The following is a 144,179-nucleotide window of genomic DNA, read 5'->3' as shown; positions in this document are numbered from 1 at the left end:
GTTGAAAAAACCAACCAAACCAGTGTCGCTATATACACTTAATATACATTTGTGTGTAAACCCAGGCTATCTGCACGAATGACCTAGCGTTTGGTCCTGATAGAGTGCAAGCTGTTTGTGGATGTAGTATTTTAATGTGGTAAATGGAAAGGCCTGTCAGCAACCTGCGGATTGTCGTGGGTTTCCCCTGGGCTCTGTCCGGTTTCCTCCCACCATAATTCTGGCCGCCCTGGTATAAGTGAAATATTCTTGAGTACGGCGTAAAACACCAATCAAATAAATAAATAAATTTTAATGTGAATTAAGCAATGGAACCGGGACAACAGTGACTCTGGTATCCAAACATATACTTCGGATACTAATGACCAAATGCCCAAATCTTACAACCTTAAACAGTCATATCTTCTCCCAAGGGCATACAAATGACTAATAAATCAATTAACAATTACATAACTTCGCCATTACTTTTTAACACTCTCACACTCCAAGAAAATCGCTTTAAATCGCTTTTAATGACAAAAGAAAATGGGTTTCTACGAACGATATTTTTCTAGTTAGCAGAAAGAAGACTGGCTTTCCGCGTCAATGAAACAACTGAAAGAACACCGGTAATATACTCTGCTAGAAACGATGGTCGTTCTCTGAGTTGAAATAGCGGACCATGGATACTCGCCTACTGGGCGTTAGTGGCTTCTCTGCTTCAATCCCCCACCACAAATTATATAACGTTACGCCGTTCCTGCACGTTAGAAAATCTGTTCAGCCTTGTTCAAGGATCAAATAATGGCCCACTTTTTTGCTGACAATAAGTCAGGTCCCGCCTAGGATCTCGGTATTTCCTCCAGAAAAAAATAAATTCCGGACGCTCTATGCTGTGCGAGGAACTAAGGTTGTCTGGGTAGCAAAAGGAAAGATGGTTATCTGAACTGCACTAGGGACGATGGTTATCTGAGCTGCACTAGTGACGATGGTTATCTGAGCTGCATTAGTGACGATGGTTTTCTGGGCTGTACTGTAATGACGATGATTATCTGGGCTGCACCGTAATGACGATTGTTATGTGCACGACTGCCGTCAGTTTCTAAATATAGCTTGCCACTGTTTACATATGCTAAGTTCAGGGAGTGCTGTCTGCCTCTACCTTACAATGTTCCAGAATACGCTAAGTTCGGTGCCTGTTTGTTTACATTAAGTGTTCAGGAATTTTCTTATTCTAGACAATTCGACCAGGCTATATAAGACCTATGAAAGCAGGTCAAACGGAGAGAACAGAGAACGGAGAAAGGAGAATTATTGAGAGCTTTGGTGCTTTTGCTGTGTATTACTTTAGTAGGCCATTTGTGCTGAATTTTGGTGTCTCTATAGCCTCTGGCTTTTTTATATCCTATCTCCAACGAGCACTTGTTCAGTCTGAACTTGTATGCTTAATTTGTGCTCTTGTATACACAGTGCCTATTAGTACACGGACCCTGTCTGTGGAATTGTGTGTATATTTCGTCATACACTCAGTTATACTGTGGATTTTCCCTCTTGTGAATTTGCCTCTGAGCATTTATGCCTGTGTGGTATATATATTGTGGAATATATGCGTCCGTTTGGACTTGACACCGTAAGTACTTTAGTATTTGTATAGATACTGCTATCCTTTCTTGTTAAACTTAAGTACTTTAGTATTTGTATAAGTCTTATTATCTGTTCTTGTTAAGCTAATAAATTGTTGTAAAATAAAATCTGCTGGTTTTGGTTACTTTTTTGTGCGGCTAAACTGTTGTGTATTTCGAACAAGCCATCTCTTTATAATACAGACAGTTTGGGTCGTAACACGATGGCTATCTGATCTGTACTAATGACGATGGTTATCTGGGCTGCACTAATGACGATGGTTATCTGCGCTGCACGGTAGTGACGATGGTTATCTGCGCTGCGCCGCAGTGACGATGGTTATCTGCGCTGCACCGTAGTGACGATGGTTATCTGCGCTGTATCGCAGTGACGATGGTTATCTGCATTGCACCGTAGTGACGATGGTTATCTGCGCTGCACCGCAGTGACGATGGTTATCTGAGCTGCCCTAGTGACGATGGTTATCTGGGCTACCCGAGTGAAGATGGTTATCTGGGCTGCACTTGAAACACTAGTTCCCTAGGAGCGGCAGGTCTGTGCGCTGCCTTCAAAACAGTATTTCTCTCGGGCTCTAAAGGAACGATTACTTTCTTGGCTACACAAGGAACGATAGCTCTCTGGGTTCAACGATGGTTCTCTGAGTTCCATTGGGAACGATGGCACTTCGGTAACCTTTTTTGTACATGGTCTAGAAATGGTAAACTTTTATCCGTGAAATGAGATTTTTACTGCATTCAGGCTGATTACTGGTGTAAGAACTGGTGTAATAGGATTCCATTAGCGGAACAATTTAGCTGATCATGTGTAGAGATTCTTTATAACATTTATTTCTCCAAAACCACCTTGTCGCACATAAAAGTTTATCTTAATTGTGCAAAAAAACTGACACTTTTGCAAGCTGTGACTTCAATTAAAATTCCCTTGTTCCAATCATATCAACAATAAACAGGCGGAAAGCACCATCAAAATGGTTTATTCATTGAGAACATTTATTGCCCTTGTATTTGATTTTCGTTACTCGCGCAGAGTAATCAGCATTGCACAATATCTGCCATTTTTTCACAGTCCAGCCTATGCTCGGCAATAATCAAACGGCTTTGCCCAGAGGACATTACACCTTTGCTGATACCCCATTACATACTCTATCCACCAAGTTATCAGCGCATGACAGAAGCCCAGTGTGTGGTTAATAAAATGTCAATATCACAACTGAGACATACACAACAATAATATCATACAGCCGTTACGAAATATGTCCACATTTTAAGCTACATGGACCAATAACACGGTCAAAAGGTCACAAAGCATCCAGCTGGGACAACACCTTATCTTAGCCATTCACTGTTATGGCAGAGCAATGCAAACCACAGATTACACCACAAACATAAAGCATATCACGTTATTTCATTTCTGTGTGACGCAAAAAGGGGCGCTGATCTGTACGGGTTACTCTACTCTTAACACTGGGGCAGATTTTTGTCCATAGACTTGCCTTTCATAAAAAAAAAATTGCTTAAAAAAGTAATACCCTGTAATATACAAACTCACAGCCTTGAGAATTTCTGTAGCTCAGATCTTCAAGATTTCTTTAATCCTCTCCAGTTTGGGTTACGATGCTGCCTTACATTACATCTTCACAGAACGCAACTTCACATTGAATCCAACTAGATGTGTACTTGTATTTTATGTTGTTTGTCATATCTTACGTGATAACAGCTTTGCGTTTAACCAAGGACAGTTTAATTCCTCCACAAACATGATACGGAGGACAGTAACTCCTCCACAAACATGATACGGAGGACAGTAACTCCTCCACAAACATGATACGGAGGACAGTAACTCCTCCACAAACATGATACGGAGGACAGTAACTCCTCCACAAACATGATACGGAGGACAGTAACTCCTCCACAAACATGATACGGAGGACAGTAATTCCTCCACATACATGATACGGAGGACAGTAACTCCTCCACAAACATGATACGGAGGACAGTAACTCCTCCACAAACATGATACGGAGGACAGTAACTCCTCCACAATCATGATACGGAGGACAGTAACTCCTCCACAAACATGATACGGAGGACAGTAACTCCTCCACAAACATGATACGGAGGACAGTAACTCCTCCACAAACATGATACGGAGGACAGTAATTCCTCCACAAACATGATACGGAGGACAGTAATTCCTCCACAAACATGATACGGAGGACAGTAACTCCTCCACAAACATGATACGGAGGACAGTAACTCCACAAACATGATACGGAAGACAGTATAATTCCTCCGCAAACAATGTAGAGTGGACAGTGACTCCTCTTCAAACATGATATTTATTTATTTATTTGATTTGATTGGTGTTTTACGCCGTACTCAAGAATATTTCACTTATACGACGGCGGCCAGCATTATGGTGGGAGGAAACCGGATACAGCCCGGGGGAAACCCACGACCATCCGCAGGCTGCTGGAAGACCTTCCCACATACGGCCGGAGAGGAAGCTAGCATGTCGCTAACTCACAGCGACCGCATTGGTGAGAGGCTCCTGGGTCATTACGCTGCGCTAGCGCGCTAACCAACTGAGCCACAGAGGCCCCTAAAACATGATAGTGTGGACAGTACATGACACTGGAAGCAGGGCACTGACCCTCTCCAGATACATCAATTTACTGGGGAAGATAAGGCCGTACTGAATCCATGTCTATTACTGGACAAGTGATTAAGCAGTGTACTTTCCATTAAGTTGGATGTGGATTAATTATCGTCAAAACTAAATGTAACTAGAATAGATAAGATCATCCGGACAAGCTCAGAGTTTCCTAAAATGTGCTCCAGTCGTCACAGATCAGTGAAGCCGTAAGAAAGTTAAATCCATTGATCTATCACCGGTGGTGCCTTTTCCAGGAGGGCGCTCCCACAAAAGCTTGCCGCGAGATGTCCGCTGATAGGAAAGTGTCACTGTCAGTTTGGATACAAAGCCCTGATGGCTGATAGAATCTGCTTGAAGTCCTAATATACATCGAATTTAGATATCATTTTAAAAGAAATGAAATAAAAGTGTGGGTTTTTTTTCTGAGATGCAAGAGGAAGGAAACAGGGTTGGTTGGCCCATTGTCAGTATAAGACTGGCTGGGGATTCATATCTGGTGTCCTCGGCATGATACTTCAGTGGCGGCCGCACTTTAACTGCATAGGCTCGTCCTGCCACAGGAAGACACAATATATGTACACACATCCAATAACTCCTCGATCATCGTCATATGTCACCAAAAAAAAGTACGACGTTAAGCCCCAAGTTACATATATACTAATCATGAAACAAAGATCTCATGTTCGATTCCAACTTTAGCTTTACATCAGCTCATTTGTTAGGTTACATGAATTTTCTCTTCGGTTTCCTCTGCATATTGAGAAATTGTCTAGATATACCGTTAAAACTATACTGCCAATTAAGGTTTGAAAAAGTCATTTGGGCCTCATTTAATTAATATGGTTTATCCGAGGCCACAAAACAAAAATGGCATTAACATTAATTCAAACAACGGACTGAAACTTCGCCACTTTTCTAGAATCTGTAAGTAAATGATGCACATTAGTATATATAGACCAAAGCCTACCGTAGCAGCCACCATACATAGCGTATGTTGTTACGTGACCACATCTTTGTCTCAGACGTTTACACCGTACTTGGCGTACATGGAGTACACCATGTAACATCAAGTACCAGTGTTGATTAAACATGAACCAATAAGATATAAGTAATTTAACGTGCTGTAGATAATCGCATTATATTCTTCTTAGTTTGTTGACATTACAATTCCCAAATATCATGCATGAATGTAAAACCTTTGAGATGTGAGTCTAATAGAGGCCATAGATGCAATCAAAACATAATTATATATGTGAGTTTGCCAGGTAGAACTTTCTATTTTATCATTTCGTCTTTTCCTTTCACTAATTTGTTTTTCTTGAGGGTGATTTCATACCTGGACATGCCGAGTATTTTAGTGTTTACCGCACAATTAGGATTAACCGACAACATTGTCAGTGAAGTAGCAGGGGGTTAGTCTTGTTTTCCCTTACCACGTTTTTCGTATACAATACAAGGTATATAATAACATGTCACGCACGGGTAGACCACAAAGCACTAAAGCAGGTAACACGTTGGCCTAGTCATAAGTTTCCTTTTAAATAAGTAAATATTGCACCAGCTGCGTTATATTTCAGTGACCTATAAGTATCTACATATAAATAGTGCCTGGGTGGTATTGTTGCTGTGCTTGTATATCTAGATTAACCCCACCGGGATATTTACCGTGTAGTTTCGGTGTGTAACCACCAAGAATGATCATATCCGGATGGAGCCAGGGAGTCCGATACAATGTCAACAAGACAACACGCAACAAAACCCGGGAAACAAGCGTGCACTGTGTAATGCCCCGTGACCATTCCGTGATGTATAGATTCTTATTTACCTCCATTTATTATTATTGTCTATAAACCTAGTGCTAAACAACTGAGCGTTATTATCCGAAATATTTTTGAGAACAAACTGGCGCCGCCTATTTGTCAAAATAGCCCTGGTTTTCTTGTGGAGCGTCCGCTATGTACCGGGATATCAAACAGTTACTGGAGCATATCGCTTTTACGAGACACTCTCGCAAACACGTTAATAAACTTCAGGACAAATCACTGCGCTGCCTAAACTCCGATATTAACAACTGAGAAACCAATTCTTTGCCATTCGTGACTGAAAGATAAGCTAGGGTTAGACTCTGTAATCTTGACCATAAAAGAGTATTCCGTTCTATTATTGTTGATAAAAAGTCACGTTGTAATTCATCATCATTTTTTGTTTTCAGTATTTGAGGAGTAGCCTAAGAGAATATCTTACCATTTCGTTGGCAGTTCGGAAAAGTTTAAATTGAACGCCAGGACTGGCGACAAAAAGCCATAGTTTTTTATGTATGTATGTATGTATACACCAGTAGACTTTCCAGCGTTAATTCCATACCATGTATTCTACATCGCAGAATAGATAAGCACCGTGTAACCATATGGGATGAAACACCAAGAGATGCGCCATGCTGTGGGGATCTAGATTCAATATGAAGTGCTGGTGCTATCAGGTAATGTGAATCAGGGGACATATTTGTCAAGTATGTTATGACATGTCCAAAATTCAAACTTAGCTACAGATACAATGTTTTGCTCTGTTATGTTTATAAGTTTATAAGTCTTAAGTTGCTTGATGACCATAAGCCCAGGAAAGACGTCGATAACAAGGCTCTTCAAAACACATCACATAATTGGCCGTTTACGTAGCTGTGTATATGGGTTGTGTATATGATTGACCCTGACAAAGAACACGTGTCGTGACATAAACTGTTGATAGCTATATATAATGTTAGACTGCCCACAGGTCGTTATCTTTCTCAATTATTTCCAGTGCAGTATAACATTACTGTTCAACCTGCCATTAGTTTCTTTCACTAGCTGGTTGTTTCACTAGCAGGACTAAGTAACCCTCAGCCTCACACAAATGGCTGTGGACTTCCGTGGCCGAGATGGCTACTTGCCTGCACGGCACAATGACCCAGAAGTTTCTCGCGGTCAATGTCAGTTCAAGTCTACCTCATGCTGGTTTCCTCTGCAGCCGTACTTGAGAAGACCATCAAAATAAGTGAAATATTCTTGAGTACGTCCTAAAATACCAATCAAATAAAAAAATCAAACAAATGGCCTTGAATATAGTACATTATACGGAAACATTGCCCTTGATTTTGGGTGTGCTGGAGCGTGATGTCCCCGACGGGTTGGGTAAGTATATAATTACAGATGTAAAGCATAGAGAGTAAGACCAGAGCAGCGACGACGGCGTCAAATGGTCACACGTAACCGGTGAAATACGGTCTCTTGTCAATTTACCTCGGTCAGGGTTTTATTCTAACTGTTTATGTAAATGCATAAATAGTAGCAATTTACACGCCCCATATCACCATGGGTTAAGCAGAATCAGGTAAAAAAATATGCATTGATGTTAATTGTCACTGGTTGAGAATTCCTCAAGATGCTCTGTTGTCCTCACATTTAACATACAGTCACATTAAAACAATGCCAAGCGACCAGGCCTCGGGCATGCTTAGTCCACCAGCAGAATCCTGGTTTATGCAGAGAGTGAGACCAGAGCAGCGACGACAGTATGACAGCCTCAAGGGCCGGGGTTAATCTTACTGTCGGCTTCTCCCGAACACAGAACTTACCTCTCCCTCTGATCAATCTCCAAGGTGTCTGCACCAATAAACTCGAGGTGCAAGCAACATCTCAACATAGGACTTATTGGACGCCACGAAACACTTTCTGTCACAAGTGGTTTATCATACGGCAGATGTTCCTTGAGGGCTAGGCTTACATAAACAGTGCACTCAAGGACGACTGTACAACACATCACCGTAACACGAGTCTACACGAATCAAGGGTTTCCTTTAGCGCATCAGTGAGCAGTTACAAATGGCCGATATTCTGACCACGCTTTCCGAACATTACATTTATCCATGGTTTTCTGGCAACCTCTTACAACGTCCGCCTGGATATCGGAAAGTCGGGATCAAACCCGGGTCGGGTCATACCAAAGACAAAAAATACCCCAAAAATGGTACTTGTTGCCACCTGGCTTGGCGCACATCAGTGAGAGATTAAAGCAAGGAAATAGGACTGGTTGACTCAATGTCAGCATAATGTGACTGATTAAGTTGTAATGTCTGGTATCTTCGGCATGATACTTCAGTGGCGGCAGCACTTTGGCGGTAAGGACTCGCTCTACCACAAGAAGACACATTATATGTACACATACCTAATGACTCCTCGTCTTCATGTGACTGCAAAAATTGGTAAGTATGACGTAAACCCCCAAGCATACATAAAGACACATATATGAATCTAATCTTGCATGGATGGTGCTTGGAAAATAGCATGTTAGAACGTTGCATGATCAACAAGTAAATCGATGCCATTTATTGCCAAAATATAGTATGTGTGTATGTTTGGGGATTTTACGTCATATTTTTTCCAGTCATATGAACTGTCTCGCTGAAGATCAAATGGCTCAACTAGTCCTCTTTCTTTGCTCTATTTTTTCAGTGCTGAGCGCCATGCGAGGCAACAACAACTACCATATTTAAGGTCTCTGACCCGGGTTTGATCCCAGGTCTCCAGATATGTGTATCTAACTATATTTATTTGTTTATCATGATGGGAACTATAGGAAATCGGGCAGAGCGCGGAGAAAACCCAAGACCATCCGCAGGTTGTTGGCAGAGCTTCCCACGTACGACCGGAGAAGAACTCGAGTTGGTCTTGAACTCATATCGTCGTTGTGCTCAGCTGGCACCCTAATCAGTTAGCCACTGATGCCTCGTGACTGACTATAAAGGAATGAATCTCTGGATGTATGTCTCCCCAGTTTTCTCCAAACTCTTCCTCCCATCAACTTCACATTTCGTGGGCTACGGTCAAGGTTTCAAGGAAATGGATTTATTCGAAAACAATGATGACGTCACATATGGTCATGGTTACACAATAGACATAAGTGTGCGAAAATTCGAGAAGTAGTCCTGTTTTTTTATTTTTTTAATGATACCGCAACTATATTTGACTGACTGGGGTTCAGTAATTACCAACAAGAACCATTTCCACATCAAACTCTGCTGCCATTAGTTTTGCATTACAAATTCTGGGAATCTTTTTTGTGTCACATGATTATATAGGCTCCAGAGATACTTCCGATCTGAAGCCGGTTGAATAAACACGCCATACTGATGACATATAGCTTAGCACAGCCCGTCTGACCCTTGGAGAAATAAATCACTATAGTTTTGGGTTTCACTACAGATATCAAAAAGTAATGAGAAAATGCTTACTTTTGCCTTGCGTAATGAAGAAAACGTTTGCTTTATGGAAAGCTAGTTTCAGTTCAGAACAGTATGGTCCATACAGCAGCTTTGGGTTTCCTTATTCTCTGTATCAATCTATATGTGTTACGTACATCGAGCTGTGATTACTTCATTGTCTATGCATAGAAAAGTTTTGAAGAGCTCCTATACATTGGGTTGTCAAAAAGGCGGAATATGTGAAAGGAGAGCCGTGTGTTCTAGAGCAGGCAATGGTAAATTGATTGTAGAATAAGTCAGCATAGTGACAGGTGTGTCGTGGATGTACGGCCAAGCCCGCCTTTTATCTGCCATACAGCCGGAATGATGGATGTGATATATGGTAACAATATAGATATAAATATGTACAGATATTCCTGAAATAATCCACTGTGTTGGTGCAAGATTTTCTCACATATCAGTTTCTACCTCCCTATCAGAAGCCCTATCATTGTTTGTAGAAGAGTCACTGTCCTCAATATCATTGTTTGTAGAGGAGTCACTGTCCTCACCACCATTGTTTGTACAATATTCACTATCCTCCCTATTATTGCGCAGCAGACACTATTCTACCTATCATTGCTTGTACAGTCGTTACTATCCCCCCGATTACTGTTTGTGGAGGAGTCACTGTCCTGCCTATTATTATTTATAGAGGAGTCACTGTCCTCACTATCATTGTTTTAAGAGGAGTCACTGCCCTCCTTCTCAGCGTTTGTACAGCAGTCACTATCTTCCCTATCATTGTTTGTAAAGCAGTCACTTTCCTCCATATCATTATTTATAGAGGAATCACTGGTCTCCCTATCACTGTTTATGCAGCAGTCACTATCCTCCTATCACTGTTTGTACAGAAGTTACCTTCCTCACTATCATTGTTTGTAGAGGAGTCACTGTCCTCACTATCATCCTTTGTAGATGTGTCACTATCTTCCATATCATTGTTTGTAAGTCACAGTCTTCACTATAATTGTTTGTAGAACAGTCACTATCCACCCTATCATTGTTTACAGAGGAATCACTGGCCTCCCTATCACTGTTTATACAGCAGTCGCTATCCTCCTATCAGTGTTTGCACAACCGTCACTGTCTTTTCTATCTTTGTCTGTAAAGCAGTCAGTATCCGCCCTATGATTGCTTGTAGTGGAATCACTATCCTCCCTATCATCGTTTGTAGGACAATCACTATCCTCCCTATCATTGTTTGTAAAGCCATCACTATCCTCCCTATCATGGTTGTGCAGCAGTCACTATACGCCCTATCTTTGTGTGTACAGCAGTCACTATCCTCCCTATCATCGTTTGTAGAGCAGTCACTGTCCTCCCTATCATTGTTTGTACAGCAGTCACTATCCTCTCTATCATTGTTTGTACAGCAGTTACTATCCGCCCTATTATTGTTTGTACAGCAGTCACTATCCTCTCTATCATTGTTTGTACAGCAGTCACTATCCTCCCTATAGTTGTTTGTACAGCAGTCACTATCCTCCCTATCGTTGTTTGTACAGCAGTCACTATCCCCTCCATCATTGTTTGTACAGCAGTTACTATCCTCACTATCATTGTTTGTAGAGGAGTCACTATCCTCACTATCGTTGTTTGTACAGCAGTCACTATCCCCTCTATCATTGTTTGTACACCAGTTACTATCCTCCCTATCGTTGTTTATACAGCAGTCACTATCCTCTCTATCATTGTTTGTACAGCAGTGACTATCCTCCCTATCGCTGTTTGTACAGCAGTCACTATCCTCCCTATTATTGTTGTACAGCAGTCACTATCCTCTCTATCATTGTTTGTACAGCAGTTACTATCCGCTCTATCATTGTTGTATAGCAGTCACTATCTTCCTTATCATTGTTTGTACAGCAGTTACTATCCTCTCTATCATTGTTTCTACAGCAGTCACTATCCCCTCTATCATTGTTTGTACAGCAGTTACTATCCTCCCTATCGTTTTTTGTAGAGGAGTCACTATCCTCCCTATCATTTATCATTGTTTATAGAGGAGTCACTGTCCTCCCTATCATTGTTTATACAGCAGTCACTGCCCTCCCTATCATTGTTTGTAGAGGAGTCACTATCCTCCCTATCATTGTTTGTAGAGGAGTCACTATCCTCCCTATCATTGTTTGTAGAGGAGTCACAGTCTTCCCTATCATTGTTTGTAGAGGAGTCACTATCCTCCCCATCATTGTTTGTAGAGGAGTCACTATCCTCCCTATCATTGTACAGCAGTCACTATCCTCCCTTCATTGTTTGTAGAGGAGTCACTATCCTCTCTATCATTATTTATAGAGGAGTCACTATCCTCCCTATCATTGTTTGTAGAGGAGTCACTATCCTCCCTGTCATTGTTTGTAGAGGAGTTACTATCCTCCCTATCATTGTGTGTAGAGGAGTCAGTGTAATCCCTGAAATGTTTGCAGACTATGGGTCAAGAATGCAGAAGTGGGTAAAAAAAATGCAGTAATGTTAAGCGCAATTTATTAGATGTCACTGACCTAGAAATATTCAAAATGTCAGGTTGTCATCACATATAACATACAATACAATACAACATAAATATAACCTCGAAACATGCAAAGGGACCAGGCCTCTGGGATGCTTAATCCGCCTGCAGAATCCAATCAAGTAAATATATAAATAAAACACGTCATTACATATAAGACAGAGGCCTATTATAGACGTGAAGGGAATAAAACACATCTTGAAAATTTTACCTACATAAATTCTCAAGGTTTCGGATTTTGAAACTAAAAATTACAGGGTGTTACTTTTCTAAGCAAGAAAGGCAAGTCGATGAAAGGAAGAAGTCTGTCCAGTGTTAAGAGTAGAGTAATCCGTACAGATCAGCGCCCTTTTTGCGTCACGCAGAAATGAAATAACGTGATATCCTATATGCTCATGGAGTAAATTGTGGTTTGCATTGCTCTGCTATAACAGTGAATGGCTAAGATAAAGTGCTGTCCCAGCTGGAAGCTTTGTGACCTTTTGACCGTGTTATTGGTCCATGTAGGCTAAATGTGGACATATTTCGTAACGGCTGTATGATATTATTGTTGTGTATGTCTCAGTTGTGATATTGGCATTTTATTAACCACACACTGGGCTTCTGTCATGCGCTGATAACTTGGTGGAGGGAGTGTGTAATGGGCTATCTGCAAAGGTGTAATGTCCTCTGGGCAAAGGCCAGTTTGATTATTGCCGAGCACAGGCTGTACACTCTCTGAACGACAATAAACCGTTGATACTGTGAAAAAATGGTAGCTGTTGTGCAATGCTGATTACTCTTCACGACCAACGAAAATCAAACACAAGGGCAATAAATGCTCTCAATCCAATCTTCGTCTAATAGCTTCGCAACGGTGTTTGTACCATCCATATCGTTACTGGTGATGTGATTATAACAAGGGACATTTTAACTGACGTCACCGTATGGAAAAACAACTTTTTTTAAAATTAGGATCAACGTTTATGCTACGACAAAATGGTTTTGGGAAAATAAATCTTAAACAATTTCAGCACATGCTTAGTTAAATTGTTTCGCTCATGTGATCAGATTTACACAAGCAATAGGTCATCACATAATCAAAATCTCATTCCATTGGTATTTATTTATTTGTTTGATTGGTGTTTTACGCCGTACTCAAGAATATTTCACTTATACGACGGTGACCAACATTATGGTGGGAGTAAACCGAGCAGAGCCCGGGGGAAACCTACGACCATCCGCAGGTTGCTGACAAACCTTCCCACTTCATTCCACTGGTAATAGCTGACATTATTATTATATCATCCCTTGACCAAGTACAAAAAGCGTTATAAGGGAACTATCCTTCCTCGAGAACGATTGTATTTGTCCAGCCTAGATAGAGTCCATGTACATGTACCTTCATTCTCAATGCCGCCCAGAAAACCATCGTTTCTACTCCACCGCGGAGCACCATTTCTTCTGTAACGCATTGTTCATTATACAACTTACAAATCAACCGTTTCTACGCAATCATCCTCCCTTGTTCATTCATTGTGACATAATTATGAAAGGGTTTGTCGACAGGTTGCTGGCAGACCTTCCCACTTATGGCCGGAGAGAAAGCCAGCATGAGCTGGACTTGAACTCACAGCGACCGCATTGGTGAGAGGCTCCTGGGTCATTACGCTGCGCTAGCGCCCTCGACAGTTTCAAATTTAACCCTCGATCAGTGTTAGGTTAGTGCAGCCCCTTGGCTCTGTAAGTGAAAACTGAGCTATACCACGACTTGGCCATTTACACACTTCAGGGAACGGGTATGGCTGATTTAGGGGACTAGTTGGGTGATGAGCATCCGAGTTGTATATGTCTGAATTCCATAGCCGCTGGTGTCCCAGTTGTTTAAGGGATATTAAAACGCTACGTCCAAAGGCATCTGACTCTCGTGACTTGTGCAAAACTAGTCTGGGTTTACACACAAGTGAATCCTCAACTTGACTGTATATACACGTGCTTCCGTCTGTTAGCCCAACCAAGGTTATAGCTTATCAACTTGCTTCATCTATGTTAGGCAACCTGCACAGTTTCATCCCTCTTGAATACGTCGCTCGCAAAAGCGCCAGTATATTCACAAATAAAATGACGCACACTACAGCAGCTATGGAGCTTGGCACCTGCGTTCAAGTTCGAATGCTGGTTTGGCTGCGGTGTCAGGCCAGGAGGTTTGCCAGATAAACGGATAGGCATGCCTACAGCGGTTTCCCCTAGGCTCCAACAAATTTTTCTTACCAACAAACAGGCCGAATATACGAGCGGCGTATTATCCAAATGAAGACAACAATCGAATAAATAAATATCCAAATGAAAATGTAATTAACAACTCAGATTTTAAATCTGGTCCTAACAGCGGCACTTTCAGGAGATTCACTTGTTTACATATTGGAGATTAAGGTTATTTGTCATACTTAAATTTCGTCCGTTCTACCTCAAACTTGAAACTGTACGTAAACGATTACGCTACGACGCAATGTCCCACATGATCGATCATAATGGAATTGTACGCCAAGATCTCAGTGTTTAAAGACATGGGCTTTGTACAATCAAATCTCCTTGTGTTTATAGGCAGTGGTATGTTGTAGAGAGGAATCGCGTCAATCTACCGATGGTAAGCAGCGTTTCTTTGGTTACGTTAACAGACAGCCCAGAAATGTATCAGTCTGTTAACAGAGAACACTTCAGGGATCGTTACAAGCGTCATTCATGACCCCGTCCCCTCGTCTAGAGAGTGTTTAAGTGGAAGTCTCAGCTACCAATCTCGATAGCAGAGAAAGCTTGAGGAATGCTAGTGAAAACCCACGTCACCTTTATGTCCATTATCTGCCACGATGAAATACGCCTAACCAGATCGAGGTGAAACTGACTACAAGCCGGGATTCAAAGAAAATCAACTGACTGATTTGTAAATTGAATGGATCATTGATTGATAGAGTGAATAAGTGATTTGATGATTAATCGAAAGACTCAGTTATTGACAAGCCTAACTGTTTACCACCACCCCCCCCTCCCAACAACCACCTGCCCCCATAACCCCACCCCCACCCCCTTCCGGTTTGGTGTACTCCGGGGAACCCAATACAATTCCTGAACCAGGGCTAGTTGCTTGGCTTAATAGAATATGTCAGTAAGCTCTAATTTCACAGGAAGTATTACAAGTACAGAATACGTTGTCAAAACCACAAACTGACTTGTGTAATTGAATGTGTCCGTTTTGTGTACAGAGTTATGTGAATCTAACGAACGACTGACTATCGTAACATAAATATATATGACTTATCAATGTCCACAAACTGTTGTCTTTCTCTGTTATTTCATATTTACTGGGACTCTCATTTTCAGACCAGCAGTAGTTTTCATTGCTGATTCATTGGCACGCCAAACGAAACCTCTGACTCAAACAAACAGCTTTGAATGAGCGTATGGTACATTACAGAAACATCTGCCGTCGGCTTTTGGTGTGTTGGACCGTTACATCTCCGGCGGGTTGGGTGAGTATGACAGCCCCAAGAGCCGGGGCTAATCTTACAGACGGCCTCTCTCGGACACTTACCATAGTTCTCTGTCTGATCAATCTCCAAAATGTCTACATCAATTAACTCAAGGTGCAAAAAACACCTCAGTGCCAGGATTGATTAAGCGTAGCGAAGCACTTTCTGTCACAAGTCCTTGAGTCTTACCTAGACAGTACACTCCCATACGTGTCGCCCTACTGGCGAAAACCCTGACCCTGGGTCCACTGTACAGCTTACAAAGACACTGAACCCTGACAGGAGTCTTCACAAATCAATGATTTCCTTTAGCGCATCAGAGAACAGTTGCAAACGACGGATATTCTGATCAAACTTTCCATCACTCTGAACTGTGGACTTCTGCTTACATTTGAAAATAATTTTGTAGGGAAGGTTCTTGGTAATGCGCAGAAACCAAATAAACCAAATCGATGTCGTCAAAATGACGATCGACGACGCTGGTAAGAGAAGGTTCGTCAGTAGATCGGTACTTCTTCCACGGGCATTCCAGTTTTCTCCCCTCATGTTGCAGACCACCATCATATGAGTTATATAATATTCTTGAGTCTGCCCTTAAACAATAAGAAAACAAATAAATAAATAAATAATATGGCATCTTTACGGACCGTGGTTTCTCTCTAGACTAAATAGTATACACCTAGAATGCCTAAAACTCCTCTACTCTCTGAACTCATTGGACACGGCTTATGTTGAGTCAAACGGATGTTGGTAACATTTAGTTTCATCCTGACTATGAAAATTTCACCTTTCCTATGAAAACAATAAAAATGCAAGTCACTTTTAATAAAATTGTTTGACCAGCACGGAAATGCTGGATCGCTGGATCTCTGGCTCAGAAAGATAAAGCGCTTCATCACTGGCTCAGAAAGTTACAGCACTGGATCACTGGCTCAGAAAGACAAAGAGGTGGGTCGCTGGCTCAGAAAGTGAAAGCACTGAATATCTGGCTCAAAACTTAAAGACGGTTAGAACTCTTGCCTGTGTGACAGGTCAGAACATTTTTTTTGTATGTATTTATATCGTTAATGCAGGGGAGTGAACTCGTCATTACCATGCGATGCCTTACTCCTTCAAGTTGTGTCCCTTCTATGCAGTTTTTATAATAGACTTTAGGTGGATCCTCTCTATAGCGGTAATATTCCCTGAGCCGACACGATTCTCCTGATGGAAAGTTGCATATTTAGGTAAAAGACACTTTCTTGTATTTTGATAATGTAAACAGTGTTTTGTGCTTAGAAATTTCTTAGAGGTTTGTTCAGCGAATACATAAAGAACAAGTTGCACAGTTCGGACCATTAATGTCCTTGGTTTTTCGGTTAGAGTTTATTGCGCGTTACAGATGAGCTGTTGAAAAGTGTTGTTCTGTAACTCACCAAGGCATTTAAATAAACCAGATGTTCGTAGTGCTGTGCCCAATTATTTTAACATTCAAGAGCCCCAACGCATATCTTATGAGTACAAAGAGACAACTGTTCCCTGCTTTTTTGGGTGTTCCGGTTCGTTCGTGGTTCAGTGGACCGATGCGGAATCGACACGGTGTTCAAACGAAAGAACCAATGAAAGACTGTGTTGAAAAAAAATCTACAAAAATATTTAATACTGGTATAAGATACTTTGAATGGTAGTCTTTCAGCGAACATAAACATTAGTCAGGTGCTGTATTTCACTTTAAAGAACATAATCATATTCGAGCTAAAGAAATTGTGCTCATTCATAGAAGAACTACATTTTCTCTAGTTGTAGCAAGTCGGTCTACTGATTGATGAAAAGTCGTGTGCGTTTTAACCACTTATTGTGCAAAAAATATCTGTCCGTAGCCTCCGTCCGTAACTGAACATCTACCCTACCGAAGGTACATCACCACCGAGCAGCTGGGCCGTCTGGCCGGGGTCTCCGCCAAGGGGAACGTATTTACCGCACATTTATTTACCCGTGGCATTCTGCTGATCAGCCTTTTCACTGGGCACGAAAACAGTCCTCTACAGCGGGTAAGTACAGCACACGTGTTAGCACATGTGCTCAATTTATCTACACCGTCTAACTTTTCTTCAGATAGCATCCACTAAATAGAATATTTCTGACTATGTATATCAAAACATTTTGTCATGAATAAAATGAATCGGTATTTCATCTATTTTTGTGATTTCAGGCCGGTCTGGAGAACTTCTGGGTCAAGAAAATTTTCTATATTTTTGACCATGCAAAGAAATACAAGGCAAAGTAAAAAAAAAGGTGTACAATAATACTTTTTTTCCAATCCACTACGAGTTAAAAGTATAAATAAGCATGTATTATTACTACTGTTAGTATTTTCTTCACGTGGCCTTCAACAAAATGTTACCGCCTATAACACGAATTAAGATTGAGTGGTATACTTATACTCTTTAATACTTTTTCAGGTTTTTGGGCGTTATTTTTCCTTCAAACCCACCTAATTTCCCTGTATTCTCGCCAAAGGTAGGCCTAACCAAAGTATATGGCGGATCAACGTGTTCATAATATCCTGCTTTTGATGCTTTTAACCTGGAATAATGAAGAAAACGTCATCATGCAGTCACAAATTTGAAGACTATATATATGAAAAAATATGAGCTGCTTTATTTTAGCGGTATTTTTAATTTCTAACAATTATGCGCTCAAGGGGTCAAGCTTTTGAGCTCTGATGTGTAAATTTACACTATGTATGAACCATATTGTTATTGTTGCGCCGAAATGTTTGTGGGCATTTGAATAGATATCATTTTCGAAAAAATATGTTTTTGTTTTTTTAGTATTTAATGATCATACTATGGTAGATATATATATATATATATATATATATATATATATATATATATATATATATATATATATATATATATATATGTATGTATATATAAGCCAATGAAATATAAGTATACTAAAGCTTCCCAGCAAGGATAACCAACAAAGGGAAGTATAGATTAAATCTGACAATCATTTTGGTATTTAGAACAGTCCCAAAACTGTACCGAGACCATTGATTTGGGTCGTGCAGGCAAATGGTCGAAGGATTTACCTCATCCGGAACGTAAGCTCTGAAGTTTTCAAAAACAGTAAGTTTGAATCTGAAAACAACTTCTGTATATTTGTGCGACATTGTTCCTTGTAAAATACCGTTAGGCTCATTTTACATTGCATATGATATGTCGTGTACACTATAACATGTAACGTCGTTGTGAAATGCTGCGGGCTTTAAATATTACATACCATACAACTTTATCGGCGTCCTGTGACTGAGAAATTGTTAAGTACGACGTTAAACCCCAAGCACTCACTCACTCTGTATAACTTTAACGTGCGAATTACGGTAGATCGTTGTCCTGTGATATTTGCTATTCGACGAACAAGCTGTGTTGTGTTATAAATGGAGCTGGCCGCCATGAATTAATCTTAACCTCCTATGCCAGACTTTGAGTTACATTATATGAATATTACTCCATGTGCTATGTACATATATTGGCCTATTCAAGAATAGAGACATTACCATTGTTTCTTTAACGTTGTATCCTCCCACCATAATGCTGGCCGCCGTCGTATAAGTGAAATATTCTTGAGTACGGCGTAAAACACCAATCAAATAAATAAAAAAATTTAATGTTGTAAGAGAGCCTCGCATTAGATCTGACACCAGAGGGCTCATATCGCGGATGGACATGGACCTTATCGATGGCTTACGGGTAATCAGTTCGCTCAGACATGCATCGGTTTGGGGTGGATAATGATTCGGGATTAAATATGTCGAGATAAACGACATCACATATTACCGTCCAAAAAGGACTGAAATGTTTATCCAGATCTATGTCTGATTATGTTTATATACATTGTTGTATGCTGTACACAAATACTTCACTTATTATGTCGGTTAGCTTTACGCGTAAGGCAAAGCTGGTAAGATCTGACAAAGTTTTTGATTAAAAAAAAAACAAAACAGTCGAGTGCTGGATCGAACCTGCCTGCTCCAAAGTCGGTTTTCGACTCCGTCATTATATGTTCTATGTGAATGAAATGTTTTATGGTGGCATGATTGCTTTTGCAGAGAGACAAGATACGTTTGGCGACAACCGACATCTGTGTTAAGCTAAAGAAAGAATACCTATACAGCAAAAGGCCACTACCACGCATTTCCACACCCACACTAGTCTGGAAGGTAACCATGATTAATGTTTAAACATAGGGAAAATATGCCGTTGGTACGTACTGTATATCTTCATAAAACACTATGCTTCTTGTTCGAAAAGTAATGCACCATTTTGAGCTCGTTTGTGATAACGGCTGAGGTGGGGGTGTGTTATGATACCTTTAACACTTGTGCTCGAATTTTCTGTTTCCTACAAACTGCAACGCTGATCACACGTCACGTGATTTCCCTGTCGCCCTTCTTCAAGTAAAAGTTGTTATGCTAGAGAAAAAGTACAATGTGTCAGGAGAGAAAACGCATATGCAGTGATTAGCTAACTGGGGCTGTTTTATTTTAGTTATATTAGACCCAAGCTAAAATAGCAAAGATTTATAATGTGAGAGTCTTTCTGCTTTCAGTTGACTGCAGCGACGCCTTGATAAGGATTTTTTACAATTAAGCCTTGGGGGATTTTCGATAGCCTATGAAGGAACAATCTTTAGAATCTAGACTCTTGGATTCAATTCAGGCAAGGGTTAGATTCTTGAAGGTGAGCTATCAGTATTTGTTCAAATGCTGTAGAAGAAAACCTGAGTGGATCATGCAAATTTGCAGACTGCATCATGATTACAACATCTCATATTCTCTCTAAACATGCCAAGCTTTCGAATCAAAATTACTATTAATTGATACTACGAAAAAACATTGTTAAGCTCAAGACAACTTATATATTGATCAAAAACATTTTGTGGTTCATTGTTTCACCAAGAAAAAATAATATTTACATTGTAGATTTGCAGGAAAGCATCGCCAGTGCAGCCATATCCGCAAAGGGCGAAAATAATTTTACCGACAAAAGCTGAACCTTCGGTAAGTTTTGGCTGATAAGTTTATATGCTTGATTGTACCAAAATACATTAATAACAAAACTTTGAACACGAAATTTGTCATTGAGATTCAGGATTATATACGTCTCTCGATAAATATGTGCATTTTACAGGTTTTCTTTTTCTTTGACAGATACTAAACAGATTTTACTATAGAAAATAGTTTATCTGATGCAGTTTTGGACGCTGATTCCGAATCTGCAATTTTTGCGAAACCGAAAGTATCATCTTCAAAACCGTAAGTGGGTATTTCTTCCTTAACAGATGAAGCTAGAGAAGCAGTCTTAAGGCCTAAGATCATCCCCAGGCAATGAGACAAATTTTACATAACCAGAGGTGACGTTTGCAAGCCGAAAGTAGAACATACCAAAAAAATCGCATTTTGTGTCATAATTAAAAATTTTAAAACTTCTGCAACTAAAACAGCAAGGCAGAAATGGGTAAAACTTTGGTATGTAGTAGATCTGGGCATAAACTTTGCGAGTAAACATTTGTGTGTCCCGAGCCACTGGCAGCCATGTTGGCTTGATATGAAATATTTGAGTCATTTTCTCCAGAACTCCATGTCCCATTCAAAGTTAGTACACCTTACAAGCGTTCCATGAAAGTTATATGGAATGGGGGGAAAAACGTATGTGTGGACAAATCAGATTTAGCATATACAACCGAAGTTATGACAGGTGAAAAGAAAGAATTTGAATTTGAAAATTCTAAACAGGTTACCTGACGGAGTTTGGCGTTCTATCACGAATCTAACCTTATTTATTTCTTGCGATGGACGCTTTTGCTTCAAATTGTCATCATTTGACAGAAAACTATTACAGCTGCAACGCTAAAAAACACAGGACTTGCAGTCCTTCAAAAATTGTCCAAAGGCAAATTTACATGCACATGCTATATATTGTACATACAATGTATTGATGACTACGAAGACTGTATGCTTTCGAATTCAGTTCTTTGTGTATTAATACATAAAAGACACATTCGATTCACCGGAAGTAACGCCGTATAGGTCGGAAATAGCGCCTTTACCCCGGCATCTCTGCATCCTTTAGCAGCCGTATTTCAATTTGTTTTTATTCTGAAATTAAGGAAATACCACTTATCCCACGGCGTTCGGGCTTGTGCATGGGCGGTAGGCACCCGACTCACCCTTCACCAGCACCACACAAAAGGCACAAGACATCAATATCTTTCAAAGTATAGGCTACTGGACTCAAGAAACATTCTTGATGCATTTGCAAAGGCGGATTGATAATATGTCCCATCACCATTCGGACATTAACGAGCTCTCATTCAACCACATGATGATTCCGCTTTAAATGGGGTTTATCCACACAACCCTTACCGTATGGTTACTTCGATTGCACTTCATACTTAAATGTATGTATATTTGGGGTTTAACGTCCGACTTAATAATTTTTCAGTCCTTACTTAAATGAGTTACGATATTATATGATTGAATTATTGGACATCTACACGGGAAAAGTGCTTGTAAGGGATCTTGTTATGAAATAACTCTTGACGGTATTAAAGATTAATGATTCAATGACAGCAAATTTATGGATAACTTTCAATAACGAACTAAAACGCAAAGTCACCTACTATAGACAGCAGGTGTCGTATTTTAGTAATCATGCAATGTATTTCTTTACTGGAATGATTTGTAGACCTTTTTTCTCTGGTAATGTCCGCTACTAAATGTCGTCTATATCCACTGGAATTGGTCGTGTCCGACATAGGTAAAAAGGGGCACTTAAACGGCGTACAAGGTAGTCTTCCCCCGCTACTCTTATCTTATCCAGTTCCACAACAGGTTGCATTGTATTGTTTCGTAAACTACACTTTTCAAGAGTTTATCAGCTAGGTTACAACGAAACGACATAAATATTACGAAATGTCTTCTCTTGAATCTTGACGCCATGTCAGTCATAGCCCTTAAGTTTTTTGGCTCTGCTCACCTGTTTGAGTGGGTGAGTGAGTGTGTGCCTGGGGTTTAAATTTAACAGTTTTTCAGTCATATGACGATAAAGGAGTCCATAGTGCATATATGATGTGCCTCCCTATTGCAGGGCAGATTCTCACCGTTCTTTTATCAAGTGCTGCTTCCATGAGACGACTTACCCAGTCCAAGTAAGCCCCCTTACTAAAACATCCCTTGTATGCGAGAAAAACAAAAGAGCAAAATTTCAATTCTTCAGTTCTAATATTTTATTTATTTATTTCTTTGACTGGTGTTTCACGCGGTACTCAAGAATATTTCACTTATACGACAGCGGCCAGCATTATGGTGGGTTGAAACCGTGCAGCGTCCGGGGGAAACCCACGACCATCCGCAGGCTGCTGCGAGACCTTCACACGTATCAGTTCTAATAAAATCAGAGAAAAAAATTATACCTTAAGATTTAACTAATTTTAAGCGTTGTCCAACGCAGTGAGATGCCGTCTTCTCATTCCCATAAAACTTCGGCATTCCTAATGAATTTTGCATAGAATCTGATATTTGTTATTTATAAATTGCTGACTAAGCGCTAAAATGAACTACTAAAAATGTATTTGGGGAGATGAATGTGAACTGAGCCGAGACTGTATGCTACAGTCTGACAAAATATGTGATACCGTCGTTGAATATTACACGACTTGTATATCAACTGATTTTACGTCTGGGGTGGTCCGTAAAGGATACAGACCTGCCCTACAACACTCTGTGATATGGCCCTTGGGATACACGTAACTAAATCGTTGTAAACGATCTCAAAATGATGTCTTATGCAGTAGTTCTGTGTTATCATATGTCAGTCCATGGGGTGCATGGGTAAAGGCTGCGTCACAGCTTAGGTCGCGCAATCTGATAGCAGCGTGTTTGATTGGATAAAATTCTCAAGATGGCTGCCTCAACTCACGCCTTTGTGCAACTTATATTGTTATTTTCTTCTATGTTATTCAGTGAAATCTCATTAAAATAACAAATTATGATGGTTATTAGAAATCTTGAGTATCCTGCTTCGATTGTGTTTTAGCCAGGTGCTGTCTTGTCCTTTAACGCTGAATGCCAAGCGAGGAAGTTACAGCTTCCTCTTTCAAGGTTTTAGGTATGACCTTATCCAGGAATGACCCTGGATCTACCGCCCCCGAAGCGGACGTTCTACCAACTGAGCTATCAGAACCGGCCTAGCCTCATTGGTGGAGAACACATGCTACTGTCAGTTTGGTGTGTGTCAAGATGTTGTAGAAGGGCGCACAAGTGAGAAATATAAAATGTCTGAACATAACATGATTTTCTCGCTGACAATTCATCTATAACACTATGTAATACAAAGAGCAAGAGCATTCACATCTCATAAATAAATTTCGAGTCATTCATCGCAATAACATTTATTTTGAACAACACAATACAAACTGATTTCGCAATACAATTATTGCTGTCCCATGCAAGCCAAGTACATATGATCGAACCTAATCACGTGTCAAAATAAGGCATCAAATTGAAAACTGCACAGGCCTGTCACCCAAATGCGGTGTAAATATACATGTTGTAAAAGGGAACAACACAGAGTATAAAAATGTTTGATTAAAAATGTTCAAATGTTATCACAAGTTAATATCACCATACACGTCCAGGATCAGATCAATATGTAATGATCTCATTAAAACTGGTCAAAAAGATATCTACCTTAAACAAAATAATGTAAAACGAACAAAACCGGACGTCACCCACGCAATGGGGCTTCTGTTCATTTTGAGCGTCTGATGCCTGTCACTATGCTGTTTTTCAACCGCCATGGATCCAGGGTCACTGCTGGATGACAAGTAAACATACGTAGGCCTACAGCCAAAATAGGCAAGTGGAGCTCTGCAGAATGTAGGAGCGCGTACCACAAGATTTACAGATTCATCAGGGCTAAACAGACCGATTCTACGACGGATTATGAGCTTAAAATGGGGTCAGATGTGTGTACAAGATGGTGGAAGGTGTGGTAGTATACTTGCCACATAAGCTCTCAGCATAGAGATGTGCTATATATGAAAGTTTGATCAGGCATGAAAACAAATCTAAGAAAGCTCAGCACACATGGTATACATGTATGTATAAACCAAACAACAGTGATCAAGAAATGGAAACCTGGGACTGAACATGCTATGCATATGGGCATAGAAACAGAAGTATGCAATTCTAACAGACATTAATTATCCCCATTCTGTGAATTCAAAGGAAATCGATGTGGTGCAACCCAAACAGCACACACACAAATCCTCAGATGGCCTCTGTAATGCCTACAAGTATGAGTTTCATGAAAATCCAATCATTACGGAAGGAGGGGTTGCATTGACAAGGACTCACTATCTACAAGTCCCAATTTTAGGTTTAAAATGTAATGAGTTTGTAAATAATTGATGTGGTGCGACGTAAACAGCACATGCTTACATGGTCTCCGTCATTACGAAGACAACGTCAGACAGACAGATCGCTCTATATATGGCCAGCATTTATAAATATCATCATGTATGTCCATAAAACGATATGATCTCATGAAACACTGATACGTATGAAAGTTAACCTGACCAAATGAAAGATATCTTGACAAATTTAAGTAACCAAATGAGTAAGGGGCGTAGGAAGCAATTTCCGAGTGGAGGGGAAAGAGTCCCAGCAAAAAAGGCGAGGGTCCAGGGGCCGCCAATTCCCCCGAAAGCTCTAAAGGAGCTACATGGCCTTAGAGACGATTTGCCGTATGTTATCATGGTAACAATTTATCCAGAATTCAACATTAAATTTATGCATGTCGGGGGAAAGGTTGGTGTAGATTGACTAATACAAGCAGGTATGGAGGAGAATCGGTGGAAAGAAACATCCATGTTTTTACTGGGCCTTGGTGGTAAACTTGCCGGCCTATTCATGCTGACTTGCTTTCGATTAAAATCAATGCCATTCACTTGTATACATACAGTTTTTGATCAGGCCTTTGGCTCAGAAAAAAAGGCGTTCATCTGCTTTTAGTGGTCAGTAATGCGCCAAAGTCGGTGGTTACAACAGTTACTTCTCTTTCCTTCACCGATGAATCTTGCAACCCGTCCTAAGTGAAGTGATCTTGAAATGACGATAAACCATAATGAAATAAATAACACCCATTAGTGCATATATTGTAAAAATATATTAATTACTCTGCTTTCTGGGCTAGATAGAACTACCTCATCGCTTTGAAACACAGTCACTAAATTAGAAAAAATGATTGTGTTTGGAGACAAATGAGTCAACTTTTTTGTCAAATTACATTGTAGATGATTTGCCCTTCCATGGGAGAATTGTATATATTAATACATGTATATGCTACTTCTATATGTGTACTGAAAGTTAAAACAAGCAAACTTACATAAACCTATGCAATTCTGGCACATTATCAGTTTGGAAAAACAGGTATATATATCTTCGTGACACTACATCATGTGATCTGGAAAAGCAAAATCATTGAAAAATAATCAAAATTCACAACCTTACGACAATTGTAGCCATGGTTGCATGGATGCAGAAAATACAAAACCGACGTTGCAGAAAAAAAAAACCAACGTTGTTATTAAAAAAAGATCATTATTTCAGTACATGTGACATGAACATTTGTACTTCAAAAACCGCCTACGCTAAGTAACTCTCATAAAAAGAAAGGAAAACAATAAACTGAACTATATGTCAAACTCCATGAAAAATGTTCAGGTGGTGGGATTTATTTTAAAGTCGAGGAAGTTTGTCAGGCGGCTCCATTTCTATCGACTGACCAGTCCCATCTAAGAGAGCAAACTCATAAACATATATAAATATGTAGGCTCAAGGATGGAAAAAACATGTAGGCCCTATATTAATAGTAATATGAACTGGGAAAATTGCAGTTTACCATGTTTAGTTTACCGAGAAAATATGTTTGCAATAGTGTGATGTTTTATTCCGCGAAGGGGCCTTGCCCCCACCCCATCCCTGCTTCTTGCGCCCCTGAGGTATAAAAGATATGCAGATATGGAACGCATGCATCAACTTCAAAAAAGCTGCCAACCAAACATTATGGAATCACAGTCGTTACACTACCAGAGAAGATCAAGCCTAAAAGGCAGGCAAACAGGTAGCAACCAGGTCATGGGGTTGGATACTTTAAAGCCAAAGAATAAGTGTTCCGCGAAAGGTAAATAGATAGCTATGAAGTAGGCATTATTAGGAAATTTCAAAGTTTGACTTGGTCAAATGATTCCTTGGCCTCCATGGCTCAAATTCAAGACAAGCTGGACCTCAAATCGGAAGACAACTTATTAGAATAAAATAGACCTATAACGTGTACACAACAACAATCTAAATGAAACAGGATTTGGCACGATATCCAATGTGGATCTATGAGGTAAGTTTGCATTTATTTATTTATTTGATTGAATTTAACGCCATTGTCACGAGTTTTTCGCTTATACCATGGTGGTCATGTTTACTGATCAGAATGGTCATAGTACACCCCCGCCCTTCCCCAGCTAGGTATGTGACAAATCTCACAATTTAAAGCCACCGGCAAACAAGCAACATCAGGACTCGAACCTCTGACCTCAATGGACAGGAGCAGAATGGATGTGACCAAATCAAAGCTTTTTCCAGGCCAGAGATTGACCAAGGCTCTATACAAGTTTGACACAAACTCTCCTTTGAATTGCCCAATTTCAGAATGATAATAATAAGAAATGAGCAACATGTAGTCAACAAAGCAGAATTGGAAAATCTCTCACTGATAAACTCGTACGTCCATGCACGCAAACGCACATTGACCAGATGCCCACAACATAGAAATAATTAGGAGCACCTGATGCCAAGTGAATGACTAGCACATGTGTTAAGTTTTGCTTGCCTCTGACATAAGGCAAACGTCACACAGCTTACAACTAACGACAGCAGCTCTGAACCACACACAGAAGCGTCATCTGTAACAAAACGAAACTGTCCAGAGAAGAATGTGGCATCATTTGGAATAAGCCAATTTGAAAGTTAAGTGAATCAACCTCACGTATAGAGGCAGTACGACTTTTAAAACTCTGTCAGGATGTCTTTGTAAACCCTTTTCTCAAAGGTATATCAAATATAACTGGTGGATTTGTTGGGAAATACTTAGTGGTACAAGTGGAGGCGTTGATGTAGGTTGTGTGACCATCGGAGAAAACACCATAACCTGCAAAGAATAAAACGAAGTCTTCAATAAATGTATCTATGCCATTAAGATGAATTACCTTCTGGGGTTAATGTCATCAGGTCACATGACACTATTATAATTTTTTAATAAATGATTTAATATTTTAGTTACAGAATACCATATAAATAATATTAAAAAATAACATAATGCGTGAACTTTGTAAACTTCTGACGCTTGCACTACATATAGAGCAGTATTTTTATTTTGAGTGCAGTCATTTTGATAAATAAAAGCCAAGCACACGATATCCTCACCCTCGTGGATGTGACCAAACACATGGTAGAGAGGACGGACTCGCTTCTGCACTGTGTTCAGGAGATCCACACACCCAGCTCTCTGGGAAGACTTCAGCAAATCGCCGTAACCTTTGAGACAATTTCAAGAAATAGAAACGGATTTGAGGTTAATTATACGGGCTTGTAAAATCTGATGTTTTAAAGGCATTTCACTCAACTGGATAAAAAAATGCTAAAAAGTAAATTGAACTGTTTTCCTGAACAACTTTTAATGGTCCTTCATCTATAGTCTTTGCTTTTAATATACATCTATCATAGGCGCAACAGCAATACGCGAAGGCATACATGTGAAGGGCGTCAATGCATAGCTCTCCAGCGATTGATCCAAATTTATACCGTTGGGTTTTGATAGACATCTACAGTTAACACACTGAGCACTCAAAGCAAAATCAAAGCAAAGACGACACCAGACAAAATGTATATATGCATGGATAAAGTATCTCACATAAAGTTTAAAACACATAACTTTTTGTTTCTCTGATGTTGCATACCCGCATAAGGTATCACAGTCCACAGAAGCAAAACCGCAAACACTGAGAAAGCGAAAGCACTGCCATTGTTATTAGTTTTGATCAATCTGCCAGGAGTTATCTCCATAACTCGAAAAAGCAGCTGCTTCCGTTTACGTCAACCGAACCTTGGTGTGCCTTTTAAGCATCGTGTTTCCATTTCCTTGAACATGGTGCATTCCATTATCTTGCAAGAACTACAGATTAAAATTTGAATTATTGAGTTACTAAGCATTTCAGACAAAAACTGGCTGTGTCCGATCAGGTTTCCACCCCTCTTCCTTAATAACTCATGTTATATTATTTAACCACAACCTTCAATTACATATTACCATAACATCAAATCTTTGGTAACAGAGTTAAATGTTACAGTTTATACTAACAGCAATCTTTCAGCACTTTTTCTTGCTAACTAAAGTTACACTGGTTTGTTCTATTCCCTCTCGAATAGGCTTACCTAACGGGGGTCCATGGGTCATCAGGACATCTGTGTCAGATGGAATCTTATTCCAGATCTTCAGCAACGCCCAGCCACGTGGAGCATTGAACGCCCAGCCACGATACTCTGGCTGCCTAGAACATAGAAATAAAACCTGAATGCCATCAATAATGAACCCAGGCCTACGCCACTATGGATGCTTGTCAACACATGTGGCTGCGGAATTCCAAAATCTCAACATGTATCTTTATATTTTTGGCTTAAACCAATAATATCTCGTACGATCAGACGATTCTCGAGAGATATAATTAGAAATATACTTTGTTTTCGAATCAACACGTAGGTGGCAAATGAGTTCATTTCTTTGAATTGCCAGGGCACACATGGTGTGGTTCATCCCAGTCTCTGGCAGGGAATCAATGACGTCCTCCCAGTTCTCTTTGTGGCCGTTCAGGTGTGTTTACATGGAGTTCCAAGAAAATCACCTGACTTTCATCATAACTGACATGTGGGAAAGTTTGTCAGCTCCTTGTCACAGGTGGTTTATTCCCGGTTTATTCCTGGTATCGCGGTTTCCTCTCTTCATTAAACTGACCAGCGTTATCAAATAAACAAATAAATAACAAATTTAAATCTACATTTACATAATAACAAACCTCACCATGGTGACCCGTATATCTTAATCCCGTATATCTCCACTGATGAGTCCTGCAGATAGACACAGTTTGTTAGCAGATCCTGAACTGCTGATACTCCGGCTTCTCGCAAAACCGACCTATTCTGAGACGCCATCATTCCTGATATCATCTTTTCACAGTTGTCATCAAAAGACAGCTCGTGGTTGCCAGCTATAACAACTTTGTGCCGATGTGGAAGCATACCTAACAGAAGACAAAAATAAGAAAATTCTCATCGTAATTTATCAAGCTAGCGATCACTCTGAGTTCAAACCCAGCTTATGTTGGCTTCCTCTCCGGTCGTACGTATTACATAGAAAAATCTCCAACCCTCAGGTGCTCGGTACCCTATTATGCTGGCCCTCGTTGTATAGGTGAAATATTATTGAGTACAGCGTAAAAACCAACTAACTAAATAAATAATAATAGATAATAAGTGCTAACCATGGACCTTATAACCTTATGTATCCAGATGTCATGTCAACGGGATTAAGTAAGCATAAATACTCGTACTTCAGACTTGAAATTTTCACACCCAGTCAACAAATACAATAAAATAAAATTGAACTTGGACCATAAACGATAATGACAATACAGGCAACTGTGATAACTGTAAAACTTGAAGACCAAATCAGCTGATGTATGGGAGCAGGTAATAACAAAACAGCACGAGACGCCAGGGTTTGTGAAGGCTTAATACCGTATACATACCCAGAATTTCATTGAACTTTTTAACCCGTCCGGCTGTGCCCAAAAAAGTGAAATCACCCGCATGTAGTAAGACGTCTCCAGGAGGAATTCCCTTCCTATCCACTCCCTTTCGTGGTTCTTTCATGAGCTCCTGGAGTTTATCGTGTGTGTCAGATATACACACAAAGCGCACAGCATCCTCGCGGACAGGAGTGTTTAATGGTAGAGGCTTGACTTTGTCTACCGTGAGTTGTCTGTGCAACTCTATCCAGGCTCTTTGAGGGTCTTCGCTGTACGGCGACACTGTGAGGGCGTTTTCTGACAGTGTTTCATCGCAGCTGAGCACTAAGCTTGAAACAGGCCCAACAATTTTCTCGGCCATATCCGATCAGTCCTCCTCAACATCACACCGATCACCTGGTCCCGTTAATTCTTTATTGCTTTCTAAGCGTCATCGCTGTGACATGGCACACATTGGGTGAATCACGCTTTACTTTTGTCACTGGTACTCCTCCCCCGGCATTGCAGGCCTGAAACCCCTACCGCCTCATACTGACTGCGGGAGCGAAGAGCGACTATACAGGATAATCCCTGAATCAGACAACAGAATCAAGACGATAGCAACTTACCAACTAGCTCTTTAGTTCAAAGATACACAAATCTTGTTCCGCATCTAATGACATTATCTGACACAACCAGGTTGTCATACAGGTTGGAGTTAGTGGTCGCTGTGGTAAACCGTCGCTAATTTCACTCCAGCGTTATACCGATAGCAATGTTAACGTTTCACAACACTTCCGGGTCAACAAACACATCTGTTGTGGCGCGTAGAGGACTTCTTACCCTAGATTAAATCTGCAAAAGAGATCGAGAAACAGACTGTTATCTCATAAGATGAAATGTTCCTTTCAACATTATACGTGTCATACCGCAGTGCTACCTACTGCATCACTGAAGAGCGATTTGCGAAACGAGTACGATTCATTAGATGTCGTTACATGACTCATGGTCGTACACTGCCATGACAGCACAAGCGAGTACATGTTGGATTGTTACTCGCCGTCGATACCCCAACTCTCGCATGCCTCAACATGTCACAACGCACTTTCGCATTACGCCTTTGAAAATTTTCAAAAACATTTATTGCTTTTTCAGCCTCACACTCGTTCTTGATGAACTATCATCAATCGAGGTGTGACTCAAAGGCTTTAAATAATTTATTACTAGGTCTAAATCCAAATGATGAATAAGACACGCTGGGCTTTTATCTGCACAAGCCTATCGCCCACGTGTTCAGTAGAGGCCTCAATTTCCGCTGCCTTCTTGTATAAATGGATTTATCCTGTCTATATGTACACATACCGAATTTGGACAAGTCCCAGTGTCAGTCAATCCGACTTCCAGGCTACATCAAGGTTATACGGGTAGTCCCTTTCTCACACCTCCTTAAAATGGCCAGGACTATCCGGTTTGTGCAGCATTATGTTCAAACCTGGTTAAAGTGTTGAAGTGCTACAGTTCACAGGAACCCTTGAAGCCGGAGAGAGCAATGGGCTCCCTCCTGAGAAAATATATTTATTCATTTCATAGAAGTCAACACGTTGAACAAGAGTACAATATTGCAACTACAGGGCAACAGTCAGGTTTGTGGATGGAGGAAACTGTACAGAGCAAAGGTGGCGTATTGCACCTACAGGGCAACAGTCAGGTTTGTGGGTGGAGGAAACTGTACGGAGCAAAGGTAGTGTATTGCACCTACAGGGCAACAGTCAGGTTTGTGGGTGGAGGAAACTGTAAAGAGCAAAGGGACAATCATGGCCCTTCACCAGGCACCTTTAACAAGCAGCAGAATACACAACCTCACTTATCAACATCTTGAGGAAACATTAACCTGGAGTAAAGGTACATAATGGTCCATAATTCAGTGCTTCAAAACAGAGACCACCAAGCTGAAAAACTGTGTTTTATCCAGAATGGAATGTCCAGTCATTAATCTTTGTCCTTGTGACAAAAGCCATCAGACAACCCAGTCTCGCAACAGATTCTGGAAGCAGAGTTTATGACATTGCTTGTTTAGATATCAATGAATCTAGAAAATTACTCTGAAAACAATCGTAAAGTTTTAAAGCATTTGTATTCTCTTAAATATAATATTCACCAATCCACAAGCATCTTTGTTTACATTCTCCAAGCCACCATTAATTAACAGAAAAGAATGTAGCAAACTATTGGTTTCATTTCCCATGCCTTACTAGACACTAGACCAGATGACACAAAACTTTAGGATCCTGTGAAGGCTCTACGTGATTGTTATCATTTTCTGCATGCAATTACATTTAATGATGTCAATCATGATTTGGTGTGGTCAGCATTGGAACAAAACATGTTTGTACTTTTGCAGAATATGTAACACCTACTCTTTTTAATTTTACTGCAAATATTCCACAAAATAAATAACGATTAAAAAGAAAAGAGGGTACACATAAAGGTTAACCAGTTGCTTTAACAATCACATTAGACTTGAGGTTTCCAAATGCCTAACATTACATGCTATTGACAACGGTAGAGACAAATATTCAAACCATGAAGCATGACATAATGGGGAAATACTTTCTCATATACAAGTGTTTATTAGACAGGCTCTATTGACAATTTCAAATTTTTTAATAATTCAATGTAGCCCAGACATTTCATAAGAATTTAACAATATTGGAAGAAACTGAGCATAGGTGGTTCCTACTCGCCTCCACACCAAAACCTCACAATAGATAAGCAGCACTTCTTCCTATCTGAGGTTGTTCACACTTCAGTAAGAGAACTTTTAGCATTGATTTCATATCTCATGAGTCCAGAACCAAGCGATGAAAACATCTCAGTCACTTTAAGTTAACGTGCACGAGAATTCTTTCCATGAAATATAGAGATTTAAGTTGTAAAACGTTCCAGACTATTATCTGAGTGGGGTAGATGTCTTGCCCAAGCTTGACTGAGATAAGGAATCTTCTTCCCTCTCGGCAGCATTCTGTCTTAGTTCCATTAACGTGTTCTTAAACCTGCTCCATTCATCCCCTTTAGGGTTGGCAATGTGCTGAAAGGAGAAAATCAAAAGAATGATGAAAACTTTTGAATCCACACTGAAATGTTGCCACCAATAAATGGTGTAGTTATCCAGAAGCAATTTGTTTATGCATCTGATCACCAACGAACCTCTAAACGCCATTCAAAGAAGCTGATTATTCTTTGGTTTTGTAATGGGTTATGGCAAACAAGAGGAGACGCCCTTTTTTTACTCCATACGTACAAAGCACAAAATTGATCACTTAAAAGCTACAGAGGATGTTCAGGTACGACCCTTAAGTGAAATTTGTTTGTTTATTTATTTATTTATTCATTTAAATTTACGAACACCATATCCAAGAATATTTCACTTATACGACAGCACTGATCATTATGGTGGAAGTAAACATGGCTAGGAAGACCATGACCATCTGCAGATTGCTGACAGACCTTACCAAGAGATGGACTTCAGCTCACAACTGTGGCATTGGTAAGAGGTTTCGGAGTCACTGTGCTAACCCTTCAGCCACTGAGAACCCTTCCTGCATTCTTCCTAGTGAAGTCAGCAAACACAAATGTCTCCCAAGAACTTGTGCTTAAGTTTACATGCACATCTGAAATACTTATAATGTTGTTTTCCTCTATATCCTTGAATTCAATTTCTTCAAAACTTACTACCCCTTGATGAAGATGACCTGGTTGTACTTACCTCTCCGACATCATACACATAGATACGCCCCAGGTCGTCTCCGGCCGCTATTTGATGGCCACTCTCATGCCAGCGGCAGTGATTCAGAGCCACTGTGTTCTCCATAGCCGCCGTGGCTGACGGCACCTAGACATAATCAACAGGATCCAGGATCACAAACATGTACTAGACTTGCTTATTCACTTCAAAACAGTTTAGTGCACTAAAACTGTGAATTACTTTAAAAATTTTATCCTAATACAAAGGAGTTAAGCAAAGTCCAAAACCAAGACAGCTTTGAAATCTTGGGGTCAGGGCATCTGTTAGGAGTAAGCTAGAACACTTAGCAAGTATCGTATAGTCATACAGGCTGCTAATGAATTGCACTTTTTACCAGAAACTCACAATGTCACTCTTGACTGATATAAACTGTATTTGAGCAGACAGTGTTACCTCTGTTTCACTGTTAAGGTTCCACAAATCCAGGCGGCCCATACCGTCCACACTGGCAAACAGGGCTGGGTGGATGGGAGACCACTGAACATCATACACATAATCACTGTTGTCCTCAAATGAGTGGATGTGTTTCTGCTCCTGTAATACAAACAATGACCATTCAATGGAGAAGACTCAAAATCCACGTTGGTCACAACACTCCACGTTGGAGTGTGCACAAACAACAGCCATCAGTAGATGACAAACTCATTGGCAGCTAAATTCAACAGACCCATTGCATAATGACGTCATCAACTGCACGCACAATGCATTATGGGTTTAAAACAGGGTCAGATTCGTTAACAAGATGGTGCAAGACGTCGTATTATACTGCTCACCCGTGTACTCAGCAAAGAGATGTGCTCTATATGAAAGTATCATGAGACATGTCTACAAACCTAAGAAAGCTCAGCACACAAATCAAAAAGCAATGATCAAGAAGTGCCAACCAGTGGCAAGCAGTATACAACTATAACAACCTTTCAAGTTCTACAAATCCATGTTCAAAGGGCAATAACCTTAGACAAATTCATGCAGTGCAACCCAAACAGCACCAGCACATCCTCCCTGTCACAATCTCTATCATTCCCACAAGGTTCCGTAAAAATCCAAACAAAACTGCAGAATGAGATTTGTTGACAAAGGTGCACTATCTACAAGTTCCTATTCAATGGTTGAAGGGCAATAACTCTGCCATGCGAATGCCTACAAAGTTTCCTGAAAATTCAATAGTAACTGTAGGAGGAGATGCATTGACAAGGCAGGCAGACAGAGAGAAGACTGGACAGACAAGCAACATGACTGCTGTATCTCCAAGCATTATATGTCATGGGACAATAACGTTAAATGATAAAAAATATGTACCGCATACCAGAAAGTGTTGGGCCATAAAATTATTAACAGAGTTATTTCTAAGAAATGTTAACAGACATCCTATTACCTTTATACTCCACAGCTTGATAGTCCAGTCAAAGGAAGAGGTTAGGAAATAAGGAGAGAAGTCGATCTGGCCAGGTACTGTGTGACAGTCAATCCCTGTGATTGGTCCCTGGTGGCCCTCAAAGGCCTCATTCACACCAGCTTTACTGTGGACAAACAAGTCACAAAAATAGGTGAAGTGTATCGGCTGAAACTGGTAGGAAAGAAGAGAAACCTTAGGTTTATCACGGATGGGAGTTCTTGATACTTGACTACAGAAAACAAGCAAAACTCACCCTAAAAAAGTACTGCAAACTTTTATGTATCAAGCCAGCCAATCCACCATTTAATAAAACACTCATGGAGATTAATAGTCGAAAGCTAACCATCTACAGCAACTATGGTATTTAGCAATATACTATGGTATTAGTATTTATCTATATACCTATTTTTGTTCACCACAACTCTGGAATATTCCACTTTAACATATGCTGGGGTTCAGATTTATGGGTGGATAAAAACCTGAGTGGCCAGGGAAACCCACTGACCTTTATTAAATTACTGACAACTTTTTACATGCTTGACATAGAGATACATCTATGCACACTATCCGTGTGGAACAGTGGTCTTCCAGAAAATGGTCCAAAAAAACAGTATTCCATTCTCAAAATCACAATGACTCATATGTCATCACTCTAGTCATATAACAGTGAATTAAACAGAATTCACAGTCTGGATTACTAAACAAATGAGTGTCAGGGGCAGTTAGTGTGAGATACATTTAATAACAGATAACAGAACATTGATCTGGATGTTGGCTTACTAACCTGCCATGTCTACAGCCCGAGTACACCACACAATCCTCTCCTCCAACAACAAAATTATTGACGTCCCCTGACAAGAAGGACATGGAGGTGACAGCCACAGCCCGAGCTTGCTTATGCATCAACTCCATACTGTCCTGAAAAACACGAGGAATACATCTGTAATGTAACTTGTACAAATACTCCACTTACTGCAGTGGTCAATACAAGCCTGTAGGTCATGTGTGGGGAAAGTTGGTCAGCAAATTTCCCAAGCTTGATGGTTTACCCTGGCACTCTGAATTCCTCGACCCATAAATCTCAATTTCTGAGTACAGTGTTAAACAACTATCAAATAAACATGAACTTATACAATATAATATTTTTTGATTCTTACTTAGAATACTGAAGTATTATATCTATGCCAAAATATGAGACTGGTATTTCCCTTTATCTCTACATCCACTCACGCTCTGAATATTCATAATCTTTAGAAACTGAACGTCTCGTGTTGTTTTGTCTCATGTGTTTTGTCTCATTAGGATACTAGTGAGTTAACAGAAATGATAGTTTGATCACCTATCATGAGAACTCAAAATTGAAGCTCTAAACAGAGTTTCCCCAAACGTTTTCCATAGCTTATGTGGCAAATAAGTACAAGTTTGTTGTAAGTACCTGTGGCTGAGACAGCATATCCAGACTCCACGAGCAGATCTTGCCATCAGTGGAGACACTGATCAGGTTGTGGGCATTCTGTGTACCTACCACATTAACACAGTAGACAGGGTGCTGTAAACATGACAACAAAACACAACACAGTAAATTAGTCTGGGTTACAACACACAGGAAAACAAAGCTTCAGCTAGTTAATGCTAATAAAAGTTGAACATTATAGACCGGGCTAAAAGCAAATTCATACATGTACTAAGAGCTCAAGATTTAGTCTTTAGACAATTTGTTTTTCACCACTCAGGCGCACAGCTGGGTCTCTGACTAGAGGCTGAGCAGGCTTGATCATGGAGTATCCAAAAATCTGTCAACCTACAAGACAGTGTACTGGGAATACTGAAGACTATGCGGTATTTAACTTGAAAATAGAAGAAGGCCTGGACATGATGCTGATCGACACACAGAAAAGCTTTGATGACAAATAAATTCATGGAGATATGAATGAACACGTACCGTGTGTGCAGCAGCAGATAGGGGTGTTCTCTGAACAGGAGTACGTTTGTTCACACGGTTATCCCAGAGCACAATCTGCCCAGAGTAGGTACCACCAACTACCAGGTTAGGGTGAAACTTGGCAAAACAGGTAGACATTACAGCAGACTGCAAAACACAAAATGGACCAAGCATAAATGCCCGGGGTAAACCAGATACCACTAGCAAATCACTGACGGACTTTTTCAAACGTGAAGTACAGATATGCACAGCACAACGGTGAAAGACATTTGGTCTTCAATGAACATTAGATTGCACTAACAGCTCCATGGGCTTCATTGACTGCTTAATTTTAACCTTGTTACCACAATCAGTGAAAGTTGAGTAATCTACAAATTCCCTGTGCTAGGCCAGGTTTAAAATCACACTTTGTGTGTCCTAGTGAATAAAGGACAAGTGCCTTAAACTACTAGGCCACAGCCTGCTTCCACATGAAATATATTTACTTATTTATTTCATGGGGTTAAAACTCACCATTATCATCGCCATGTGTACCATGTTAATTTTGTCAGAACAAGGCGCTCCACACTAAAGCACCCCCTGACCAAGGCAATGGTGGAAGGCGCCTTTTTCCTAAAATACCCTAACTGTGGACTAATTTTCTTATAAATATGAAAATTCAGTTCAAAATTTGACCTAGAGTATATTTCATTCAGGGATATCTTATCACAAGCATAGGGCTATTTGCAAAACTGAACATGCCTGCACATCTCATTTCTAGAAGACATGTGTGAAGTACTTAATTTTCGCGTGGAACTAATTTTCGCGGATTATTCCAGCGAAAAAAAATATCCAATATTGAATCATATACTACAGGTAACAGTAATCATGAAGTGAAATCTTTGCCAGGATGACAGGAGTTGCGCTAAGAAAATCTGACAGGCCAGGTAAATTTTTTAACAGCAAGGAAGGAAAATTATGGTTTAAATACAAACAAACTTTGGTGCTAAGGCTTAGTGGGTGTAAAACAAAGTGGGAGTTTATTCGTCTTTAGTTTGATCAATCTTCCCTATGCCCTTAAAGTGAAAGAAAAGTAGATACCAGCACATGCTGGCTTCTGATGAATGTCACTCTGATACACACTATCCCATTGGCTGTGTTTCTCTTATGGTCCAGTGAGTGAGCTTATGGCAAACTGTGAAATGTGTAACACAACACAATGGCCGTTTGACAGCTACAGCAATGTTTGCAGTTTCTGACCTGCTACAGAGGACAATTAAACCTGAAAACCATGCAAAACTTACCATGTTGCTTAATAAAGAATGAGTGATAGGTGCCGATAATGGGGAATTCATATGTTTTGCATTAAACTGCTCAAAAGGTGACAGATCACTTTGCCAGGTGTTTAAAAGTATTCATCAGTGGTTTGAAAAGAAGTGACATCTGTTTGAGTACTGCTCACGGTAGGTGCGAAAGTAATCTTCTTGTGTGTTGATAATCCATCCCCCACTATTTTAATCTCTGATCCAGATCACAAGGATTAGTGACACAGCAGGAAATAAAGAAGGATTAAAGCCACCCACGATGATACCTGTTTAACGTGCTTGAATAATTTCGGCCATATTGTACCTTGGAAAATTTTAAGATTTGTTTTTTAGTATTCTCTTAAATATGCGAAAACAAATTCCCACAAAGATATTTTTGGAGAAAATCTGTGAAAATAAATTCCAGCAAATAATAAATACTTTACAGTATACCTACAAAAAGCTATTTCAAACTCTCAATAAATATTTTATCCCACTATCTTCATCCACTACAATGAAATGCTGGTCACACGTTCACTATGCACAAACTGTACCTGACAATGGAACACATAGTCAGGAGTGGTCTTCTTAAACTTGACATTCCAGACAAGAGCTACGCCATCTGGGTCATGTGGCATGTCCTCGTTAGCGTTGTACGAGGCAACCAGTAGCTCTGGGAACTGTAACCAATCCAAAAAGTCAATACTAATATCAGGATTTGAAATACTTGAGTCCAGAAATAAATACATGTACTTGGTTCAACCTCTAATTTCTGTTTATTACAAACCTTTTCAATACATTAATAAGCACTTAAGTGCAATAACACAATTTAGATCTTGCAGTCTTATTGTCACTATCAGATTCCAATGCAAGTTTAATGTGCTAGCTAAAGATGTCAAATCTTTACTACATCACAGGCTGATTTACTAAGTTTCAATTTACGACAGGTTATCCCTTACCTGAGTGGACCAATCCATGCTTGTTATTGTTCTGTGTTTGGACCATCTTTCATCATAAAAGTCCCGGTTCAGCTTTAACCTCTCCCCAGCCAGCTGATCACTGAAATACATCATGCAAGATAACAAATACATGAGTTAAACATCTAACACTGAGACATCACAGTTCAGCTTTAACCTCTCTCCAGCCAGTTGATCACTGAAATACATCATACAAGATAACAAATACATGCATAAAACATCTAACACTGAGACGTCACAGTTCAGCTTTAACCTCTCTCCAGCCAGCTGATCATTGAAATACATCATACAAGATAACAAATAAAACACTGTACACATGATAAACATCTACCACTAAAACAGCAGAAACAATGCACATAACAGGAGTAAGAGATCAAACAAATATCTACTTTTCTGCTGAATATATGTCAGTTAAAACCTTTTTGGAGAAAAGTACAGAAATTTATCCTTTGTAATTGGATTGAATTTTATGTTTCGAAAGCGCAAAAAACAAAACCCAAGGAACATCAGTGAAGTAAAACATTATATGGAATGAAATGTTCATGTTTAACAGGAATGGCTTTAAAACTTCATGAAATTTAACTTTAATATTTTTTTATCTTACTCAGGATAACTGACCACTTACTCATCTTTGCCTTCACCATCTCCAGCAGAATAATCGGTGAATATATCCAGATCCTCAGCCAGAGCCCGCTCCACGATCCGAGATGTTCTCATGAAGAAAGACTGGAACTCTTCTGTATTTATTATCTGCTTTCTCTCTTCATCAGTCATGTCACGCAATTTTACTTCAAACATAAAACAGATTTGTTGGTTTAGACATATTCAATTATCATTAGGCTGAAGGAAAAAAATAATTTCACAGATTCGTCCATAGACATAGTGTATGTAAAGATGTAAAAAGCCACAGTCTGACATTTCTTTCTAACATGTTTGTTAACTCTATAAAACAACTCTTAATTAGGAATTCTTATACGATATAAGACAAACCAGAAAGGTGATGTCTATATTGAACAGATCTATTATATTCATCCCGGTTATCATACAATTTACATGTAAACAAGTCAAGACAGTGTTTGCATCATGTCACGGTGGAAACGGCTGTGCTCTAGAGTCATAGAAAAAAAAAAGCCTGAATGGTTAAAATTGATACATGTAGCGTGGCAGTGCTTTTGATTTTTTTGAATTGAGATAGTTTGCTTACATCAATATCACGAAAATACATCACAAATATAAACTGTTACTCTTTTTAAACTCTTGGTGGCATGCTCCTTCACTATATACACACTGCCTCTTCTGTTGTCTTTTCTTTAAATAAGACTGATAAAGACAAAATCTTCCTCCCAGGTATTAGAATCATAAGGTAGTGCATAGAAAACCATCACTTGTTTGTCTGTCCACTCACCTTCCAGGGCTTCCTTCTGGGCAGCCAGGAGTTCAGCCTCGGTCATCGCCGGCTTGACCATCTCTACGTGAGGCATCTTATGAGGCTGGACAGGAGGAGAGCTGACCGTCACATCCAGCGAGTCAGCATCATCATCTGTACGCCCATCATCATCATAAACAAGAACTGCAATGTTAATACTTTCCTTGGGCTGTTCAACTACATGCTGGTTGCAGGCGTATTACGTGTATTAGTAAAGCTTTAGAGTTCATGCTATTACATTATCTTCTATAATTTCAAAAATACAAACACCTACATTGCTACTGGTATACAATGATATTTACAGTATAAACTGTTCGTTCTTTTCAACATATAATGTATTAAAGTCAAATCTAACATTTTCCAATTAACTTCAATAATGTAAAAGACAAATCATTTTTTTAATCAAAGGTGAAAAGAATACAACAGTCATCTTACACTATGACTAAATGCAACTAAGTCACAAAAAAGATAAAATTATCCAAGATATTATGTTTTACCAACCCCGTTTGGTTAGTTCCAGAAACTTTATTAGTGTTCAATTCAGCAGAAATGTCATTCCATGCACCTTAATGTCAACACTCTGCTTGCCATCAACTAATGCTCACAATGACTGATCATGGTACTAAATGGCTTTCTAAACTTTCTTATCCAGCGATCAAATCTTGAATAGCAGCACAAGAATGAATTCATCCATCCTCTTACTCTTTAATAGGTGCCAGACAAAATTCACAACAGATTCAAAATTTAGGACTGTGCACATTTGATCTTTTTAATATAGTATGTTTGCATGAGTGTACTATCGTATGTTTTACATGTATTACAGTAGAGTTGATTACAAGAGTTTAGGGTGTGTATTATGTGCTTAAGTTATTTGAGTAGTTGTCCAAAAAGATGTTTCAAACATGAACTAAGACAAAGGATGTTCCCATCCACCAAAATGATGATGTAGTACACATCCAAACGTAAAGAGAAGCAGTAGAGATTTGAGGACAGGATAATTAGGAAATGGTGACGCCATGCTGTCTGTTGAATAATTGGCAAAGGAAAAGAATTTTGGAACAGCAAAGAGAACAAAGACAATGTCATATTTCAATGCCCCAGCGTTCAGCAAGATAACTCTATTTAACACCTTCGCTGCTAGCTTAAAAAAAAAAAAAAAACAAGTCTTTAACTAGAATTAACACGTCTGTGAAGCAGATAGTACATTTATTGTCATATAAATATCATATACACATTTAAATATTAATTAGCATTTAAAACATCTACGTACAAAGCTCTACAAAAACATTATTAAATATGAAACATATCAAATAATATTAAACATATATAAGAGTACTCCATACATTACAAGCTTTCACTACAAAGGCAAGCTAAAACCTTACACTATACATCTAGTATATGCCTCAAACAACATGTAACACTGTAACAACAGCCATGAACAGAAAACAGTACAACAGTACACAAACCACAAATCTCAGCTACAACAACGCATACATGTACACCTACTGACCATTCCACAATAAATTCTACTTTCACTTCATACTCTACAAAACAGTATCCTACTTTTTACTTCAAACTCTATACAAAACAGTATCCTATTTTTTCTTACTTCAAACTCTACATAATGTAGTTCCACGTTTTTGGATGACCAATTATCATTCCAACCCTACACCTGTACACCAGCTCAATTGATGCATGTTATACATAAGCACACGCAAACCTCAACCTCAAAAATAATCAGCAGATGAAACAAATTAATGGCAAATGCACCATATCCAAAACCAACTGTCATCAAACTAAACCAACTACCTAACTATCCACTGTTTTCAGGTCTATGTACTAGCTAACCCTTGTCTAGCTTTCTCAAGTGATATTACAAGTACACCCACATGTATGAATATAGAGACAACCCTCCTTCTATCTGGCCAACCAACGATATTAAACACATGTAAAACTTCAGGTATCAATATTAATTACACCAGTAAATCAATATTATATTATATACACTTATCAACAATATCCAAACACTCAGCTCTAACTCACAACATCAACTCAACACTTGTAAGATACAATGAAATACACCTCATTCCTACAAAACCATGTCTATTGTCAATATCTGTTATAATCAGTTACTATTTTAATTAATAGTCCCAATATAGGTAACAAGCTCATAACAATTCCTTGTTCCTGTATTTACATGAACAGAAACGACAAATGATCAACATCAAAACGGAAAGTAGCAGTGTGGTAAATAACCTAAAATTTGGCCAAAAAAATTACATTTTCAGTGGAAAATAAATGTCCTAAAATCTACATTTTTCCAGTAAGATATCCCCCTGCCTTCAAAACTAACCTTGCAACACTCCCACACAAAACTCCCAGAGTCAGGTAAAATCTACATTTTTCCAGTAAGATATCCCCCTGTCTTCAAAACAAACCTTGCAACACTCCCAAACAAAACTCCCAGAATCAGGTAAAATCTACATTTTTCCAGCAAGACATCCCCCTACCTTTCAAACAAACCTTGCAACACTCCCAAACGAAACTCCCAGAATCAGGTAAAATCTACATTTTTCCAGCAAGACATCCCCCTACCTTCAAAACAAACCTTGCAACACTCCCAAACGAAACTCCCAGAATCAGGTAAAATCCACATTTTTCCAGCAAGACATCCCCCTACCTTCAAAACAAACCTTGCAACACTCCCAAACAAAACTCCCAGAATCAGGTAAAATGTACAGTTTAGATATGGGTGAATTTTTTGATGATTAATTATACATCATATTCTTGTGAATCACTTCTACCACTGATAATACAAGTTCAATAAGATGAGATGAAAGGCTATAGAATATCTAGCAAGTCTAAATTAAGCAAACAGCTTGCTGGTTACATGCTCATACAAAAGTTTTCATTAGAAATAGATCTTTCTTGTTCACGTAGATGCCAACATAATTTTAATCTTCTATAGAATATCACTGATTAAGAGCCCTAAAAAACCTGATCAATTCTTACAAAAGCAAATAGCTTAAATGCACGTTAATGTCAGTTGACAATCCAGACCACCCATAACAAATACGTATCTATCCTCTTCTGCCTTTACACGCTCACATTTGAAAGGGAAATAACTCTGCCACTCATCCACAGAATCAGGTAACCTAACATGATTTGTTTAATACTGTCAATAGCACAATCCTGATTTAGGAGTTTTTTTGATCTTTTATGTTTAATAATTGTAACATTTTAAAAAAGCTATGTGTTAAGTATCTGGCATTCAGCACTGGTGAATCTATCTCATGCAGATCATGTCTCTTATGCAACAGCAATACTGGGTTCGACGGTGCAGGTGTGGAAGTCGGGACACTGGAAGGTAAAGAGCGTGCTGAATAGGGAAACAGCTTCAAACATTCATTACAACCATACAACAGCAGCACAGCACTAACATGACAGCCAAGAAAACAGAAGAGTGTATAAACCTCAGCACACTGTTTCCAGAGGAGCCCTTTTACATGTATATAGTGCATATCAATCCACATACAGGCAGCGTGACCTATCCACATACAGGCAGCGTGACCTATCCATATACAGGCAGTGTTACCTATCCATATACAGGCAGTGTTACCACACAACAGACAAGCACATCCAGGTTTACACCAACTAACTGAACTATACACTATCTACTGATCAACATGTTTTAATATACATGTACATGTAGCTGACTTTAGAAAATAACTTAGATCAACAAATTGTTAAGTCAGATAATCGGATGCTAGATTTAATATTTTTGAAAGCTGGTATTAACCTGGATTACATTGGCAACATATCAAGAGCTTAAGGGAAACAAAAAAAAATTGCAGAAAAATTCCTAGACATTGCAGAACTGAACACAGCCTTGTGAAGAACATGACAGTTAACTGGATGTGTCCCCTGAAGATGTTCCCCCTGGGGGGTCTAGGGCAGAATCCTACCTTCATCAAACTCATCATCCCATTCCAAATGTGGGAAATGAAACTTTGGAGAGCCATAGCGTGGGGAGCCGTACCTTGGCGAGCCTGCTTGCAAGATAATATGGTATATGGAGAGGAAAGGTGCAGAAGTTTAATGAAGGCTGACAGTGAACCACAAGTCTGTGGACAAACTGTCATTAGTGGGGACATGCTGTAGTTCATTATACTGTATCTACACAATACCCTGGATCCCTAACCTGGTGTGACTGTAAACCATACACACAGAAAGCCCAAAGGATTCTTTATCAGCCGATCCAACTGTGTCACGCAAGTCTGTGTATTTCAAGTGTCAACCTATATTCAGTAGTAGAGGTAGGATTACAAATTAGCCATGGGCAGGTGTAACCACTAGAATTTTGTGCATCTGTGATCATTTATACATCAGCTTTAGTCTCGTTAACAATTTTATCATCATTCCCAAGAAAAATATTCTGCAGTTTACTCATTTATTATTGATTCGCATTCATCAACACTTTCAAAAATTTAAGAGAAAACTTTAGACTTATCCTACAAATTGCTCAGGACTACCGGTGGTCCATGTACATGGATGTTTAGATTTGAATGAAAAAATGGTTCCTTATTCCATCTAACTTTTCCATTTAGTCTTGAATCTTACCAATGACACTTTAATGTGTTTTGTCACTTTCGGTTTTAACTGAAAATCTTGAATCATGTATGTAAATGTGAACTCAACGTGCCAGAAAACTGAATGATGTGGAATTTCAAACACACAGAAAAAAAACACAAATCAGAAAGACAAACAACTTGTGAAATGCAGCTCAAAGTAGTGTAAAACAAAAATTTTGGCCATACTTGGTAACAAGTATTTGTTTACTCAATGTGCTAGAAAACCGCACAATGTAGGTCATTTTTCCCAGTGTCTCAGACAAAAGAAACAAATTTGAATAGCTCATGAAATGTTGCTGAAAGTGATGTGATATGAGAATGTCGGCCCTGGTGGATCAGAAGTACTAACATCTCTGTTGTATTTGTTATCAACCTTAGAAAGCTACAAAGAAACAAAACTGAACATAATAAAATAAAGACTTCAGAAATAAGCATTACGAAACAATGAATTATCATGCTAAATCTTAATCATTACCCAAGGACATACTGCACATGAGGAATATTTCTAAACAATGCACACTCAACAGCGACAGAGCCATACAAATAACCATGGGCAAAATAAATGAGCAAACTATAAAGGTGAGATGGACAAGAGAAAAAAACATACAAATGGCAAAGTCAGCCTGAAGAAATAATGAAGAAAATGACTCACATAAGAACATAAAACACTGTATTACCACTTCACTAGAAAAACACACGTTACACAATCATAGCACAGTGCTGAATAAAACTCAGTAAGCTCTTGGTATCAATCCATCTTACTTTGCATGTGAATACATGTTAATTGTAAATTCAGATCTGTTACAAAGCATAAAGTTTGCCCCCTATGTTACATGCACTACTGACACAAGTCTTTATTTTCTGACTAGATAAGCCTGGGCTTGTTTAACATTAATCTAGATTAAGTACATGTACTTCTGGCATGGAGTAGCTCAAATGCCAATCTCAAATTTTAATCGCATCCAGTTCCCTATGTCTCCAGGTACATGTACATCCTAATTAAGGTTCAAGAAACCAGTTTATGTTCAATAATGTCAAATTGTCAACTAATGTAAAAAAAAATTTACTGTAGTAAAATGTGTATCCATGTATTGTATTTTAACATAAACTATGTAAACCCAGATTAAGAAATACATGCTGAATTACATCATAACACAGGCAACTGATCTTTATATCCAAGATTATCTTTGTTGCGAGGGAAACAGGTGCAAAAACTACAAATGCTGTGCTTGAATAGCCCATACCTGCCCAAGTACATGTAAGTACTGTACTTCACCCAAAGTGCAGCAATAGGTGCATTTTACTGGATTCTGACAAATTCATTTACTTTACTCTGCCACTTAAGAGGATTTCTTTGGGGGGGAGGGAGAGGGGAGGGGGCTGTAGTATCTTTATAAAAAAAAAAAAGAAAAAAAAATAAACTGTGGGTAGCAAAAATATCATTTTAAAGCCTTCCGAAAATGCATTTTTTTTAGACTAAACTTTAGGTGAACGACAGTAAATACACAACTACAAGTGCTGATATTTAACTAACATAGTTCAACAATTAAGATTTCTATCACGCCTGAGCATCTCAAAGAAATGATCTCCTTGTTACCTATTTGTTACTCTTGTTAGTCTTGTTACTGTAACAAGGTAGATGTTAACAAAGGGTAAATTATGCATTATCTAAAGGATCAGTGTTGGAGCGTCAGTACTCTGGCAGACAGCCCTATGGTGTACACACAGAGTGATCTCCCTTTGGAAATGCATACTTGCACTTAACACACTACTTGACTATCATCAGAACTACAATGCCGCCTAAAAATTTCTCCTGTAATTTCATACCAAAGAATTGAATGCAATTACAAAGGAAAACACACAAATTCAGGAAAATTATGGGAACCATCCCCAGCCAACCAAAACAGTTTGTCTCTGTTTGCTTGAAGTACAAAATGGCCAATCATAAAACATTACTGGGAAAATAAATTATTGCACAACATGTTATATTTACAGGGTTTTTACGAACATAATGAAAAACAAAAGATCAAACAAATATACCTACATTAAAAAAGATCTAACCAATGTATAGACACCCATTAAATGCAGCATGTGTACTTGTTCCACATAACACTTCCACTCCACTTCTACTTTCCTCAAATCTGACATGACAGTCCTTCAAATGTCTATGATATAATCAATGTAAGACTAAGAACCACTTTTAACTAAACATTCCTCAGCAAATTAAAAAGGTGTCTCAATCAGTATTGTTAACTTGATAGCCTTTGTAAGCCAAAAACCATCATGCAAAACACAAGACTCAAAAACCACAAAAAAAGCTCATGTCACCCACTAGGTAGAAATACAAAGAGAAAATATACATGTCTATCATGCAAAAAGAGGAGGTGCTCAACAGGGATAGGTGAAATAAGAGGCTCTAAGAAGCATGCACTTTCTACCTACGTGACAATGATGCTTGTGGAATAGACACAGCATTCTTATTCCACTAAAGGTAGATAGGTCATGTTTGAAAGTTATCAATTATCAAATGGTAACGAATGTAGCCGAACTTTTACAGCATTTTTCTTCAATCGCAACACATGAAAGTTGTACCATCACATATTATTCCTTTGCTAATCTCAAACGGGGGATACTGTGGTGATAACCAGACTAGAGTGCTGCTAGGCAGTCTCTGCCACAAACAACTGTTGCGTCTCATCACCTCATAATGTGTGTAAATTTCAGAAATGCTTTCCATAACCCAAAATCTAACCCATCAATGCCATGCTAGCTTTAAGAGCCCTACTGTGACTGTAAGGAACCTGTATCTCTAATAGTGTTGTCAAAGTGTTAAATGTACATTCTGAGTCCTCAATGCACGCAGACTTGGCATGACAAGCTCCTAGCCAAACTGTTCACACTGCCAATTAAGGGGAGCCATGATAACCAGGGAGTGGTGACCAGTGCAAGCTGACAAAGCTGAACTGCACTTACCGTAGTAATCCCGGGAGCGAGCTTTAGGTCAAAAGGAGTAAGCCGTCAGACAACAACAACACGTACATATACTTTCACTTTCATTCATTCTCATTCATCACAAGTACAAAACATTCGGCAAAGTGTAATCTAATTTAAAGGCAGGGTTTTTTTAATGTCAGAAACAGTTATAGACAAGAAAAGGTTTGATCACAAAGTACAAAGTTTACATGGCTTTTACCCTTCAAGAAGTTATGATGAGCTTTGTAGTTATAACCTTGCAAGAAACGAGCTAGAAAATAATCATTACAACAAGAATGATATCTCAAGTAATAGTGGAGAGACAGACTTTTGTGCAGACTAACACAAAGTAGTCGATGTGTGTTCTGCTCTGTGTTCAAGATGGGAAAATGACAATAATGTGAACATTGTTGCACAGATCTGCACATAACAGGTGCCAAAAAGTCTATGTCTTGAGTGTGCTTTTATATGATGGTACAATGTAATTAACTGGTAATTAAATCAGCTTCAGGTGCAAACAAGCTAAATGTATTTTCAGTCTTCCTTTCTGCATTCAACTTTTATAATCTAACAAAGCCAGCATTCTGTATCCACGCCACATAACTGAGAACAAGGAGTAGTAGTTCAGTCTGAATGTCTATATTCATCGAAGTCCCACAATCAATCTTAATAATAATTTTCCTTCTACAAGAAATTTTCCACACATTTAGAGCTTTACATTTTAAGGCACTAGAGACAATTAGAACATAAACAAAAAAAAATAAGTTTTGAAATGAGACAAATAGCAAAAAGAAAAATCAAATAAAGAGGTCAAAACATGACACAGTCCAATACAATAATGCAAGATAACATTAATAACTGCATGCACACAAATTCCTAAATCTACAAATCATATTCAACTTTAAAATGAAATTCTTTTATATATGGCAAGCTGTGTATAAGAAGTTAAGCTCATCGCCTATAGAGCTGAACTAGAATCCTCATGATAACAAAATATCACGTAATGCATGGAAACAAATTCTTCTGAAACAAAGTTCATTTTCATTGTACACTCAAGATTACAAAATCTTGTCAAACAGAAACTCAACCATAATACGAGTGAACGTTTATATGGTGAACATATCAGACATAGCAAAGAAATGACAAAGTAAGCAAAAGCTTTATCATCAGTGTGCATTCGCCTGGTACATAGAGAATGTATTTCACTTCATATTCTCCATGCAAATCAAACTTTGTGTACAGGTCTCATATCAATCTTTGTTTTCCAACAGTTTTGTTCTGAATTTACCAATGAACAAGGTTTTTTTAAGTCATCAAAATTTTGCACTAGACCAATACAGAAAATGTATCAGTGTAAGGATAGGTTTTCCAAAGCATATAAACATATGACATGAGAAAAATGCAGGAATAAAATATACTGCAGTCAAATGAAGCAATTCCTGAAATCCAATGCCTTTCACAGCAAAACTTAACAGAGTAACTTTGAAGTTGTCATGTCCTCCAAACACAGTTTGTTACATGTGCAGCACATTTCACTCAAATGAACAGGTGAAGTCTCAAAGACTCATTTCAAGACTTACATTAAAGCAGGTAAGGCCATGGTATGGGAGGGTAGGAAATAAGCTTACAGAAGCAAATAAACAGCTACCTTAGAGTCTGTGCAGCCCAACAAATACTCCTAATTAACCAACAGGCATGGTTCTTTGTACATGCTGTACTTCCAGTTAGCTGTTTTTATCTAACTTGTGAATCTGAGGAGTTCATGTCTCATATTCTTAACTGGTCTTTATTGTTCGCAATTTTAGAATGCAATTTTACGATACATGTGTCCAAATAAAATCACCACAAATTCCACGAGTAACAGAGTCTAAGAATTCCGCGTTTAATTTTATCTTCTGTTGTATCTAGTTTTGATTCAAAAAGTATATGCTTGAGCACATGTGCTCTCACTTGCCTAATTTCTTAACCACCTTGTATTTTGTTCAATTTTCTTCTATATACTTCCATTGAATATCTTCATGAATGCAAATGTCATTTTTACTATCATCTTATTTATAATGTAATATCAGTTGCTAGTAAATTATAAAATTTGTTGGGGTTTTTATTAATCACACTTGTATGCTGTTACCATCAAGACTTCAAAACCATTAAAAAATGTTAATTTCATTACTGGAATTAATCAAGCAACTACAACTTCAACTATTAACCTACAATACAATTAACAGGTGAATGATTAATTTACAAGATCCTTTGGGTAGTTAATTTGGGATATAACTGATTAATCCACTGAGAGATATGCTGAATCAGATGTTGACACTTACCATCTCTTTCTGCTGGTTCTGTAACAATTGTCTGAGTTTCCTTGCTGTACGTAACCATTTCTTTTGGTAAGATGTTGGTCTCAGAAACTTTGCACACGGACAACTTCACCTTAGATTTTTGACTGTAACAAACGTGTAATGTCTACATGAGTCACAAAACGATGCAAACATTGTCAGTGGGAGTCGTCTAATAATTCAGTTGGAATCCATCTTTATCAGGGACATGTAAGTTTTAGCAATATAATTTAATGAGGTTTGAATTTCATTATTATGATGTGCTAAGCCAAAGTCCACCTACATTATGATTATGATTGCTTAAACAACCTGTAAACAAAAACTCAGCAAAAAAGCTGCTGCAATTAGCTACGATCTACATAATTCTGACTAATCTTAATCCTAATCTTCAGTCAGGCTTTTCTATACGAGCTCAGTACAATCTTCATGAATCAAATGCACATCTTTGTCACAGAGTATCTTTATTTCATGCCATTACATGACTACCATGGATGAAATGAAACCCTGCAGGAGTCAAGGGGTTAGTTCAGGTATGACTGCAAACAATTTCTTGCGTTTCAATCAGGATAAATGAAAAGATCAAAGCACATCACTAAGGTCTTAGGCAGTCACAGCTCAGGAGTGACTGGTGTTCAAAATATAAATCTGCCATTACCCTGAGGTGACAGTCTGCGTAACTGGAGCTGCGGACTGCTCGCCTTCATGACTACTGCTGTGACTAGGTGTGCTTGTAGCTGATGAATCTGTGGAGGGTACTTCACGTCCCTTAGGAGCTGAAAACAAGAATGTTGGCTTTATGAACAGGATGGTCAACCTAAGATCAGGTTTTCTGCCACCTCATTATTTAACTCCACTGTAATTTCATTTTTCATTGCTTGATTAATTCTGATACCTAAGCAAATAAGGATATGAGAAGGGCTAAATGATGAAGGAAACTGACAACAAGAAACCAAAGCTGAGGTTACTGCATGTGGTTTCAATATTGCCCAAGAAAGTCAACAAAATTAATTTCTTCTAACCCTGGCTGAGGGTGGAAAAAATTCTATATAATGAAAGCTCTAGCTTCACCTAAAATGAGCACAAGAAATTTTTCAATTTCCATTCAAAACAAGCAATCTTTGTTGTTCAGGCAAGAATACAAATTTCTTATCTGCCACCCTTTATAATTTTATCAAGTACAACATAAAAAAGACAAAAAATTGTAAGTCTCTATGGGGTAATACCAGATGGAGGGAGACCCAACTCCATGAAGAGCTGATCGACATCCTGGGACTTTCCACCTGTACCTTTTGCTGTTGCCACATCTTCAGTCTACAAAAGTAACAAGAGATAATGTACAAAATAAACTGAGCTATTGGGGCATGTATCCTTATATGACAGATTTGTGACAGTCCCTATCAAGGTTAGTTTAATTGAACTAAGCCAGAGAATACTTACTAATGTCTTGGGGGTTAGCTTAAGTTGTTGCCATTTGATGTCTGTGCAGTGAAACCGACTTAGTGACTGGCAGTAAGCTAACCCAGCACAACTGACAGTCACAGTGACATACACCATAATTTATGCAGCACTTGCCCAGTGACGAATTTCAACGATTTCACCTTCAGATCAAGGACTAAAATGAAATGCAACTGGACCATACTCTCCAGTGATACAAAAAGGCCAAACCAGAAGCCCCCAGAACACCATCCCATGCAGCATTATTCATTCACCATATACTGTTCATTATCACATATTCGGGCTTCGACGTCACCCAAATTTTCATGCGAGATGCAGACGATCCTCTTACCTTTATGTTTTTTCTCCTTCTTTCTTCTTCTTTCCTCTGTCTCTCTTGTCGCATCGCCTCAAGGCGAGCCTTTTTCCTCTCCAACTCTGCTTTTCTATTTGTCTCAGACATTCTGACAGGTAAAATACAGACGCCTACAGTAAGAAGTTCACGACATCAGTTCATTTCATGTCCTCCATTTCTTTCTCAGCATCTCAATACGCAGTTTTGTGGACTTGCCTTTAACGAAGAGCCGGACATTGACTTTATTGGCAAATTCTGCTTTAGAGTGTCGGGCAAATCAAATAGCTTTAGACTATATCGGACAATATTTTACTAATATCTTAAATTATTCTCTATGTATATCTTAAAAAGAAAAGCATAGCCATGTGTCGATATATTTTTTCGATTATATTTCCAAGTGCACCATTTACCCTAACCAGATGATTCAACAGAGGGCGCTGTAGTGTGGCTTCGCACATGTCACTGTTTACGTATGTGCGGGCTGCAATTAGAAGAACCTTTCGTGATTTTGGAATGTAAATTTGCTACCACTAATTTAAAACTGAGATGGAATATTGACCATAGGTGAGGTATTTCACATTTTATAACGAATCACAAATGCTGCATTTGCTTTAGCCTGCTCTCACGAGATACTCGAATATTTTTAGAGTTAGAGGATGCCGACCTTGGTTCGAGGACTTGTTAACTAGTTACACAAGGGTAATCTGGTAGCACAGCCCTTTGGCTTTAATCGTGAACGTTTGTTATATTCTCATGTTATTGTGTGGTCAGTGTGCTATTTTAAAATTCCGAATGATCCTTAAAATGGGAAAATTTATCACTCATTTATTTTTATAGCCTCATGAATTAGATGTTGTGAATATTTATTTCTTATTTATGAGGCTAATGTATTTACCACACAATGTCTCTTGCCACCGAGTGTGAAGGCGATTCCAGGCACTATTGTTGTACATGTTAGCGATTTATGGCATATTCTAGTCCATCTAGGCATGGGCATGGTCAGTTGCCAAATGCTACTATTGCGCACATACACCATCAGTTTTGATTGAACTATATTGGCATGTGTGGATATTTCCAATCATATGTCTGATTCAGTCGTCACTTGTCTTATTAGGTTTTGAAAACAATCTCACATCTGCATGGTCTGGTTGTGTTCGTAAAAAGAATGTCCCAGTTTTGTGTCTTGTGTAGTCAAATATGGCACATAGGTAATAGAATCTGCATTATGAATGACACTGTCACCAGCAAGGCTGAAATTGCAATGTCCAACATGTGAGCTATCTTGGATTATGGCTCTAGTTGCTGACTTCAATTCTTCTCTGGTACCAGCCCCGATAGCACACTTGGTAGAATGTCTGCTTCGAAAGTTGTAGGTCCAAGGTGAATCCTGGTTCGAGTCACACCTAAGACCTGACCTTAAAAGAGGAATTTGCGTTCAGCATGAAGGGGATAGTGCAACAACTGGTTGACCCGTATCAGTATAATGGCTCAGGCAGATGGCTTACTTGCCTTTGGTGAGGTGTCTTATTTAAGCAGCAATAGCCAAAAGAGCGGTGGGAATCCTTAGGGTGCATTTACATGCACTCTAAGGATTCCTTCGTCGTCATATGACTGAAAAATTGTTAGGATCGACATTAAACCCCAAACACTCACTCACACAATTCCTCTCTTCTATTTACCTAGTTTGAAGGGAGTAAAATTGACAGAGTTGTTGTCTGATAGGCATTTCATTTAGATTTGAGAAATCCAAGAGAAATGTCTTCCAGTACATGAATTTCACCTCTTTTATAACTATTTCACTGTCCCGTTACAGGACTGGCTGGGATGATGGCATGATGATGTTGTAGCTGTTTTAGGAAACAAGGAACCAAAGATAATGTCCTCCACAGTGATACCACATGCTACTAAAGTCAGGGCTCTGTACAAAGCATTGCTCAAACTGCACCAGGGACTTCCTCTAGAACTCAGGGCAGTTGGCAATGAGTACGTCAAGGAGGAATTCAAGCGACACAAAACTGCCAATGAAGCAGAAACCGAAGTGTTTCTTGGGGAGTGGACAGTAAGTCAGAAGGTTGGGAGGTTAATGAAAAGGTAGTGTTTCCAAGACTCTGGTTTCCGGCACTGATAAGTCGAACTACTATTGTCTAAATGAAAATATTCTTCAGTGTAGTGTTAAACCCATATCAAATAAGTAAAGAAATAGATAAAATCTTGATTAATTACATGTGCAAGGGTCACAGGACAGAATCAGAGTTTGTCACGTTGCCAGAGCTTGCACGAGACGTAACATCACCATTTATGACAAGGGTATGGCTTTCATTGTCACTTAATGTGCACAATTTATAAGCTTCTGACAAATTAAAATTCTCATGCTTAATATAATTTTTGTCTCTGTTTCCAGAGTTCAGCTCAAATTTTCATGTCACAGCCATTGAGATCAATGGTGTGAGAAGACATTAATTATTTCATGAAACTGAGTTTGAGTCAGAAACTCAAGAACTGACGTTTAGAAACCAAAAATTAGCTGAATAAATAAGGTACTTAAAATTTATTGTAGTGATTCTAATAAAGAAAAAGGCAGGAAATCTAGAATTAGAAAATTTAAGGTAACCAACACATGCAGGGCATCAGTGATGGGACATTCCACTTGTGTGTTTTTACTTCACATGTATGCAAAACCTGCGCTGAAGACATGCAGTACTTTTCAATTTATTTATTTGATTGGTGTTTTAAGCCGTACTCAAGAATATTTCACTTATACGACGGCAGCCAGCATTATGGTGGGTGGAAACCGGGCATAGCCGGGGGAAACCCACGACCTTCCGCAGGTTGCTGGAAGACCTTCCCAGGTATGGCCGAAGAGGAAGCCAGCATGAGCTGGGCTTGAACTCACAGCGACCACATTGGTGAGAGACTCCTGGGTCATTACGCTGCGCGCTGACCAACTGAGCCACGGAGGCCCCCAGTACTTTTTGAGGTACCACCCTTAATAACATATGCGTAAGCATTGCTTGAGGCATTATGGATAATTTGTATCCTCTCTTTTTCAGAAATATTACATCGTAGTTGCCAAGCAGTTGACTGGAAAGCAGCCAGCTCTTTTGATTGGTCACAATCTCTCCCCAGAAATGTTAGACAACTTCAGAGAGGAACAACTAGGACAACTGATGGAACTGTTCAAAGAAACTCAGAAACCAAAAGTGAGGGATCCACCTGTTTGATAAATCTTGCAATGATTAACACATAAATTATATGTACAATCAGCAAAAATTATCATGTTCGTATCCAGCAAAAATTAAACTACCCCTGAACTCATAGTTGTTGTACTGCAAAGTAATGGACCAGAACAAAAGGTGGGAAATAAAGATGTGTTTATTTATTAAGAACACCGTCTTCAACATTTTATTAGTTTACAATATTCTTAATAAATACCCATGTAATAAAATTACATGTACATTTGTCATGGATGTATGGTTGAGAGTTTCCTCAATAGTGTATTCACACATTAACATGACAAAATTTGTGATTCCTTTCAAGATTTGTCAAATATCTGCTGACATAGTTCTCTCACGTCTCATATTGTACAGCTTTGCACAATGCAACACAATATTGACGAACTATACACATCGGCAGTTACAAAAGCGCATGTAGTAGTTGGACAAAAAGCTGACTATCCCGATGAGTTTAGGAAGCTGTTGAATCCAGTAGTGTACATCCGCAGCTGGACTTCAAAACAGCTGATGTATTAACACATTGTGCCCATATCTACAAGCGTTAATGTCTGAAAATCAACGTGCATGTTTTGATTTCACTTTGGAGGGAGTGCCTTTGCCAGCGGAGTCGTCTCCACTTGAAAATTCCTTCTTCAGTAGTGGAGGTGGTGGACTCTTCTCACTGGGAGCATCCTCTTCAAGCTCAAACTCATCCTGAAATATTCACAAACAGACAATTGAGTTTTACAAACATTTGGATCCACTTATAACCGTCTCAACGAAAATAAGGTTTTTATGAAAGTAGTTCTAGATTCTGACTTGAGCAGTCTTGTGATTTGAAGTATGTCGTGCATGTCTGGCGGTGGCATTAATTTTGTTCCATTAAAGAATCACCATGAAAACATACTTTTATAACACTGCTGTTTATTGCCATACTCAGTTTGTGGGTGGAGAAAATGAGAGTAAACTAAGAGGCTTTACTGGGGAAAACTCAAATTTCACATTGGTGAACGCTGTTTTCTTTAACCCTGGCTCATAATACATAAATATCCGTAACTGTTCTGTCCTGAAATCTTAGAATGAGGTTGGACAACTTGGAAGAGTGTCAGGAAGTGACTACGTTAACAATACCCTCGCTGACAGTTTTGCAACATGATATGAAAAACAAGAGTTATCAGTTCTGAATTACATGTGTCTGCCTAGGCTTGTATTAATGAAGCAGAGAGACATTGCCTTTTAAATATTTGCTGTGTGAGTATTAAAACTGAAAATGACTTCTGAAGTTATCTTCAAACAAATTTCTTGCCATTTTAATTTTTGTTTTCTTCTACTTATTTCCAGATGAATTTTTCGCTCATCTTCAACATGTTGTACAGTTTTAAAACTTTTAGTTGGGGAAAAGGGACATAGCTTGTGATGGCTAAAGACAATCTCGTGTAATTCTAAATTAAAATGTTCCATGTGTGAACATGTCAGAGTACATACAGAGTTGTCAGTAGGGTCACAGGCTTCACAGTGCCAGGTGTAGCCACGCTGTTTTGGGGTCTTCTTGAGGGGAGGGTCCAAACAGTGGAAGTGGTAACACAGCTGACATTCATCACATCTGCACATTGGGAGAAACACGAAACATTCAATACCGCACAGTAAATCGTCAACTTCACTAAAATGATAACAAAACATTTAGTATTTATTTTGTGATGTGTAATTTAGAATGTGTCCCAACATGAATACGCACTAAAGCATCCTCGGTTTCTTTTTGGAGTGTAATAACTAATACAACAGTTTTTCTAAGGCCCGGGTGGTCAATCTCAAACTTTGGTAGCCTGTAGTTTGGACGTTGAAGGTGATAGCTGCCAATACAATTCTGTGAGGGCAGAGAAGAGTCCGAATGGCAAGCACTAAGTCGGTCAAATGTTCCCAGTAAAATATACATAAAATAAGAATTATAAAAGAGATTCTCATATAAGCATACCTTTCTTAACTGGCCGTAAAGCATGCTATAGGTATAACAATACCTTTTCATGTGCCCTTTAATATTTGAACCACTGTGCATTAAACATTAATGTACAAAATATGTATCTGTTAAGCAACACAGTTTCAGTTTTATAAACAATTTCACACTCCTTGAAGAAAAGAGTAAACCTAATAAAGAGTACATATTTTAACCAGAACCACAGAACCACATAGGTATTCATAGGACATGGTGCATAATTATTATATATGTTGCTCATATGTACAGTTTTGAAGGCAACCCTGAGTTGCAAAGCCACGTTAATGTAGGAGCAAAGAGAAGCCAAAACAAAGCAACCTAAAAAAAAACCTTAAAACACAAAAATAACTCTGGCTTTTACAAAAATTCAAACATTTTCCATCCAATTGACGCAATTACTTATGGCAGATTAGCAGTGTTTGCCAGCCATCTGCATTTGCGTCTTTGAGGCAAGTGGACTGGGTGATAAACAGAGACAGGTTTTCCTCTCCCAATAAGTTGCACTGCATTGAATAAGGATTTTCACATCAAAAGTTTTTTTGTAGTATGTGGCATACTACGGTTACATATATTAGGTGTATGGTGTACTAACTGTGAAGTTGTACCACAATAAAATGATGTCATAGGTACCATTTCTTAATTCTGCTGGTATCCCATTGTAATGTGAGGTGCATCAGTGACATAATTACCTGACCAAATTGGAGATAGTCCCGCCTAGATCGCACACACAACACTCTGCCTTCAACTCTGATGGCTTAGGTTTGTGTTTCTTATCGCTCAGAGGAGTTTCAGGCATGACCTTCTCCTTCTTGAGTACAGGCTGTAAACAAACAGTACAGGTCGTCAATGGAAAATAACTTCTTTCAGACTGATCTTGTTTAAAACGCAAATTCTTGCCAAATAAATGATATTGCACAATTACATTCCCTTCTGATTGTAAAAATAAAAATGACAATCTATTTTTACAGAGGTGTAAAAATTTTGTGTCCATGGTAATTAAAATAAACAAAAGGTACGACACTAACAGGATCGTTTTTCTCCTCGGTGGATTGTTTCTTGTCTTCCTGGTTTTCATGCTTCCTCTTGTGACCACTCTTCCTTGTTTTTCCTGTGTGCTTTTGTGTACGTTCCTGAGACGCAAACACAAGAGATTATCCACATACGACATTATTCATGGAGTTATTCATGGAAATACAGGCCTGTTTTGAAAGAACAAATGCAAGTGCTTGTCACAATTAGCCCACAAGCTTAGGAAGAGGCTAAAGCAACACATCAAAAATGTCATGGGAAATGTTCAGATGTACAGCAAATTTGTTCAAAATACATGGTATATATATACTTTAATTTCCCAACCTTTTGACAATTTTCTGTGTTATTACTAACTATACCTTCTTAATCTGATTTGGGAGAAAAACCTCCATTTTGGTGGGCTGGCCAATTACTTCAGGCCTTCACAAAAAGTTTAATTTTATAGTCTACAAAGAACAGTGCTTTCATTTTCTGAACGAACATCTTGGGGAAACCTGCAAAAAAGTTGCAGAATTACAGCACATATACATGTCTTCCTTAAGATGCTAAATCATAAAATCAATGACAAAAACAGTGAAGAAATGCGGCCACCCATTCATGACTGATACTTACGTGCATTTTACTGAAATCAAACTTGTAAGCATTAGTTGGCATGAATTTGGTGGGTTCTTTAATCTTTTCCCGAAGTCTTCTTGGGGCATTGACATCAAGGTTGCTTTCTTCTGATTCCTCGCTGCTGGAGCTACCACACTCTGAACACTGCCTGTAGAACAGATGCAACCAGAATGTGTACATCATAAAGCTACAGATGGGGTCTTGCTTTGAAAAAGTGAGTTCAGTGTGACTTTTGGAATCAAATTCAGTTATCACGAGAAAAGTGACTCTGACGGCAAAGGTTTCTGATTCTAAAATACATGGTGATGATTGCAATAATTTTTGTTTAATAATTTGCTCAGAACACCTGTCAACAAAAATTGTTGCAAAACTTGCAAAAAAGATTGCAGTTGATCTTTCATAAACCATGAAAGATTGAAAATTTAAATGACTTGCTTTATGCAGTTCCGAAGAATATTTCACTGATAATACAGAGCACAGGGGGGAGGGGTAGTTTATGGTGGGTCAGTTACCTGACACACCTAATGTAAGATGACATTAATGTGAAATTAAGACAAATTTTTCCTTTCCTACCATGACCTAAAGTAGACTGAACTAACTAGGGTCAGGACGAAACAGCATTTCTGTTCTTTGACCTATACCTTCATTTGTGGCCAGGCAATTCTGGCACTGTTACATCAGTGACTGGATCCAACTGGCAACCCCTGATGGTGGAAGCCTACAGTGGAGGCAATTTATACCCACTTAACCAATAACAGGCAGTATAAACTGGAAAACAAGGAGCTGCTTGTAAGCTTAATGAAGTACATAGCAAGTATCAACATGTTCACATTTGCCAAGATGTGAATGGCAGGCAGGCTAAGTACTTAGAGAGGGTTTGACATGTACATACCAGCCCTGGAGCTTAGTCTTCTTGGGCATCCGTGTGAGTGGAGGATCAAGACAGCCCAAGTGATAGTGAAGCTTACATTTGTCACATTTAGCCAGTAGATGCTGGTCATGGCTTTTGTGACAGAGGCCACACCTACAGAAACATGGGGGAAATCTATATAACACTTGTAATTCCAAACAACGGAGCTTATATGTATACAGTTACACATTTCGAGATCATTTAGTTATCACTTTGCAGAATTTTCTATTGCCAGAATAACAGTTCTTTGTGAGTTGTTGATAAACTTGGAAACTCCTCATCTTTTGGCAGCTTACAAACGGGTTTGACTCAATTCATTTTCTGTCACTGAATACACTTTGTTTGAATAGGTGCTATTCATTTATTTTTTTGAATAGTGTTTTACACTGTACTCAAGAATATTTCAATGGCGGCCAGCATTATGGAGGTAGAAACTGGTTAGAGCCCAGGGGAACCTTCTCACATACGGCCAGAGAGGAAGCCAGCATGAGCTGGACTTAAAACTCATAGCAACTGCACTGGTGAGGGGCTCCTGGGTCATTGTACTGCGCTAGCCTGCAAACCACTAGGCCACAGAGGCCCATTAAATATGTGTTCTGTTAGAGTTGCTAGATGAATACTTGTAGATGGTGTACTAACTGATGGATGATGGCCGGTGGAGATCGTGGGTTCTCTCGTTTACTGGGAGACTTCAAAGGCTTTTTCACTGTGAGAAACTCTGGCATTCGCACAGGTTGTTGCTAAAGAAAACATTACAAACAGTCAACAAGACCATACCAGGATTACTGGTGGTGGCGCACTCATTAAAGAGGTTAGAAAAAACATCTGCTAATCCAGAAAGTCTAAGCAGCCATTAAGAAAAAAAAGTGTAACCCAAACCTTTGGATATAGCTTAATCAAAAGCTCTAAAAGGACACTGAAATTTTCACACGCCATCACAATACATTGCCTTACCTAGTAACCGAAAGTTAGTAAAAGCAGAGAAACTTCAAAAAAAATAAACAAATAAAATAACAACACAACAAAAAACAATTAAATTTATGCCTGCAATTACACTATTCCTTTTTTTCCTAAAACTTCCAATAAACTTCCACAAAACAAATCTGTACCCAACTGTTACCCATTGTCATACACACACAACTATCTAAATCTTCCAATAAACTTCCACAAAACAAATCTGTACCCAATTGTTACCCATTGTCATAAACACACAACTATCTTACCTTTCCCCCCATTTTGGAAAGAATGCTCCAAAACTTTTCTGCCTCATCTTTTAGTTGATTTGCAGAATGTTTTAACCTGTCTACAACACCCATGGACTGTGAACAGGAAGTTCAAAAATGAGATTTCTGGAGTTTGCACAATACATGATGTATGAATATACACACGTAGGTAACGATACAATGTTTTGACCTTTCAAGTGTACATAAAGTCAGCAAACTAAAGCTGAATTAATTAAAATAAAAGTTAAATGAAATAAAGTAGTATTCCAGAAAGGTTCCAAAAATATTTTTAAAATTCTACACTGTTTTACCAACTAAATCAATAGCAACCAATCTTCTATACCTAGCCATTTTGCCATGTTATAGCTATCTAGAGTGATGTCACAAAACCTAGGAGCTCTTCGATACCATCCGTACTAAAAAATATGACGAGAAAATACAAACAAAAATGCCCAACCAAAGTGTGTTCTTTTCCATGTTCAAAGGGCTGATATTTCTTTTAGTTTGGCGCTTGGTCAGGGCGATGTTCATGGAGCACAAGTGTCATGTTTTAGCAGCCCTACTCATCCTGCATGGGTGAAAGCATTTGGCCTAGCAGGCTGTACCAACATCAGGCAATTTACCGAACACAGTAGGATCTTCTGATTGTTGGCAGATCCTATCATTCAGATTTGGGAAAATATTTTCGTAATAAATCTGATTTTGCTAAGGAAAAATAATACAAAGTCACAACCCTTTTCATCAAACAATGACTCTCCTGAGGCGGTTTTCTCGCCAGCTCACCCTGATAAGGACTAAGTTACTGGAGTGTTTTGCCCAACATGCACCCATTGTTACACGGGCAGACGTTATCAGTTGCATGCCCATAAATGTGTGGTTCAAAATGCATCAGTTTAACATTTAAACTAACCACAAAATCCAATTTATTGCATCGATCTATGTCTATCTACTATAAGAAACCACACTGATATTCGCGAGCTACTGTAATTCTTCAACCTTTTCGCATGTTTGCAAGGCGTTTATTCAAGCATATTCTGAAAGCATTATTCTGTGTAGGCTGATAAAATTATATTTTTTATGATGCCCTGACAATAGCCAATCCAACCAATGTAGTTTTGTCCCCAAAACCAAATAAAAAATGTGTATAAATTGCACTGAAAGTTGCCCTTTCATATGTGAAAAGGTTGAGGAAATACGGTAGTAGGTTTTGGGATGTGACAGCCAATAATCACATCACTTTCAGCCCTAGTGACTGGCCCAGTTCATGATGACTTCTTCAACATAGCTACTCAGAATGAATTGTCCGTCAGTGCCATATCCCCAGTGCTGAACTTCATCTTCTCGGCTTTCAAAACTTTATAGAATTTTTTACATATTTTTCGGTGATAATTGTGTCCCATATCATTTTTTCTATGTGTATATAGTGGCAGACTTTATGTTCAGTTTCTTCATACAGATGTGTATTCATAAATGTTTACTGCACATGGCAGTCAGCTCACTGCTGGTAACTTTTGGACATGTTGGATGATTACACAACGCACTGTGTATGTATTATATATCTATGTAATGCAAAATGTGAAAATAAATGTGACAGGCATGTATATTGTAAATAGTTCCAGATTTTAGGGGAAAAAAACACGTTTTTATTGTTTAATAGGATGTTGATAATGTATATGAACAGTTTTAGTTTTAAAATATGCTCCGTTCTTCTCAATTATAGATTTGAAATTTCTAGAATACAGTTTTCTGATTTAAAGATATTTTTTTAGAAATTCAGAGCATGGTTGCTTGTGTAGGTTCCAGACAACCTACAACCAGAGAACCAGACCCATCCAAACCACCTCAGTTCTGATGACCACTCACCTGATCATACTGATGCCTCAGTACTTTTTCCTGTTCCCTCAGGGAATCATTTTGATTAGTTAGTTCAGACAACTTCTCTTGATTTGTTGCAATCTTTGCATTTCGGTCTAGGAAAAATGAACAATTTGACAACAATTGAAAGAATACTGCTAAAACTACAGTTTTAACATTTTTAACATGCAATTCCTATATCAAAGGCAGTCTTTGCCAGATTCGAAACATTAAAAAAAATCTGTAAATTATCATAATTAAGAAGAGTGAAGATGCTAATAGCAACTATTCTATCAAAATAGAAACTGTTATGCTAACTCAATGCAACTGTTGGTATTACCCAGAAAATGTGTGATGAACTCCACAGAGAGGGCAGGAGACATGTGCCATTTCTTCCTCTTCTCAGGTTTATCATGGGGATCTGCCTGGACCTGAACAAACAGGGCAATACTGTGTCTTTACAATGTATATCATCAGGCCACACCAATTAACATTTTTAGTGAGTGAGTGCTTGAGGTTTAACGTCATGCACAACAATTTTTCAGTCATATGACAACAAAAGAATCCTTAGGGTGTATGTAATGTGCCTCCTTGTTGCAGGACGGATTTTCACCGCTCTTTCATCTAGTGCTGCTTCAATGTGATGACTTATCGCAGGCAAGTAAGCCGCCCCACCCATTATACCACCATTAAACTGATACTGGTCACCCAGTTGTTGCACTTAACATTTTGGCTTCACGGGCAGAATGAGTATTTTCTCAACGTCGGAGAATGGTATAAAAATAACATAAAACTAAGAAATTCCCTAATTTTTGGTCAACCATTTCAGCGGTTTATTCTCATAAAGACATATTTCTGTCATCAGAAACCTTGAAAAAAAAAAGGGAAGTCACAAAAAAAAAAAAAAATGAACATTGGATTTTCAGTTTATTTTTCTTCCATTTTGGGGATTTTTCAGTGTTGGCTCACCTGTAAAAGACAAAATAGAACTGGTGTCGCCTTATGAGACACTCAGTATTGATCAGTATAGAACTGGTGTCACCTTATGAGACACTCAGTATTGATCATTGTAGAAGTGGTGTTGCCCTATGAGACACTCAGTATTGATCAGTTAGATCAATGAGTGCGCTTATCAGTTGAATTTTTTTTTTTTTTTTGATTGTTGTTTTACGCCGTACTCAAGAATATTTCACTTATACGACGGCGGTCAGCATTATGGTGGGTGGAAACTGGACAGAACCTGGGGGAAACCCACGACCATCTCCAGGTTGCTGACAGACCTTCCCACGTACGGCCGGAGAGGAAGCCAGTATAGGCTGGTCTTGAACTCACAGCGACCGCATTGGTGAGAGGCTTCTGGGTCACTACGCTGCGCTAGCGCGCTAACCAACTGAGCCACGGAGGCCCCCTTATGAATTGATTGTACAACCATAACTGCTGTAATGTGTATGGTTATATTATCGAGAAAGCTATATTATGATCAGCAATCAGAGCCTGTAAAAACCCTGGATTATTTCATTTCAACAGTGTTTAATATCATGTAATACAACAACAATCAAGATTATGGTGGAGGAACCCAAAACAGGTGAAAACAAAATAACCACCTCTGAGCCAGCTTAATTTGTATTCTGAGCCACTTATCATTTACCATTCCATATCAATACATATATATGTTTATATAATATATATATATATATATATACACCCTGCTGACCTACCTGTGTTATGATGCCCATCACCTCGGCTTTCTTCAGCATACGCCTCACAGCTGAGGGACAGGAAGACAGGTGTCGCACCATCTTTGTTGTGGGAACTGAACACACAACACATTTGTTGAAGCCAAAATAATTCCCCATTAAGAGTTTACATTTCAAAATTTCGCTTTCTTCAGCTGCTTGTATTAGGGGGGAAAAAGAAAAAAAATCACCTTCACTCAAATAAATCAAAATCAAAATTTTGAGTGATGTAAAATAATTTAACATCTGTTACGCATTGTAATTTTGTCATGCAGATATTGAGACAGAAAAACTTCATACCCCAAGATGGTGACCTCTTTGATTTGGCTATAACATATTTCTGCCTATGTCTGTTAAGCTTTCTGTTTATTCTTATCTGAAAACACAAAAGAATACACATACATGCGATCAGCAAAATATCTTCAAGAATTCCTGTAACAATCTTGCTATCTTGATACAATTACAATTTTATTTATTTATTTATTTGATAGTTGCTTTATGCCATACTCAAGAATATTTCACTTATAGACAGGAGACAGTGTTCTTGCTCACTTATTAATGATACATATGAACAACACATACAAATGGATTCAAACCAGTAGTTGTGGTCAGGTCCTGGGCATGCAGTGAAGATATTATATTAATGATACATATGAACAACACATACAAATGGATTCAAACAGTAGTTGTGGTCAGGTCCTGGGCATGCAGTGAAGATATTATATTAATGATACACATGAACAACACATACAAATGGATTCAAACAGTAGTTGTGGTCAGCTCCTGGGTATGCAGTGAAGATATTATATTAATGATACATATGAACAACACATACAAATGGATTCAAACCAGTAGTTGTGGTCAGGCCCTGGGCATGCAGTGAAGATATTATATTAATGATACATATGAACAACACATACAAATGGATTCAAACCAGTAGTTGTGGTCAGGTCCTGGGCATGCAGTGAAGATATTATATTAATGATACATATGAACAACACATACAAATGGATTCAAACCAGTAGTTGTGGTCAGGTCCTGGGCATGCAGTGAAGATATTATATTAATGATACATATGAACAACACATACAAATGGATTCAAACAGTAGTTGTGGTCAGGTCCAGGGCATGCAGTGAAGATATTATATTAATGATACATATGAACAACACATACAAATGGAATCAAACCAGTAGTTGTGGTCAGGTCCTGGGCATGCAGTGAAGATATTATATTAATGATACATATGAACAACACATACAAATGGATTCAAACAGTAGTTGTGGTCAGGTCCTGGGCATGCAGTGAAGATATTATATTAATGATACATATGAACAACACATACAAATGGATTCAAACAGTAGTTGTGGTCAGGTCCTGGGCATGCAGTGAAGATATTATATTAATGATACATATGAACAACACATACAAATGGATTCAAACCAGTAGTTGTGGTCAGCTCCTGGGTATGCAGTGAAGATATTATATTAATGATACATATGAACAACACATACATATGGATTCAAACCAGTAGTTGTGGTCAGGTCCTGGGCATGCAGTGAAGATATTATATTAATGATACATATGAACAACACATACATATGGATTCAAACCAGTAGTTGTGGTCAGGTCCTGGGCATGCAGTGAAGATATTATATTAATGATACATATGAACAACACATACAAATGGATTCAAACAGTAGTTGTGGTCAGGTCCTGGGCATGCAGTGAAGATATTATATTAATGATACATATGAACAACACATACAAATGGATTCAAACCAGTAGTTGTGGTCAGGTCCTGGGCATGCAGTGAAGATATTATATTAATGATACATATGAACAACACATACAAATGGAATCAAACCAGTAGTTGTGGTCAGGTCCTGGGCATGCAGTGAAGATATTATATTAATGATACATACAAACAACACATACAAATGGTCAAACCAGTAGTTGTGGTCAGGTCCTGGGCATGCAGTGAAGATATTATATTAATGATACATATGAACAACACATACAAATGGAATCAAACAGTAGTTGTGGTCAGGTCCAGGGCATGCAGTGAAGATATTATATTAATGATACATATGAACAACACATACAAATGGATTCAAACCAGTAGTTGTGGTCAGCTCCTGGGTATGCAGTGATGATATTTGTTTGAATTGTCAGGCACATACTAAAAGAATATGTTCTCATGTTCACATTAGCTGGCCTTACATGAAGTCAAAGATCATTTGCCTCCAACTATATTATATACACACTGAGCTTTCACTTAGATTAAAAACCTGTCTCACAATTCTGGGACTTTAACTGTTCAATTTGCCATGGATAAGCTATCGCATTCACCAAAGAAGCGAGGAATGCACTCTCACACACGGATCGATAGCAAAGTTTGTTGACGATGTAAGTGTCAATAGCTTTTCATGCCGCCAATTTCAAAAGTCTTGTAACTATTCAGCAGCTAATAACAAGAACATGTCCAAAATCTCTCAAAGATCAATACATGTATTTCCACTTGCCCTTCAGGACTGCAAAAATATTGATCATCTCAACAAAGTATCACAAAATATAATGTAATTCTTCAGCCTTTTCACATGTTTGCAAGGTGTTTAATCAAGCATATTCTGAAGGTATTATTCTGTGTTGATTGATAAAATTATACTTTTTGTGAAGCCTTGAAAATGCTCAATGCAACGAATGTAGTTTTGTCTCCAAAATCAAATTAGAACATGGTGATACATGTATAACTTACAGGGTTTCACATTTTGGGATGATATTTGTTCTGTTTACTTGCCTCACATTTTGGGATGATTATTTGTTATGTTTACTTGCCTCACATTTTGAGATGATATTTGTTATGTTTACTTGCTTCACATTTTGGGATGATATTTGTTATGTTTACTTGCTTCACATTTTGGGATGATATTTGTTATGTTTACTTACCTCACATTTTGGGATGATATTTGTTGTGTTTACTTACCTCACATTTTGAGATGATATTTGTTGTGTTTACTTGCCTCACATTTTGGGATGATTATTTTTGTTTACTTGCCTCATATTTTGGGATGATTATTTGTTATGTTTACTTGCCAAAGTGCAGTGATTTACTTCTGACACTCCTGACTGTCACCACCCATGAAACTGACAAGCAATGATTTGATTAAGTTATTCAGGAGTACAATGTTCAACACCAATCTGCCAATCAATGAATCACTCATACCAGTTAAAGATGAGATGCATATTTCACAATCAGATTGCCTCTGCTTATGACAATCACTTGCAGTCAAGATCTAGCTCACCCTTTCTTTGTCATCTGCTATTTCCCTTTCTGAATGCTTCTTCACCCTCGACTGAATGGCCAGCCAGTTCCGTCGCTTGGCTCTCATACTGGCCTTATCAGCATGGAGCTTACAATACGCAAAGAACGGGTCAGCAATATCCTAAAATGAACAGTGAACAATAAGAGATAAGTAAACAAGGTGCACATAAGGACAAACAGAACATAAACATAAACCATACTATGATCACACAATGACAATGCACATTTCTGAAACACTGATATTTTTGTACAGGTTGAAAAGAGTGTAAAGAAAAGATAATGAAAATCAATAAACACAAATTTTGAAAATGAGTGCACTTTAATATGTATCAGTTTCACTTCCATGAACAGAGGGAAAGAAATTTAGCTTTTTTTTGGAATTCTGAACATTAAAGACTGTCATGATAAATACCTCCTCCGGAGAAGCCTCTGACAGAAGACCCTCTCTCTGAGCACTGTAGAAAGAGCAAACAGAGATGTAGTGACAACACTGAAATACAACTCATAAAAGTTCAACATACGTGATCTCTGTCTAATATAAATAGAAACAGAAATCGTCCTCTCACTTGAACAGTGCCACGCATTTTTATGGTAACAAATGTCTACTGAATATTGGTGACGTTAAGAAGGGGAAAAATAGTCCAATGTGAATATGTTTGTCTTCTTTTACATTGTACCAAAAATTGAAAAGTAAGGACATCAGGGAAACTGCTAGCAGGGCATTATTAAAACAACATTCAATAAATACATGTGACACTTATAAATAAGTAAATCAAGAATGTCTAATATTTGACCATGTGTTTAATTACCAACATACATATGCTAACTCTGACATGTTGTCAAAGTTGTTGCCACCATACAGTGTAAATCTGAAATACATGTACTGTTATAACCGAAGTGGTGTTGAACACGAATCACTCATTTGTCCCAGGCTGTACTCACCAGGTGACATGGAAGAACGTCCTGCACATGCCTGCATCACAGCTGATACACACCCCTGTCCTGGAGAAGGCCGGCTCCTCGCACAACGAGCACTCCTGACAACAACAACAACATGCTGAGTGCAGTATTGGACAACAGAATGTCTACATGAAATCTGATGCGCAGACTCCATTCATCAAATGTAATCATCTCTTCAAATTTCCACCATAGTCTTGCACCTAAAAAGTTTAAGTGAATTTTAGTTTCATTACGTAAATAAAAGCAGTGCACAGTTTGCAAAATGGATATGCTACACTGTGACATATGTATTTAATATGATTTCCTTAACGACTTTCCCTTCATCTCATAAACATATTCTTCTATACGCTGTAAGCTCAGTTCTGTCATTTTGTCTTTACTGTATAATGGTAACATCCAAATTACAAGTAAAAACTTTACAAATTTCATGTCTACATTTAATGGTCATTAGTATTACTGTGTAAAAAACATAATGTGATCCAGCATGGCCTATTATAAACATTACTCTGTAATATATTATCTCTATTCACAGGAATTCTGCACTAATAGCTGTGGACACATAAGGAGACTTACCTTTGCACCCCATTTTGAGTAGGGCATTTCAAATAGAGTCACAGGGCTAAGCTTATCCACATCCCCAAAGGCAACCCCAGGAATGTACAGAGCACACACTAAATGTACCCACCTGGAACAGGAGATTCAAACATTTTGAATGATTTTCCTTAACCTTCTACTACCGGTATTCCATTTATTTATTTATTTATTTATTTGCTGTTTGACGGAAGGAAACCCACAACCATCAGCAGGTTGCTTGCTTCCAAGGTATGACTGGTGAGAAAGCCAGCATGAGCAAGACTCCTAGCGACCTCATTGGTCAAAAGATCCTTAAGTCACAGTACTTCGCTAACACACTAACCACTCGGCCATGCCCCCCCCCCACAAAAAAACACCCCAAACACACCCACCCCCCATCTCCCCAACCACTGCCACCCCACCCTACCCACACCACTTTATACAATGTTTATCAGCGCTCACTACAAAATATACCACACAATAAATACTTAAACGCATCACTTAAAACATTTCTGTCAAACACAGTAGCTGTTAAAAATAACGGTGCAGCTAAGTAAAGATGTCATTTTTCTCATCTAAGTGCTTATTAAAGTTACATGCTTACAGCAAGCTTTGCAACCAGCCTTCCAAATTCAGTGTGTGGTTAAAAAATATGCCATGTCACAGACTGATGGGGTTTGGCTTTCTCCTTTCTCTCAACTGGTCATCAACTTTAAATATTCTCCACCATTGCCAAGTGCATAGGGTCATGTGAATTTCATTAACACCAACTGAGGCAATGATGACAGTGTTTAGAAGTATTTACAAACAACATGTAATGAACGACAGTCTAAAAGAACCATACACTCTAGCCCTTTGAACCAAACAATAGAAATAGTAATCATACAAAGTTTAAATCATAAAGAAAAGTGACATACTTGCCAGCATCTGTCTCTTTGTATATACCACCTTTGTTTGGGCACAATTCACAGTTCTGAAAAAGGCCAACATAATTTTAACAAAAGTGTATCATGACTGGTTGTCAATAACCATGAAAAATGTATTCATTTATTTATTTATTTTAACTGACTACCATTAAATGCCATAATCAAGAATGGCTTACTTGTACTTGTATGGTGGTGGGCAGTTGTATGGGTGCAGGACACCAGAATGGCCTGGGTAAAACATCAATCTGAGATGGACTTGAGCTTACAGGGATTGCTTTTATTAGAGCCTCCTGGGTCATTGTGCTGCACTACCGTACCAACCACTCAGCCACATAGGCGACTTGTCCCTTGAGAGCTGTGAAGCCAAATTTCTAAAAAATGTCCCTTTTCCCCCTCAACATAACATTACTCACAGGCATAACGCCAGCCTTACAAGCATCACAAAACCATGGCTCTGTGCTGGCTGACGATTCTGTGCTGGCAGCAGACTGGGCCTCACTGATACCATAGCAACCTACAACACAACAGTCAAGCCATGAGGGAAGCTTCGCTCAGATACAATACTTCCTATTACAGTTACATGTGCAAGAAATCATTCTTACAATCTTTTAAACCAAGAAGCTACATTTCTGTACCACATAAAAATTGTTCACATGTCCCAATCAAGCACCTGCCTAGTTTTCTGTATTTGTGTAAAAATCTAAATGATGCTCAACTTTCCAGGCACTGGAAATGAACATTCAAATGAACATAATTTACAACAATGAATTCAAATACAATAAATACTCATTACAATGCTCGTATTACTCTGGAGGTCAATTTAGATGTAACTCACTAACTTTCCCTTCCCTTTCATTTACCCTTTCATCTGACCAGCACTGTATTTCACAGCTGATTACATTGATTAGTGTAGTTACTATTCATGGGTAAGCACAAGATTGTCATATATTTTAGTGCTAAAAGCTTCTTCCTCTCACCTTCATGAACTGAGGCCCCACAATTATCACATTCCACAATTTCATCATCTTCTTCACTTTAACAGCATGAATTGTTCAAAGAATAAGCAACATAAATATTCGGAGACATCAAAATGGTAAATGCATTATAATGGTAGAACATACTACATGAAATTACATGTTGATGTAACATGTTAACAAAGGGTTGCAGTTAAACATGGTTAAATCTGATATCAACAGGTTGTGGGTATTTCTGGTGAATATTTCAAAGAAATATACTGATGGTGTGATTTCACTCAAATAGATGATTCATTCAGACATACATGTACCAAAATGAAATTTTCACAAATTTTACTTCAGGGTTTCTGCACTATTGCAAAATCTTACACAAGAAACATTATGAACTGACTGTAAATAACCTGAAATTTTGCACAAGACTAAGCTGCACATTTTTTTCTGATTCTGAGACTTCTACTGATTTTAGAAAGGTGCACCAAGGTTTGTTTGGAGGGTATAAGTAGGATGCCTTCCAACTACAACCAAACGTAATATTACACAACATTCATCTGACAAATAAAAATGACCATTTGGGGCAAAATTGTGGGTAATTCACCATTTGTTCCAAGCCCCTATTCAGGCATAAATAGTGCAGTCTTACACAAACATATGCTCCGAGTCTCTGTACCGGATATCCCCCAGACACACACAACAGATGATGACTTTCAAGTGACCAGGCATGCTGTCATTTTGCTGGGTTTCTACTGGTGGCTGCAACATAAACACACTGTGAATTTCACCTCAAATGTTACACTGACACTTCTTAAGTTAATGAATAGAGCAAATCATTTCAACAAAATTTTAAGAAACAAATAAGAAAGATGTATGAAACAAAAACCAACTCTTTCATGAAACAAGGCTTCCTTTCTGTTATCGCTTACTCAAGCCCAGTGTCACAAACACATCTACTAACATACCTGAGATTTCTGATCAGGGGACTTAATCCTGGGGGTCTCTGTGTTCAACTCCCTGGCCAGCTTTTCTTTCTTGGGGATATAATCTTCATCATCACTGTCGTCATCAGAGTTCACATTCTGCAGCGCCTTGTTAACACTGCAAGGTCCATCATCAGACTCTTCCTCTGACTCACTGTGACTGCTTGATGCCGATTCTCCCATGGAGTCCAGGTCACTTTCCTCTTCCTCCACCTCCTTAGATGATCCCCTTTCAGATGCAATGGACTCTCCCTGAGCAACGTCCTCTTCGTCATCATTGCCAGGTTCATCTCCCACATCAGAATCACCTGAACCTTAACAATGTGGGACAAAATCATGACACAAAGGAAACAAATTAAACGTTACTTCAATATTTCACTAATACAAATAATGGCCATCAAACGTGGGTACACTCATTTACAAAATGGTTGCACATGTGAACATTTTTGCTCCACTGGCTGAAATGTGTGTGCATACAGGTGTACCCTTGCACCATTAATTGAGAAGCCTTTAGGATAGACTGTACTTCTGCCATTATCAGTAATTCTTTATCTTTATTAACTCGTACCTGTGTCTTCTATCTTACTGACTTCAAAATCACTGTCATCATCACTGTCATCAGCCCCTCCAAAGTCTACCTGAATTAAATGTTTCTGAACAGGCTTCACTCTCCTTTTCTTTGGATCTCGTTGTACTGTAATTGGTAAAGGACATCAAAGATTACTCTGATCTAATATATCTACGAGAATAAGTATGCAATGTGACATTATCCAGGTTTTTAAAGCTACAACCATCATCATGATCATGGTCACATATTTGAAGACAGTAAATAAAAATGGAATTATTCCTAGTAACTAGTAAGCAAAGTTGGACGGTCAGTACCCCCACCTTAGTATGATGAATCTGCATGCCTCAAACTTTTGTGAAGTCTTTGCTGTGAGACAAATGCATGTATCTCTGTTGGCACAATTGGTAAAGTTGAATACTATTTTTTCAAAGGTCTGATACCTAGCTAGATACTGTGCATTTACTATGACTGGGGCCATTACAAATGCTAGTTCTTTGCACCAAGAATAACCGTGATCCTGCCGGTCAAATTGGTTCGTTTCCTCCCTGAATGCTTAATCATGCCAAATCCTTTGTTCAGACATTGCTCTACATATATGCTCAGATCAGTTTGAATTGTTTGGTAATATAAAAAAATGTCGGTGACATCTCTTAACTGGTCAATCTTGTCATGCTCATTTTAAAAGTGGTAAAAATCATTAAGACAATATTTCGGAAAGCACCATCTAGGGCAAATTTGTTGAGGACAGTGCCAATAAAAATAACAGCAACATTGCAAGACTTTTGTATTACCAAACAACTCAAGCAACAGGTTTAGGCCTGTATGAGCCCAGCGTCAAGCATGTATGTTGTACAATGTCTAAACACTGGACATATGAAGCGTTCAAGAAGGAAACTGACAGGCTTGGACAGCTGTCCTCAGGGGAAGAGCCATACATTCTTAATGGCTCTCTGTCCAAGTTGTTATTAGAGTTCACCAAGTCCAACGATCCACTGCTATTCGTCATCCATACATCGGCAGTGTAACACCCTGTTACAGTCCTTGTAGTCATTGTACATGCACAGTATCTACACCTACCATGTTTAGTTACATGATTCTAGCTCTGAATATCTCCACCTTTGCTTACACTCCGGCAGAGCTATGACACCTTATATTTACTTTTCTTGGTCATATGACAATGAAGGGAATCCTTGTTGCAGGACGGATTTCCACCGCTCTTTTATCTAGTGCTGCTTCACTGAGATGACTTACCGAAGGCAAGTAAGCCACCCCGCCCGAACCATTATACTGATATGGGTCAACCAGTCATTGCACTATCCCATTTATGCTGAATGCTAAGTGAGGAAGTTACAACTTCTTTTATGGTCTTAGGCGTGACAACCCAGGATTCACTGTGGATCTACTGTTCCCGAAGTGGACGCCCTTCCAACTGTGCTATCCGGGCCGGTCACAAAATAAGTACCTGAGGTAGGCATTACAGCAAAATATAGGGCCTATGAGAGATAAGAGTTCACGGTAGTTCAGTGTGGTGGTGGTGGTGGTGGTGGTGGGGGGGGGTCTGGGGGGGGGCGCTCCCGCATATATCGGAAGTTGGTGTTAGAAAACACTCCATTTTCCCAATGCTCAAGCTTGAAGGCCATGTACCATCAGGGCTCTAGCCTCAACTTCCGGTATATGCCCCCACTCGGCACTCCTGTAAACTTGTGTCTCTCACAGGCCCTCTTTAAATCCTCCACTCAATGCCAAGATTTAATTCCTACCGTTTTTTTCTTTGCTGAGGCATGTAGTCCATGTATGGTCCATAAACTCAAAAACTCGTGCAGTAAACACTTAAGAAACAGTATACACACACTGACTTCCATGGCTTTGAACTACTGAACCCTTCTCCTAAGCTGTCAAAATGTAAGTGCAAAGCAACAACTATTTCTTGATTTGTGCAGAGAACAAAGGGGCATAATGAAAATAGAAAAATCCATCAAGGGATCATGCATATTTCACCAAAAATAGAATAATCCCCATTACTTTTACAGCTGTGAAATAAAGAAAAACAGCCAAAAGAATATATGACCCCTAGAATAGTTTGTCATCTTTGGTTCTGGGATATTCTCGTCCATATTTCTAAACCAAGGGGTAGTGAAGACAAAATGGGGTTAGACAGCTCTTCCAAATCCAATTTCATTTGTTTTCATATATCCTTATTACTGTAAAAAGAGCATATAAAAGCATGTCACATGAAATTTTGTATCTTTACGCACGGGTCCTGACTTTCAATTTGGGATTGGCCGGAAGTGCCATAGGCGTTCATTCTGACATTCAACTATGCACGGTGGGAATCTGTAATGCCTACCTGAGGTGCTACGCAGTAGAACTCGGGCATTACTCCAAGAAAAGTAAATATAAGGTTTCAATGCTTTGCCGGAGTGTAAGCAAGTTCCTAAGTTCTGTACATAACCACTTGTGTACATGCATGCTAAGCCACAAATATTCGGGCCATAAAATAGATCTTCTCAACTTCAGTACACAGTCAAAGTATTTGACGATCGTACAACAACTATTATCTTAACTGATGACGCTTACAATGCAGAGTATAGTAGTTATTAACTCGATAACAGAGAAGACACTGGACGAGCCTCATACAGGTGTTACACAGAGTTACATCCCCTTAACAAAACATTTTGATGATAAATCACACGAATTTGACTTACACATAGCTTTGTACAAAAAGCCAACACTAGGATCCACTCCATCGATGCTTAAGTCTTCAGACATTGTGATTATTCCAGTAGGACTCTCGCCCTGACCAATCTGTGTTTCTTAGATCATTCTAAGTAGTCTTGTCATACAAAGCAACGCCGCTCTTCTTTAGCGGAAGTTCACTCTACAGCGCCCTCTACCGAAAAGGCTTTCATCCGGGTACCTGTTCGCTGCGTAGTGAGCCATTCGCTCCAGAAGTCACCTTGGACGCGGTATTGGTAAAGGCGCATCAAGGGCCACTCGTACAAGATGAAGGGACTAACTATGCAAAGCATTAAGGCGAACCCTTCAGTATGTCTACCTTTTAAGAAGTACAGATAATAATTGCCCAAAAGAATCATTTCTGTGGTATGACCTTACCCTTAGCGTGGTGCATGACTGCAACAACAACAGCCTCTCATCAATTTTTGCCTATGTTATAACAAGAGCATTTAATTATTATTTCATTATTCATTAATTATTAATAATTATTACTTACCAACTTCGTGGTGTTACCTACATGTAAGCTATAGATCTAAAATACGAGGATATGACTTTTTGAAGTTGTCACTTGTTAAAAAACACAAAATCTTGTTGCAGTTGAAAGTAGTCATACATCGCCGTAGCCCCAAAAGACTCCGACGTTACTCCTTTTCTTATATTGGCCTAGCGTCATTGGAGTCTCAACACTTACAGTGTTAATTTTGTACTCAATGAAGTTACGAGATTCCAGTGATGCTAGGCCAATATAAGAAAAGCAGTTGGAGTCTTTCAGGGTTAACATCATTGGTGTGTTGAGGGTTGAGATTTCGGGTTAACAGAAATATTAGACTTGAATCTTTTTAAGAAACCACAGAGTAGGCCCTGGCAGAGTAGGGGATGTTTGTATGTCACCCGGCAGGAAAATTTCACTAACCTGTTCAATGTATACCGTGCATTACCGTAATTCCTGATTCTACGCCTACACATGATAATCTTAAATTGTGACGTGTGCTGGATAATGCATACTTAGTTGATCTAGATCAACTCAATGTGTTGTTTTAAAATTCTGACATTGATCGTAACACTGAGTCCATGGCTGCCTCTTAACAATCATGGCATGGATTTCAGGCTCTCACCTCCTTCCCATTATGGCAATCTAACTCACCTCCTGTGCTCATTTATTTGTAACTCAGTGGTAGAATCTCTTAGTTTACTATCCTTGCCTATGAAACTAACTCAGTGCGTGGTGGTAACATTGACTGCTAGAGGTTCGGTGGTACCAAGACCTTGGGTTGTACTGAGTGCCTCGCCAAAAGCCATTTTAAGTGTCATGTGACCTTCTTCTTGGTTTGAATGCAACTGAGTCTTGGTATTGAAATACTTGAGAAAACTATTTTATTTCAATTGCCGTCTGCAAGAACAACTTCAAGTGTTTAATTCAATCAAAAAAGGCATAAGAAAGAACTTTTTGGTACAGTTAGCATGGACTTCATTGAAATTGGTCCCAGCGAGAGGCACTTGTTTGAGAGGCAGTGATGGACTAAGTGTTAGGATGAATGATAGAAATTTAAAATAGCACATTAGATGGACTAATGCTTAGTGTGATCTAAATAAACTACTGGCGCATATGGATGTTGCCACAAAAGAAACAAAAACAAATCATAAAATAAGTCATAAGTAGTGGTAGATTGTAGACTTTGTTAAATTCAGAACACTCCATTCGCCCAACACTTACGTACACGAAGGCAATGTACCACCAGGGTTCTAACCCCAACTTCCTGTATATGCTTGGGTGCCCCTACATGGAACATAGCAGACAGAGTAACTGCATATTCAAGTACAGCTGACAGTGCTGAATGTTTCACATGCATGTTAGTAAATCGTCAAATGCTACATTGACAGCCTACATGGCCAAGGTAAAGCAGTGGATCATGACTTGGTGAACTAATTTTTAGGGAACACAGTTGTGAGATCACACAGAACATGGGTCTGGGTTCTTATTTTCACTCAAGAACCCATGACTGAACTTAGCGGTGGCTTGTTTGCTACATTAACTACCTGTTTCATTGAAATTCTAATTGTAAGTGTTATTCCCAACTGCATTAACTTTAACATTTTGGCAAAACTGAAAATACTAATGAGAAAGTGTTACTTGAAAATGTTACTGTTTTATCAGCTTTGACTCAAACTTCAAATGCATGCTAATTTGTACAGTAGTACACAACGTGATATGCGAAACTGGTTTATTATCAGCCCTATTTCTATGAATGGACAAACTAGGAGTTGTTTTGGCCGGTTTATCTCCCCTGTTAGCCCAGCCGTGTAAGTCACTTAAAGATTACATCAAAGATGAGAGCTGGCACATGCAGTCGCCACGTTCTTGTGTGTATCTCCACAAATTTACCTATTCTGGCATAGCATACACATTGATTTTACAAACATATATTTGGAGTCTGAAACTGGATATTTATTATTAAAAGGAATGCAGAGAAGGTTAAGGTAAAGAAAACACCATTTTGTCACGGAAAACAAAGAAGAAAAAGTATATTTGAAAGAAAACTGTAGTATTCAATAAATAGTATTTAAAGATGAAATGAAAACTCTGAAATAAAAATATTTGTAAGTTATATATCAGCATGAATCAGAGAAAATAAAGACGTGCTACTTTTGATTTGTAAAATTTTGACCTCTATGAATCCCTGTATGGCCACTCGTATGTAGCCAGCTCCTGTTTATTCCAGTCTTAAACAGTTCGTGTCCATAAGCCGATCCCCTGATGGTCAGTATTAAGACAATAGCCAATACATGTGACCAGGCCCTAGTTTCATGAAGCGCACTAAGTAAGCCCTCAGCCACCATGACCAGGAGTTGGAGATATAGGAAGTATGCTCTGGAAAGTGCTGCTTAACATTAAGTATACTTCATGAAACCATATGCAGGATATCAACTATCACCTCTGAAATTTACACTAGGACTGAAATTTGATTGTCAAGACACTGCTTGTTGTTAGCTAGGTTTTCCAGCAGCTGTGAACAAATTATTTCTCATTGTTGAAAGATAGGAGTGGCTGCTTTCATGAAGCTCATTTGAAATAAGCCTTTTGCCTTCAGTGACGACGTATGTTCTACATATGAAATGTACTTACATGAAGCTAAGGGCTATAGAACATTAAGTATACTTCATGAAACTGACCCCAAACGTTATTTGTGAACCTTTGGAAATGAAAAATGTTCTTAACTTTGTTGTGAGTGAGTATATGGATCTGGTAATCAGTTGTTTTGTATTATCAGTTAATTCCGCTGTTTGTGTGCACTGGTGTGGGAATGATTGGAGCCTTTGGTTATCTATTTCGGTTAGCTACAAGGAACCCCGATACCAGGTTAGTGATCAGAACTTTTGCATGTGTTAAATTGGATTCTTTAAACCACATAGACTTCTTTATAATCGGTATATACCAGGTTTGAGTATTGTGTCGGTAGAAATTTTAGACTTATTCTCTTTGTGCCTTCCCCAAAGTGTTCTTCCTTCGACCAAATTAAATGCCATCTTTATTCAACATTATAAAATCAAGAAAAACATTTATTTGATCATAAATAATATATCAATTTCAAGGTATTTTATGTAAAGCAGTCACCACTTCGCTTTTTTAATTTTGTTTAAAAGAATTCCTCAGAGGGAGTTTCCAGTGATCCATGATATTGAAAGATAAAGAAAAGAACAGTGTTTTGTTTATTACATGTATGTCCCCTGTTCTGACTGCTATGACTATGGCTTAAAATGAGGGTCTACACATGTAGGTACAATGGTTTCCTACCTTTACTTATACACCAGACAGGTGCTGTTCATTTTCTTGCATAGATTTATTTTCCTTTATTTCAGCTGGAATAAGAAAAGCAACCAGTTGCCTTACCTGAAAATGAAGCCAACTGATCAGTATAAGGTAAATGAATTGTCTATGGGTTTGAATGTTGTGTTAAAATGTTTTTACTTAAGGGATGCCACAATTGTTATAGTGTCATAACCAGTTTGTGACATGAAAGATCAAAAAAGACACGTGCCAGTAAGTGCTGTAAAGTTACAATAATGTCAGACCTGGAAAGGTGGCTGTGTAAGCGTTGTCAAGTAGTCCGGAACTGAGTTTTCTTTATTAGTTTCCTGCTTGTGCCAGACGCACTAAAGATTTACACCTCATCTTGGCAGTCTGTCAGATTTTTTTGTTCTTTAGAAGGGTTTAACATTTTAAATTATAACTTGGTTCTAGTTTGACATCATGGTGTCTGGGTGTGAAATATCAAAATGTAATAACAGAAGTGATATCTAACTTGAGTGAAATAACACATTTATCAGTGAAGGAAACAACCTTTGACCTTCATATAAATAATAATTTATTAGTAAATCAGGACAATTACATATAATAGCTAAAAATCATTTGTTTCATGTTTTTTTTTTGGTGGTGGTTGGGGAGGGGGTGTTGCAGGTACATAGAAACTCTGGCAAAGCTCTTTAATGGCATTTAAAACATTTTAAAATAAAACTAGAGTTAAACAACTTACTGTTTTACTTATTCGCTTTACATGCTAGTTTGAAATGGATGAGGAAAAAACCATCAGGAACAAAAGTTAACAAGAGCACTGGGTCATATAAATGAACTATATTTTAGTACTAAGTGAAACCACAAACAGGCATAAACATATTTAAGAAATTTTTTGTGATGTCACCTGCCTCTACTGTTCTTCAGACAGCATCCCATGGAGCTACTGTATTAAAGTGGTATTGCAAGAAGTTGTTCAAAAGCACTTGTATTACAATGATTTGGCATACATGTTGAGATTGCGTTTTGAGTAAAAATCTGAGCACCACGAGTGGCATATGGGAAATCTTTATGAGAGGCATTCCGGTTTCCTCCAACACAGAAAGTGAATGAAGTGAAATGTTCATAACGTACATCGTACCCAAACCGATCAAGTTATTAAGAAGACTGAATGTTTTGTTTTTGCTTACAGTTCTACTCGCCTATCAGGGACTATTCCAAGGAAACCTTCCCCAAGGAAAGACCACAGCTGGATTAAGGAACAGAATTAACTAGGAAATTTGTGTACATGTATATCTCTTAATATAGAGCTTGGAAAAATGCTGTATATAGGTCCTGTTGTGTCAGTTTGAATAATGGTTGCCATATACGCCGCTACATTAGTCCAGAATTTTTAGTGGCAAAGTTTTGGTTAATTTGGTCAATTTTCCATCATTTGTCCATATTGTCTCTGTGAAAGCTCTTCTAACATGGTGTGTGTAAGGTCTGGTCTCCAGTTTTTTAGCCACATTCTGTCCCAGTGTGTCTATTAAATTTGAAAGAAGGATGGGTGGAGTTAATATTAGTGCTGTTTTCCTCTGTAACTGACCTGGAATAACATTTCATTAAGAATTTGCCAGTTAATACATGACTGCTGAGGATGTAATAAAGTGTTATTTCATGCATTTCCAAACCAAACCACGACTGCATTTCTGTGTTTTTTGACTTTTAAACCATCCCTGGACACGGAATTTACACATTCATCCCCTGCTTATAGGGACAGATTACGATCGTCAGGTCATTAATTCAGCTGAGCTGGCCATGAAATCTGAGTGAAACCTTGCCATAAAATAGGTTATTTGTATCCTAGTATACTTAAACATTCCAGTTACTTGCCTAAATGGGTCGCGGTGAGTTCAAGTCCAGCTCATGCTGGCTTCCTCTCCAGCCGTATGTGGATAGGTCTGGCAGCAACCCGCGGATGGTCGTAGGTTTCCCCCAGGCTCTGCCTGGCTTTTTCCCACCATAATTGCATAATTGAATTATTCTTGAGTACGGTGTAAAACACCAATCAAATAAGTAAATAAATACTTGCCTAATGCGTACAAAAAATGGTAAGAAGGATAAAGGACGACAGTTTGTCAGCAGTTTTCTCATGGCCAGGCCTGTGCAGCCTAATGTTCATTGAAGAGTACTTCCAGCATGCAGATTTGTATCTCCCATATGGAGAAGTTCTTCAGTAACTTGCCAAAGTCCGGTGGATAACCTAAAAGTCTCCTAAAGCCATAAAAGACTGCAATGGCATAAGTATATGGCCACAGTCTTATAAATACATGTAGGTCTTCAGGCTCTGACGTTCTTGGACTTCATTCCAAAATAATAATTCCCTGGTAGACCATGTCAAGTATTAAACAAGAAAGTTAATCGGCCATTCCTGCTCTAATACAACCCCAGATTTTGGTTAACTCCAGCTTTAACTTAAAGCTGGAGTTGGATTGGAGCACAGATTGCGGGCTGATAAGCATACTTTACCGATTAACTAAATCCCTGCATGCTGTGGCCAATGTATCGTACTTTCTCAAAGTACAAACTGTTTTAGGTCTGTAGATTAAGTAATCTGGAATATATGCAGTAAAGAAACCATCAGCTTTTCAACATATATAGACTAAAGAGGTGTTGAAAAGTTAACTCATCAGCATTCGTCCCACATTAGCCTTATGGCTGGCTTTGAAAATGCTCCTGATTATCCAAGCCGTACATTTCACTTTGGCTCCGCAACGTCTTAAGTTCTGATTTTCAAAACTGGCTTAAGTTTGGGGATTGCTATCAGCTAACATTAAAAAGATAGCTTTTGTTTTTCGACGATGTCTTCTTGTGCCAGACTAATCCCAGTTGCGTCAATTCGGCCTACAGTATTGCCTCAGTTAACTACCATGCCCAAGACACCAAAGACGACTTACACAATGGACATAACCAGGACTTGACCTATACCCAGCATGGCAAACACACGGCTTCGTATATTGCTCTAGCTTTCTCCTGGGAAACGGATTTTTGGGGCCTTTGATGCTTGTTATAGTGTGCCAATTATACTGGACACGGTAATTATTAATTAACGAGATACGGTTGTTCTCTAGCTCTGAGATGGGTTAGCCATGTTCCGGACTTGGCTCTCACATTTCTGAAAGCTGAGCTGGGAAGAATGAAAAAGATTTCAGATCTAGGTTGTTCTCTTGCTGCTATGCGGAATTCTCTCCATTCATAATCGTAACATCAGTGACGGCATAAATCAAGCAAATGTTGTTAATGTCGACATACAAGTAACGAAGGGTTTCGGTAACTATTCAGTGCATAACTAGACGAAGAACCAGATTTTTCCACGGTGTAGTTTTATTCTGTGGGATTGGAGTGCAAGTGGTGAAAAAAATACCTTATTAGATGTTGTTGATACACCCATCTGGTTTTTGTGAATGACCACCTGGGGGTTGGCAATCTAGCCGAGTTATTAAGACGCCTTTCAATCACTAAGACATACAGGGTGAGAGTTTAATCCTGACCCTGGGCAGGGAATTTGTAGAGTCTCTTCTACCACTGCATGTTCGTGAGATTTTGATGACAAAAAGTGACCGTATACACCGTCTAAAGCTTGGTGAAGGCGTCTTGTCTTCCGCCAATATGGTATGCAAGTCTACAGGTATATGTCATACACGAGAGATTACATCCGTGTAAACAAAGACGATTGGTTGTCCCTAGACACTCCAGTTTCCTGAATCCATAAAACTGATAGGCTATCATATTCCAGGTGAAATGCTCTTGAATATGGTTTTAAGCAATAATCCAATAAATAAACTCATGGCTCGCATGTGTTTTCACAACCTGCAAGACCAAAGAAACCACAGGGTTAACCTTAAATTGGTTTTTCAATTCATTCAAGAAAAGAATTATCTTACCATCATTTGGAGCCATGTAGTATCAATTCAATAGGACACAAGTATTGTCAGCATTATTCCACTCCTTACATGTACACCCAGGTATATATAACTTACACAAGCAACTCTGGCCGCAGAGCAAACAATTCCATTGCGAAGCATTCCAGTGCATACTCCAGATAGGCATAAATGTTAATATATACCACAGTTGTGCGTACGCCAGCGTTATGCCTACCAACTGTGGTATAAGCGCGCACTTTTACCTGGAATAAGCTATACTTCCCTTATTCCACTTCTATGCAATCGGCCCAGAGGGTTTAGTTCGGAAAGCGGGAACTGCTGAGGCCGTCATTTTCCCTACCTTAACCATAACCATAAACATAACCAGACGAAGGCTTGTGAAACTGGTTGAAGGCCACTGTGCGAATCTGGCAGGGAGAAGTATCTTCAGCAAAAATATAAATCTATGCGTCGAAATAGGCATTTGTGCACCAGCCGGAAACCAATAAGGACGTTCCAGGTCAATAATGGCAAAGCCATTTCCCAAAACGAAGTATAACACAAACCACCAAGAATTAAAAAAATGTACATGAAGTACGAAAATAGGACGGAATATTGGAAAGAGAAGCAGTCAACAGTTTTCAATGTTGATGAAAAGACGCAAGGTATGTTCCACATAGCATTTTTGCTTTGTGCATTTGTATTTTTGCTCATTGTTTAATTATACACAACCTCGACGATGTTACGAAGGGTTTATCGATACTCTGTAAGGTGATCATACAGATCTTGGGATATCACTCAGATAGAAACTCTCCGGTAGTGCTCTCCGTTCATGCTTTTAGACGAAGTTGTTTACAGGCTACCCGACAAATTGGCGCATGATCCGATGGACAAAGTAACGAGAAAGTTTGTGTAGTTTTAACAGTTTATTTTCTGATGCGACAAAGTTTTGGTGTACATTTTTAAGAAATTACAGACAAAGAACACAATATATTTACTTTGTGTTATCGAGCCCTGAATTGAAAACCAACAGCAAGGCAGATATTCGTTCTGTACAACTTGTTTAAATACAATGTCAATGCGCCAAATGGTTTGGCGGGGGTGATAAAGAGGACATCGAAAGAGTATCATCAGAGATTTAGTAAACGTAACCACAAGCGAATAGAACTGTACGGGCACTAAACGAGTGACTGTCACTCCAAGATAGAATTCTTATAGTGGCGTTCTTCGTGGTGACGTCCACGACGTCGAGGTCCAGGCGGGCTCCGGCGGTGTTAACCAAATCCCAAGATTCCAAACCAACCATCACCGTTGGGGTCTCGAAAAAGTTCAGGGTAAAGTTGTTGTACCTGAATCGGTTGAAACAAGGATCCATGGGTTTGCCTTTGTCGCAAAATTTACTTGTGATCACGATGTGTTCACCTTAAAAAAACAAAACGGTTACAGATCAGGTGGTAAATGGCTTATGATTTCGTGGTCATGATACATATAGGTTTTCACTAAACCCCTTGCAGCAGAGTATATATTAATCAATCTTAGTAAATGTACCCTCAAGACAACCGTTAAATCCCATCTCTAAGTTTTCGTCGTTCTAAGAGATTAATCCTTTCCAGATTACGGATAAATTCGTTATTGGAAAGTTATTAATCCTTTAGACTGACGAAAATGTGTATATGTATGCATGCTTGGGGTTTTACGTCGTTCTTAACAATTTAAATGGAAAATGCAGCCCATCATCAGTTCTTCATGGAGAATAGAAAGTTTATTGTCTCTTAATACATGCATGTACTAATAAGACTGATATCGTGTACAAAATAAGGTTTGCACAAAATAAATGAGCAACCCCCGAAGGGCCTAAACGAACGAAAGGCCTAAACGCTTAAACAGCAGTGTAAACGCGTGTAGGCCAACGTTTATACCTACGCTTCTTTGACACCTGTAATCTGGCTTCAAATTTATATTCATTGAACTTCCATTTGACTATACAAAATGTTAATAAAATGGACACATATATGCTTATACAGTCATCGTGTCGCTAACATGTCTGTAAATTCCTTCGGCGATATCTTGCAAATAAATTTTAAGGCTAACCTGGATTTTCAACTGTGTGGAACCTTTCTGGCCTACAGTAATCTGGGGCACCGTTATCGAATAAGTGAAATATTCTTGAGTACGGCACAAACCAAATAAGTAACGGTCATTAACGCTTTATGGACAGTTTAGTTTGGACACGAGTCACACTTGGGTGAGGAAAAGTACTTCGTTATACCATGCTCCTTATGATATAAAAGGAAAATGATGTTAACGTATTTAATACGTACACTCGCATGCAATCAATCGTGTTCCACTTATATTGCAGTGACTACTATTTCGATGAAACCTTCCCAAATAGATATAATGCTGAATGTTTTGTCCTGGATGCATTACACTTTAAGACGAAACTCTAAGAGAGGACAGATCAAGATTACCCACGTTTAACAATTTTTCACGTGCCTGACTTGGGTTTGAACTGCTAGGGTCCATGACTTCACAGGAACTGATAAATTTTATAAACGCTACTACAATGTCCCCTCGACAAAAACACTAAGGTTTTGTTAGAAATTCTTAAACAGCGTTTTCCACAAAATTCACCTTGAAGTTATCTTAGAAGCCAATTAATAATGCTTTTAAGGTATGTTCTACGTTTTTCTCCATATGAAGTCAGCATGGGTAAAATACTTACATTTGTAATCAGTTGCACCCGTTGGGAAGCACACACCTTCCACTCCTGAAACATATTTGATAAAAGAGCATTAAACACACATTTCTGATCAAGAACATAATGAGGAATGTTGATCACCAATTATGCTTTCATGACCCTATACTAGATTGTATCTCCCTGGTATATTACATTTATATAATAAATTCTTGCCAGGACAAAGTTTTGTTGATGGCAATGAATTCGACAGATTGACAGACGGGTAGACCTTCGTCTGAAGAACTAGATATAGGTATAAACACTGCACTGATTCTGTTTGTTTCTTATCTTTTACATCGCCGGCTGGTTCCTTAAATGTCTTAGGACTCTAATATCAGTCTCGTTCTGTATGTATTTCATTGTTTCATATGAGCTTTGCTTTGTTTGTTATAATAAGGCCATTCCTTCTAGTTCTTAACCTTAAGGTAATCATTTTCATCCATAATAAAGTTTAGTTAGATCCATTCTATCGTAAATCGACGTCGTCACGTGAAAAAGTGAACGTCACCGCCGGGAATCAGGCTGTCGCCATGCAAACTCCGCCCAAATTCTTTCCAAATTTCAACCTTACCGCAGTAGATCGCGACGGCGAGCACCACGGCTGCAAACACCAGCTTAACCACACCATTCATCCTGACTGTTGGCCTGAAATAGAAAAACAGGAACATTAAAGCCTCAGAAAACAACCAATGAAGCAGACGTATACGTGTTAGATGTCTAATGCTATATATATATTCCTTTTTAATGGAGGAGTCTAGAAGCCATTGTGTATTAAGCTGAAAAACCGGAAGTAGAGTCATTGACAATAATGCTATCAGAAAAGGACAATATTTCAAAGAATTTTACTTGCCGGAAAATTCTAAAATGGAAATTGACCCCCTTTTCATGGACAATGTGGAATTCATTTGACATACTTTATCTTATTGTTTTAATTTCCTGAAACCGTTATATATGTAGACATATTGAAGAAGTGACGTCATAACCGGGGACATATGTACTTGTACGTCTTGATTTCATTTTCTGCATTCCCTGTTTTTATTTATTTATTTGTTCGTTGTTTAACGCCATGATCAAGAATTTTTCATTTCCGCGAATGTGATCAGTTTTATGTGTAGAGAAAACCGAAGTGCCCGAGGGTAAATCATCGTCCTTGGGCAAGTTACTGACAAACTTTCCCGCGGGTGATCTATACTGTGGATAATATACGCCATATTGGTGGGGGAAAGTTGACTTCCAGAAAAAATAGACTGCGTTCACCGAGAACTTATTGTCATCCAGACCCCATGTACGAACAGTGAAAGCGGTAAAATCTATTTGTTCATGAACGTGTATATTCCATTAACCATGGTCCTGAACTTTCTACTCGTGTGGCTTTTACAAGAACATTGATGTCAAGTCATTTGCACTACTCTGTCAGTGCTATGTACATGTTTCATCACCCGGACCCTGTGGGTGGGCAGAACTGTTTAGCTTAAAATGAAGTGGACGTATATACAAGAATGGGAAGTGTTGGTAACTTTGCGTATTATTTATTTCGTTCACCTTAGATGTTATTACAATAGCGCAAAAACAAGTATGCCTGCTGTTAACCAACTTTGTCAGTAGGGTACCCCAAATTGATAATCTTCAGGGCTAACCTGTCAAGCCTTAAAATGGAAACTTTAGGTAAAAAAAGGAACGCGAATCAACTGGCGTCACATCACCTCGCCACACCTTGCACGTCGAATGTTACTTTGTTTGTAAATAATGTTACATTAATTACAAATGCTTTAATAGCTTTTATAACAAATATTACCTTGTGTGATTTGTCAGTCAGTTTGTGGCACATTTCGTCATTAACCCTGACTTAATACGTTTATTATTATTCTATAATACCTGAAATTAAGCCACTTAGAGCTCTAAGAAACTGTAATATATTGTGTAAATACATTTAGATGTAGCTATTTACTTTACCTGAAAGACTGAAAGAGTAATGTAGGTGACACAGCTTGGCGGCTATCTTTGATCACTAAATTAGGCAAAAAATCGTAATACAAAAAGAAAGATACAAATGGTATGGTAATATTTTTTAAATGTAGACCCATAAAATGTGTCATTCTGAAGAGAGTTCTCGTCAGGTTAATAATTGCAAAATACGGAGCTTCTCTCTATAGTCCTAAAGTCTAGATCAACTCGGGTGAAACAAACTCGTCAAGGTCTTATTCGCAGAATCCGTTTTAATATTTTGAATGTTGTAGAAACTGGCTGATTATAATATTTATCAAGTGAATAAATATTGATAAATTTGAATGTACTTAGTATACTACCCACATGACGCACAATTCGACCTTCTGATTTCCAAATCTGTCTTTCTTCCTGTGATGTTTGACTTTTGTTACGAATTATGATTGAAAAGTGACCAGTTGCACGTTTCCCAATATTTAGACTTTTCATTAGCATGTACGAAACACATAAGCTGAGGAAATAAACAAGAACTCGGATGAAGTTTAAACTGTTTTATTTACATCGAGGAATTTCATGCAGACAGTTCATTGCAGAAATAAACGAAAATCATTTGAAATTCAGTAACTTGATTATTTTTGGAGAATATTCGGTTTTTTACAGTACCGTTATATATTTTATTTGCCTCAGTATCTCTCAAGGCCAAACCAGAGCGGAAAACGTAGACATTTGGATTTGTAGATTATAAGTGTTTTTTTTTTCCTTCCATGCATCGACTGTATTTATTACACAAGTCCACATGCGAACCAGTTAATGTCAGTGCCATAGCAAAATGCTGGTTTTTCACATTCCCAACGGATAGCGAAGTCTGTGCTAGTGATCTCTACGATGCTTGTCAAGGTCCTCTGTGCCGGTCCAACCTCTATATCTACGTGACTCAGGCCGTAGTGGAATACTGGAGGTTCTCTGAACGGCACATTGAAGGTGCCTTTCGAGACCTTGTTGTAGCATTCGTCCATGTCCATACCTGCTTTACACCTGTCGGATTTCAGAGTCCCGTTGTCACCTGTAGAATAAAATGTCAATACTTATGTGGGTCCAAAATATCACGTGACATCGCTGATTCGGTCAACATGTGTACACAATTACTAAATCAATCAAATATACACTGTCGTGTATGAATAAAATAATGCGGTCGCTGTGAGTTCAAGTCCAGCTTATGCTGGCTTCCTCTCCGGCCGTAAGTGGGAAGGTCTGCCAAAAACCTGCGGATGGTCGTGGGTTCCCCCCAAGCTGTGCCTGGTTTCCACCCACTATAATGCTGGCCGCCGTCGTATAAGTGAAATATTCTTGAGTACGGCGTAAAACATCAATCAAATAAATAAATAAATAAATATAATTTGTGTCATAGTAACTCTTAATTAAAAATATATGATTTAATGTTTTACTCCAGTATAGAAAGACAACTTTTCTTTAGGTTTCTCTACCCAATCGTTTGATCCCAATACATATAGAAAGTAAGATAACTGACTAAAGTCGAGCAGAACTATGTAGGTGCTTTGTGCAGGATGATTTCTATACAATTAATTACTGCCAAAAACATTAATGCAGAAAAGACTGCAGAAAAAAAAAACAAAGGTACATCAGACCCATGACCCATGCACCCTACCGATAGAAAAGTCACAAACACAGACAGGTGGACAGACAAATAAAAGCCTTCACCCCCAGACCCCCCCCCCCCCCTCCATGCATAGAAGTAAATGTGATGAATAAGACCTGTGCATAACAATAAATGTGATGTATACCTCAACATGAGAGTAAAGGAAACGTGATTTTTGACTGTGATAATATGTTTCTTTTAGCCCTTTGCCTATATTCAGATATCTGTAAAATCAGCCACACTCGATACCAAATTACATTTCGTTATTGACACCTGACACCAAAAGCTATGTTGGACGCCCATATTGGTACAAAGAAAATGCAGTCAAAACGCTTTTTTTTCTTATGCATAATGCCAAGAACCCATTGCTTCGGGTGACGTCATGATTGTTGAAAAGCAAACGGCATGCTGGACAATTGGGCGTGGAGAGTAATTTGTTTCACAACGGTTGTTACAACATGCGGTTAGAATAAACTGGGTTAAAAAGCGGTTAACACACCCTAGACTACTGTCTTTGCGAACAGACTGCATTGTTTTCATAAGAGAATTTCCTAACATCTAACTCTAAAACCATAATTCATTTACTAATGTTATATTGTACTAAACCATGTAAACAATTTCAAATATGCCAGCGTCAGAAATAATGTTTACAGTAAACTCTACAGCAGTTTCGGTAACTATGCAGCATTCCGATGGTTTTTTTTTTAAATATGACGTCACCCATGAGTTTTTGCCGTCAAAACCGAACTTATGCAGTTCAACATTATGAATTTAAAAAAGTGTTCTAACTTCATTTTCCTTGCCAGAATATGAACTGTCGACATATCTATGTGTAGAACTTATGTTGTTACGTATCACTGATTAAAGGGAATTTTGCTAGCTAGTAGGGTCCACTTGTACGAAGCCCACTCAACGTTACGAGCAACTAAGACAAAGTGAGTAGTGCAAGATCGACAAAAGATGGAGGTAGGCGCAGAAGGCAAGAGGTTAGAGCATGCAAGTAAACGTGAAATATGGCAAAAGAACATGGGAAAAAACATGAAGTGGGTACAAGAACATGGGAGTAAACGGGAAGCATAAGGCAAGAACATGGGGTAAACGGGAAGCATAAGGCAAGAACATGGGAGTAAACGGGAAGCATAAGGCAAGAACATGGGGTAAACGGGAAGCATAAGGCAAGAAAATCCGAATAAAGGATAAGACAGGATCATGGAAGTAAAAGTGAAGTATATGACAAGAGTTAGAGAGCAAAAGTGATCAAAGTATGGACAATAGGACGGGAGTAAACGTGAAGTTTGAGACAGTATATGTAAAGTATAAGGCAAGATCATGAGAGTAAACGATCTACAAGACAAAAACACGAGAGTGATAATAAGCGTGAAGTGTGAGACGGGAAAATGAGATTAAACGTGACATTTGAGACAGGAAGATGAGAGTAAATGCGGCGTTTGAGACCGGAACATGAGAGTAAATGCGACGTTTGAGACAGGAACATGAGAGTAAATGCGACGTTTGAGACAGGAACATGAGAGTAAATGCGACGTTTGAGACAGGAACATGAGAGTAAATGCGACGTTTGAGACAGGAACATTAGAGTAAACGTGATGTATTAGACAAGAACCTGGGACTAAGACTGGGGGAAACGCACGACTATCCGCAAGTTTCTGCATGGCAGACCTATCGAAGTACGGCCGGAGAGGAAGCCAGCATGAGCTGTACTTACAACTCATAGCGATCGCATAGGTGAAAGGCTTTTGGGTTATTGTGCTGCGTTAGCACACGCATGTGACTGGAACATGGAACTAACGTGGCATATGAGACGGGAACATGGGATTGAACGTGACGCATGAGACGGGAACATGTGATTGGACGTGACGCATGAGACCGAAACATAGGATTGAACGTGACGCATGAGACAAAACCATGGGATTGAACGTGACACATGAAACAGAATTGGAGGATGGAACGTGACGCGCGAGACGGGAACATCTAATTGAACGTAACATATCTGACAGGAACATGGGATTAAACGTGATGTACGTGACAGAAACATGGGATTAAGCGTAACATATATGATAGGAACATGGGATTAAGCGTGGCGTATGTGACAGAAACATGGGATTAAGCGTGGCGTATGAGGCGGGAATATGAGCATGAATAGGACCAGTGAGACCGATAGAAGAGCGTTATGAACGTCTCTGAACCTGATATATCCCAGATAGGATGACTTCGCGTGAATATATTACTTTGTACTTACATCTCATTGGGAAACAATAGTTTGCATTCGCTGGAGCTGAAAACGAAAAGACGAAGAGACATGTAAGTATAGTTATACAGAGAAATCATCTAACACAACAATCCGTCCCTAGGAAGAGTTGTCTAAATCTATTATCTAAATCTATTGTAGATATGACGTTTTCGTATTGAAGACCCACAATGAAATGTCATCTAGATAATATCATCAATTAGACAAGAAAAACATTCCTGTAAAAACTACTGAAAGGGTTTTCGCACAACAGCTGTACATAATAAATACACACGTACATGTATATTGGCTTTGGCCACTGTGTGGCATAATTAAACATCCATGGCGGTAAACCGCTATTTTCAAGTCGTTTTTGCCCGCTGGCCATGTTGACAGACATTTTCTAATAATTCAGAATGTAATACAGATGGCACTGAGGACTATACATGTGTGTGTTGAAATGGTATATCGGCTGTGTCAGTACATAGAAATTTGCGTTGATAACGGCCATAGGTATCTCATAAATACTTACCGGTCCAGGCGCAAACAATGATGAGAACCAGAGCCAGCGCAGACAAGCTGCCAATCGACACAGACGCCATGACCTTTCCTTGAAAACTGGAATTCCTGGCAACAAGAAATAAAAGTACAGTGTTTTGAGTAATAAAATATTATTATTTACTTAAAATATTTTAAACTATTTATTTTTTTCTGGTATTTGTGCTTGTAACTTATAAAAACTTCATAATTTAATAATTAATATTACTGCAGTATTTGATAGTATATTTATATGGTATTCTCATTTTAGACAAAATATAGAACCCGCGAAATAAGAAAAAAAAGCATACTGCTAGAGGTGAAACAAAAATTAAATAATTTTTTATCGTTGCAATGAATAGTAGAATCTCCTCAAAAACAGGCCCCAGTTTGTCTCACGATGCACATTCGCAGCAACCTAAACACGCATAACGGTAGTTAGTTATAACCATTTGAGTATATGAGTCCTTGGACAGTAACGCACAAAGTCTTTCAATTTTCTTTGCAACAAAAACTCTTGATTTTTTTGTCGTAAGTATGAGAAGCTTGGAATTCCTCACTGGACAAATGCGCGAGATCTTGGGGCCTGTTCTTTGCGGAGGCAGACGAAAGGAATCTTACTTTTAATTCTACTTCAGATGTTTCCTTGGCGGTCTCTCGTCAGTCGTAGGATCACAAGGAAAAGGGCACGTAGAACTGCGAGCCGGAAAACCGAGATATATATGTATGTATATATCTTTAGGTGGCCTGGGTGTGTATCGGATGACATTGTTCACTGCCACCACCCCGACAAACTGGGACTTGTTGTGAGGAGAGATTGAAGAACGTATCTTCAAAGTGAATTAGTCGGTGAGATGAAAATCTTCTGGAACAGTTACACGCGCCGCTTCGTCAAATGAAAGGCTAGTGGTACACTTAGTAAAACTGAATTTATGCTGAAAATTTTTAAAAAACTTAAAATCAGAATGGCGTTCATTATTATAAATCAACATTATTGTTTTTGATGACGACTTCATTTATACAAACAAACTTACCTGAGGACACTGCAATTTATCGGACTGAGGTCACCGTGCTGGTGTGCTTTATCAAGATATCCCGATCTGGAAAGAGATGGTGTATACCGATTCTCTCACCAGTTCAGAATCTTTCAAGTCACGTGGGCGTGTACATCAGCCAATCAGATGTAGTTTTACAGAGTAAGGGTTAGGCTTGTTTTAAATTCATCTGCCAAAGTTCTCCAATCAATTAAGAGTGCAAGTCAACCACTCCCTTGTGATCATCATTTTTCAATGAGACGAGAGAAACATACACACCTGTGGGTGGGGGACAAAAGACGGGTGTCAGGGTGGGGAGTCCGTTGTTATTCAGCAAGCCCTACGCCATTGTCCTCTCCGAAGGCAGGAATACGTAAATACCATATATTGTGGGACAAATCGTTATCCACGTTGTACTTACTCTTAAGACAGGTATGCCGAGGCTAATCGACAAGCTGCCCCAATGTAAATTATTCTTTTGTCTGTTTTATTTACTAAAATTTATACATTGACTATTATAATTGCTCGGCGTGGCGAAGGTGTTCAGTGGGATCACGCTATCCATTGTCATTGCACAGAAAGGTCAACTTTCTACAGATTTGTTTTACTGCTGAGTTTGAGAAAAAAGGTTCACGTAATATAACTGAAGAATAGTAAGCTTATTAAAAGGTGAATCTGTATGCAAACTGCTTGTTTAACTATGGAGGTAAATCATCCTGTGTCTGATTATTGATCATTGCATCATTGAACTAACACAGGTAAAAAGAAATGCATTTTGTTCTCAGTAGCATTAAGGTTTGCGATCTTTAAACTTTTCTTTCAGTAATTTCTTGACACATCGATGAAAAACATTTACCGAACTTCCAAGATCCTGTGTGTACCACGAGTTCCCAAACGCACACTCACCCCACCACTCAACCTCCTTTGATCTTGATCTATCTCTATACACTTTATGTGTTTGATCATAACAGAGAAACGGTGTTAACAGATCGTGTAAGAAATCTATCAATAGCAATGACCTCTTTACACCTATGACGTCTGGTTACACAATATAGCTCTGCATAGTTGACAACTGGATCGAAACCTTATCTTTGTGCTCATTCCACAAACCACTTTGCCCCAGTTTCACGATATTCCGAATAAGGCACATAAACACGTCGTAAATGGTTAGATCTGTATTATGTTAAGAGAAATGCATGAACAACAACAATACCTTTGTCATATCTGCGATGTGACCGCTGTGTCATCTAGACATATTGATTGCTGATGAACTTCTGCAGGTCTGGAAACGTATATATTTGGGATATAGCTGTTACATGTAAACAGTCTGGGATTCAGGAATGGACGTCACAAAGCAATGGCAGTTTATATATAAAACACACTGGGAGTTTTTTCTTCAGTTTGTTGGTCATGAAGGTGTATTACCTTAATATGGGTTTGAACTGTTTTAGGATTGATGACTGAAATGTATACAAAGTGTCCTCGCTCGACGAAACGGTTAAAGCACTGGCCCGCTGCCACAGTCATGTCATTTGTTATGGAGGATGTGAGTTCGAATCCAAGTTTCGCTGCGTCGGCTTCTACTGTATATACCAGGTAGACGAGAACTGTCTCTAGGAATACGGCGGTAGCGCCTTTCGTTTTTTGCTGTGTTTTAGTGTTGCACTGTAGTCTAGCCCCAGTCTTCCGTTCCCATTGGAATCGCAAAACTTCTGCAATTCTTCCATATGTATTTTCTTTCAAGTGTTTACAACCATCTCGTATACATTTCTCTTGATTTGTAGAACACAAATTCTGCTATAGGATGCCAGTAATGCACTGTACCTTATAAACAGCGTCAAATTCAATGCCTATACTATGTCTGGATCATGCGATTTAAATCTGAGGTCACTTAACATTTGGCTTCACCCACCACAGTGACACCTATATATGAGGAAACACGATGTGAAATGTCACTATCCCCTCAATAAAAGACAGACATGTTATCCTTGTTTTTGTTGAATGAGGCCCTCGCTACCCAAATATTCTAATGGCTTAATGGCCAGAGGCACGCTAGTTCCTTAACCAATGTGCCCGCGGTTTTGAATCCATCTGCGACTTTATGTCAGGGGGTTTGTCATGCATGGTACCCAGTGAGGCGCGTTGGTATCACACGCGCGTCTGGTGTCCCCTTTATACTCATATATATCCCTGCTGGCATTAATCACTTGTCCAATTAAATGAATATATAAATAAATAAATAAATTAGGTTGTGGTCAGGCATATCAGATTACTTACAATTAATTCAGTTTAATAAATCACATTAGAGTATATACTTACAGTTGCCTATATACCTGTCAGTGATCATCCAGGAGTAGTGATGGTGATAACAAGAACACATGAGATAGGGTTTCTCAATGCATAAATCATAGCCATTTAGGTGGTGTATGTGAGACCTCAATTTTGTTTATAACCAAAATTTAATAGCAATATTTATATTGCCTCCTTAGATGATAGTCCCACCGTTTTGAGGTAATGAAGCGTATTTTCTTTTTTACAAATTTGCAAACAAATCTGGAATACAATTTCTGTGTGAAAAATTGAGTTCTAGGGTGTTGCTCATACTTTTCCTTTCATAGCTATTTTAAGACCTTTTAAGTTTGGGGGATTTCCATCCTAATAAAATATGTTCTAGGGTGTTGTAAATAATTCCAAGGTATCATGTTAGTTCAAGCAATTGTCTTTTTATTAATTTAAGGCTATTAACTGAGGCAGTAATTAACTGATCAGTTCGATTCAACGTCCCATGTGCTACTTTGTAATAAAAGAATAAATGGTTGGGGATTGACGACACATTGGCCATTTATGCGTTTAGGTCACATTTAATCTGCGATTTGTACTGTATAAAAACTGAAAACACTATTAAATACAAATAGTCTTCACATAATAGCGGTTTTTGTGGAAAGCATATATTGGTTTTTACACTTCAAGCAATGAATACAATTTGGAAATCTTCAACGGTTTATTTTATATTTTTTAAAAAGTCGTGGACTAATTTATATATATACAATATAGCTCTGATATTATTTGAAAACATTGTTTCACATGTGCAACTGCAAAATCTTACATACATGCAGGTAATTAATATAAGGCAAAGTATAGACCCAGCATATAGCTGGATGGTTATAATGAATAGTAGTCTGTGTCTCATTGGTTATGCCTGTTATTTAATAACTTTAACCGACTACCTTGTCACAAGAGGTCTATTTAAACATTTCACCCTGTAAGGATTGTGACCTCATTTAAAACATTACGCCGAATGAAATACATCGCACATAAAAACCTTAGATATGTATAACGTGTATATGAGCTTGTACCTTCCACTTCAAATATGATCTTCAGGAATTAACTGAAATAAACTGAATCGTATCAAGACTTGTATTTGGTTTCAAAGCTATACACTTAAAATAGTAATCGATGTCAGGAGTGCATGTTTATTAATCAGATTTGTCTTCATGCTCACCATAATGGTGGTCAATTCATGTTCACCACGATGGAGGTCAAGTCATGTTCACCATAATGACCGTCAAGTCATGTTCACCATGGTGCCCGTCAAGTCATGTTCACCATGATGGTGGTCAAGTCATGTTCACCACGATGGGGGTCAAGTCATGTTCACCATGATGACCGTCAAGTCATGTTCACCATGGTGCCCGTCAAGTCATGTTCACCATGATGGTGGTCAAGTCATGTTCACCACAATGGCGGTCAAGTCATGTTCACCATGATGGTGGTCAAGTCATGTTCACCACGATGGAGGTCAAGTCATGTTCACCATGATGACCGTCAAGTCATGTTCACCATGGTGCCCGTCAAGTCATGTTCACCATAATGGCGGTCAAGTCATGTTCACCATGGCGGCCGTCAAGTCATGTTCACCATAATGGAGGTCAAGTCATGTTCACCATGGCGGCCGTCAGGTCATGTTCAGCATAATGCCGGTCAGTTCATGTTCAGCATAATGGGGGTCAAGTCATGTTCACCATAATGGCGGTCAAGTCATGTTCACAATGATGGCGGTAAAGTGTTATACATCTCCAGTCGCACGTTTACCAAATAACATAAGGTCACGTGCTCTCAGCTACCAAGGTAACCACACAAAATATGCGATTCATCCATTTTTATAAAAATACCTAAATTATTCACAAGAACAGTTACAGAGAGATTGACGAAGCATTCTGAAATTGGCAGCAGGGTTAACGACAGGTGTTTCCATTGTATAGTTTGAGTCAGAACAATCTCAAGTTTGTCGGCTAACTGGCGTTAAGGTGGGCGTTATATTCCGGGCACATTGGTTTCTTCCACCTATAAACCGTGCCGTCAGCATATAAGTGAAAAACGTTTGATCACGACGTTAAACATCAATCAAACATCGCCACGATATTGATTCCCCGTAGGAGGAGTTGAACCATATGAGGTGCACGTGGCACCTTATCGACAGATAATGTTCTTGTACTATAATATGTTCGTTAAAAGGAGCTAGACGTGGCTTAGCGGTGTAAAGTGCTCGATTCTCGTGCCGTCTATTCAATGGTCTTAGATTTTTAAGTGTCGAACTGGTCATTGTTATTTGGTGACAATAAGTTGTTGACGGCACTGGTGGGGACGTTTGCAAATCAGTACGTTACATGCACGTGGAAAAGTTCGTCTGTACCCTGTCAGAGGTCGGTGGTTTAGCCTGTGCAATCCGGTTTCCTCCACCCATGAAACTAGCCGCATACCAGGGTTTATGCGTTATTCTCCAGGGAATGCAAACAGTATGATACTTGTACACATCAGCCTCTTCATTAGCTTTGTCTATAAACGAGTGGTTAGCACCTAAATAATTCATGCTCATGCTGCTTACCTCTGAGCATGGGTTTACTGTCACATTTATCCTGGCCGTCGACATATAAGTGAAGTATAAGCGAGAACAGGTACGCTATAAAATACCTATCAAATAAATAATTAAATAAAGACAGATGATGAGAAAACTGAATTGCTGGACGCGATCTTTTGCATCGTGCATGGTATTGGTATTTTGATGTGATCGCCGATCTTGTTACGCCAAGAATCACATTGGGTTTATAATTGTATACTCTATCGACGTTTTGTGAAAACATATGCCTGTCCAAATTGTGAAGATTTATGGAAGTTGCATGCTCTAACTGTACAACTTGCAGCATGCAGTTTCATTCCTGAACATTCAGTCTCAAGCCTGAAGCTATACATGTATTATGCACAGACTCTACTGTGGATGCAAATTATGTGATATTAACTGTCTATCATATAATGACCGCAGACGAACTACTACTATTTTCGTCATATTCAAAACTGCGGTATTCACATGATCACTGAGAGGATCTAATCATTTGTCAGATTGATGGTTTGCGCATATACTCAAGACTATTTTAGTTATCTAACATTTCAGTGACCAGGTTTAACGTATTGGGGAAGCAGAGTTCTGCACCGAAGAAACCCTACGCCATGCCTGGCATCTCACAAACCGCAGCTAACCAGAATCCGTGCAAAGTGACAACTGACACGCCCATTAACAAACATTACCAAATATTATAATGAAGACTTATCAAAACTGTCAAATATTAAGAAATACCGAATATAACAAAACGTATGGAATTCCACATCAACAAATGCGTTTATTTAATTCTTTGTCAACAGTGTAATTTCATAATCAGATACATCGTACATTGGTCAACTCTTTCATGCAGCAACGGGCAACATATATATTTACATATAATAAACTGTAGATTTAATGAGAGCATAAGATTAAATTTAAAAGTTTGACGTACCCATAACCACGGTAAACAATAAACGTTACAGATAATTAATTAGGTAAATGTAACCATTAAGTGATACAAGGTTCAGCAACACTAAGCACAGATGGCAATAAGACGATTGTAGAATATGTGGTAAAACAGATTGAACAGATTCTCCATGGATTAGACATCCATGAGTCCACAGGCAATAAAGGAAATGTTCAAGAACTGAAAGTAGGTGTCTCCCCAGGTGCCTAATCTCACCGTGGTGTGGGTTGGCCTGACGGCCATCGGCCTTATCACCATACGGCCATGTCGGTCACCCTTATATTCGTAGCCTATGATCGAAGACACTAAAGCTGGCCTCTCCAAAAACGGCTCAGGAAAAGTGTAATTCCGATCCTCGTTGATACATTTCAGCGCGCGGGTTGTGCATCGCTTTGATTCAATCACACCGCTTTGGCCTGGAAGAAAATCAACAAACTGTCATCATATAGCATGGTGTAATTCTATGTCGAGTGTAGGTTGGGTCGAGTTTTGGAGTTGATACAAGTGCTTTTTAATCGTGCAAACAGGATATATACTACATATACACTATATCTCACCCCACCCCCACCCCCGCCATTCCAGTAGCTTAAACTCTTCCATATTTATAACTTGCGATGTCACTTATTCATGAAAGGGTCATATTTAAGAATGATATGCAAGACAAGCGTCACAAGTGTCACGCAGGGCCCGACCCTTAAAATGAAATTTAGCCAGTAATTAAGAATATATAGAGGACAGGTCATAAATATTTTTAGAGTGAGAGATGAAAATGATAACCCACGAGCCGCGAAGCGTGGAGAAGGTTATCATTTCCACCTTTCACGAGAAAAGTATTTATGATATTCAACCTTCCCTGTGCAATATTCTATTTATTATTTATATTTTGACAATATCATGATTTTGTCTATTTGAACAAGTTTAAGCAATGTTTTTAGCAAAGACGTCGCACATGACATCTTGTATGACGTCGTGTCTTGTTGTGTGACGTAAGAAATGTTAAAGTTGACTGAACTTGTAGTATGACGTCATTCTGCAAAGCTTGAATTGGAAGGTCATAAAACAAAATATTTCTTTGTGACGTCATGGCGTCGGGGTGTGTAATAACAAATATAACTTTAGTCAGTGAGATATCATACGGAAATCCTGGCATTTCACCTTATAAATATAGATAATAAATGTATATTTTTGGATACTGCATACCACTCTACCTTATGTATTTCACGTTTCCTTCTAGCCACCATGTGCCAAATGCCAGCTGTTCATCTTTGGATGGCAGTATAACTTCAACCGACTGGGTGTAGTGTCTGTTGTTTTATTATTAAGAGTTATGCCTGCATGACTTAACCTTCAGTACGCATATATACAACGCACTACACTGACTGTTCACGGAAATTCATTCCTCGGAAGTCTTTGCTATACGACTAAGCCTTTTCATGCAGTGTAACGAAAGTTCTGCGCACAAAATGTGAATTAGTGTGAAGTAGTGTATGCTCAAGGCTCACATCTAAGTAATGTGGGAAGGTCTGTCAGAAACCTGCGGATGGTCGTGGGTATCGTCCGGGCTCTGCCCGGTTTCCTCCCACCATAATGCTGGCCGCCGTCGTATAAGTGAAATATTCTTGAGTACGGCGTAAAACACCAATCAAATAAATAAATAAATACAAAATGATAAACGCAAAACCTCATTTAAACCTCGTTGAAAATCTTTCAAGGATGTCTGCTCAATGATTTATTCCCGTATATATCCCAATAATGACATGTCACAGAGTGAGATTCGCTTCCATAGGTTAATGAATGTCTTAGATTTAAGACAGAGGTGCATACTTACATCTGAAGCATGGAGTCGCAGTCACTGAAAAAGATGAAGAAAGATGTCATGAGCTTACAATAATACAGTTTTGTTTTCTGAAGGAAAAGTTAAATAAATTCAAAGTGAGGAAATCATGAGTGTACGAAACAAATGCTAATGATATGTACAGGTACTATATCTTATCTCTTTTACTTCACTTCAGGTCTTTTCATATATATACATATATACAGTGTGTCTTGTGTTCAATAAACTGATTACGTACCGGACAAAGCTGCTAAAGCAGCAAGGGTAACAAGTAGGGCGAGACGAAACATGGCGAGGGCTGAAAATATAAAATAAACGTCAAATTGTCAAAAATCATACTACACCAGTGGGATTAAGTTATATATAGTTAAATCTAATCCTCATCAGAAATTAATGAATCTTTTGATATGTTCAAGTAATGTGATGAAGACGCACGTTTCTAATGTAAATAATAGCTAAGGCTTCATGTTCATTACACTAATAGCTAAGGCTTCAGGTTTATTACACTAATAGCTAAGACTTCAGGTTTATTACACAAAAAGCTGTGAAATAATTACACATAAAACTTCTTTTCCTGTACTGGATTTTTCCTGAAGCAAATTGAGGATACGGTAAAGTTATTATACCTGGTCTCACCTTAGCTTTACGCTCGTCCTCAGATGTCCTGTCGAAAGAAGGAAGACACGTTACCGCCAGGCGGCCCTCATTCTCATCTTGGGTCATGGAGGCTGAGGCACGGGCGGGGGCATATCGAACAGCCAATCAAAACTGTCGTTACTTACGAATGCGGAAAATACCTGTAGCCGTCTTACACCTGTGCACAAGATGTCACCAATCTGTCACCAGGTGTTGTTCTTCTTATTGTCACTTTTTCGTGTAAGCCTACGTATAAGTATTCTTCAATCTATTGTATATTGTTAATTTATGCTAAGCGACTTGTCCCTATAGAGTGCTGAACACGGCATAATTGAACTGTATTTGCTTACGAACAACGGTATTAGGGTGGGAGAGTTTAACCATCACTCCGTATACCCGAGGTCTTTCTGATAACGGACCAATGCTCCCTTAACCTCTGTGCTTCCTCGGTCTTCTAAAGCTATTATTGGGCAATCACACGGCCATATCATGTTACATTAACCTTGTTTACTCACAAATCTCAATACAGTACATTCACCTGTACAGGGCAAGACTTAAATTAGCATTAATGGACGAAGAATACTTATATACCAGTATAGTGAATCGTAAAACATCGATGCAATTTCACTTTGCAGAGTAAGATAAAACCGATGGAAAAGAATAATTTTATGGAAATCAATTCATCGATGAAATCTATATGGCAAAGAAAAGCAATATATCATAAAGTCTATGTCAGATGAAAAGCCATTTAACACTGGAAATACTTCGATTTGTTTGATTTTCTTTATATAGAATTTATTTAACTGAGTAAAATGCATCTGGAACGCTGGATTCTATGGTTAACATTTCTGACCGTAAACGTTGTGACCAATGACATCAGAGCTTTCCCACTTACTACACTGAGTATGGAAGACTTTTACATTCAAAATGCAATTCGCCGAATGGACCATGAAACAAACCAATCCGAGCAAACATAGAAACGTGACATCGTTGGCGTATATACCGACTGCATCTGCACCAACGATTTTAAAAGTTTGATGAAGTTTATAGTTACCCTTTAAATTAGTATTGTACAGGCACCGTAAGCTGCGCTTGTCGGCCTGTAAAACCATTTTAATACGATCATATTTGTAGAAGTGATATATATAATAGATTCCGTTCTACATATATACATGTACATCGTAATGTAAAGCTTGCGACGACGTAATCGATAGTGGTTCAACAAAACTTTTCAGTACCCTGAGCACCAATAGTTTGATATGTATTTTCTTTTGTGCGTGTGTATGTTTCATGTAAATAACATTTTACGGCTATGTTGAATAAAATTATTAAGACTTAAAAACTGACGTCATAATCACTAAAAGCTGACCACCGTCAAATAAATGAAAAATTCTTCTGTATAGCTTTAAACAACAATCCGCAATAATTCAATGACAAGCAATAAATACAGAAGAAAATGAAACCAGAATGCTGAGTTTAATGGCACAATAAATGATTCAATAGTTTAACACTATTCTTCAAGAAATACGATGTATTCCTGCTTATTTGAGTAGCTTGTATTTAAAGACATACAGGGCAGCTAAACAGGCGAACCAATAGATTTCGATATACATCATACACGCATTTACTTGGAGATAAATTGGGTGCACTAGATTAGGCCATTTCGTAGGTACCTGAGAATTTATTCCATACATATCTAGGCGAAAATACATGTATACGGATTAAGAAAACAAGCCAACGGCTGAAAAAGACAATCAGATGCTTTTTATGTTAATAGTTGTACATGGGTGTTAATGTTTTTATACGTAACGTAGCAAGTGGATCACAGTGTGCGCAGACACCAGCGTTGTTTTCAAACGCATTTTCAGTTCATTCTTGAAATTATTCGCGAAGACAAAATACATGCGCTAACCGAACAGAGTTAGAGCATTCATGTCCTTTAATTGTTGTCTGTTTTAGTCAAATTCTTGTGATAGAAATAATATACCATGATTCATGTGGTATGCAAAATACAGCGGGGAAAAAGTATATACACACCTATCAAACACTTTTATTAAGAACTAAAAGGGGTGTTCTGTTGGCAGAGTTCTCGGTCTGTACCATACAACAACATGATGTAGGGATTGTCTTGTTTATTAATGCGAGCAATGTTGGGCGGGCGGAAAATATAGGGCCTATGATGTGGCATAAAATATATGTCAAATCAACTATATGTTGAGGGGAACGAAGCCCGAACTGGGAGCGCTAAGCTCGTCCCGCATTCCCAGTATATGTTCATCGATGACGTCATCTCTGAATATTTCCGACCACTGCCGGACAAATGAATAAAGAATATAGGTGTTAGGTAATATAAAATTTGCTTTCTTCTAGTTCTACGTCATATGGTACTTTTTCGTGTATCCATTAAGAGATCGCCTGTTCAGATTCATTTTTTTTCCACTCGTTTTGATGCGGCATCAGATCACGTTTATCAGCTCCTTGGCGACCTGCGCTGATTTCTCTGAGGATCTTCCTCGGTTCTCGTATACCTATATTATGCGTGTGATATATATCCACTTGATCAAAAAGCTGCATGAAAACAACAAAATTTTGTCCACCTCATCATTATTAACGGAAGACAAAAGTGTCTAAATTTCTACTTCAAAAACCCCAAACTACGCATTTTTAAGAGCTTTGTGGAATCGGCCCCTGAGGTTTTAAGTTCGCTTAGGAAATTGAAATCTTTCAGACATTTTGCAGACTGCCCATATATTGGAACGACGAAGCAACGTACGTCAAACTGTATAACTGATACGTTTAACCTTGTTTGGACAGGCTATACAATGGAAATGTTTTAAGTAAGAAATCCCAATACCTACAACCTAAACTCTAAAGCCTGTCCCCTGCTACACACACACACACATATATATATATATATATATATATATATATATATATATATATATATATATATATATATATATATATATATGTATTTGATTGGAGTTTTACGTCGCAAAGTTACTCACGAATATTTCATTTATACGACGGCGGTCAGCATTATGGTCGGAGGCAGCCGGGTAGAGTCCGGGGGAAAGCCACCACCATCCCACCACGTATGCTTGGAGAGGAAGCCAGCATGAGCTGGACTCACAGCGGCGACATTGGCGGGAGCCTCCTGGGTTACTCCGCCGTGCTGGCCCGCTAACCACCTCGGCCACCTTGACCCCTCTTCAAATAAAACTACTTAGTTCTTGTATGCATGAGTTACCGACTGTCACCTAAAATGTAACACCGTTTTCCATATATCGCACCAGCTATCCCCTTGTGCTAGGTGAAAAACGAACAAGGACTAAGTTGGTTGCAAGCCTTATGTCGGTCCAGACTGGAGGATTAAACTCCCTAAACACTCTACACTGCAATGGGAAAGTCTCTCGCCTAAAAGTAAGTCGGACACTACAGTGCACATCGTCTTAAAACACTGTTGCAAAGCAGGAATTGTATCACTGGTAAGTAACAGGATTACCCGGAAACAATTATCAATTCGACTTGGGCTAGCGCAGCCAATGATAGGAACATGTATGCCTAATGTAGAATAAATAGTAACTAATTCCATTCGAAAGAAATATTTGTAGAACGACCACATATCAGCCAACCTTTTCTTGATTATGGTTGTTATGCGTGATTGACCATCTCCTTCACATCTTCACCTGCAGAGGGACCTCCACAGCTGAACGTCACACAAGACCACACAAACAGTCCTGGGGGTGCCTTTGTCCACTGATTGCAACCAAGGTCACAGAGTCACAGTGGCGCCTGGTAAATTTCATACCAGAGGTTTGCATTGAGCCCAGACCAGATCATGATACGTCCCAGCCAATGTATGTATTATTTATCTGATATGTGTTTTACGACTGTCCCATTTATGACACTTACACAACTACAGTCAACACAGTTGAAGGAAATCAGGCAGAGTACAGGGGAAACCAAAGACCATCCGCAGATTGCTGACATACTTCCCGATTCGAACTCCCAGCCAATGGAAGAAGCTTATTTCCCACGCTGCGTAACAACCCACCAATGCCTTTCTTTTTGACATACACATGAAGTCAGCGTTAAATGCATTCAGCCAACATAAATTCAAAACTGTTCACTGAATGGGTGGACTGGGAAAAGAAGTTCTAATTGCTATACAAATGCGAAACAAGAGCTTTCCACCTAATCGCAACAATGACCATCGTTAAGGTTAAACAGCTCTATTCGAAACGGAAGTGTTTGTAAATTGTCACGTATTAGCAAACATTTTTAATTGACGACGGCGGTCAGGGGCCACTTTCACAGAACTTCGCAAATAAGGTTTTCGTAACATTTCTCTCAAATGACGTCGGCTTATGGCAGTATAACCCTTTTACGAAAAAGGATACGCAGAAACATGACTTACGAAGTTTTGTGAAAGTGGCCCCAGTTTCCTACAGTTGTATGAACGTTTGGCAATCTTTCTTTCTCGCGTGTGGTGCTCACATCTTTACCTGCAGTGATATCCTTAGCTGAACTTCATGCACGTCTACCCCCAAAGTCCTCGGGTTGCCTTTGTCCACTGATTGCCATCAAGGTCACGGAAACTTGAAGAGTGGAGTCTGGTAAACTTCTTCAATTCTCTACCGCAGGTTGGGGCTGAACCCTTTACCATGCGGAATGACCCATTAATTCCCTTACGCTAATGATCTATCGCTGAGCAGCATACGAGAAAGTCACTCTAGACAAAAAATGGGTAACTGGTTCCATTCCACATAGAGATGTTTGTAAAGTGTTCAGGTATCAACCAACCTTTTCTGAACGACGGTCAGTTTCCTATAGGTGGATGAACCTTTGAAAATTAGTGACTGACCATATTCCCAGCGTGTGGTGCTCACCATTTTCACCTGTAGAGCGTGCAGCCACATATAAAGCATTTGGTTTCTTCCACGACCAAGTGCCTCTTTTTTTTTTAAATTTAATCTAGAAAAAGTCAATCAAATTTCTAGTCTTTAATTATCAGCATGACAATCATATCAATAACACAATTAAGTTCTCAAAAATTATGCCTGACGAGCCCAGAATTATTATTCTGGGCTTATTTATTAACTCAATATCATTCGTACTACGTTTAAAACATGATTAATGCAATAAGTTAAAGTGGGTGAAACAAATTTTGGAGGGAAAAACAACTTTTTTTTACACATTTTTTCAAACATTTTACAGCATGTATCATTAAAGCATTATCAAGATACAACTGTACTTTAATAATATGACTGTTCCCGTGATATTATAAGACACAAAATACGACTGGTTCATGCATTTGCTTACAATTTCTCCTGAAGGAATTGCTCATTAACAGGTTATCACATAGTGGAATATACTAACTGTTCTGCTCTAAAACTTAAACATTTCACCACGTTGTGGAATATACTAACTGTTCTGCTCTAAAACTTAAACATTTCACCACGTTGTGGAATATACTAACTGTTCTGCTCTAAAACTTAAACATTTCACCACATTGTGAAATATACTAACTGTTCTGCTCTAAAACTTAAACATTTCACCACATTGTGGAATATACTAACTGTTCTGCTCTAAAACTTAAACATTTCACCACAATGTGGAATATACTAACTGTTCTGCTCTAAAACTTAAACATTTCACCACATTGTGAAATATACTAACTGTTCTGCTCTAAAACTTAAACGTTTTCAGGTTAGGATAAATCAACAAAAAATAAGGCAAAAATAAATAAGAAATCCAAGAACACTTTATAGCATTTTCCCTTTTCTCATTAACCAGTCTTGTAACACCATTTTCTCCTCTTCACTGCATACCGCTGGGAAATAAGTCACAAGGCATACATCTGTAAAGTCAGTCCTCTTGTTGTCTTGTACTTTTCGTGAGGGTCAGACTTTTCATGAGGGGTCAGATGAAGGTTGTTTTGAAGTCAGTGATTTGGAGAACCATTCTGGTCTTCTCTTTTTCAAATGCACAACAAATTTTTCCTGACTGTTTTCATCTTTCTCTCCTTCATAGAGAAATGCAACTTCTTTTTGTGGGGCATAGAAATTTGCTTCCTCTCCCATTGCCTCTTGCATATGTTTGGTTTCCTCTCTGACTTTGGCATAACAATGTCCTGTGGAGATAAGAGGATCAGTCAGACATCATAACAGTAAGCTCTGATTTGTGTGTTTTATTTGTTATTCATCATCACTAAAGCCCTCACAAATATTGATGTTACCAAAGAGGAACATTTTTACCAAAAACATGTTTCTGAACAAATAACACAGAATTACCTTAAAGCCTGATGACAAATCTCTTTTTCACAAATTGCAGAATCAAAATGGGTAAAATTAAACCTAGAGAACAACTGATCTCACAATGTGACTGTCATGCAGACTTATCTCAAGTTGTCTCTATAGGTTAAAATCATGTGTCAGACAATGGAACAAGGTGCAAATTCCATACTTTGGAGCTGTATTTTCACGTTGGAAATGAAAATTACTCAAGGAAAATTCTTACATTTAATACAGTTAACACTAATTTATGTACTAGAATGCACCCTTCACGGTTTTAGAAACAATTGGATTGTTCCTCTGTAAAGACAATGGCCTTTGCAAAGGACCAAAATGATATCTTTGGCACTAATGTGATCAAGTAAATCCAGGTGGCAACTTCAGTTTATTTTGTTCATCTTGTATAAGCTCCCGATAGAGCACTGTGTTTAACCCCACATAGAGCACTGTGTTTAACCCCACATAGAGCACTGTGTTTAACCCCACATAGAGCACTGTGTTTAACCCCACATAGAGCACTGTGTTTAACCCCACATAGAGCACTGTGTTTAACCCCACATAGAGCACTGTGTTTAACCCCACATAGAGCACTGTGTTTAACCCCACATAGAGCACTGTGTTTAACCCCACATAGAGCACTATGTTTAACCCCACATAGAGCACTGTGTTTAACCCCACATAGAGCACTGTGTTTAACCCCACATAGAGCACTGTGTTTAACCTCACATAGAGCACTGTGTTTAACCCCACATAGAGCACTGTGTTTAACCCCACAGGGCCTCAACATGAATCAAGATGTTACTGATTTGGGTCTAGTGAGTCCCAGCATTGTCTCACAAGGCCTCAGTTGACACATCCACTCTGCATACACTGGATTTAAACATGGGATCTGATAGAATTGGTCAAGGGCTTAACAGCTGGGGTGAGGCAATGCTTTACCTTGCATTCAAAGTCATCATACTGTTCAATCAGCTTACCACATATTGTGTGCTTCTCATGCCAATGGCCACATTCCAAACAGGCTACAATGTTGTTCTTTGGCTGACCATAGGTCTCAAAATGCTTCTCTCCTCCCATCCTTCTGGTCATACGTCTTTCTAATGACCGTCTGAATTTGGGCACTGCCCAGAGGCGGCTGTCAAATATACTCTCTATGACAGATGACCCTTGCCTGTCATGGTTGTGATGTCTGGTCACTTCAGGAGTCTGGATTGTGTTACAAACTAATGCTGGTGAATGACCTGTGGAACAGACACAAAAAGCTTCTGTCTTCAATTATTTATTTATTTGATTGGTGTTTTATGCCGTACTCAAGAATATTTCACTTATATGACGATGGCCACCATTATGGAGGGAGGAAACCGGGCAGAGCCTGGGGAAACCCACAACCATTCACAGGTTGCTGGCAGACCTTTCCACTTACAGCCAGAGAGGAAGACAGCATGAGCTGGACTTGAACTCGCAGCGACTGCATTGGTGAGAGGCTTCTGGGTCATTATGCTGCTCAGCTGAGCCACGGAGGCCCCACTTCTGTCTTCATCCCCATTAACAAACTCATATGACAAGGGTTCTAAACACAATATGTTTCTAGTAAAAAGGCTCCCTTGGCATCATATATGTCCATGTCCCAAGAAATCTTCTTCTTACCACTACAAGTACTGAAGTTTAATATCGGTTTGTGAAGTAATCCTGTATAAAAACATGGTCTTACAGTACAAAACTTGTAAGTATATGTATATATGTGTGCTTGGGGTGTGCAGATATACTGTGTCTCCTTGTTGCCGCCACTGGAGTGTCATGTATACATTACACTAAGGCTGGGCCAACCAGTTCTACTTCCTTGCTCTAACCTTTCGTCGGTAAATGCCAAGCGAGGCAGCAAAAAGTACCATTTTTTTTTAAGCCTCTGGAATGACCCGACCCAGTTTTGATCCCGGGTCTCCCGACTTTGAGGCGGGCCCTCTAACCACTGAAGAGGTCAGAACTTGCATGAAGCTGAAAATATTGTAGTGGTACATGTATATCAAAGCTATCTGTACAGGGTCTATTTTTGTTGCATCTTGCATCTACAAGCAATATGGCTATAACGGAATTTCAACAGAAATGCAGTAGATGCTGCCTTGAATACACATTTCAAGATATGACATTAAGACGACAGAGTGACGTCCCTTTATGATATGACGTCGTCACTTCACGGCTCGGTAGGGCCAATCTGGTAATTTTAACATGGGGTGGTACACAGAATATAGAGAAGTAATTGAAAGGATTACACTGATCTTTTGAACTGTGTTCAGGGGTGACTTAGCGTTCCCCCAATATTACACAAGAAATGATTTTCTGCGGATACTTTGATCTAAACACGATCACTGCCATGTTAAAAGATAGGCAAGTAGCCCTACTGTGCTGTGAAGTGGCGACGTCTTTTTGCATCGAGACGTCATTCTGTTGTCGTAATGGAGTAACTCGAAAACTGCGTATTGAAATTGTATAGTAGCCAGTTTGTCAGCTTCAGGATCAGTATTACAGATACATACAATATGACCAAACAAGCAGCAAAAATAAAAAAACCATCAAGCTAAACTGAAAAAGCTGCAAACTAAACTAAAACATCTTCCATCATCCATTCTGATCTTTACCTCTTTGAAGCACTTGTGAATGTCAGATATAAATATACTGAAACAACCTCAAATTAATTTGCGATCGCTCCTACATCCCCCTCATTTTTTGTCGTCTTGCACTCTATTCCTTCGTTAAATAACTGGCCCTCGTATCGATCCCACAGTTTCAGTCAAACGCCCATAGGGCTATGTGTAGTGTATATATAGGCGTACAGAAGGACAAAGTCAGAAAAAACAGTTTTGATGGATTCTGCCTACACTGTGGACGCTGGACAAGACGTGCAGATGAGCGTAAAACAAACTAACGGAAAATGCTTTATTTCTAAAATCGCTGAAACGTTGTTTCTGACCTTATATACCTTACACATGTTGTACTATGACTTGGCCTGTTGAATCGAGGATCCGTGGGTAAATGAAAGGCCTTTCATATAAAATCAAGCTGCTTTGCCTCAGCTAAATTAAAGCATCGATGCAACTCTTCCGGTAAGCAGGCCTAGTGGTAGTTGTCAAGACACTAGAGTGGAGTTGCAGTTGATGAAGACCACGTGCTGTTCGCATATAAGAAATAGGCTATCTACCATGTCAGTTTATGAGACATAATTTGCATCAGAATTCACGGTTTAAGTTTTAAAAAGTGTCTCACCATTTACACCTATCCAACGAAAAAAGGATGTTTCTAGTCTTAGCAGCGCTTCAAGAAAACGCGTGGATGCCGACATCTTCTCTCAACTCGCCGTTCTGTTTTAGCTGCTGTCATTGGTCGATAGAAATTCACCAGCCAATGAAATCCACAGTTATAAGTTACATGGTGAAACAAGATGTCGGAACGCTACAGTTTTTCGCTGACAACATTCAGGTGATATATTTTATTTATTAGTCTTGTTTTAATGAAAATAATTATTGTTCCTATTGCAGATGAACAGCCTTAAGTGTGTTCTGTGTTTAGTTAACCCAAACATAAGCACTGAATTGGAATCAGCGAAATGAAGGAACGTGACATTGATGTTGCTTCTGAATTACCAAGACCCCGGTTTCCGATACCTAATGACAAAGCATCTCTGGAGTAGACATGTACTTGTCTATTGCTCACTAGTCAGTCTTTGGGACCAAAAAAATCGAAATATGAAACATGCTAAGCAGAAAAACAGAATCTGGTGAACTATGTACAATGGGCAGTGGTAAAGACTAGGTTGATGCTTTTGTTAGTCAATGACTCGACGAGCGCCTGCCCTGATGTTTACTCTGAAAAGCTGGTTCCTCAATGAAATGACCTCACTTTACCATATGACAGCAACCTGAGCTTAAAATCTCCTTGAACGTCATCGCGTTGGGGTTGTCATTGGTGCCAGAATCGAAAAGTAGCAGGTGCAGTTGGCTATCACCCTTGAATGTGTCGGTGAGTAGTCTGCATCAGGCGATGAAAATCAACATTTAATACTGGCCAACCATGTTGATTTCATTGGTTGAATCAGACTACGCACTGACGCTTTCAGGAGTGGCAGCCAACTGACACTTTTTGGCGTGAGTGGATTCTGACGCCAACAACAACAATCACAGCATGAAATATATTGCCCTTGGCGTCAGGTGTTTGAACTACCCTGTGATTAATGTTTATAATGTTTATATGACTGGGTAAAATGCAGCTTTAAGTGAGAAAAGTTGTCCTCTTTAAGGTGTAACTGCAGTCCTAACTGGAGCTAGGTGGAAATAGTGAAATGATACAAAGGATACCATAGGGAACGGAGCTAACAGTATTTAACCCCCAAAAGTGAAGAGGTTTCAAAAAACAAAATCTTCGTCAGTTTCTGTAAAATTCTCCTGATGTGGCGAGATGATATTCCTTATGTGACAATAAATCAGATAGACATGACGTCGGGTAAGGCAGTTATGCTGGAATGCACATTTGAAAGTATGACGTCATTTTTTTGCGATACATCATCGATGGGTGATGCCAGGTATCTTGCATGACGTCACACCAGGCAAAATTGGAAACAACGGAAAACTTTTGTATCTGTGTCATCCTCCAAAACTAATGACAGATGGTTTTAATAAATTGCAATTTTTGTATAATTTAGGAAAGAAGTTCAGACTTTTTCTGTTCTTATCATTTAACCTTGCTTTTAAGACACAGATATCTTCACATTGTGAAATATTCTTGAGCACGGCGTAAAACACCAATCAAAAAAAAAAAAAAAAAAAAAATCACATTGTAGTAGCTCTTTAAGTGCTTCGTTAAACACTTATCAGATAAGTTAATACTTGTTTTCTTTCCTTTTTTTTAGGCCAAATAAGCCATATCGACATCAAAATAGATGTGCCTTCACACAACATTAATGCCTGTCGGATTGATGTTTTGCATCTATATATCATTAATTTATGTTTCTGTTCTTATTTTGCAGTCCTTCTGGGAAGCTGGTGCAGATAGAGTATGCTTTGGCAGCAGTAGCTGCAGGAGCTCCCTCGGTGGGTATAAAAGGTGAGAAAAATCTGCTTTCAGTTTCAGTACTGCTTCATTTTCGCATGCCTCCATAGATAGAGTAGCCAAAGGTTACTCTTGCCGGGTTTAACTTCGTCAAAGGAGTGGTTTTGTATTGTTTTTAATGTAATGATATTCAAGATGTTGATATCTGGGAACTTTCCCTTTGACTTGCGCATACATGGCTGTGAAAACATTGTCTAAATAATGTTGAAAACTCTGCTTGACAGACTTCTAAAAGTACGTCGTCTTAACATTCACAAATTGAGTATGCTATGTAGATTGTTCTCTTGCCTAAGATAGTATAATTTCTAATTATTATTGACATTTCCCTATATCTTTCTATTAAATCTCTCACCTCACTGAATAATCTGAATGGTGAACAACTGCATATGGTTATCTTCATGAAATGTTACGTAAATGAACAAGACTTTTGTTTTAAAATACATTATAATTGTTACTTTACAGATTGCTTATTGGTACATTTGTTTTGAATACAGTGTCATGTAAGATGGATTGTGTAGAAATGATATTCAGTGACATCACTTTTTATGTCAGTGTATTATGTTATAGCAATTTTGTCAATCTGTCCGTCCATCCGTATTCGTGTCCTGGCTATAATTCCAACATTTTTCTTTGTAGAGTTTTAATTTTTGGTGGATACATATACACAGATGATGATGTGTCATGACTCACATTTGTTACAATTTACACAGTTGTCATGGTTACCAGATTACTATTTCCCTTTGTATACTATTTAAATAGATATGATTTCGTGTTCAGGCTATAACTCCCAACAGTTTTCCACAAAGAGTTGTAATTTTTGATGGATACATACATACACAGATGACAATGTGTAGTGACTCACATTTGTCCATTTCCGCAGTTGTCATGGTAACCAGATAGCCATTTTCTTTATATATACAATATGGATAGTTATGATTTGGTGTCTGAGCTGTAACTTCAACAGTTTTCCACATAGAGTTGTAATTTTTGGTGGATGCATGGATACACAGATGACAATATATCTCGACTCACACTTTTCCATTTGGCGAGTGACATGGTAACCAGATAGCCATTTTCGTTATATATATTATACAGATAGATATGATTTCATGTTTGGGCTACAACTCCAACTGTTTCCTGCATAGAGCTTTAATTTTTTGTGAATACAAACATACACAGATGACCATGTGTTGCAACTCACATTTGTTCATTTCTGCTGTTGTCATGGTTACCAGATCGCCATTTTCCCTTTATGTACCGTCAGAAGTTCATTACCTAGAAGTATGCACTTCAATGTAGCTATAGTCTCCGCGGCACATTACACATTACGTCGTCTGTAGAAGCTTGAGCCACCCGGTGGAGAAACATGCCAACCTCTTGGGTGGAAATTGTGAACTGAATCATGGGAAAGCTAATGCAAATGGCTCCTACAAGAACTGGCCACACGTTGAAACTGAAACTCTGTATTTAGAAAACTAGGATTTCAGTAATCATTGTTGCTATGCAGTTAAGAACCCATTGACTATGTTTATAATTCCAAGCAACACTAAAAAAGTTACTATCAAAGACATTGTTATCCTTTTATAAAACTCTCGGTTTAGTAATTTTTTAAAGTCATTTCAACACAACAGCGATTGAAACAGTTTTTCCCACCATTCATCAACCATTTCTCAAACGTTTGCTGCACAATGCAAAGAAAAAAATACATGGCTGCACAGATACGTCACATAATGTGTCAGAGATCAGAGAAAAGAGTAAGGTGCCGTGGAGACTAGCTATAGGGAAGTTGCATACTGCTGGATAATGGACTTCTGATACTATATAAACAGATATAACCTGGTGTCCAGGATATATCTGCAACAGTTTTCCACATAGACTTTTAATTTTGGGTGGATGCATAGATGACGATGTGTCACATTTGTCCATCTTCAAGGTTGTCATGGTAACCAAATACCCATTTCCCTTATATATACTACATAAATAGAAATGACAACTTCAGCTGTTTTCGGCATGAAATTGGGATTTGAGCTAAACACCTTTGTCCACCTGCGATGAAAATTCCACCTCAGGGTTATACTCGCCACAATGCTGCTGATGTTCTTTTATACAATTCAAACAAATGCTTTTGTCAGGGCATGTGTTGTGTTCACCTGAACTCTTGTTAAAACTGATACAGCTTTAATGGATGTGTTTCTTTTCTTCAGCAACAAATGGGGTTGTTCTAGCGACAGAAAAAAAGCAGAAATCTGTGCTGTATGATGAACACAGCATACACAAGATAGAAATGATCACCAAAAACATAGGCATGGTGTACAGTGGAATGGGACCAGATTACAGGTATGTTACTGAATTAACTGTCCACTTTGATTAAAGTTGGTTAACCATAGTATAATTTCTGGTATTTTTTGCACTCAGAATGCTGTCTTTATGTATACGAAGTCTACACATGAATGTTTGCATTAAAATTACTACAGTGGACTCTCTCAATACCGACACCTTTATTAACTGACATGTCAAAACCGACAACATTTCGTGGTCCGTTTACTGCTCCATTTGACAGTAAACCGACTCTTGTCTTTTCTGAACACTGACTGTGGTTTGTAGTACAAATATTCCCAGTGAGCGTTAGTCTCTCTTGTCTAATCCGACACAGCGTGTCACACAATGTCCGACAGAGTTCAAGTTTGGCTTCAACCTGGTTGAAGGGAGGGGAAGGGAGATAATTTGCTTATGTGAACTCTCCCACTTCAACAGGTGATCATCTCCTGTCTTGATACTGTACCATCCCTCCTTCGGAAATCAGAGTTTAGTCACTAAATGAGTGAAAGATGAGTCTGACACTGAGTAGCTCAGTGACTAAATAAAAATGCCTCAAACAACAGTTGCCGTCACAATTTCCCCTGCCATTGTCCTGACAGCATCCGGCCATGGCCAGTAGACCAGCGAAGCGTTGCTGTGTGGAAATGAACTTGAATGATAAAGTTCAACTTATCCAAGGTTACGAAACATTCCCTATGTCCACACAAACTCAATTAGCTCACAAGTTTTCAGTTGGCTGTTCAACTGTGAGTTACATCGTAAAAAGAAAACAGTATTATTTGGACGAATACGAGAATTCCAGTGGTGAGACAAGGCGATTTAAGAATGCTTGTAAAATTGATAAAATCAACAACCTTGCCAGATCGAAATCCTTTCCTGTGTCAGGCCCATTAATCCAGGAGAAAGCTTTAAAGTTTAATTAAACGTATATATGTATGTACAATACACATGTTGTTTTTGTAGGCTACATGCCCATGTTTAATACACCGACATCTTGTCTAAACCAACATTTTTGTTCGGTCCCGAGTACAGTCGGTATACAGAGACTCTACTGTAAAAGGAATAAAAGAATATATACATGGATTGGTGTTCGTTACGATTCTTTTGAAGAAAGATGGTCATTTAACAATTATCAATCTATTGATAAATAAATAAAAAAGACTGCCGTGAACATTTCTTGTTGATTGTTTTCTTTCTAGGGTTCTGGTGAGGAATGGAAGGAAGCTGGCACAGCAATACTTCTTAACTTATCAGGAACAAATTCCCACAGCTCAGCTGGTACAGAGGTTGGCCAATGTCATGCAGGAATACACACAATCTGGGTAAGGTGCTGTACATGCTTCGTCAGGTATTGTTAAAAGTTCTTCTGTACATGACGACATGCAAATATTTGTACATTATTGTATGCATTCATAGTATTTGTGGCTCATCCGTAGTGTTGCTATGCTGTTTACATTAAAAATGTGGAGTTTGGTTTTTGGGTGCTGTCACATGAGTATAAAATGGTGCGTGGTTTTGCCTTTTCAGTGGAGTTCGCCCATTTGGCTTGTCTCTGTTGATAGCTGGCTGGGATGACGATGAGGAGAAGCCATACTTGTACCAGTGTGATCCTTCGGTATGTTAATTTCTGAAACATGCCAAGGGTTAAGCTCATGCGAAATCCAGTATAGTTGGACAGTGTTAACTATTGTCAGATCTGAATGGTCAAATAATGAAATATCAAGCCCAGACCTTTGATATTCATATGCCAATTTTATTTATTGATTCATTTGATTGATGTTTTTTCTGCCATGTTCAAGAGTATTTCACTTTTACAGTGGTGGCCATTGTGGTTGTAGGAAACTGGATTTACCTGTTACTGTCCATAGATAGCTGGCAGATCTTCGCCAAGTGACTTCTTATGCATGTGGAAGGGAATTTGTGGATGTATAGGTTTCTGATTGTGTTCAATACCTGTAGTTAGAATGAATGAATGATTATGGTTTAATGCCACATCAGCAATATTTCAGCCATATTGTGGCGAGACCTGTAGTTAGAAGTGGAAGTGGAATTATTTCTGCGGAGCATACAGTACTCTGCAATGTGTTTTAAACCAATGTGCTACCGTCTACAAGTTTTTGTATTTGTTCATATAGGGTGCCTATTTTGCCTGGAAGGCTACTGCTCTAGGAAAGAACTTTGTCAATGGAAAAACTTTTTTGGAAAAAAGGTAAAGTATATCAATGTAGACATCTCTTTACATACTCTCATATGCTCATAAAATACCTGTATCTATGGAACAGACTTATGCAGCAATTCTCAATATAAAGCAAAACAAATTAAGAAATCTGTCAGTTTTGATCGAAGAGTGGTTTTTCATCCTTGCCCATTTACAGTTCCCTGTTCACTTTCCCCAGAATGTGGATATTAAGTAAATGTCACCGCTGGAAATTAGACATTGAAAATTGTATCAGAACCAAGCTCACAGTTGCATGAAGGTAATTCACTAGTGCTCTCTGAATACAGATGGTTGGACCAAATTCAGTGGAATCTCCACACGAACAAAAAACATTTATATTAATCATGCTAACGCTGTACTTTCTCAGGTACAGCGATTCCCTGGAGCTGGAAGATGCCGTTCACACAGCTATCCTAACCCTGAAGGAGAGTTTTGAGGGCCAAATGACAGAGGATAACATTGAGATAGGGATCTGTAATCATGAAGGCTTCAAACGGTTACAACCATCAGAAGTGAAGGACTACCTAGCATCAGTGGCATAGGGAGGACTCAGCAGCATAAGATGGAAACAAGGACTTAACAACTCTCAGTAAAACTTGTATAAGTGCTGGAAATGTGATGAAATTTACATTGACAAGCAAGCTGTGAGGTTGTACCTTTCAACGTAGGCACAGATTGAGCAGGCAAGATCAAGGAGTCTTCTGAAATCAGTGCTCGAAAGGGAGATAACTGTGTCATAGATGACCAAACACAAGAACTGCTTCATTTGTTGTCTTTTCACACAATGACACCATCCCGTTTGTCGCCATCCAGTTATCAACATGAGAGGTTATTTAAGAACAATATGAATAAGTCATTAAAAAGAAAATCAATATCAGATTTAAGAAAATAAAACTTAACTACTCTTCAAAGAGTTTTGAGCTCTTAACTTGGACTTCTGTTTTTGTTCCAGCTATTGATCTATAATCAATTAGTTTTCCAAAACCTGAATTTATACTTTGATCAGCATTATCTGCGCATACCTCACTAACCGCAGTGTAACCATGGTTTCATGCAGGTTGAGAATCTGTTGAGATAAACAAACACTGCGTCATTTTTTCGTCAAAATTGTGCATTATTTTCAAATCTCAACCCGCGTGTTTAATGGCAGGACGCACATGTTGAGAACGTGTGAGAAATTATTACTACTCTCCACCAAATGGCAGGAGTATAAACTGTGGTGACAATGGCAACATTGGGAAAATTGTCTGCTCTCTACTCAGTTTCTTCTACCCATAGGCGTTCAATTGGGCTGCCATCTTACAAGCAAAATGTTTTTAGGTACAGTGTAAAATCCCAGTCAATCATTGTGCTCTGGCTGACACCTGGATCTTCTGGATGGTAATGACCTTGCATGAAGGGTTGTTCATCATGAGGGCATCTTCTGGTTTTTTAGATTAAGTGTTTAACACCTTTGTCTTGGTGTTTGTTGTAACCTGATCTTGTTGACTTGATTTGACTCAGTACAAAGCAAGTTTCAGCAGTATCAGGTTACACAACAAACACCAAGACAAAGGTGTTAAAGTCTATTCTACCCCCAAGAGTGAAGAAAATGAGGCAAAAACGGCACATTTCATGCAGCTTTTGCTGCTGTTCTCGTTCACTCCCTCTGCAGAGGTTATGCATTTTAGACCAATCAACAACAATCTTAGGCCATTGCAGTTGACCTAGATACTTAATACCTGCATATGTATGACATGTCTTATTGCCACATGACAGCAATATAAAAGTTTATATATATTATGATGTACTGCTGAGCTCAGATTGGAACGGTATGAAAGAAATGTTTTTCTTTTTCCATGTCAAAGCTACAACACAGAACAAACATAACAAATTACATCCTAAAGAAAGATTTTCAGAATAATTTTTATTCACATGAAAGCATTTGTTCTGACAATTTATCATAAGTGATAGTATTTAGTGATTTTTATTATTGAACTACAACTGGCAGTTGATGAGAACATGATTAAATGCCAATGTATTCAATGAGAGCTAAGTTTTACATGGACCAAGTGCATGTAATAGAATTCAACCCATCTGTGGGTCAGCAGATTTGTATGGTGTAATGGGATTATGACCTACTTGTATTTCAGGAGCTGTATCACTTTACACATTAAAAAGATTCCATTATCACAAGTGAATATAAAATTTATCCAATTGTATCAAGTTTTAATAACATCATTACACCATTCTTCATCAGGCAAAACGTGTATTTTTAGTATTACCGTCGATGTGAACCAATGTTCAAAAATACTGATAAATTGTATCATACTTTGCATACAGAGAAAATGGAGTAAATGTTTCAAGTGAACTACACTTGAGGACATGTAATATATAAATTATGTCACACAGATGTTTACATTCACTGTACACTGTAAGTTTTAATGCAGATAGATGCAGATTCATACATAGGCTCATTCACCTAAACATCTATCAATATAAATACAGACCAAATGGTACATCCCTCTGTGAGAGTGGACTCCCAAAGTTATATACTTTCATTCCAGGAAAATAATTTGAACAACACCCTGCACCAAACTGATACTTTCTAGGAGCAGGATTTGAGGTTTAAAAAGAAATGCCACGAAATTATAAGACTAGCACCATACAAAATGTTCAGTGGCTTAATATTCCCCTAAATGCAAGGGTTGGTTTCAAGAGTTGTATAATCTTAGGGACCCTCTTCAAGCACAAGTTGCCTTCCCTTTGGGTATAACAGGACAAAATCTTCTTCATTTTTAACCACAAACAGAAATCGGCAAGATTTAAGAGGCTGCAGGCATATGTGCCATGTATCTCTTTCATGTCAAAATTTTTGCATATCAGGTCTCTGTTTCTGTGCACGGACACTGCTGTGGATTAGCCTGAATGTTATAGGTAAACCCAACCAACTGCTTTCTTCATATTCGGTCAGACCCTAATACCAAGTTTTAATCAGAAATCTAGTCACCCATTCCCAAAACTTCATAAATTAATTTTTAGTACATAATCAAAAGACTATTTAAAAATGTTACACTGAATTATGAATTTCTTTGAATAAAGCCTGTGTTTTCTTTTCATCAGGTTTTCACAGACTCGACCGTTAATAAGGGTTGTCCATCATCAAGTTGTTGTTAGCAAAAATGTTTTGGGGGTCTATGTATTCCTTCACAGCCTGGAGAGTTCCAAGACCCACATTCCCTATTGTCTTGCGCAAAAACTTCTTCCTTATCTTCCCAACTGAAAAGACAAAATTATACCTACAGTATAGATGGCTGGCAAGAAAACTTCAAATATTTCATACTGTAATTCTTCAATCCTTTCGCATGTTTGCAAGGTGTTTATTAACGTATTTTCTGAGTGCATGGTCCTGAATAGACTAATGAGATTATACTTTTTGGGAAGCCCTAGAACTGACCAAGTCAACAAATGGGTTTGCTCCCCAAATCATATTAAAAAGGTACATAGATCAAACTGCAAGTTGCTATTTTATATGCAAAAAGGTTGAGGAATTAAAGTTACAAGGTATGACGATGGGCATGATTAGAACTATATTTTCTTGAAGATTCTGGTTATTAAGAAGTTAACACATATAAAATGCAATAGTATATATGTATTCCTTTTATTAAAAGTTTAGATATTGTAAGATACTATATCTTAACAATTTGAATTCCAGAGTACAAACATTTTTACATGAGAGGAAAAACTGGAAAACACATTACCTCCATGGTGATGAGAAATACTCCCACCATTCGCCAGTATTTCATCCCTGGCCAAAGCCTGAAAGGTTGAAAATATACATATAAAAAGATAAAATATCAGACACATAATTTAAAATATTTTGCTTGGGTGCTTCTTTCAAAAGCAACACATTTGTAGGATGCATCAACACATTCACACGAAAACTAAGTCCCTTTGTTAAAGTAGCATCTATGATCTGAAAGACATTATACTCAAGTCTAAGAAACTCAAATTCATGATAGTTTTTTTTTGTATAATAGTATAAAGTTGATCATAAGTACTGAGTGGAAGCCAACATTATGACATCATGCCATCATAACCAACAGCCCTGAGTCCTTGACAAACTGCCTGACTGCTAAATTCATAGGGTTCAAATTGTCAAGGTAAAGTTAAAAACCTATTTTTCAGAATTTTGGGCCCAAAGACAAAACACTTCTCTGAAAACAGTGGGTAATGTCAGGATGTCGGGACAGCATTATGTCATAATTTTGGCTATAATGGCAGGATGTCATGACAGCATTACGTCATCATTTTGACTATAATGGCAGGCTGTCGTGACAGCATTATGTCATCATTTTAGCTGTAATGTCAGGATGTCGTGACAGCATTACATCATTTTGGCTGTAATGACAGGCTGTTGTAACAGCATTGCATCATCATTTTCGCTGCAATGGCGGGCGGTTGTAACAGCATTACATCATCACTTTAGCTGCAATGGCAGGCGGTTGTGACAGCATTACATCATCACTTTGGCTGCAATGGCAGGTGGTTGTGACAGCATTACGTTATCATTTTGGCTGTAATGACAGGCTGTTGTAACAGCATTGCATCATCATTTTGGCTGCAATAGCGGGCGGTTGTAACAGCATTGCATCATCATTTTGGCTGCAATGGCAGGCAAGTAAGAGCATTACTTTATCACTTTGGCTGCAATGGCAGGCTGTCGTAACAGCATTGCATCATCATTTTGGCTGCAATGGCAGGCGGTTGTGACAGCATTACATCATCACTTTGGCTGCAATGGCAGGCTGTCATAACAGCATTGCATCATCATTTTGGCTGCAAAGGCAGGCGGTTGTGACAGCATTACGTCATCATTTTGGCTGCAATGGCAGGCGGTTGTGACAGCATTACGTCATCATTTTGGCTGCAATGGCAGGCGGTTGTGACAGCATTACATCATCATTTTGGCTGCAATGGCAGGTGGTTGTGACAGCATTACATCATCATTTTGGCTGCAATGGCAGGTGGTTGTGACAGCATTACGTTATCATTTTGGCTGCAATGGCAGGCGGTTGTGACAGCATTACATCATCATTTTGGCTGCAATGGCAGGCGGTTGTGGCAGCATTACATCATCATTTTGGCTGTAATGACAGGCTACTGTAACAGCATTGCATCATCCTTTTGGCTGCAATGGCAGGCGGTTGTGACAGCATTACGTCATCATTTTGGCTGCAATGGCAGGCGTTGTGACAGCATTACATCATCATTTTGGCTGCAATGGCAGGCGGTTGTGACAGCATTACATCATCATTTTGGCTGCAATGGCAGGCGGTTGTGACAGCATTACATCATCATTTTGGCTGCAATGGCAGGCTATCATAACAGCATTACATCATCACTTTGGCTATGATGTCAAGCTGCAGACTTCAGGCTTGAATAAGTAGATTCTGATCAGTCTGGCAGATTTCAATATTTTTTTTTTCTCACTTACTGGGGCATCCACATGGAGTTAGCCTTCATGTTCCCATTTTTGAAACAAGTTTCAATAAGTTACAGCAGAATTCTATTCTAGAGCCCTCTGTTAAAACAAAAATTTTAAACTGGAGTAATTTGTTCCGGACTTCAAAGCCAACAAACCTCAATGTCTTCATACACTTCCACTGGGTTGTTCAGTCCTCTGTAGTTAAATGCGAAGTAGAAATATACACAGGCTCCAGCATCATAGGTTTGGGTGACTCTACAGCAGAGGACATATATAACTTCATTTTCAACTTTGGGCTAAAACTATTACTTATCTGACTGGTGTTTTACGCCGTACTCAGGAATATTTCACTTATGCGATGGCAGCCAGCATTATGGTGGGAGGAAACCACGCAGAGTCTGGAGGAAACTCCCGACAATCCACACGTTGCTGTCAGACTTTCCCACGTACAGCCAGAGAGAGTTTGTGCCAAAATTTTACTACAACAAGAATAATATGATGCTAAGGCGAAGGCTTCCTCCAGTTCTTCATTGTTCTTTTGTGCTGGAAGTTTCTGTTTTACATGAAGGCACACTGGTATATTACCTGGCAGTCTGAACAGTGGGGGGAACATTGCCTGCGTAAAACATGTCTGTCAAAGTCTTGTGCTCCTTCATACTTTTCTGTGATATGGTTGTGGCCTGGGGTTTTTCCCGGGCTCTGTCAGCTTCCTCCCACCATAAGGCTGGATGCCATCGTATAAGTAAAATATTCTTTAGTATGGCATAAAACACCAATCAAACAAAAATATTAACTTTCTGTGATATGCCACTGTTTCTCCAGAGTTGTGCTCCTAAAAGCAAAGAGGCAGTTCACAACCACAGCAGCATACCAACATAGATCGACAGCTAGGAACCAGTTTGAATAGGTCAGAAATGTGGAGCGATCACGTCCATTTTATCACATTTGTCCAGTTAACCTTCAACCAACTCAACCTTCAGCTGATCAGCTTTACATATATTTATTTATTTGATTGGTGTTTTACGCCGTACTCCAGAATATTTCAATTATACGACGACGGCCAGCATTATGGTGGGAGGAAACCAGGCACAGCCCCAGGGAATCCCACTACCATCCGCAGGCTGCTGCAGACCTTCCCACGTACAGCTGGAGAAGAAGCCAGCAAAAGCTGGACTTGACTCACAGCACCGCATTGGTGAGAGATTGCCGCTATGGCATGCTAACCCTGTCGGCCATGCAGGCCCCAGCTTCACATGGAGAGGGTAGTATGTTACAAGCATTGTACAAGCATTGTAAGGAAATTTTGTTCTATTTCAGGTACAAAAACTTTTGTGAGCCTCACCTCCACGAGAGCGGTTTGCTACATTGTACAAGTATAGTATGGAATTTGAACTCTAAGACGTTCTGTTTTACCTCAGGCACAAACACCTCCCTAGTGAGCCTCACCTGCATGTAGCATAGGGTGGGAACTGGACGCCCTTTTCCTTACATTCCCGACCCAGCCGGTCTTTCACATTACGACACAAGTCCAGCACCCTGAAATAAGAGTACTGCTGGTATCACACAGACAGAACGACAACAAAACTAACCTACATCCAGATTACAGCAAAAGAAAACCTAAATTATGTGACTGAAACTCTTTTGAGACAAGGAAAACTAAATAATATAGGTGAAACATATTTGCCCGATTAAAGAGTCAAATGTAAAATATTCAGCTGAAAGATGTATCATGCCACTCAATGTACACTGGTAGGAGATAGTAATACATCTCACTTCTCAAGCATTCTCATTAAGTGTCTTCAAATACCTGTAATATATTTATAACAAACACATGGCCGTTGTACCCTGTCAGGTAACATCCTGACACGATACTTACACAACATGAGAGGTACACTGTCCATGTTAGTATGTTACAGTCATGCAGCACTGTGACAAGCAGTCAGGTGCAATCAAGCCAACTCACCTGTCCCACGGAACTGAGGTCTCAAACGATTCGGCCACAATGTAATAATCAAATCCCAAGTCCTGATGAATCAAACAGAAAATATTTTCAAGGAAATAAACTTACAGTTCATCTCTGATGCACATTTCTTGTTCATGTGACATAATATTATACATTGTAGGTGTATGTCAGAGATCAGTTTTATGGAACAGAAGTTCTCATTAAATCGTTTTAACAGTTAAGAATGGTTCAGAATGCAATAGCTTGCCTAATTATTCTCCCTTGAAAATTAACACCTGGAATATCACAAACAATTATGTGAATGACATACCCTTAGATATGCTATGACAAAGGTAAGCATATACCCTCTCTGTCCATTGTCCTCTCCCCCAGGTAGTCCCCTACAGGAGGAAGAATAGACATCTACAGACATGCAAAAACTTGAAAAAGCAGAAGCTAAATTTATCCACAAATTAATTCAATTAATTATCCTATACATGACGCTGTTAGCCAGTTTAACATGTCTCTCTTATCCACATCTTTTGACACCAAACTAGTCGACAGACATTTTGTAGTAGGCTACTCCTGGACATTTCTGACATTGTTTCTACGTGATTTGATTGGTATTTTATGCCGAGCACAGGAATATTTCACTAATTACAAGTAAACCACTAACAAAAGTTTCATGCATGTCAATACCACACACATTGTATTGAAGCTAGAAAAATCTATCACTTGTGTCTTACCCAAATTTGGAGGCTATTTCATATACCCTTTTCTCCTGAGCAGCCACTTCCTGTCACAAATGAAAAATGTCATTTTTCTGAAATAGGCCCCACATGTTCATGGTACAGAATTATTTGGCTGACTGGAAAATAGGCACTTTGAAAAGCTGACAAATTTATTGAAAGAAAACACTGTCAATCACAATTTATGTTGACCTTTCCACTAGCACACATCAACTTGTTTTAAACTCACTTTTCAAACACATTTAATCACATTAGTACCAAACATACATAAACATGGCGTGCAGATGACTAAAGCTTATTCTAGAACTGGCCTCTTTCTTCAAAATACGCTGAAATTTCTTCCACTAGCTGACCCCCATTAGTGGAATGATTACTTTCGCCAATCTTGGTCAAAGATTAGATACCAGTACTGTTCCTTGAAAACCCTGATTTTCCCTAAAATCAGCTGAAGTCTCATCCTTGGACAACTAGAACTTCATAGGATTTTACAACTACAACGTTTTTCTTACCTCCTTGGTGCCTTCAAACAGAAGAGTGGCAACAGCCAACTTATGAGGATCAAATCCTTTCAGCTTTGTGATGTAGAACTTCTTTATGCCATCCACAAAACTTGACAGCATGGAATTGGCCTCTGGTTTAAGGGCATGACCTGAAATAGAAGAATGTTCACATATATGAATGTATTTATTTATTTGATTGGGGTTTTCAACAACATTTCACTGACACCACTTTACCACTGCTGGTTCTGATTTACTGTATTATTCCTGACTTTATCACTGTAGGTTCTGGTTGACTGCATTAGTCCTGACTTTACCACTGCAGGTTCTGGTTTACTGTATTATTCCTGACTTTACCACTGTAGGTTCTGGTTGACTGTATTATTCCTGACTTGACCACTGCAGGTTCTGGTTGACTGTATTATTCCTGACTTTACCACTGTAGGTTCTGGTTTACTGTATTATTCCTGACTTTACCACTGCAGGTTCTGATTGACTATATTATTCCTGACTTTACCACTGCAGGTTCTGGTTTACTGTATTATTCCTGACTTTACCACTGCAGGTTCTGGTTTACTGTATTATTCCTGACTTTACCACTGCAGGTTCTGGTTGACTGTATTATTCCTGACTTGACCACTGTAGGTTCTGGTTTACTGTATTATTCCTGACTTTACCACCCCAGGTACTGTATTAGTAGTGGCTTTACCATTCACAGTGCGGTATCACTCTACTGGTTCTGACTTTACCACCCCAGGCACTGCATTACTGTATTAGTCCTGACTTTACCACCTCAGTTACTGCATTACTGTATTATTCCTGACTTGACCACTGCAGATTCTGGTTTACTGTATTAGTCCTGACTTCACCACCCCAGGTACTGTATTACTGTATTAGCCCTGACTTTACCACTCCAGGTACTGCACTGGTCCTGACTTTACCACTCCATGTACTGTATTAGTACTGACTTTACCATTCACAGTGCTGTATTACTCTACTAGTTCTGACTTCACCACCCCAGGTACTGCATTACTGTCTTAGTCCTGACTTTACCACCCCAGGTACTGTATTACTGAATGGGGTGGTAAAGTCAGTAAACACTGACTTTACCACTCCAGGTACTGTATTACTGTATTGGTACTGACTTTACCACCCCAGGTACTGCATTACTGTAATAGTCCTGACTTTACCATTCCAGGTACTGCATTACTGTATTATTAGTAAACACTGACTATACCACCCCAGATACTGTATTACTGTATTAGTACTGACTTTACAACTCTTTAGACTGTATTACTGTACTAGTCCTGCCTTTACCACTCCAGGTACTGCTTTTTGTATGTCCTGAATTTACCACCCCAAGTACTGTATTAACAGTAAACATACTGTATTAGTATGGAATTTACCCGTGTTTGCTGGAAGTGTTCTATTTTCTAACATACAACAGCAGGAACTTACCAAACTGAAACTGTTCATTATCCATCAGTCTGATTGAAGCAGGAGCACATCTCTGCAGGTAAGACAAAACACTGCACTAGTTATCACAGGTGATACATAATGTGCAGTTATACAGCAATATAATGTGAGGATATTTACATTTTCACTGTGCTTTACACACTCCTCAGCCCCAATTTCTATCACCTGAGACCAGGATAAGAAACTAAGATATGTAAAAATGTGTAATACTGTTGACAACATGACTGGAGATGGAAAGATAAAGCCGACACTTGTTAAGTACATGTACTTTTACAAAATTAGGCGAAATCTTACCTGTCTAGCTATCTCCCTCAAGCACCCGACACCTTGGTCGAAGGTAGGGAAGACAATTGAGCCATACTTTTTACAGGGCGGGATGGGTCGAATTTTCATTGTCACTTCTGTGACAACACCTAATGTTCCTGGAAAATGGTCAATATTTAGTTCGGTTTAACACGATGCATATCCACCAGAAGAAAATGTCCCCAGAAACAATGGCTCACATTAACCTTCTTTGTTTTACTCACATATCAATTGCATTAAATGTAAATGTCTCCCAAGGAAATATTAAAGCTAGCAAACTATTAGTCACCAACACAATAACTAATAAGTTATGATTATTTATTTATCCGACTGCTGTTTTACACTGTATATTTCATTTATACCAGCTTTAAGGAAGGAAGAAACCTGGCACAGTCAAGGGGAAACCTGGCACAGTCAATGGGAAACCTGGCACAGTCAAGGGGAAACCTGGCACAGTCAAGGGGAAACCTGGCACAGTCAAGGGGAAACCTGGCACAGTCAAGGGGAAACCCACAATCATTCCTAGATTCATCCATTATAATTAAATGATTCCAGAAAAATTTAATTCACTTACTGATTTGATAAGTGGCAGAACACTGCAACCAGGTATGTTTCCCTCTAACAAAAATGGTCAGATTTTTGGGTAGAGGATATCAGGCAGAACCTGGACAAAACCTTGGTACAACAGAACCAGTGAGAGTGGAATTCCAGTCGATGGCCAATTGGCTGTGGCCAACTGATGATGGCCAATTGTAACTGAATGCGTGTGAGGGACAGGGATTGGATTTAAAGTGTGAAAACTTCTAGTTAGTTGTGCTATGATAATCCCAGTCACACAGAGAAAGATTGTGACTGACAGACAATAAATTGTGCTAATTTGTGATAGTCTACCTTCTGAGCCCAAAATGAAGTGATGAATATCCGGTCCACTGGAGATGCGGGGAACCTGACAGCTCTTCTGCATTACTCCCCTGGGGGTTACACACTTCACGTGGACAACCTGTAATGGAAAACTTCTGAGTATTACTAAGATTTCTTAGTCAACATAAAAAGTGTGCAGAAAACACATCAGAAATGCACCAGCAAGCATATGAAATCCAGTCACTTTTTTATTTATCTGAATATTTCACTTATACAATGGTGGCCAGCATTATGGTGGGAGGAAACCAGGGGTCTGAAGGATACCCACGATCATTTGCAGGTTGCTGGAAGACCTTTTACATACATGTACGACTGAAGATGAAGCCAGCAAGAGCTAGGCCTGAACTCCAAGTGACTACATTGGTGAGAGGCTTTTGCATCACTATGCTATGCTAGCCCACTAACCGCTAACTGAGGGCCCCATGGAATTAATCTCTTCCAAACTATTATCATAGAATTAAATTTATAGTTTATGTTTTATTTTATTCAAAGCATTTAAAGAACCAAAGAAATGCTCACCAACTCTTCAATATTGCCATAAATATTTTTCTTCATGCCAGAAGCTCTTGTTGCTACCCATCCACCCAGGGAGCTGAACTCCATAGAATCAGGTTCATGACCTGTGCAGAAGCCCTTAGCACCCAACTGAAATATACATCACAGGTCAAAACATAATCTCTACATGTACACGTACACAGGTGAAAACAAATATATAATATGTGGTCTGCTTCATGGTCTGCATGTATAACATACACAGGTAAAAACAGGTTGTCTGTTTCATGGTCTGTATGTGTATATACACAGGTAAATACATGTTGTCTGCTTCATGGTCTGCATGTATAACATACACAGGTAAAAACAGGTTGTCTGTTTCATGGTCTGTATGTGTATATACACAGGTAAATACATGTTGTCTGCTTCATGGTCTGTGTATGTATATAGATAGATGAAAACAGGAAAATACATATGGTCTGTACATCTATATACACAAGTGAAAAAAGGAAAATACATGTGGTCTGCTTCATGGCCTGTACATTTATATACACAGGTGAAAATAGGTAAATACATGTGGTGTGCTTCATGGTCTGTACATTTATATACACTGGTGAAAAAAGGAAAATACATGTTGTCTGCTTCATGGTCTGTGTATGTATACAGATAGATGAAAACAGGAAAATACATATGGTCTGTACATCTATATACACAAGTGAAAAAAGGAAAATACATGTGGTCTGCTTCATGGCCTGTACATTTATATACACAGGTGAAAATAGGTAAATACATGTGGTGTGCTTCATGGTCTGTACATTTATATACACTGGTGAAAAAAGGAAAATACATGTTGTCTGCTTCATGGTCTGTGTATGTATACAGATAGATGAAAACAGGAAAATACATATGGTCTGTACATCTATATACACAAGTGAAAAAAGGAAAATACATGTGGTCTGCTTCATGGCCTGTACATTTATATACACAGGTGAAAATAGGTAAATACATGTGGTGTGCTTCATGGTCTGTACATTTATATACACTGGTGAAAATAGGAAAATACGTGGTCTGCTTCATCATCTGTACTTGTACATACACAGGTGAAAACTGGAAAATACATGTGGTCCCCTTCGTGGTCTGTATATGTATATACACAGGTGAAAACAGGAAAATACATGTGGTCTCCTTCATGGTCTGTACATGTATATACACAGGTGAAAACAGCTAAATACATGTGGTCTCCTTCATGGTCTGCACATGTATATACACAGGTAAAAATAGGAAAATACATGTGGTCTGCTTCATGGTCTGCATATGTATATACACAGGTGTAAACAGGAAAATACACGTGGTCCCCTTCGTGGTCTGTACATTTTTATATGCAGGTGAAAACGGGAAAATACATGTGGTCTCCTTCATGGTCTGTACATGTATATACACAGGTGAAAACAGGAAAATACATGTGGTCCCCTTCGTGGTCTGTACATTTATATACGCAGGTGAAAACAGCTAAATACATGTGGTCTGCTTCATGGTCTGTACATGTATATACACAGGTGAAAACAGCTAAATACATGTGGTCTCCTTCATGGTCTGCGTATGTATATATATACACAGGTGAAAACAGCTAAATACATGCTGTCTCCTTCATGGTCTGTACATTTATATACACAGGTGAAAACAGGAAAATACATGTGGTCCCCTTTGTGGTCTGTACATTTATATACGCAGGTGAAAACAGGAAAATACATGTGGTCCCCTTCGTGGTCTGTACATTTATATACACAGGTGAAAAGAGGAAAATACATGTGGTCCCCTTCATGGTCTGTACATTTATATATGCAGGTGAAAACAGGAAAATACATGTGGTCCCCTTCATGGTCTGTACATGTATATACACAGGTAAAAACAGGAAAATACACGTGGTCCCCTTCGTGGTCTGTACATTTATATACGCAGGTGAAAACGGGAAAATACATGTGGTCCCCTTTGTGGTCTGTACATTTATATACGCAGGTGAAAACAGGAAAATACATGTGGTCCCCTTCATGGTCTGTACATTTATATACATGTATGCAGGTGAAAACAGGAAAATACATGTGGTCTGCTTCGTGGTCTGTACATGTATGTCCACAGGTGAAAACAGCTAAATACATGTGGTCTCCTTCATGGTCTGTACATGTATATACACAGGTGAAAACAGGAAAATACATGTGGTCCCCTTTGTGGTCTGTACATTTATATATGCAGGTGAAAACAGGAAAATACATGTGGTCCCCTTCGTGGTCTGTACATTTATATACACAGGTGAAAACAGGAAAATACATGTGGTCCCCTTCATGGCCTGTACATTTATATATGCAGGTGAAAACAGGAAAATACATGTGGTCCCCTTCGTGGTCTGTACATTTTATATACACAGGTGAAAACAGGTAAATACATGTGGTCTTCTATGTGGTCTGTACATTTATATACACAGGTGAAAACAGGTAAATACATGTGGTCTGCTTCATGGTCTGTACTTGTATATACACAGGTGAAAACAGGAATGCGGCTTAGACAAGTTAGGTCTGGATTAGACAGCCTCTCAGAAATGACACAACAGCTACACATACATAGGTAACAGCTACATGTACATGTACAATCAGGTGACAGGTAAATACATGTAGTCTGTTTCGGCATTTGTACACAGGCTATCCGCATGGAAATGAAGCATGCAATACAGGTGAAAACACAAAACTTCACAGGCTCTGTGAGCACACAGTCTGCTTCAGAACCTGTTTACAGGCTCTGAACACATAAAAGAGGCATACATCACAGGTGAAAACAAAAGAACATCACTGGTATTTTCTTCCACTTTCCCACCACTGCCATGCTATACATTATATGACAATTCTTACCTTCCTCTCCAGATCTTGACCTATGATCCCTGCCTCTGCACACATCGTCAAGTTCTTCTCATCCACCCATAAAATTTTGTTCTAGTTAAAAAATGTAATATTTTGTTCACATGAAAATAAATCTGGAATGAATTACTTCTTTCACAAGCAGAATATGTACTCATAACTGATACAATATGTGGCATGTCTCAACCATATTTCTTCCATTAACATAAACTTAACACACATTACATATACACCTGAGAATTTGCTGAAGTGACAATCTGCAGCTACTAGAAATTCACCTACAAAACTCACCATCTGTGTCAAATCAAGGGAGATAATCATTCTTGTTTCTCCAGCAGGGCACAAGAGACCGCCTGTAACACTGGTACCTCCTGTCACACAAAATACACTTGTAAAATCAAATACAAATACATTCATGTCAACTTAGACAAACTGCTATCACTAAATGAGCATTGAAATTAATACAAAAATACTACACTTCACAGATGTATTCTCAAAACATTTACACACCACAGAAACATACGCACAAAAAGATATGTAGGGAACATCTACAGAAGCCAAGCTTTATATTTTTGTCATCAAAACTCATTTATCACAAAGATGCCATACATGGAGGTTACTCAATATTTCTGGTCTAAGACCAATGACCACATACCTCCACACGGTATTATTACTACATTGTGTTCAGTAGCCAGTTTTACTATCTTCTCCACATCACTGTGAGAATCTGAAAGACACACCATTAACAAGTCAGTAGCTGAAATAATATCTAACTGTAATTCTTCAACCATTTTGCATGTTTGCAAGGTGTTTATTTAAGTATATTCTGAAGGTGTTATTCTGTGTAGAAAGACACAATTATACTTTTTGTGAAGCCATGATACTGGCACACCCAACCAATGTTGTTCTGTCACCAAAAACATATCAACAATGTGCATAAATTGCACCAAAAGTTGCTCATTTATATGCAAAAAGGTTGTGAAATTATGGTTGTATGCGAAAGACCAAATAATTCATAGAATGCTCTTAGAAACTGTTTTGATTTAATGAGAGTATGTAAGTACAAATACTGATAAAAGTGTATCCTTTTGTTTGAACTTAGCAACTGTGAAACTAAAATAAAATATATAGATAATATGCCTTGTGTTATACACGGGAAGAAAACTTACTTGGCCAAACAACCAAATCCGGGATCCTTTCAAAGTTACTGTCTCTCAGGATAAACACTTCATGTAATGTGTGGCCTGAAAACACAGAAGTGATGTCAAGTAAAAGGTTCCTGAGAAAACAACACTCCTAACATAAGATAAGCAAGAAAATAAACACTGTATTATGTAGGCTTAATTTTAGTCAGCAGCATTTCAAAGTAATGGCTTTGGGATAATTTTGGATACATGCATGTTGGAATGAGCTTGTAAAATAATCCAACTTGCCATGACATCCTGCACGGCCAGGTGTAAAAAGACGTTATCAAATGTAACTAACTTACACAAATATGTTTTTAACAGGTCCTTTCTTAGACTCTCAATACAGAATTTGCTGTTACGCACTGAAGAAACTTATTTCAAGATAGAGAGTAGCATTGTTTTAAGTTGCAAATAGAAGTAAGAAAGACGTTTTGGCCATGGAACTACTCACCATGAGCTCTGAAGAGGCGATCTTGACAGTCATCAGAATGTGGGATGAGCGTCCTGCGGAGATCCGAGATAAACCCCTCATTTTTGATGGGTGGGGGAACATCAGCTGCCGTAATCTCCTCCTGTAATAAACCAAGAACAGTCACGATACAGAATTTAACAAAATGGGCCACCAATAGTGTCAACTCAACACGTCATGGTACTGACTCGGGATGGGGGACAAGAATTTCTTCAATGTCATGAAATGGTATCTGAATTTGTGCGTAACTGACTCGTAAATGTATTCAGAAGGTAAACATCACAATTTCTCAGCGCAAACAAACACATACGTATAAATAGTGATGTAGAATACCTGTGCTGGTGTTTTATGATCTAGGCTTATTCCCACTGTGGACATCATCCACTCTCTGAGCAGGGGCATTTTACAGCCACTCAGCCTGTACCTGTAAGAAGAATATGTGCTGTCAAAGGTATGTGAAAGAACCGGAATAATGTCAAACTGTACCAAACACTGAGCCAATTTATTTATTTACATGTACCTATTTACCTAATTTATTGGTTTCCACCTGGAACAAGGGTGTAACATGATATTGTCAGGTTTCAGTTAGGGCAATCTCTGCAGATATTTGTTTTATTTATTTACTTGATTGGTGTTTTATGTCGTACTCAAGAATATTTCACTTATACGATGGCGGCCAGCATTATGATGGGAGGCAGAGCCTGGGAGAAACCCACGACCATCCGCAGGTTGCTGCCAGATCTTCCACGTACGGCCGGACAGGAAGCCAGCATGAGCTGGAGTTGAAATGCAGATATTTGGTATGACTTTGAAATATGCATCATTGCACACTCCACTAGATTTCTAGACAAAAATGCAAAATGATCAGGGGTTAATAACCTTACTCCTTGGAGATAAGCAGGAGGGCCCAGTCACCTGTTATATCTTCCATAAAACAGTTATTCAGTTTAGACAACAGGAAAAAACACGTAAGGAAACCCGATTACTGCTACAGCTTGACCCAAGGAAACCACCACAGATTACCTTGCAGCCTGATTTGAGGAAACCACCACCATTTAATTGACCACAGCTTAACACAAGTAAGCTACTGCAGTTTCGCCTGAGGAAACCACAACAGCTTCATCTGAGGAAACCTTCACAGCTTGGCTTGCGGATGCCACCACAGCTTGACCTGAGGAAAGCATCACAGCTTGACCTGAGGAAACCTCTGCAGCTTGACCTTGGGAAACCACCATATCCTGACTAACAGAAACCATGACAACTTGACCTCAGGACACCACTTATGTTTGCCTTGTAATGTAGCCAGACAGCAGGTTACAAGCGATTACTCAAGGGTTTGTGCCTCGCACAGCAATTTTTCACAAGTGACTAAACAATCTGAATGACTATATAGGACGTACTAAACAGCTTGGAAACTGTTGGATTACCTCTCCCCTGTGAATTCCACATGACCATCCTTATTGACAATAAATTTGGAATCTTTGTATCCCCAGCCATTCCACTTCAGAAGTTCCTGCCTGAAGAAAAAACAAATTAAAATATACAGTACAGTATGTAAGAATACAATTGTGTACATTAACGCATGTTGTTTCGTAAAACACTGCAGATGATCGTGGGTTTCCTCTAGGCTCTGCCCGGTTTCCTCAAACTCGAATAAGTGAAATATTCTTGGGTAGGGTACCAAATCTTGATAATATTCTTCTAATACTAGCAATGGCATAGCCTATTGATAATATTGATCCACTTTCTCCATTGCTGGGGCCACAAACTGAATCTGTGGCATTTCAATATAATATTATATTACATCACCACGTCTACATCTCTAGCCAGCTGCCCCTCTATCTCCTCTCGGTCTGAAGACCTTTGACCCTACACACACATACTCTAACAGGGATATGATGTTGTTGTTGTTGTTGTACTGCGTACACCAATAACGTGCATATGTTGCACCTGTTACCACACCTTCTTTTCGGGATGGTCGGGACATCCCGACTGGGACTAGAGGAGCTGCAGGCCCGTGGGACCGGACCTTCGTCTTTCCCTGCAGCTGGCACCAAATGCCGACGAATGACTTCTAACCGGTCTCTTGCCGCCATGTGAGTGCATTAGTTTCTATGCCCTAATCTTGACGTGTGTATCAAAGGTTGCTTCGCGGCTGGGGAGATCACGCCACTGAGCAGTATAGTCAAGAATTATCTCCCCTTGTATGCTTGACACGCCAATCTGGGTTCTCTTGGAATGAGGAGCTGTTGCTAAAAGATGTTTGTTTAGCCCACGTGACGTTTGTAGAAATTTGATTGTTTGATAATATCAGTTAACATATCTGAAGAGTGGAATTCATATATAAGGCTAGTCGTGGGACCATTTCCCATTCGCCTTTCAGAGACTGATGCTTGTAAATTGCAAAACGCAAATTGCGCAATCTGTTCATGTATATGTACCGGTCACTAAGACTATCTATCTAGGAATGAATGATGGGCGAGGGAACCTGGGCTACCAGGGGAGAAACGGATGGGGCTCTTTGTCTCATGAAATATCCCAATTGGTCTGAAACAATTACAAAACGAAGTAACGGGCAACTGAGTTGAAAATCTATCAAATTGCTTTTGGTACATGTAGACCTATACATGTAGGCCTATATGATGTCTATTTATTTGCATGTATTGTGTCAATAGCGGGCGTAGTATTTATTTTATTTACACTATACTCAAGAATATTTCACCTATAGGCCAGCTTTGACGGCCAGCGTTATGGTTGGTAGAAACTCGGGAAGGGGGAAAACGACGACCATCCACAGTCTGACCAGCTTAATACGCATGTATGATTTCTCATTTCATCGGAAATCGCATATGATCAAGCTGAGAGATTTAAGGAACTTTAGGAGAGCCTGTTTATACAATCAGGTTGAGAAATTCCGAAATTTAAGGGACTTCAGGGGAGACTGTATAAACTAACAGACTTTGTAATTGTGTCGTTTTACCATCTGTTGGCCTATAGGCCTACTGTATCAAGTTTTGACAGATGTTTGGGCTAATGCAACGACCGAAAATGTTAAACAAACTATACAGGTACCTGTTAGTATAATGTTTAAGCGTTTTTATATATGCTTTTAATCGTCTCCAGGTACCATATAAATACCACCTTTGGCAAGCCTATCATCTATTTGGAATACATTATATTGAGATTTAAATAGTATACCTAGGATTTATTTAGACTGTACCTCGCCGCATTTCACCAAGAATGGCTTGTGGCTATGGTAAGATAAGCGAGTGTATATTGCCGGAAAGACTATAGGAAAGGGCATCCTATATCCTGCTGGCCCTAAGGACAAAATCAATACAAGTTCTTTAACGGTATATCAATACATGTACACAACGGTGGCAATTAACCTGTGTCTACAATGGTATATCTATAGACAAGAATGACAGTTCACTTGTATCTATAATGGTGTATCTGTATATACACGTAGACGAGAAATGGCAATTCACTTGTATCTATAATGGTATATCTGTATAAAGACAAGAATGGCTTTTCACCTGTGTCTACAATGGTACATGTATATCTATATATATATATAGACAAGAATGACAATTCACTTTTGTCTACAGTGGTATCCACATACACAATAATGGCCATTCATCTCTGTCTATACTGGTGCATCTATATATACAACAATTAATGGCAGTTCATCTATCTCTGTGACAGTATCTGAATGTGTATGCACCTTATACATACGATGTACTACATCTTGACAACGAATTATTATGATGTCCAGAAAAATGTGTAACGAGAGGCCCCTCTGGCTTAGGTGGTTCACGCGCTGGCACACATTCAGATTCTTGACCAATAAGGTCGGGTTGTTCCAATCTAGTTTTTTATTGACCCTTTGATCGATCAGTTTGTTTATTTATTTTATTTCTTGCTTAATGGCACATTCAAGAATTTTTCACTGAAACGCCGAGGATCATTTTCCCTACATATGTACCAACGATATGCACACCGATATGTTGGTGAAAGGCAAGTGGTCTTCAACGAACGTTGGACTGCGCCAGTGGCCACATTTGTAAGCATCATTAAAATCGTACTGTCACTAAGAACCCACAAAGAGTTAGGCCGGTTGAATTCCCAATTCCCCTATTCATAGCGTTGCGGCCTTAAATCAGAAATTTTATCAGGCACCTGCCGAAGGCCCTTGGTTTTGTTAGTGAGATATTATGGGATATCATACCAATTCTTTTTGGTATATCTTGCATCTTTGTGCCAAATTTTGTCCATATCTTGGTGGCTGTGCTATAAATATCAACGCTATCGTGTTCCCTTCCTATCTATGTCGCCCTGGTGATAGCTCTTGACTTCTTGTTTATTCTTGGGAATTAATTCTAAGACACATAATCACGACTCGGAAATGAAAGTCAAGACAAGGTGGATTTTTTAAACATGTTCACAAATTTGATCACATCTCAATCTAGGCCATAACATAGCATGAAGCACTTCGAAATCCCTAAATTAGACCCTCGACAACCCAAAACTCATCTAATAACTCACATTAGCGTACATTGTGGTCATTTTCTTGAAGGTGGGAAAGATATAATAGAGTACTTGGTTGACGCCTTTCCTAGCTGATGCAGTAGGCCTATAGGGTTAACAGTAGGCCTATCTAGATCGTATTCTCCTGTTCTAGCCAGTATAAAAGGTTTACAATGTAGGGAGTAAACCAAGAGCAGCGACGTCGGTACGATAGTTGGCAAATGATCACACGTAACCGATGAAATACCTCTTGTCAATCTACCTCAGTTAGGGTTTTATTTTAACAGTTCATGTAAATACTTAAACAGCAAATTACACGTCCCATAGTATCATGGCAGGTGAGAAAATGCAGTCAGCCACTAGCCGATCTTCCTTCTCAAATCTTTTCACTTCGCACATTATCAATATAATTAAAGACGTACAGCACAGACAGTAAAACCAGGTCAGTTACAACGGTGTGATAGTTGGCAAATGGTCATACGTATTTCCACTGAAACCTGCCCTCTTGTCAACTTATTTCAGCATTTTATTCTGCCTGTTCATGTATATACTTAAAAATTAGCAACGTAGACGCCCTCATCACCAGGTCTTAAGAAGAACTAGGTACAATATGAAAGATAGGCCTATTGCACAAACAGTAAAACTAGACGATCAATATTCACAGATATAACCGGTGAAATCCGGCCTCTTGTCAACTTACCTCAGTTAGCATTTTATTCACACTGTTCATGTGTATGCTTAAAAGACATAGGCCTGCTCCTCCACAGCGCATGCGCCGCTCTCTACCTTTCGCTTCACATTACTGCCACCACTAGTAACTTTTGTACAGAAATCTTGAACAACGTCGAGGTCACGTTGATGAGACAGGAAGTGATCTCAGAAAACACAAACAATCCGTCTCAACCTTGGTCTCTAATAATACTTTATACACATGCACTCTCTTTATCTAGAGTATGTACAACATGATTCTAACCAAAACCTAAGACAATTTTATTGATGAACGCTGATGAAATAGTTCCGCGGGAGGAGACAAGTCATGAGGCTAAGTCTAAACAAGCCTACATGTTTCACACAAGCTCCAAAGGTCAAGCTTGTCTATTGATGGCAGTGATGTAAAGCGAAAGGTAGAGAGTGACGCATGCGTTGTAAGAAGTAAGCTTACAAAGTAGCCACATGCACGCCTCCTAGCTTCAATTTTCTCAACCTATAAATGTGAAATCTTTTTGAGAATGCGGTTAAACAACAATCCAATAAAGAAGTAAATAAAACCTCATTTAAATAAATAACACCGTCACAAATGCTTAATTAATCTCAATGGAAGTTGAAATTTGGACATTTATTTCATGGTAACATGTATGAGTGAGGGTCAAAATTTTACTTTCTAAGGCCCAAGAACAAGCTCTACAACATTGTATTGTAGTTTTGACTTGATGAAATGAGCCCAGGTCTGTTGATCAGCAGTAACCGGATAACCGGATTGGTCAGTCTGTCCACCCTTCTCCCCACCCTTATATGCAGTGCCCTGTGTGATTGAAGGGGCTAGTCTCCAGGGTCCCGGGCGATCAGGTGCTGGCCGCTGATAACTTACCCTGTCTAACACATGCTAGTAGCCCCGTAGCCGTGACACGCCACCTTGCCTGTGTTCCGATGACATACGAGTTCACCCGATCAGCTTTTGTCCTCCAACATCGGGTGCCGAGTGACGCCCTTCGCGTGATGTATGGCGTTGTATGGCCTCTTGAATTCTTAAAAAAACACTGACCAGGAAAACTCGTAAATTGTTTGCTTGAATTTATTTATAGCCTGTGATTATTCAAATGGGACGCCATCGAAGAGGTTCGTCAGATAGAAAGAAACCATAGTTATTGATTTTCAGCGCTCGACCCTATAACGTGGATATCCGAAAGCAAATTGCACCAGTGAACTGGTATTTTTTTTTCGTCATCCGTTTTTACCCTAAGAACTACATTTGAACTTAATTTTCTTTTCCACTCTTGGCGTAATGATACCCTGAAGTGATAGCATTGTGTTACAGTTCAGGTATTATAGGGCTGTGTGGATTTTATCAATGCTGAGAACCGGTTTACTTGAGAATTCTGGTGTTACAGCCGAGACAAGAGTGCCACACTGATTATATGAAAGATTTAGAGCATAGAGAATTAAACCAAAGCAGTCTTGACAGTGACAGTATAAGTGGAAAATGGTCACCCCTAACCGGTGAAATACGGCCTCTGGTAAATTTACCTCAGTGAGGGCTTAATTCTAACGTTTCATGCAAATGATTAAACAGTAGCAAATTACATGCCCCGTAGTATCCCCTCATTCTTTACTAACACTGAGTGAAGTATATAATACCCGCTGATATTACGAGGTTAGGATTGGTTGTTTGGCATGTATCCCTGACTTGGGTAAGTTGTCTGCCATGTATCCCTGCCTTGGAGGAGTTGTTTGTCAGGTATCCATGAATTGGAGTGATCGTCATGCATCCCTGCCTTGGAGTAGTTGTTTGTCAAGTATCCATGAATTGGAGTGATCGATTGGCATGTATCCCTGGCTTGAGGTGGGTGCTTAGCATGCATCTATGGCTTGAAGTGGTTGTTTGTCACGTACCCTGTCTTGGAGTGGTTGTTTGTTATGTATCTTTGGCCTGAGATGGCTGCGTGGCATGTATCCCAGGATTGAGGTGGTTGCTAGGCATGTATCCCTGGCTCGGAGTGGTTGTTTGGCATGTATCACAGGTTTGGAGTGGCTGTTTGGCATGTATCCCTGGCTTGGAATGGTTGGTTGGTATGTATCCCTGGCTTGGAATGGCTGTTTGTTATGTATCCATGGCTTGATGTGGTGGCTTGGCATGTATCCCTGGCTTGGAAGGGTTGTTTGTCAGGTATCCATGGCTTTAGTGGTTGCTTGACATGTGTCTATGGTTTGAGGTGGCTGCTTGGCATGTATCCCTGGCTTGAAGTGGTTGTTTATCATGTATCCCAGCCTTGGAGTGGTTGAATCCATGAGTGATCGATTAGCCTCTATTCATGGCTTGGGGCGGTTGCTTGACATGTATCCCGGGATTGAGGTGGTTGCTGGGTATGTATCCCTGGCTCGGAGTGGTTGTTTGGCATATATCCCTGGCTTGGAGTGGTTATTTGGCATGTATCTATGGCTTCGAAAAGTTGTTTGGAATGTATCCCAGGCTTGCACTGGTTGTACGTCATGTATCCACACATTGGGGTGGTTGCTTGGCATGTATCTATAGCTAGGGGTGTGATTCATGGTCTTTAGTGATGGATTGTCATGTATTTATGGCCTCTAGTCGTGGTTTGTCATGTTTCCATGGTTATGAGTGGCCTTTTGGCACGCATTGACGGCTTCGAGTGGTGGTTTGTTGTGTAGTTATATTGCTCATTTTCTTTGGTCATTCACTTTCTCTGTCACCAAAAGTAACCCTGCAGCTGGAAAGCCGGCGTGGCTTTAATGTACATTAAATATTCCTTATAAGAACACATGACTGACATGTCAGGAGCTGTTCATTTTTCGTCTAGGGAACTAGTTGTGGTTGAGTTTTGAAAGATGCTTGTCTTTCTGTCGCTAAGAGTAAGGATGTGCAGGTCAAAACCTAGTCTAGCATGATTTCCGGATTCCTGCTCTCTCTCTCTGGTTGTGGGGCCTTAGTGACAATAGGGGAGTTTCGAGCTCGAACTCTTTTTTGGCTAAAGGGGAAGAAAGTCCTACTGTATCATGTGACCTGTCAGTATGTCAAACAACTATTGCAGGATCACATTTACTATAACATGAGCGTCTGAAAAAAAGTTCACAAAAAATCATTTAGAGTAGACATACAATGGAGAAAATTTTCCGAGCTAAACGTTTATGAACTTAAGAAGTCTCTAAATGACACAGGTGTCAACTGTGCCTGTGGAACACAGTGAGACAAGCGATCGGTAAATTAAATTCCCCGATTGCGGCCGAAAACGCTATTTGAGTAGAATGAAGTGCGTTAAAAAATCATCCATCAACATGGTTTGCATATCTACATCCTAAGTCACAAGCACGTAGGAAAATTTCATCATTAGTAACTTACCCCAGGCGCGCCTGTATCCTAAAACCATGACTGATTACCAACGTACAAGTGAAAAAAAAATGGAGAATGGCGTTGAACAGAAATCACGAAAATGCGTGAAATGAATAATTACGGTATGTGTCTTATCCCATATTTGTTATATCGCAAGTGTATCGGTAGGTATTGTTGAAAACAGCGTGGGGAATGCACAGAAAAATAGCTTGGAGTGCAATCATTTGTTACACCATTTGTTACGTCTCTTCTCACACACTTGAAGCTTTGTCTGGTTTTTTTTTTGGTTTTTGGTTTTTGACAAACACGTAACAGACAGACACATTATAAATAGATCACGATGCGTCTGTGATCGAACTGCCAATGAACCTCAGTCTGTTATGCGTCAGAATACTTTATATTCGGAATGTGTTTTGCTCCGTGTGAGATTCCAGTATTTGTGAACGCCTGAGGAGATT

The 144,179-nt window shown here is 38.9% G+C and overlaps 10 protein-coding genes across 17 annotated transcripts; 3 read left to right on the top strand and 7 right to left on the bottom strand.

The window, feature by feature from the left end:
* Positions 1-27,133: 27,133 nt before the first annotated feature.
* Positions 27,134-31,209, bottom strand: LOC135477556 (metallophosphoesterase MPPED2-like). The gene is made up of 5 exons (XM_064757703.1): positions 30,485-31,209; positions 29,758-29,977; positions 29,115-29,230; positions 28,107-28,217; positions 27,134-27,831 (listed from the first exon to the last, which is right to left on the bottom strand). Exons 1-5 carry the CDS (start codon positions 30,843-30,845, stop codon positions 27,701-27,703), a joined length of 939 nt encoding a protein of 312 aa, XP_064613773.1. The 5' UTR covers positions 30,846-31,209; the 3' UTR covers positions 27,134-27,700.
* Positions 31,210-32,578: 1,369 nt separating this feature from the next.
* Positions 32,579-53,198, bottom strand: LOC135461865 (cytoplasmic dynein 1 intermediate chain 2-like). Of its 8 annotated transcripts, none has more exons than XM_064739126.1 (17): positions 53,019-53,198; positions 52,456-52,543; positions 51,888-52,005; positions 51,218-51,339; positions 48,897-48,917; positions 45,258-45,341; positions 41,272-41,436; positions 40,492-40,654; positions 39,849-39,948; positions 39,444-39,569; positions 37,607-37,753; positions 37,100-37,213; positions 36,449-36,582; positions 35,644-35,788; positions 34,662-34,802; positions 34,230-34,355; positions 32,579-33,551 (listed from the first exon to the last, which is right to left on the bottom strand). In XM_064739126.1, the coding sequence occupies exons 1-17, from the start codon at positions 53,127-53,129 to the stop codon at positions 33,414-33,416; spliced, it is 2,043 nt and encodes a 680-aa protein (XP_064595196.1). In that variant the 5' UTR covers positions 53,130-53,198; the 3' UTR covers positions 32,579-33,413. The 8 variants fall into 8 exon arrangements, with proteins under 8 accessions (XP_064595196.1, XP_064595198.1, XP_064595200.1 ...); XM_064739128.1 differs by having other exon boundaries at positions 41,272-41,406; XM_064739130.1 differs by lacking the exon at positions 45,258-45,341.
* A 261-nt stretch (positions 53,199-53,459) lies between these two features.
* On the top strand, positions 53,460-56,407 carry LOC135461861 (succinate dehydrogenase assembly factor 3, mitochondrial-like). Its single transcript, XM_064739123.1, has 3 exons — positions 53,460-53,585; positions 54,835-55,080; positions 56,072-56,407. Exons 2-3 carry the CDS (start codon positions 54,898-54,900, stop codon positions 56,240-56,242), a joined length of 354 nt encoding a protein of 117 aa, XP_064595193.1. The 5' UTR covers positions 53,460-53,585; positions 54,835-54,897; the 3' UTR covers positions 56,243-56,407.
* A 155-nt stretch (positions 56,408-56,562) lies between these two features.
* On the bottom strand, positions 56,563-76,745 carry LOC135461860 (PHD finger protein 14-like). The gene is made up of 23 exons (XM_064739122.1): positions 76,594-76,745; positions 73,889-74,014; positions 73,303-73,634; positions 72,987-73,096; positions 72,350-72,405; positions 71,786-71,886; positions 71,364-71,419; positions 70,447-70,558; positions 69,856-69,950; positions 69,326-69,368; positions 68,894-69,034; positions 65,891-65,966; positions 65,573-65,667; positions 64,195-64,285; positions 63,864-63,970; positions 62,001-62,096; positions 61,417-61,517; positions 60,760-60,891; positions 59,865-60,015; positions 59,249-59,353; positions 58,913-59,043; positions 57,719-57,836; positions 56,563-56,947 (listed from the first exon to the last, which is right to left on the bottom strand). The coding sequence occupies exons 1-23, from the start codon at positions 76,655-76,657 to the stop codon at positions 56,810-56,812; spliced, it is 2,577 nt and encodes an 858-aa protein (XP_064595192.1). The 5' UTR covers positions 76,658-76,745; the 3' UTR covers positions 56,563-56,809.
* Positions 76,746-76,776: 31 nt separating this feature from the next.
* LOC135461862 (cytochrome c oxidase subunit NDUFA4-like) lies at positions 76,777-82,091 on the top strand. The gene is made up of 4 exons (XM_064739124.1): positions 76,777-76,933; positions 79,894-79,982; positions 80,483-80,543; positions 81,607-82,091. Exons 1-4 carry the CDS (start codon positions 76,892-76,894, stop codon positions 81,670-81,672), a joined length of 258 nt encoding a protein of 85 aa, XP_064595194.1. The 5' UTR covers positions 76,777-76,891; the 3' UTR covers positions 81,673-82,091.
* Positions 82,092-89,536: 7,445 nt separating this feature from the next.
* LOC135482054 (uncharacterized) lies at positions 89,537-94,533 on the bottom strand. The gene is made up of 4 exons (XM_064761884.1): positions 94,474-94,533; positions 93,435-93,529; positions 92,915-92,950; positions 89,537-90,063 (listed from the first exon to the last, which is right to left on the bottom strand). The coding sequence occupies exons 2-4, from the start codon at positions 93,502-93,504 to the stop codon at positions 89,783-89,785; spliced, it is 387 nt and encodes a 128-aa protein (XP_064617954.1). The 5' UTR covers positions 93,505-93,529; positions 94,474-94,533; the 3' UTR covers positions 89,537-89,782.
* A 5,590-nt stretch (positions 94,534-100,123) lies between these two features.
* LOC135464835 (uncharacterized) lies at positions 100,124-102,873 on the bottom strand. The gene is made up of 4 exons (XM_064742406.1): positions 102,777-102,873; positions 102,389-102,448; positions 102,145-102,168; positions 100,124-100,732 (listed from the first exon to the last, which is right to left on the bottom strand). The coding sequence occupies exons 1-4, from the start codon at positions 102,871-102,873 to the stop codon at positions 100,452-100,454; spliced, it is 462 nt and encodes a 153-aa protein (XP_064598476.1). The 3' UTR covers positions 100,124-100,451.
* A 4,965-nt stretch (positions 102,874-107,838) lies between these two features.
* Positions 107,839-112,424, bottom strand: LOC135461382 (large ribosomal subunit protein bL32m-like). The gene is made up of 3 exons (XM_064738448.1): positions 112,344-112,424; positions 110,060-110,323; positions 107,839-108,922 (listed from the first exon to the last, which is right to left on the bottom strand). The coding sequence occupies exons 1-3, from the start codon at positions 112,417-112,419 to the stop codon at positions 108,702-108,704; spliced, it is 561 nt and encodes a 186-aa protein (XP_064594518.1). The 5' UTR covers positions 112,420-112,424; the 3' UTR covers positions 107,839-108,701.
* Positions 112,425-112,498: 74 nt separating this feature from the next.
* LOC135482409 (proteasome subunit alpha type-2) lies at positions 112,499-119,603 on the top strand. Its single transcript, XM_064762377.1, has 7 exons — positions 112,499-112,556; positions 114,100-114,176; positions 116,387-116,519; positions 117,701-117,823; positions 118,029-118,116; positions 118,637-118,710; positions 119,087-119,603. Exons 1-7 carry the CDS (start codon positions 112,519-112,521, stop codon positions 119,259-119,261), a joined length of 708 nt encoding a protein of 235 aa, XP_064618447.1. The 5' UTR covers positions 112,499-112,518; the 3' UTR covers positions 119,262-119,603.
* Positions 119,604-120,717: 1,114 nt separating this feature from the next.
* Positions 120,718-137,250, bottom strand: LOC135477493 (alkyldihydroxyacetonephosphate synthase, peroxisomal-like). The gene is made up of 20 exons (XM_064757616.1): positions 137,091-137,250; positions 136,556-136,645; positions 135,462-135,552; positions 135,111-135,231; positions 134,642-134,716; positions 134,128-134,199; positions 133,764-133,843; positions 133,467-133,547; positions 130,594-130,719; positions 130,045-130,153; positions 129,145-129,272; positions 128,833-128,884; positions 127,387-127,526; positions 126,875-126,924; positions 126,460-126,529; positions 126,150-126,211; positions 125,633-125,722; positions 124,342-124,441; positions 122,460-122,517; positions 120,718-121,977 (listed from the first exon to the last, which is right to left on the bottom strand). Exons 1-20 carry the CDS (start codon positions 137,222-137,224, stop codon positions 121,841-121,843), a joined length of 1,866 nt encoding a protein of 621 aa, XP_064613686.1. The 5' UTR covers positions 137,225-137,250; the 3' UTR covers positions 120,718-121,840.
* Positions 137,251-144,179: the final 6,929 nt, after the last annotated feature.

The sequence above is a fragment of the Liolophura sinensis genome, chromosome 1 (assembly GCF_032854445.1).
Source record: "Liolophura sinensis isolate JHLJ2023 chromosome 1, CUHK_Ljap_v2, whole genome shotgun sequence".
Classification (NCBI taxonomy): Eukaryota; Metazoa; Mollusca; class Polyplacophora; order Chitonida; family Chitonidae; genus Liolophura; species Liolophura sinensis.
This window is presented reverse-complemented; position numbering and strand designations above follow the sequence as displayed.

Bases quoted from the DNA above. Each gene is read 5' to 3' on its own strand.
- LOC135464835 (XM_064742406.1), bottom strand. From the start codon at position 102,873: ATGACCCAAGATGAGAATGAGGGCCGCCTGGCGGTAACGTGTCTTCCT. The intron at 102,449-102,776 runs GTATAATAACTT...TTATATTTTCAG, and splicing joins TAAAGCTAAGGTGAGACCAG to CCCTCGCCATGTTTCGTCTC. The intron at 102,169-102,388 runs GTACGTAATCAG...CATCTTTTTCAG, and splicing joins TGCTTTAGCAGCTTTGTCCG to TGACTGCGACTCCATGCTTC.
- LOC135482054 (XM_064761884.1), bottom strand. From the start codon at position 93,504: ATGGCGTCTGTGTCGATTGGCAGCTTGTCTGCGCTGGCTCTGGTTCTC. The intron at 92,951-93,434 runs GTAAGTATTTAT...TTTCGTTTTCAG, and splicing joins CATTGTTTGCGCCTGGACCG to CTCCAGCGAATGCAAACTAT. The intron at 90,064-92,914 runs GTAAGTACAAAG...TTTATTCTACAG, and splicing joins CTATTGTTTCCCAATGAGAT to GTGACAACGGGACTCTGAAA.
- LOC135461861 (XM_064739123.1), top strand. From the start codon at position 54,898: ATGTCCTCCACAGTGATACCACATGCTACTAAAGTCAGGGCTCTGTAC. The intron at 55,081-56,071 runs GTAAGTCAGAAG...TCTCTTTTTCAG, and splicing joins TGTTTCTTGGGGAGTGGACA to AAATATTACATCGTAGTTGC.
- LOC135461865 (XM_064739126.1), bottom strand. From the start codon at position 53,129: ATGTCTGAGACAAATAGAAAAGCAGAGTTGGAGAGGAAAAAGGCTCGC. The intron at 52,544-53,018 runs GTAAGAGGATCG...TTACTTTTGTAG, and splicing joins GAAGGAGAAAAAACATAAAG to ACTGAAGATGTGGCAACAGC. The intron at 34,803-35,643 runs GTAATAGGATGT...TTTGTATTACAG, and splicing joins TCAAGCTGTGGAGTATAAAG to GAGCAGAAACACATCCACTC.
- LOC135461382 (XM_064738448.1), bottom strand. From the start codon at position 112,419: ATGTCGGCATCCACGCGTTTTCTTGAAGCGCTGCTAAGACTAGAAACA. The intron at 110,324-112,343 runs GTGAGACACTTT...TCTGTTCCACAG, and splicing joins TCGTTGGATAGGTGTAAATG to GTCATTCACCAGCATTAGTT. The intron at 108,923-110,059 runs GTAAGCTGATTG...TTATCTCCACAG, and splicing joins TGAGAAGCACACAATATGTG to GACATTGTTATGCCAAAGTC.
- LOC135477556 (XM_064757703.1), bottom strand. From the start codon at position 30,845: ATGGCCGAGAAAATTGTTGGGCCTGTTTCAAGCTTAGTGCTCAGCTGC. The intron at 29,978-30,484 runs GTATGTATACGG...GTCTTCTGTTAG, and splicing joins AAAGTTCAATGAAATTCTGG to GTATGCTTCCACATCGGCAC. The intron at 28,218-29,114 runs GTAAGCCTATTC...ATTGTCTCAAAG, and splicing joins GACCCATGGACCCCCGTTAG to GTTACGGCGATTTGCTGAAG.
- LOC135477493 (XM_064757616.1), bottom strand. From the start codon at position 137,224: ATGGCGGCAAGAGACCGGTTAGAAGTCATTCGTCGGCATTTGGTGCCA. The intron at 130,720-133,466 runs GTAAGAATTGTC...TGTATATTTCAG, and splicing joins GTCAAGATCTGGAGAGGAAG to TTGGGTGCTAAGGGCTTCTG. The intron at 125,723-126,149 runs GTGAGTTGGCTT...CTCTTATTTCAG, and splicing joins ACCTCAGTTCCGTGGGACAG to GGTGCTGGACTTGTGTCGTA.
- LOC135461862 (XM_064739124.1), top strand. From the start codon at position 76,892: ATGAAGGGACTAACTATGCAAAGCATTAAGGCGAACCCTTCA. The intron at 79,983-80,482 runs GTTAGTGATCAG...CCTTTATTTCAG, and splicing joins ACAAGGAACCCCGATACCAG to CTGGAATAAGAAAAGCAACC. The intron at 80,544-81,606 runs GTAAATGAATTG...TTTTGCTTACAG, and splicing joins AGCCAACTGATCAGTATAAG to TTCTACTCGCCTATCAGGGA.
- LOC135482409 (XM_064762377.1), top strand. From the start codon at position 112,519: ATGTCGGAACGCTACAGTTTTTCGCTGACAACATTCAG. The intron at 112,557-114,099 runs GTGATATATTTT...CTTATTTTGCAG, and splicing joins TTTTCGCTGACAACATTCAG to TCCTTCTGGGAAGCTGGTGC. The intron at 116,520-117,700 runs GTATGTTACTGA...TTTTCTTTCTAG, and splicing joins GGAATGGGACCAGATTACAG to GGTTCTGGTGAGGAATGGAA.
- LOC135461860 (XM_064739122.1), bottom strand. From the start codon at position 76,657: ATGTCTGAAGACTTAAGCATCGATGGAGTGGATCCTAGTGTTGGCTTT. The intron at 63,971-64,194 runs GTAATACCAACA...CATTTTTCCTAG, and splicing joins GTTCATCACACATTTTCTGG to ACCGAAATGCAAAGATTGCA. The intron at 57,837-58,912 runs GTAATTATGTCA...CCCAATGTGCAG, and splicing joins ACTATCTCCAATTTGGTCAG to ATGTGATGAATGTCAGCTGT.